The sequence below is a fragment of the Talpa occidentalis genome, unplaced genomic scaffold (assembly GCF_014898055.3).
Source record: "Talpa occidentalis isolate TD23 unplaced genomic scaffold, MPIMG_talOcc4v2.1 talOcc4.4, whole genome shotgun sequence".
NCBI classification, from domain to species: Eukaryota; Metazoa; Chordata; class Mammalia; order Eulipotyphla; family Talpidae; genus Talpa; species Talpa occidentalis.
Genome location: NW_023604295.1, coordinates 44570829 through 44715007, shown reverse-complemented (window position 1 = coordinate 44715007; position 144179 = coordinate 44570829). Strand labels below are relative to the sequence as shown.

The following is a 144179-nucleotide window of genomic DNA, read 5'->3' as shown; positions in this document are numbered from 1 at the left end:
CTGGCTGACTTATGGCCTAAATATCTCCTCTCTCCCAGCACCCGACTCTTCATTCTCACCTCTTCTCTTTGTTTAACTCTTGTCCTTTGCCCAAGCATTTATTTCACTCTCCTAACTAGACCTGCACCTTGGTTCTAGGGTTTCCTTCACTTTTCTCTCAAAAAACAGCTCTAGGGCCTCCCCAGTGGCACAGCGGTTGAGCGCTGGGTCGTGAAGCTGCTGCAGCCTCTGCAGCGCCAGTTCGATCCCCTGCTGCTCTCGGGCCACCGGAGGAGGATCCCACATGGCGCGCAGACCTCTCCTGCCGCCCGCTGCTCCCCTCAGCAGTGTACTTCAGTCCTTCTGCCTGCTCTGCTCCCGGCTCTGGCTCTGGTGAATTCTGTCACCCTCCCGCGCTTCTGACTGTACCCAGTGCTTGTATAAATAAAAAATAAATAAATAAATAAAATAAACAAACAAATAAATAAATAAATCTTTAAAAAAAAAAAAAAACAGCCCTATTCCCCTGAACACACTGGTGCACATACCACACCCTGCTCCACAGTTCTCTCCGGCATCACCTTTTCCTCAACGGTCCTTCCATCTCTCATTCTTTCTACACACCACATCCAGTGTGTCCTGAGTTCCTAACTGAGCATCCAGCCTGCGATGGGACACAGTAAATGTGTATGAATGTGTCTGCCACTCCCATTTAAATTCTTCCAACTCTCATGGGGTAACGAAGGAGAATATCCTCCTTCCCTGATCGTGAGGTTTGTCTACAGTCCCACAATTATCGACGTCGTCAAGTCAAAGAGGTCCAGCCTCAGTCTCTGCAATAGTGGGGGTGCCATAAACAGGGTTAATCCAGGCGAGCCCCAAGTCTATCACACCATGTTGGTTAGGGTTCTTCACATTGCCTCCCGCCCCATGTGACTTAGCCAGGCTGTTCATGTGGTGCTTCTATGTATTTTCATGATGTGTTTCTGTGTGTTTCCTGGGACTTTTCATGATTTTACCTGACTGTGGGTGTGAGAAACTAGCCATGGAGCATGCTGAGAATAGGAACTGACCTCAGGTGGCAGCGTGATCTTCTATATTTGGTTAAAATGTGCTGAGTGTGGGAGGAAAGACTTCCTGGAGGTTCATGGATATCTTGTGTACAAAGAATGATAGATTATAATAATTGACAAAATTAGTTTGGTTTGAATCAGATCTTCAAAGACATTGGGAGAATGGGGATACATGCATAAAGTCAAGTGATGACTGAGCCAAAAAAAATCACTGCTCTCTTTAAAGAGCATGATGTTGCAATATAAATTAGCATCCTGTGATTTTTATGGATATTCTGAGTACAGCTCTGAGACAAAGACTGCCTGTGGTGTGTATTTCTGAGGAACACAGAGTAGGATCAGTGTATTAGAGGAGGTAGAGAATACTAACCAAAAATTAGTAGTCTGGGTCCTTTGATTGTTGAGGAGCTACTGAAATCCTGGAACAAAAACCCCCCATTGCATGTAGTACTTTTGAAAGTGTTTACTGATACCATGTTAGAAAAGTCTGTCATGATGGAAGTGTTGGGAAGTGGACCCTTATCTGTGAGAACTGGAATCTCAAAGTTATTCCTTAGCCTCTTCTGGATGGATTCCCCCACCACCATCATTTGTATTATTTGCCTTCCCAGGAAGTGCTAATCAAGACCCAGATAAGGTTGCTGGAGCCATCATAGATGCCATTGAAGGTTTTGTCCAGAAAGGATCTATTCAGTCTGTGAAAAAAGTTACGGTTGTTCTCTTTGGGCCTCAGTTCCTGATGTGTTTTATGCCAACATGAAGAAAAGAAAAGGATTTCAACCTTCTCCCCAACAGTCTGTGATGTCTTACATTCCACGTGAGTTGTTTTTACCAGATGCACATTTCCTATTTTTTTGGTCATGTGAGAATTTGGGTTCATTTATAAATTAAATATGGAACTACCATGTGGCTCAGCTACTCCACTTCTTGGTATTTGTCTGAAGGAAATAAGATCATGATCCCAGGAAAATATAAGCCCCTCCCCCCACTGTCATTACAGCATTATTTATCAAAACCAAATTGTGGCAACAACCTAAGTTTCCACTGATAAATTAATGAATAAGAGAGATGCAGCTTACATGTATTATGGATTATTACTCAGTTACAGAAAATGAAATCCTGCTGTATGCCACAACAATGTACGGGCCCAGAGGGTTTTATGCTAAGTAAAATAAGTTGGGCAAAGAAAGACAAATACTGTGTGACATCACTTCTATATGGAGTTAATAAAAAATGAACACATAGAACACATTGGTGGTTGCCAGTGGCAGCTGGGTGTCTTGGCAATGCAAAGGAGGTGGAGGTAGGCAAAAAGAGTGAAGATGGTCAGAATGTACCAAGTTCTAGTTATAATTTCAGGAGATGTAAAGTACTGTTTGTAAAAAAAAAAAAAAAGCAATAATCTTTCTTTCTTCTGTCTTTTAGCAATTTTGGCTCTCTTTTGATTATTTAGTATCTTTGTCTTCTGTCTTTCCTTTTTTAGAATTTTGGCCTCTTTTGATTCTTCTTTTTTTTGGTTTGGTTATTTTCTTGTTTTACTTAATATTTTTGGGATCCTCACGGTGCTCTCCAAAAAAATACAATCCTTCAGTTTTGGAAAATAAAACAGAGTAATTTTTCAGGTGAGTGGTGAAAATGTAAAGTGTGTGGAAAACGCCCTCTCCTGGATACAGGATCCTACTGAAAAGGAGCAGTGCTCTTACACCAGTGCAGATGAGTGTATTAAAGACTTTGATGAAAAGGAGGCCCAGAAATTGAATGAGCCACAGAAGAAATTAAACATTACTATATCCTTGGACCATAAAAAACCTTTGATTGAGGTTTTAGGAATTGGCAGAGATGTGACTGAGGCTAGAAATGAAATTGAGGAAATGATTAGGAGAGTAAGATTGGCCAAAAAAAAAGGAATCCCGGGCAGATTATACCAGTGAATTTATAGAATGGCGATATCATGACAATAACACTTACCACAGTTTTGACAAAATGACCAATCTGCAATTAGAGAATGCCCAGAAAAATCGCCAAACGACAACTGAAGTCACAGTTAATCAGCAGATCTACACAGTGAATTTGAAAACAAACACGGCTACAGATGCAAAGGGACACAGTATATCTGTTGAGCGCCTCAAGAAATGTGAAGGTGAGTCAAACTTTTATTCTTGCTATTTATTATTTTATACCTGCTTTGGACATAATCCTGTTTTATATTTACATCAAAGTTGTTTCAAGTAGATAAAATTCAACCAACCTTTAGGGGATAAAATAGAAAACTTATGGTCCCCAGGACACAGCTGGGGAGGTCAGAAGCCTCAAGTGGTGGTGGCAGCCACTGCCGCGAGGCAGAGATGCAGGTGAAGTCAGGGGGCCGCTAGTTAGAGCCAAAAGCAGAAACTAAGGGCAGGGAGGAGTTTTCAAGGAAACGAAAGCGAAAGAGTCAGTCCAGGCAGACGGACCAGAGCCGAAGATGGCAGCATCCGGCTCTTTTCCTCTGCTGGTAGAAGGCTCTTGGGGCCCGGATCCCCCGAAGAACTTGAGCACCAAGTTGCAGCTGTACTTCCAGAGCTCGAAGAGGTCGGGAGGCGGGGAATGCGAGATCCGCCGGGAACCCGGGAGCCCTCCCCGCTTCACGGTGCTCTTCTTCCCGGACGACGGTAAAGGGCTCCAGGGATGAGCAAAAGAGGGATCAGCCGGGCTCCTCCGGGTTCCTCCTCTAGGGGAAAGTTGGGGTTGGCACTGGGACCGGGACTAGGCTGTGCTGTGGCTGGGAGTCCCGCCACAGTCGTCGGGGAGAGAATGTGGACCTGGCGGAGCGGGATTTCCCCCCGCCGGTCCCGCTTTCAGGCGCTTCCTGGGGCTGCCTGGAGGTGGCGGCTGCTGCACCGCGAAAATGAGTTGTGTCTTTAGCGTGGTAGGACATAAAAGAGCGGATTGAAAGCTGAGTACCCACCTCATTTACGAGATTGTATAGTGTGTTGGAAACAAGGTTTCGGTTCCATTGCAATTTTAGAACTCCAAAGGTTTATGGGAGCGTTAAGGGAAGGGAAAGTTCTAGGAAATCACATGAAAACTGACTCCTTGCAGGTGAGTTCAGTTCGGGGTGGGCAATTCTTCAGGGAGGGCGCTTCCGACCTGACAGCACTGCATGAACAAGCACAGGAAGCTTGAGACTTCCTCAGGGAAGCAGGGGCCTGTGAGCCCGCAGTGTGGTGGAGAAGTCAGTCCTCTGCTTATCCCTGTGCACCTGCTGGCAGGGTCTGCAAACTGGACGGCAAGTACACGTGGGGACTGGGAAAAGGTGTCAGATGTCAGAGGACAGTTATGTATTTTAAAATCTTAGGCCTTCTGTTGTTAAACCTCCCTCTTTTTTAAAAAAAGATTTATTTATTTATGCACACAAGAACTGGGGTACAGACCAGAGGCCTGGGGCGGGGTGAGAGGACTCACCAGAGACAGAGTGGGGAACAGAACAGGCAGACTGACCGAAATACACTGCTGAGGGGAGCAGCGGGCAAGACAGGAGAGGTCTGCTGTGCCCTGTGGGTAGCTCCCTGGCCGGCATCTAACACTTGCTGCAGAGGCTGTGGACAGCTTCATAGGTTGTGTCTCAACCCCCTGAACCACCAGGGAGGCCTCCCATTTGGGAAAAGGTACAAAGGAAATTAAAGCTAAGAGATAGTTTGACTTGGACGATAGAGGGTCCTGTATGGACAGGGTCAGTAGCATGAATTTTCTTTGCCCCAGATGGAGGCGCCCATAGGCAGGGATTCGGACAAGCTGATGCTGCTCTCCTGACACTGGATTTGAGAAACAGGGCCCAGAAGAGAGCAAGGAGGCTTCCAAGGCCCTAAAAACAGTAGCAGTGGGGAGGCAGGGATGAAAAAAGGAATCAGTGAAACCCAAAGGTTGCAGATAAGTGTGAAGGAAAGCAGGTGGGCAAGGACAGGAGACCCCTTGGCTCAGGACACTTACAACAACAGACTCCTGAGGGTTCTGAGTTGTGCGTCACCAGAGAGCTCAGAAGGGCAGCTGTGCGGTGTGTGAGTCATTTCTTCACTGTCAACAGTGTGGACCTGGCCCTTCGGGACACTTCTTTCTTTGTTGAGCCCCAGGAGCAGTTATTGAGCTGGGACAACAGACTCCAACTCCCCCCCACACCCCCCGCCCCTAAATCACAGCAGATTAAACAGAGTGTGGTGGCTGGGAATCTGCACGTTTTACCAGGAATCGGGTCACCTTGCTCCACTAAAGGGTGCGAATCTGTAGTTTGATGATGACCTCGGGTGAACAAAACAGGGAATGATTATACAACATAAAAAACATAAATACACAGATGGTGTAAAATAGAATTTTGGGATGCCTTCATTCTATTCTAGCTCTCAAAGCATACATCATTTAGGTCTCCCTGCTAGGCCTTCTTTCTTTACCCCTCCCAGCCCACTATAACCCCTCACCCCATACTGCTTCAGTGGCTCCTCCTGTGTTATGCCCGAGTACAAATACTCAGACTTACTGCCTCTCAGGTCCTTTCCTGGTCAAAGTTCTCAGGAGGTGGAAAGTCCCTGTGGCATTTCAGTTTCAGTTTCCCATAAGAGGAGCGCCATTCTCAGTAGCAAGTTGCCTGGAATTTGCTGAGCACGAGTGACCTGCCCTAGCAGGGGTACCCCATCCTCCATGCAGGAACGGGTGCAAGTCCACAGCATGACGTGACTTTATTTTTGTGATTCACTTAATAAAAAGGAGCCCCATAGCACTTGTCTGTACAAACAGGGAACTAAGAGGTTGTTAAAATATTTTTATGCGGTTCACTGAAAGTTGTGTGTAAATTGAAATCCTGTTCCAATGCGTACACTTATCATCCTTATTGCTTTCATTTTCCTCCTGACTGTTGTTCAGATGGGGCAAGAGAACCCAGCTTTTCTTTAAATAAAATGCAGCAGAGGTGCTGGCTGCAGAAGCAGACTGTCCACTTGGGTAAGGGAGACTGGTAGCAGAGTTTCATCTCTTTTTCCTCCCAGATTCACCAACTCCTCACTGGGGATCACGTACAGAGACACCATCTACTCTCTGGAAATAAGGCTGCCCAGATATATTACACTCAGTCTCAGAACAGGCTGGCACATTCAGATGCCCGGACAGGACTCTGTCAAAGTCTAGAGAATCATAAAGGAATGTAGCACAGAGTTCATGACCCTAGACAACTAGGCTTCAAAAACAATACTGTTAGTCGGTTACTAAGAGAGGAATGTCTTCCTCAGCCTTAGCGCTCTTCCTCAGGCAGTAGGTCAGGAGGCTGTTTCAATAAACACCACCTCAGCTTGCTCGTTGGCTTTGGGGTCTTATCTAGCCCTCAATCTTCATTCTAACTTAGGACAGCTCCTAAGAAGTCCAAGGTGAAGCATCCACTCTCTCATGAAGAGTGACACAGGAGTCTGGCATTTTTTCTCATATTGTTTCTGGACCAGCTTCTGAGTTGGCATCCGGTTGGTGAAGGCTTCCCTTCTTCCACCCCTTTGTGGATAGTTGAGATGAGAAAACTGTTCAAGGCCCTCTTGAAAGATTCGTGTGTACGTCTTTGGCCCCATCAGGTCACCATTTCACAATATAATCTGGTGACCTCACACTCAGGGCAGAGCTGCACCCGTGAATCACAAGGGCACCCTCACTGGCTCCCTTCACCCTGACCTCCTTAGCCGCCTGACTATGCTGGTCTCACTTCTGTTTCCACACTCACCTGCTCCCTCTTTCCACTGTCTGAGATACACTGATTTCCCTTTCTTTTCTCTCTGACTTACACTCGCATCTCTCTTGTGGGTGTAACAGAATAGGTCAGAAACACCTCCTTACGTGAGGGAACAAACTCTAGAGAAGTTACGATCTTTTCTCAGTGTCACTCAGCAAGTTCATGGCAGAGTTGGAATTCAGATGCAGGCTTTTGTACTCTTCTGTCCACTGGTCAGTTTGTTCGCTGCTCATTCTTTTTTCCTTTCATGAAATCTCCTCCATCTCTTCTTTTCTACTCCTTTTACTCTCAGATATGAGTCCCTTACTATCGCAGGTTAAAGAGTTGATTGAAACAACTCTAGGCCGTACCCATGGCCACTGTACCCATGGCCAATTTCCTAAATTGTGGCCTCCATCACATCGTGTCCCAAGCCCCAATCTACTGGCTCAGCATGAGAAATACTTAGTTCTTCACTGTAGAATAAATACTGCTATCTTTTTGAGTACCAAATAACCTCAGGTAATGTACTAAGTTCTTTATTATATTTCTTTCATGTTTGTACTGAACACACATACAAAACAATCTTCATTAACTACTTACGATTAGACAGGAAGACAGACTTTGTATTTTTATTAAGAAAGATGCTCACAGTTAAAAATGATAACTTTAAAGATGGAATTGAAATCTGTGTCTGCTTGCTAAGTATTTCTCTTTCTGCTGCTTAAGGCCTCTCTTGGGAAATGATCGAGCCATCGATTTATGATGATGAAACCCATGGAAATCATGGGATAATTTTATGAATGAAGATTGCTTGACCACTGGCTTTTAAAATTTTTAAATTTCAGTTCGGCAGAGAGTCCTGGACAGAGACAACCATGAGTTAGTATGGCCTGGACAAGGAACATTCAAGTTAACTGTCAAGTTGCCCACAGCCCCAGATGAAGTCCAAAATGTCCTTGAAGAGGAAATTCCAAGGAAGGTAAATAAAAGCGTAGGGTGTTCTCATAAGGTGTGTGGGAGGGGATTGCAATGAGAAAAATACTGTGAAATGGGAAGTATAAATAAAACTGGGGAGAGAAAAGCAATTTACAAAATAGAGGGGATGAAGATGGTGAAGTGTAGTATGGAATAATGAAGGAGAGGACAGTTTTTGTTTGATTTTTGACACTTTTAGAAAAATCAAGATTTGGAGGTTTCAATATTTTGGTTGAGATATAAAATTTGGGGTCTGTCCTGGGTGCTTTATAACCTGGAACTTAGTTACTTTGTTTTGTTTTGACATTGTTCTGAGGGGAAGGTGACCCATACTGCATATCCTGAGTATTTCCTCAGCTGTAATGGTGTCCCCGTGTGGGGTGGTTGGGGGTGAGGATGAAACGCGATGACTCCTGTCATGCAGGAGGCATGGTGCTTGCTCACAGTGACCACTCAGGGAATGTTAAGTGCAGAAACGACATGAGCTAAACTGTTACTCTGATCTAGATCTTACCTCACAAGCCAATGCTGGTTCACTGGGGTTTCTGTTATTTGTAACTTGTTTGTACCAGTTGTGCTGACTGAGTGGACGTGCCAAATGCCCAAGGCGCCCCAGCAGCATCACCCCAGCCTCTCATTGTCTTCTCTCTAAGCCCTACGTCTCCAGCTACTCCCAGAGGTACTTTGTCAATGCAAAAAAATGATTGCTAATTCATTCATGCTACTTTACTGTTTGGGTTTCAGGAATCCAAGACCAAAGTCCATGTCAGAGAACCAGGTAAGGTCTCCTCCTGAGGCAGTTTTGCTTCTTTTCAAGAGAGCATGGCCATGGCCAGCCCTCTCTTCATGGTTTTACAAAGCAGGTTTGCTCAGCTGAGCAATGCCTAGAAGTTGCATCATCTATATGCTCTCTGCCACTCATACAGAGGGCAAACCCGGAGTTGCCCCTTGAGTTCTTAGGGTTCAGGTGAGAAGGATGAGAACAGCTTGCTGTTTGCGAATAGACAGCAAGCAATGGAAAGGCAGACAAAAAGCTACATGGAAGGTGGATGAATCAACCTTTAGAACCCACTTGTGTGCAACTGGCCACCGAGAAACAAAGACATGACATGCTGGTGCCCTGTGTTGCAAAATCAGTTTCTGAGCACAGAGTATGGAAGACTCTGTCCTCTGCAGCCACAATAAGAAAGTGTGTCCCTTATGGACAGAAATTTCTAAGCATGGTTCAGGTATAGGGTACAGCCCTCCAGACCAGCAGCAACTGTTCTTGCCTCATTTGCTATAAAAAAAAGTCTACAACCTAGTGGCTTTGCGGACTGGCTGCCTACTTAGTTTTTGGGCGGTGCCTCCTGACATTTATTTAGAAGCGACTAATTTTCCTAGCAAAGCTAGCTCTTAAAAAGGGGAGGAAAGGATGAACCGTGCTGGAATGGAGAGAAACTGAAGAATATATTTTATCTTCAGGAAATGGAATTCCAAAAAACTGTGTGAACATCTTCCTCTAAAATCAAAATTTTCTCAAGATCACATATAGACTTTTGCAATTTTCTTTTTGAAAATGACACTAGCATGAGAGTTGATTTTATTTGGCAAAATAGCTGGATAGGATTGTAACTCACATAGATGTACTATTAAATGGTAGAGCCTAGTATGTAGAGTTTTCTTAAAGCTCATGATTCTTACGAAATCATGAAAGAAATTTTTGTCTCTTTAAAGGAATTCCTGTCTTTCATTCTTCACATATAGGCCCAACTCACCCAGCTCCCAATGTTCATTGTGACCCCCCTAAATATAGTTTTCTTGAAAGTTGCCTTGTGTGCTGTGTCCTCAACCTCAATTTTAGATCCAAAAGTGGTTTCGTATTTGTATGTTTGTATCTGTGTCATTCCCATGTCCAGAATTTAATCAAGTCCGTGTTTTTTAGCTTTTCCTAGATTTTATCCTAACTCTGTTTTAACTGCTTTGTTAGCACTGTCTCAGATTTGCTTAAAACTTCAAATGTATTCTAAGAATAGCCATCCAACCCCACACCAATGGGCTTCTCATTGCCCTGGAAATTTTAGAACCATTTACTAACCTGTTTAAATTGACCCAGTTCCGGGCCTCCCCGGTAGCGCAGTGATTGAGCGCTGGGCTGGGAAGCTGCCCGCAGCCTCCCCAGCACCTGTTCGATCCCCATCCCCTGGCGAGAGTCCCACATGGCACTCAGGCCTCTCCTGCCGCCCGCTGCTCCCCTCAGCAGTGTACTTCGTCAGTCTGCCTGTTCTTCTCCCCACTCTGGCTCTGGTGAATTCTCTCACCCTCCCACGCTTCTGACTGTACCCAGTGCTTGTATAAATAAATAAATAAAATCTTTAAAAAAACAAAAGACAGTGGTCCTAGAACATTTTAAAAAAAATTAAAAAAAAAATAAATTGACCCAGTTCCAGTGATAGCAACCGGAGAGGAAGTTGGGTGGTCTCAAACAAGATACTCTAGTTGGCCCCTTTCAGAGAAGAAGAGGAGGTCCTCTGTTTAAAGTTTTTCCACACTAAATCCTGAAAATTGCCCTAAGGTTAGGACTCTTAAAATAAATCAGACCGTTATCCAAATTGAGCAAAATGACGGTGAAATGTAGATCCCTAAAAACCCCTTAACTCAGGCATGAGGAGAGCACATGCTGCACTGTGATGCACTGGGCAGAGATGAAACCCAGAGCACAAAGATGGACAAGCACTTGGCAGAGCAAGGAAAGGACAAGATAAGCCCACACCTTCATCAGGGATGTGAGCCCTGAGCCAATCCTGCCAGGCCAGGCTGGGGTGGACTGGGCCTGAAAGGTGGAAATCAACAGTTGGAACAACCTAGACAAATTCTGGCTTTTCCATATCTGTATTTCCAGTCTGCACACATTTCTAAATCCCTGATGTTTGTGACTTGTTTGTACCAGTTGTGCTAACTGAGTGGATGCGTCTGAACTTCCTTTTGGGAAATATGTTAAAACCAACAGGTCTGACGCCACATGTGTCTTCTTCTCCCCAAACCAGTACCCTCTTCTGGCTTCCTTATTTCTCATGAGAATTAAAACCAGTCTGCCTCTCACCTTCTAGAAATCTTGGAATTCTCTCCTCTTTAAGCTTTCACTAATTTCCCCCCCCCCATCATCATCACTGCCCCTCTCCAGCAGCTCACCTATCACTGCACAAACAGCTCATGACTAGAGTTGCCTGCTTTCTTTCCCTCTGTCCAGTGTCCTTCTCCTTAAGTCTGACCAGGTCTTTGTACCATTGATGAATATTCTGTCATCTTTTATATGGCAACCTTCTGCAACTCACCCTTAACTACCAACTGTAAGATAAGGTCCAGACTGTGCTCTGGATGGAACTGACTTTTCTGGCCTCATTTCTTACACCTGCACACACGAGTGCTCCTGAGCTTCATTGCCCAGACTGCCGTTTCTCAGACAGGTTGGCGCAGACACAACACTAACTGTCCTTCTGTTGCTCATATCACTCTCCACCTCACTTTTGTCTACTCAAATTCTATATAGCCTGGAATATCTACTCAGTATCCTCCTCATCTTGGGAACCTTTCCAATGCAGCCCAAACTTTAGCTCTGTTTCTTAGACTCCTGGATTAGCTGTTGGTTCTCTTTATGGGGCACTTAACCAAGTCTCTCTTGTGATAAAGCTTCTAGTGGTCAATGATTATAAAGTTATGTTGCTGGAAAGCTCTTACTGTTTACTTAGTTTTACTTAGACTCATTTATAATTAAGAGACATGCCAAGGGCAATGGCTAAAGAGTCACAGAGTCTGGGTTGTAGTCACATAACTTTACTCCAGCAGTAATCATTCTGTAGTCATACCTATCTCATTGAATGCTAATCTATGTTGTTATTTAATCATTAAGGAAATTTTTATTTGGCATGAGAGTGGTGTCATCTCCAGTATATACGAGTAGTATTTGTCAAGCCCAAATCACAATTCAGTGTGGCTGGTGGCTAGGGTGGAGGGAGTCTAGACTGCTGTACACAGTCATCGGGAATCCAGGCTTCTTCCATCTTTGGACAGCAATTTCATTGATATGATCTCCAGGGTCTGCAGAATGGAGATTGATATAAAGGAGATTTGTATTGACCAGGCTTGGAAGAGTAAATCGCCTCTTCCACCCATATTAATCAGCCACATGAACTCTACTTTTGGAATTTAACTGAAAGAAATCTGGGAAATTCCAGGAAGGAAACAAAATTAATTTGGTGAGCACATAGCATTTTATTTTGCTATAATAAGCATGTACATAGGTCAGTTCCTTTCTCATTTTTCTTTTACATCTTCATTAGAAACCCATTGTATTCTGACCTACTGTTTTTTGTGTGCACCACTTTCCATATCCAGCTCCTTGAACATAATAATGGCCCCAAGTAATAGTTGTTCACACAATGTCTAAAGATCATATCACACATCATGCTTTACTGGACAATCAAAGAGAGACTGACCTCAAGCGTATGTGTAACTCATTGTGGTCAACAATGGACAGGGATAACTGTCCATGGAATTTTTATTTGGCATGAGAGTGGTATCAGTGCTGTCCAGTGACTGGGATAATTGCTGTTTACTGGATTTAATGGGGATATACAGCTCTCCGGGCCATTGAAGTTTCTCTGTGTATTTCTTAGTTATTCACTGTAAGTATTTCTTAGTTATTCACTGTAAGGATTCTTACTTCAGTGATGGGAACCTTTTGCTTTTCAGAGTACAGTTTGTTAGATGATGACATGTTTGGGTATCGTCAGATACTCTCACTTTCCTTCAGTGGCCCAAACAGTAAATCTTCAAGTAAGCAAATCATTATTGAGCTTCAACTATTTATCATGTGCCAAGATACAAGGATGAATAAACATGCCCCTTGCTTTTGAGAAGCCAAGTTTAATAACATTAATATGGTGCTGAGATCAAAGTTTATTTCAAGTGTTATAATAGATAAGGCAGTTTCCTCAGAGTGACAAGGCAGAAAAGAGTGTAATAAAATTGAATGTGGTAATATAGACTGCCAAATGCTATGTTATATTTTTAATTGAATTGCACAAAAATTTTTCTAAGGGCTGGCTTTTTTTTTTTTTTTTTTTTTGGTTAGCCAAGAGATTGAAAATGAAAGAAGAAATATCTTATGATAATTTACTTTGTTAAAATCAATAAATATAACATTTTGTACCTCATCTGTCTCCCTAAAATCAGATGTGTCCGAAGAACCAGATACAAAACCCTCTCTCAATAGAAGATCAGAAAAAATGGAAGATACCGGAGCAGAAAATGAAATCATTTCTTTGGTTGCACTTGAAAACCTCCAGGAAAATGTGACTGATTTGATGTTAATCTTGTTAGTGGAGAACACGAGTGGTTTGTCCAATGATGACTTTGAAGTGGAAGTAGTTCGCGATTTTGATGTTGCTGTAGTTACCTTTCGAAAATACATAGGTAAGATTGAGTGATGCTTCATTTACTTGCAGTCTTCCTTGTGCACACTGGAATTTGGGACACTCATTGAAGGAATGTCTCTGAAGGTGTGATTCTTTCAGTAGCTAGTAAGAGAAGACTGCTTTTTTATTTTGAAAGAGAAGCAAATTTGTTTTGAAACCAAAATATGCTATGTTTAATAGGTTGAACTATTAGATAGAACTAAAGGCACTAATAAGTGGAAGGGCTGGACTTGAACCCAGGGACCACCCTGCCCCAGCTGGTTCTCTTATCCCCTCTACCATGCTTTCCCTTAGTACCTCCATGGTTGTGCATGCGCAGAGCTCAATAAGGGCTTGGAATACAGAAAATCAAAATGCTAACTCTGCCATTTAACTAATATCTGAGATTGTGCTTTACTTCCTCACTTGTAAAATGGGGGTAATAATACTGACTTAGTCCAGTTTCTGTAAGAATTTAAGGTAGTTTGAAAGCTTTTCACTTAGTACCTGAGATATAGTAAGGATTCAAGAAAGGGAGCTATTCCTATTTCAAATTTATAATTATTTGTTGATATTTGAACTTACTTTTAGTCTTTAATCGAAAATTGTGAGCACACCTTGTGTGCCAGGCATTTGTCTAGGTGCTGAGGGTACAGAGATAATGCTTGAGAGGAGTTCATATGTAAATGAATAAGGTGCAGGTGAAGCTGCTTCCCTTAGCTGGTAACAGGCTGTGGGGAGAGGGCGTACGGGGAACCCAACACGGTGGCTTGTGTTAGCCCTGCCTACTCCTTTCTATGACATTTATACTCCCCCAGCACCAATCAGGTCCCAAGTATACTGTGTTTCATGCCACTGTTGACCCCTCTGCCTGCATGTTTCCTCCCCTCATTACTCATCAATGCCTTTTCATCCTCCAACAGCCAGGTCACTTATTCTGGGAATCTTTGTCAGTTCCCAGTATTAACTTTCCCATCTCATTTGGTTAGACAATTGGCAATTTGTTTTCTTTTAAGATTTCCTGCTTACTGGATGTTGAACTTTGAAGGATGTGTGAGATTTATGTGTGTGTCTCCACATGCTAGCAAGCACAGTGCTGACACACCATGGGCCCACCAGCACGATTTATTAAGTTGAAAAGAGTAGTTGGGCTGAGTCCAGAAGGAGGAATAGAACCAGTATAAACATTTGGAGAAGGTCATGTCAAGCATATGAAATTGTATAAACACAGGCAAAAAAAAAAGAATGGGTTTTCAAAACCGAGTAGTTTTTGTGGCCACATTTAAATTTCAGGGAATACTCAGAAGTATTGATTAAAAATTAGTTTGGGCCAAAAAGCCAAGGGCAGGTAAGCCTAAATAGTATAACTCATGTCTGCAGGAAATAATTAGCCACTGAATGACTTAAGAAAGGAGGAAAATGAGAATACTTGTAGTGAGACCAATCAGATGGCCATATCATAAAGGGTTGGACAGGGCTGTGACTGGAGACAGGGTCACAGTTTTGGGCAATAATCCAAATAAGACATTGACATGGGCCTTGTTCAGAGAATGGCAGTTTTAGGCATAGAAATGTTCTTAGCAATTAAAATCTAGCATCTGAAAAATCCAGTGCTTAGCTCCCCCTTTATTTTTAATAATATTCAGATAATTTCCTTATGTATGCAACAAAATCAGAATTTTCTGATGTGTTTATTCATTCATTCATATATTTGTAGATGTCATGAAATTTGTTGCTGATTGTGCCAAGGTCTCTAAAGTGAAACAACTTAAGCTTTCTCCAAGACCTCTGGAAGTCACAAGAGCAATCAGGGTGGAAAACCTGCCACCTGGTGTTGATGACTATGAATTAAAACTTGTATTTGAAAATCCTGATAATGGAGGAGGAAGAGTTGCCAAAGTTGAATGTTTTCCTGAAGAGAGTTCTGCTCTGATTGAATTTTTGGACAGAAAAGGTAAATATCTGGTAATCTGATTTTATAATCCTTATCTGGCAGAACCTGAACTATTTTAACAGATATTAATAGTTATCAGTTGATGTACAATTTATTTTTTAATTCATGTATTTCATTGAAAATCCAATTTATAATCTTGTTCATGGGATAGGATGCTTGATGAGTCCAGTGAGTCAAACTTTAGAGAATCAATATTAAGTTTGGAAGATGTAAAGAAATTTCCAAGTCTCTACTTATGATGAACCAAAAAATTATACTTGCTCCCTTTGCTCCCAACCTCCAATCTCCTCATATGGTAACCTCAACTCTACAGTCAGATTTCTAGATTTTGTTTTGTTTTGTTTCGATTGTTTTGTTTCTTATATCCCACACATGAGTAAAAACATCTGGTATTTGTCTTTGACCTATTAACTTATTTCTCTTATCATAATAGCCTCTCATTCCATTCATGTTGTCACAAATGGCAAAAGTCACCTTTTTAATAGCTGATTGGTATTCCAATATATATTTCATCATAATACACTTGTCTGTCTTTGGGGACTTAGATTGTTTCCATAGTTTGAGTATTGTAAACAGTGCTGCAATGAACATAGGAGTGCATGTATTCTTCTGAATTAGTGTTTTAATATTCTTTGGGTGGACATCTAGAAGTGGAATTGGTGGATCATATGGTGAATCTATATTTAATATTTTGAGAAAACTTCATATTGTTTTCCATAAGGACTGACCATTCTGCATTCCCACCAACAGTTTGAAAGGATTCCTAGCCCTCCCAGCACCTTCTACCACATCCTCACCAACACATTTTGATGCTAGTCTTTTTGATATAGGTCATTCTCAAAGGTGTGAGTAATATCTCATTGAATTTATATTTGTATTTCCCTGATAATGGTAATGATAGCATTTCCATATGCCTGTTAGCAATCTGTAGTCTTCATTGGAGAAGTGTCATTTTACCTCTTCTCATTTTTTGATTGGGTTGTTTTCTTGATGATGAGTTGTGTGAATTATATGTAGACCTTGGATATTAGCCCCTTTGCCAGATAGACGGTATGCAAATATTTTCTTTCATTCAGCTAGGGTATCTTTTCATTTTAATTATAGTTTCTTTTGCCATGCAGAGGGTTTTTATTTGATGTTACCTCAGTATCTGTTTTGCTTTTGTTTCCCTTAGTGTGTAATCTAGTACCCAAGACATCCCTGAAGCCAATGTCATGGTGTGTTAAGCCTGTGTTTTCATCTATGTGCTTCATCGCTTCAGGCCATATATTTGAACCTTTAATCTATTTTGACTTACTTTTAGTTTGTGGAGTATTATCACTTGTTGTTTGTGTTGATAGAAACTTTTGGATGCCAAGAGTTGTTGTGAGAATTCAATTCTGTGAGGATTATTCTCTGACATTATTCTGTGATGATTATTAGCTATAATAATCAGCAATGATTGTAATAATATTTATTATTGTTAAGCTCCTCCCCATAGAGGCATTAAGGGAATTTAAGTCCTGTATGAAGCCTAAAATGTAAGGCTGTTTAGGAGAAGCAAATAACACGATTTTGACATGAGCTTCATGTTAAGCACCAAAATTTTCCTTCCACTATGCAGACATTATCCCCAGGCTTGTGACTAAACTCATGTCTGTTTCTGAACGGGATGGGGATATGTCAGAGAAATGTAAAATAGAATTAAACTAATATGATTTCAACTTAAAGTGATACAAATGAAATTATTCCAATAAACAAAGAATACCTGTGAAGTCCTTGAAGTTTTTATATGTGTTCATTTATATTTGAGCATAGTATGTTTTTTAATAATGTAATATAGTAGTCCTACAAAAATTAGGATTTATTACTATAGAGTAGGAAGGTATTATATTTTACTCTTGAAACATGACACTGAAATACTTACTTTTATTTCTTTCCTTTAAGTGGTCGACACCATTATGACCAAGAAGCTTGAGCTCAATAAAATGCCGCTCTCCGTGTTCCCATACTACTATTCCTTGGGCACAGCCTTGTACGGAAAGGAGAAGCCTCTGATCAAGCTTCCAGCACCCTTCAGAGAATCCTTGGATCTTCCCTTGTGGAAGTTCTTGTACAAGAACAATCACCTGATCGAGGAGATAAATGATGAAGTGAGACGCTGTCACTGTGAGCTCACCTGGTCCGAACTCAATGGGGAAGTTACCATCCGACCCGCACCCTCCTTACTCAGACAGGGAAGACAGAGAATCAAGAACTGGCAGAAAAATGTTTCCACAGCCTTTGCCGGCATCAGGTCTAAATATAAAATCTCCTCATTTAAAGTGGATCCCATCGTGTGGGACACCGTGAAAAGTGACTTACAAGACAACAGGGTGTTGATTGAGTTTGATACACTGCTGGAGATCGTCACTTTGGTGGGGAAATCAGAGGATGTACAAAAGATCGAGCCACAACTCACAGAATTAATAGAAAGCACCACACAAAGAATTAAAAGGGAACAGCAAAGCCTGAAGGAAAAAGTGTCCCTTTCTCCAGGGAGATTTTCTCTCTTGTGCCACAGTGGTGCACTGGAGTGTTCCCGCTCAGAAGACCCAGAGGTGGAGATAGTCTACGATGAACCCTCTCAGCACATGAGCATCAAAGGGCTTCCTGCAGATGTGTATAAGGTGAAGTGTGAAGTCCAGGAGAAGGTGCACGCCATGGCTCAGAAACACGTTCAGGTTCCCCCTGAGGTTTTCCAGTTTTTACAACAGGTAGACTCTACCGAATTCTCTAAGTCTCTTTTTGTAGCACAGAAAATTCTTGCAATTTATGAACTAAAGGATCCAAGTGTTCTCTTAACCAGCTTTTCTTCTGAAGTCCTATTGGAAGCTGAAAAGCAAATGACCAGTGCCTTAAATTATCAGCGCATAGATGTTGAGGACAAAGATGTTCTCAATGACAAGAAATGGAAAGGACTCACTCGCAGCTTGCTCAGCAAACATAATTCCTCCTCAAAGACTATAATAATCAATGAGTTAACTTCAGATGTCAATGCTGAGGTCATTGTGGCTGGCTGTGTGAGAGAAGTAAAAGAAATTTATAACTTGCTTTTTGACTTTCTGGAAAAACACACAATCATAAAAAGGATGATTGAAATAAAGTCTTCCTTAATTATTGAGTACTTACAGGCAGAAAAGAGGTCATTCTGTCAAAAGATAAAAATTCCAAAAGTGCAGATAGAGTTCCATCTTGAGAAAAACCCAAAAGGTTCAAAAGGAATTTCACTAACTGGTCCAAAGATAGACGTCCGGAAGGGAATAGACATTATCATGAAAGCCAGGGATTCTGTCTGTGTTAAAAGTACCTGCGTTAATCAACCAGGAGCCAGACAGTTATTCCAGAAGAAAAAAGGGTTTTATACACATGAGGTCAAAAAGCAGTTTGGTTGTATTATTAAACTACAGGAGGACGAAGAAAAGGCGGGAGAGGGCACTTACGGGCAGAAACGCCTCTGTGGGGTGGACTTGGCCCCTGGAGTCTCCTTGATTGTGCAGCAGGGCGACCTGACAGGGTTCCCCGTGGAAGTGGTGGTGAATGCAGCCAATGAGGAGCTCCAGCACATCGGGGGCCTTGCTGCTGCTCTTTTAGAAGCAGCAGGCCCTGAGCTCCAAGCCGACTGTGACCAGATAGTGAAGAGAAATGGCAAGGTCCCACCTGGCCACGCCACCATCTCAAAGCCGGGAAAGCTCCCATACAGGCACGTGATCCACGCAGTCGGGCCCCACTGGAGGAGAAATGAGGCCCAGAGGTGTGTGTCCCGGTTGAAGAGAGCTGTGGAAGAAAGTCTTTGTTTGGCTGAAAAACACAAGTGTCAGTCCATCGCCATCCCTGCTATTAGTTCTGGAGTCTTTGGCTTCCCCTTACCCCAGTGTGTGGAGACCATCGTTTCTGCTGTCAAGGGGCATTTCCAACATAAGTCAGATGGATGCACCTTGAAAGAAATCTACCTTGTGGATACAGCTGAGAAGACTGTGGAGGCCTTTGCCAGTGCCGTGAAAACTCTATTTAAAGATGCCCGGCCCGATGCTGCTTCCCTGCCCAGATTGCCAGCAGCCAGCCAGCCCGACTTGAGAGAAGATCATGGGAACGGACAAGTTCTCTTGTCCCCAGAAGGCCTGAGGATCTTGTTGGTGAAAGAAGAGGTGCAGAATGCTGCTGTGAGTGACCCCAGGTTGTCTCCCACACCCTCAGGTTATCTCTACCGCATTTAGTACCTTCTTTTTTTTTTTTTTTTTTAAAGATTTATTTATTTATTCATACAAGCACTGGGTACAGTCAGAAGCACGGGAGGGTGAGAGAATTCTCCAGAGCCAGAGCGGGGAACAGAACAGGCAGACTGACGGAATACTCTGCTGAGGGAAGCAGCAGGCGCAGCAGGAGAGGTCTGCACGCCATGTGGGACACTCGCCACCAGCTGTGGGCAGCTTCTCAGCCCAGCGCTCCACCACTGTGCCACCAGGGAAGGTCCCATTTAGTCCCTTCTTAAAGGAAGATGGGCTCAAGGAGAGAATCCATGCCCAGCCCACGTCCCACCTCAAGACAGGGTCCTTAGAACTTGGCTAATTGCCCAGCCTGTCATTTGTGGGAACTGAGTATGTATTCAGTTCACCTGGTTTCTCATGAGTGTGAAATACACAACAATACCTCATATTTATCTGGCTTCTGGACTAATTCAATGACTTTACACTTACTTGACACATCTAAGGATAATTTCTGGTTAAGTTTGCAGATAACAGATAAGAATACTTAGAGCATAGGATCTGAGCCAGCTGGGGCCCTGAATGTTGGGGAATAGGAGCACCAGCCCCAGTAAGGAGATGTGATGAGGAGAGAGGAAGTGGATCTGGGAAAGATCTGGGTATGATGGAGGGAAATTCTGTTAGGTCAACCAGGGGGTGACATGTTTTAAAAACATATTAATAACCTTTTCACATAGGCTCACTAATCGGACAGCAGCTGTGGCCTCCCCGACTGTGCTGAGTGTTACTTCTTTATTTGGGTGATTGTGGACAGTCCTGGGATACCTGGGAAGGCTATTTGCATACCTTCTTTGGAGAACTGTCTATTCAGATCCTTTGTCTGCTTTCAAATTGGGTTGTCTTTTTATGATTGACTGTGTAAGAGTTCTTTATATGTTCTGGATACAGGATCCTTATCAAATATATATGATTTTAAATGTTTTCTACCATTCTCTAGGGTGCCACCCTTTTTAATATTGCTGTTTTAAGGTATTTTTTATTTTAGTTTCAACTTTTGAAAGAATTTGTTAAAATTAGATTACCACTTGCATAGAGATAAAATATAATCACAAGACAAGTAGCTCACCGTGATCATTTTTTATGTGCCAGAGACTGTGCTGTATGCTTGATACACATTTTCCATGAGAAAGATTGTAGGATTATTATTTTTCCCAATACCCACATGAAGAAGTGGGACTTAGAGGGGATAAAGAATTTGTCCATGTCTCACAGCTCTCAAGTGGTAGATACATGCATTTGCTCAGATACTTAGGCATTGCAACCCTTCCAACTTCTTAGCGCCCACCTTGCTCCTGTTGTCTTCACTAGCCTTGAAGGACCTTCCTCTGGACTCCTCCAGTGGTCCCATACTGTTTATGTATTGTTTTTGGACAGTGTTTTTTGTATTCAAGTTTCTTAAGTGAACAAAGTATTTAATAACACTTTGTCTTAGGTGGCATTTAATCTCTGAGAACTTGACCATCTTCATTGTCCTCTATTGGGCCAGCCCAGTGGGTCAATATAGTAATCCTTGATGAATGCTTTCTGTTAGTATTTGAAACAAATTGTTGGTTTTGTCTTTAAGGTCGATGTTATTGTCAACTCCATTCCCTCAAGTCTTTCACTAAATAATGGACCCCTTTCTCAAGCCCTCTTGGGAAAAGCCGGCCCAAAACTCCAAGAGGAATTGAACGCAGCTGGACAAGGGGTGACTGTGGATGTGGGCACGGTTCTCCTCACCAGTGGCTGCAATCTGCAGTGCCAGCATGTGCTTCACGTGGTGGCTCCAGGGTGGAAAAATAACAGCACATCTGCACACAAGGTGGGATCTGGTTGTACACCCTCCAGGAAGTTGGGGAGCCCTTTCCAGTCTCCTCCAAATGATGGAGACCAAACTGAACCCTGACTCTTTCTCTTCTGTAGTAATGTCACGCTCTCGGCAGCCTCCGTCACCATGGCCATTCCTTGTCCCTGTGTCTGACTTCTCCTGAGGACTAGTTAGTGGCATAAACTGATCACAGTGCTCAGCCATTCTCGGGAGTCAGGGAAGAGACTCTAGTGAGGAATCCAAGGCGAGGGCATGAACCGTTGAAGAGAAGGGAGGGTTAGGACAATAGCTGCTCGGGTTCTTCCCTTCATTGCTGAGTGAGTTGGAGTCTTCTGGGCGGGCTCTCTTTTCTGCCTCTACATGTGACCTTGTCTTTTCCCTTCTGATTAGTTACAGTCAAGTAACTAAATTCTTCTTTGCTCTAACTCCCATTCTATAAAGATGTGTTTTGTGCTTTTCAGATCATGGAAGACTTAATCAGAAAATGTTTGGAGATGGCTGAGAGCCGGTCCTTAAAATCCATTGCATTTCCAGCCATAGGAACAGGAAATTTAGGCTTTCCTAAACCTGTTTTTGCCAAATTAATCATTTCAGAAGTGTTCAAGTTCAGTAGCAACAACCAAGCTACCACCTTACAGGAGGTTCACTTTCTGCTGCACCCAACGGATCTTGGAAATATCCAGGTACAGTCTCTTATTTCTGGTGTTTTGTCAGATGAGCCCTAGTGTCTTCTTGGCTGTTTCTTCACTTATTTCCCATATGAGAGAGTAAAGGAGTAGTGTAGACTAATTGTAGTCTAGTAAACATCAAGCAAATTTATGGTTGTAGAAACACATTTAAATTCTTATTCAAGAAATTTTAACATATATAAAAGTTGACAAAATAGTATAATGAAATATTTTGTACTCACCATTCATCAGTTGCTAGCATTTTGCTAGCATTTAAAAATAAAATATTTCAGATAAAATTCCAGATGCACTTTGTGACCTACAAATTCAAAAGTTCTGGCAGGTTGATAGTGCACAGTTTGCCAGGCTGAATGGCAGGTGCCCGCTAGTTTTCGAGTCAAACCCTCCACCTTTGCTCCTGCAGCTTACCAGCCTGCCCTGCAGGCCTGTGAGCCTGAGACCCTGGCACCATAGTCTCTCCTGGCCCTTCTCCCATCATGTATTAGTCATTTTGTTAGAGGACAGGGTGAGGGGCACCCCCAACCCTCAAACCTGCCCACTCTAAATAGCTTCTACCAATCGCCACATCGAGAAAGAATGTACTCTAGTATGTAAGACCTTCAATGGAAAGGAACTTTAATACAATGAGTGTGCAATACAGAAAAGGGGAAGAAGGTAGTTTCCAAATTTGTCACCTGAAGTTACCCATCCCCTCGTGGGTAAATGCCCAGCCAAACATGATGGGCCCAAAGCAGGGCCTCTGAGGCCTGAAAGCCTGCCACAAGTCTAAAGCTCTTTTTGGTGAGGACCCATCAAAGGGGTAAGAAATAGCCAGACAAGTCTGGGAGGAAAAGAGCAAAATCAAAATCAAGATAGAAACTGCCATTATTAACCTCCCCACTGATCTCTCACCCACATCTGTTCCAACCAGTCCAAGACCAAAAAGCAAGTGCAGCTTCTTCACATGTCTCTCTGCTCCAGGTGCCTCTTCCAGGTCTCCTCCTGTCTCTCTATCCTGCTTCCTTCCTTCCCAGTCTCTTCTCCAGCTTCTCCTCCTCCCTGCTCAGCTCCACCCTTCTTGGGATGGGGCAGGGAACCTGGAAGGTCCCCTTTTTCTGGGGACCACCCTGTTACAATTTCACCAACAGGCTACTTTTTTCCCCCCAACAAAAGTCTCTGTTGCTTGTTTTAAGAGAGAAGAAAGTGATGATTTCGATTGTTACTAACAGTCAAAGAAATGGCTCGTTAATCCTATAATACATGTAACAGCATATAATACATGTAACAGGTTCGTTATAGGTTCGTTAATCCTGTAATACATGCTTCCTGCAAAAAGCATGAACCCCCAACCATTTCTCTCTTGCACTGATAAGAATTTTAAAACTGAAGTGATTAGATCCTTGTTTGTCCTTCTCTTAACAGTATTTTTCACAACTAGCAGGTTATTTGCTCTTACTGGTTATGAAAGTAATGCATGTTCTTTGTAGAGACTTTGAATAATATAAAATATATAACTTCTTTTAGTATTTTTTCATCCAATCTTCTTTTAAACCTGTGTACTTTTTTAAAGTGGGATTATGTAATTTAATATCTTTTTTCATTTAATAGCATAAGTAACTATTTCCCTATTCTATTGAATATTCTTTAAAAATGTTATTTTTAATGACTGGTAAGTATTCCAACATGTGGATATATTAAAATTTATTTAATCATTTTCCTGCTGGAGTTTAAAACTTTTATTTTTTTCTCTATTACAAATAGCACTGTAATTAATGTTCCTGTATTTATATCTTTGTTCACATCTTTGATAACTTTCTTAGGATATATTCGTGAAAGCAGAATTACAGACTTGTATTTCATAATTTTAAATGTCTGTAATGAAAATAAATAATAATTTGAGAATTGATCTATCCAAAATGTGCATACCTGCAGAAGCAAAAACTGATAAGCCATGATCGTTCATCTACTGAGGATTGTAAATCATCGAGATCAAAACTCTCTTTGTATTTCTAGGCATTTTCAGATGAATTTGCTCGAAGGGCTAATGGAAATTTCGACAGTGATGCCATTCTCAAGATTGATGATAAACAAGGTTCAGTACAACTTTTCTTTTTTTTTTTTAAAGGATTCATTTCTTTTTTATTTTAATATTAAATTTTATTTTTATATTCCCCCATACAATTGCAAACGCCCCACTCTGACCCCAATCCTTCCCCTCCCGCCCCCCACCCCCCAAAAAGTGTCTCTGGTTCATAGATTTTTGTTGATTTTGATTTTCACTTTCTTATATTCATTTTCCTGGTCCCTTATTTAAGTTTTCTAGATTCCTGCTATGAGTGAGACCATCTGGTATTTTTCTTTTTCTTTTTGGCTTATTTCGCTGAGCATGATCCCTTCCAGTGCCATCCATGTTGCTGCAAATTGCATGTGTTTATCTTTTTTGAATGCTGAGTAATATTCCATGGTATATATGTACTACATCTTCTTGATCCAGTCATCTATTTTTGGGCATTTGGGTTGTTTCCAAAGCTTAGCTATTGTAAACAGTGCTGCTATAAACATAGGGGTGCAGGTGTTCTTTGGAATTGATGTTTCTGTGTCCTTTGGGTAAATACCTAGGAGTGGAATTGCTGGATCATATGGAAGCTCTATGTTTAGTAGGTCCAGAAATCTCCACACAGCTCTCCATAGTGGTTGGACCAGTTTGCACTCCCACCAACAGTGCACAAGAGTTCCTTTTTCTCCACATCTTCGCCAACATTTGTTGTTGCTAGTTTTTTTAATATGTGCCATTCTCACTGGTGTGAGATGGTATCTCATGGTAGTTTTGATTTGCATTTCCCTGATTACAAGTGATGTTGAACATTTTTTCATATGTCTGTTGGCCATTTGCATTTCCTCTTCAGAGAAGTTTCTTTTTAGCTCTTCTGCCCATTTTTTGACTGGATTATTTTCTTTGTTGTTGCTGAGTCTCATCAGCTCTTTGCAGATTTTTGTGATCAGTCCTTTATCATTAGTGTTGGGTGCAAAAATGTTCTCCCAGTTGGTGGGGTTTCTCTTTGTTTTTGTTATTGTCTCTTTTGCTGTGCAGAAGCTCTTTAATTTGATGTAGTCCCAGCTGTTTATCTTTCTCTTCACTATCACTGCTTTGGGTGATGTGTCTGTAAAGATGTCTTTGATGTGCAAATCCCGTAGTGTTTCGCCTATATTTCCTTCTATGTATTTTATGGTTTCAGGTCTTATGTCTAGTTCTTTAATCCATTTTGAGTTGATTTTTGTGTAAGGTGTGAGGTAGTGGTCAAGCTTCATTCTTTTGCATGTAGCGACCCAGTTTTCCCAGCACCATTTATTGAACAAACTTTCTTTGCTCCAATGCATAGTCTTTGCTCCTTTGTCAAAGATTAGTTGACCATAAATCTGTGGGTTTATTTCTGGATTTTCTATTCGATTCCATTGGTCTGTATGTCTGTTCTTGTTCCAATACCATGCAGTTTTGATGATTATGGCTTTGTAGTATAGTTTGAAGTCTGGGAGTGTGATGCCTCCATTTCCTTCTTTTTTTTTCAGTAGAGCTTTGGCTATTCGGGGTTTTTGGTGATTCCATATGAATTTCATCAATAATTGTTCTATTTCTTTGAAGAATGCCATTGAGATTTTGATTGGAATAGCATTGAATCTGTATATTGCTTTTGGTAGGATGGCCATTTTAATAATGTTTATTCTTCCAATCCATGAGCAGGGGATGTCTTTCCATTTCTTTGTGTCTTCTTCTATTTCTTTTAACAGTGTTTTATAGTTTTCTTTGTATAGGTCCTTTACCTCTTTTGTTAGATTTATTCCCAAATATTTGATTTTTTTTGTTTCGATAATAAAAGGGGTGGTTTTTTTGATTTCTTCTTCTTCAGATTTATTGTTTGTGTATAGGAAGGCTACTGACTTTTGTGTGTTGATTTTGTATCCTGCCACTTTACTGAATTGATTGATGAGTTGAATTAGTTTTTCTGTGGAGATTTTGGGGTTCTCTATGTATATTATCATATCATCTGCAAATAGTGATAGTTTGACTTCTTCTTTTCCTATTTGGATTCCTTGGATGTCTTTCTCTTGTCTTATTGCTCTGGCTAGGACTTCCAGTATTATATTGAAAAGCAGTGGTGAGAGTGGACATCCTTGTCTTGTTCCAGATCTTAATGGAATTGCTTTCAGCTTTTCACCATTGAGAATGATACTGGCTGTTGGCTTGTCATAGATGGCCTTTATGATGTTGAGGTATGTTCCTTGTATCCCAAGAATTTCAAGGGCTTTTATCATGAATGGGTGTTGCACTTTGTCGAAAGCTTTCTCAGCATCTATTGATATTATCATATGGTTTTTATATTTCTTTTTGTTGATGTGTTGGATAACGTTGATTGATTTTCGGATGTTAAACCATCCTTGTGCCCCTGGAATGAATCCAACTTGGTCGTGGTGAATTATCTTATGGATACATTGTTGGATTCTGATAGCTAAAATTTTATTGAGGATTTTTGCATCAGTGTTCATTAGGGAGATTGGCCTATAGTTTTCCTTTTTTGTGTTGTCCTTATTCGGTTTTGGTATTAGTGTAATGTTGGCTTCATAGAACGTGTTTGGTATTGTCCCTTCCTTCTCAATTTTTTGGAAGAGTTTGTGAAGGATAGGCACTAATTCGTCTCTGAATGTTTGGTAGAATTCATTTGTAAATCTATCAGGTCCTGGGCTTTTGTTTTTGGGGAGGTTTTTAATTACCATTTCAATTTCTCTGCTTGTAATTGGTCTAAACTGTTTAGGTGTTCTATTTCTTCTTTATCTAGCTTTGGGTGATTGTAGAGTTGTAGGAATTTGTCCATCTCCTCTAGATTGTTGAACTTGTTTCCATATAACTGTTCATAGTAGTTACTGATTATTCTTTTGATTTCTGCTGTATCCGTTGTGATTTCTCCTCTTTCATTTATGATCCTGTGTATTTGTGCTTTCTCCCTTTTTTCCTTTGTGAGCCTGGCTAGGGGTTTGTCTATTTTATTTATTTTTTCAAAGAACCAGCTCTTGGTTTCATTGATCTTTTGGATTGTTTTTTTAGTTTCAATTTCATTTATTTCTGCTTTGGTTTTTATTATTTCTTTTCTTCTACTGGTTTTGGGGTTTTTTTGTTGTTCTTTTTCTAGTTCTTTGAGCTTCGAGATTAGGTTGTTTCTTTGAGTTCTTTCTTGTTTTAAGGATTCATTTCTTTATGCATACAAGAGCTGAGGTACAGGCCAGAGGGGGGGGGGGGGGTGAGAGGATCCACCAGAGACAGAGTGGGGAGCCGAACAGACAGATCTGCTGATATACACTGCTGAGGGGAGCAGTGGTGAGACAAGAGAGGTCTGCTGCACCATGTGGGCAACTCCCTGGTCAGCCAGGTATCGAACTCATGCTGTAGCAGATAGCTTCACAGTACTGTACTCAACCCCTTGCGCCACTAGGGAGCCCCAAAAGTTTTCCATTAAAACTAGGCAAGTGACCTCTCCTGTCTTGCCCGCTGTCCCTCTCAGAAGTATATTTCAATAGATCCACCTTTTCTGCACTCCAATAAATAAATAAAATAATAATAAATTTAAACATTATTTTTAGTTACTAAATAACTATAGGTGGGAAATGACAGTGATGAATTTTATGGAGAAATCAATTCATGATAAATAAGATTTTCAGTTACATTCTACACATGTGAGCTTGCAATACACTGGTCAAGTTAATGTGATCTGGAGCAAGTGCAGGCAGACCAAGTAGTAGACTCTGTACAGAGGTCCTTCAGTAATGATGAGCCACTGTTGTTCATGTTGTCAAAAATAGACCCTTTGAAGAGACAATATCAACTTAATGCTACAGTCTGATTTGCTATGGCTAGATTAGATTTTAAACTCCTGTTAGAAGTTTACTGAGCCTTCTTGGAATATATATGTCCTTCATCAAATTTGGTAATTTTCAACCATTTCTTCAAATATTTTTGTCTGCACTGGGCTCCCCCTCCTTCTGGTACAAAATAACATGAAGTTAAAGCTTTTCTCCAAATTTTTCCTCTGTATCAGATTCAACTTTTTTTAAATTGATCTCATGTTCACTCACTGTCTACTCCCTGTTGTCTATTGAAAGAATATTTTTTATTTCAGTCTGTATTTTTAATTTTGAAAATGTTCATTTGATCTTACTTTATAATTTATATATCTCTGGAGAGACTCTTGTTTTTTCCGTTCATTCCAAATCATTTTACTTTTCAGATGTGTTTTCCCGATCTCAGGCAGCATAGTTATAGAAGATGCTGTAAGACTTTGTCTCAAAATTCCAACTTCTGGATCACCTTGAGATTAGCATCTATTGATTGCCTTTATCCTTGAGTTGGTCATATTTTCCTCCTCCTTTGTATGTTAAGCTATTTTGGATTATAGGATGAATATTTAAAATATTATTTTATGAAACTTGGGTCCTATTAAAATCCTCTAGAAAACAGTGAATTTTTATTTATTTTAGCAGATTGTAATCAGTCAAGTTCATTCTAAGAGTTCTTTCTCACCTTCTATGTGAGCAGCAGCTCTCATGTCTGTTCAGTTCTCAAAGCATTTGCTCTGCTGCTTGGGTCTTTCTGACCTGTGCAGCTCTGGGGTGAATTTAGAATTTAGTCCAGTTCACATACTGTATAGGGATCCCTATTGCCAGTGACACCTCTCAAGGATTCTTATATGCTATCTGACTTGCAGTAACCCATTTTCTAAGTCATCTGGTCAGAAAGACAGGGCTCCCTCTGAGTTGAAATTATAAGGCATTTAAATTATAAATTATAAGACATTCTGGACAAAATGCCTTTGGGGAAAATGGAGAGAGACGCGAGTGAGGAAAAAAAATAACATGGGGAAAAAAAAGTATTAGGGAACAAAGAGCCTAAAAAAATAAGTAAATAACAGGAATGTTCCCCATTCCCCTCCTGTATACATCTCAGGTCAAAAGAGCTCTTTTTCCTGATTCCCTGGATAGAAATAATAATATTTCTCACCATTTTAGCTCCCTGTGGTGCCACAGGATGTTCTGCAACTGGGGTCACCCTGGGGCAGGGTCTTGATTAAAAAGAAAAAAGTATGAAAAATAATGAGAAATTACTCTCCTGCAATTTAACTTACAAGGACCTGTTTTCTCAATCCTCGGCCACATAACAGATTTTTTGAGTGTTTTGCTGCCTGTACCCATGTATGGATCGCAATAGGGCCATCCTAGGGCCAAAACTGGGAAGGCAAAATGGAAAAATGTCAAAACAAAATTGAACTCCTCTCTTACCCTCCCCCACTCCAGGTTGCTACTTCAAGTTTTGACTCTCTACCCCTAGTCTACGTGCTATTGTATTCTCTTCAGTTACCAACTACTGCCTTTTTTATTCATCCTGTATTTTCGGTTGTAATCAGCGGGAGAGACAAGGCTCTAGTCAGTTGGCTTCACCTTGACCAGTGTCTGAAGTCTACATTTAATATGTATTGCATTTTATCATCTGTTTTCCAAAATGGGCCATTGCTATGCGCAGGGTCAGGGCCAGATTCAAGTCAGAGATCACAGAGAGAGAAGCATGTGGGGTACATGTGTGGAACATGAGACCGGCATCATTCTTGCTGTTGATAGATGATTCCATCTTCTTTTCTTTTCAGGTTTCTACGGGACTGTTTCTAGCCCTAAGCAGGGAGAGTACAAAATGAAGATTGGTCCCATCATGTTCAAGGTGGCCACTGGAGATATTGCAACTCAAAAGGCAGATGTTATTGTAAATTCAACAACAAAAACATTTGATCTCAAATCAGGTACTGTACATGTTGGATTTTTTTTTAAAGATTTATTTTTTTATGCATACAAGAATGGGGGATACAGGCCAGAAGTATGAGGGGTGAGAGGATTCACCACAGACAGAGGGGAACAGAACAGGCAGTCTGAGTGAAATATACTGCTGAGGGGAGCAGCGGGTGAGTCAGGAGATGTCTGCTGCACCATGTGGGTTGCTCCCTGGGCAGGGATCGAACTCGTGCTGCAGATAGCTTCATAGGTTGCGTCTTAACCCCTTGCGCCACATGTTGGATTTTGAGCAGTGTAATCGTCACAGTAAATCCATAAAGGAAAGTTCCTCTAGCCAAATTGATATACAGTTGCTGTAGCTGAGGTGATTTCTACAACCATGGTTTATTAATATTAATTAATAATTTTGAAAGCATTTTGGCATTTCTTATAATTAATGTTAAGTTATGCTTTATTGTTCTTTGTTATCAGAACTACCCAGATTTTATTATCTTTTTGGTATTGGGAAAGCTTAGGAAATGAGGAGGAATGCAAAAACTCTAGCCAAAGGGCATATGCACTGCTTTGTTCATTGTGGCATTATTTACAATAACCAAGTTTTGGAAACAACTTAAGAGCCCAAAGACAGATTGGATTACGAAGATGTGCACAGAGTGAAATATATTTAGCTATAAAAAACTCTTGCTCTTTGCAACACCATGGATGGAACTGGAGGGCATTAAGCTAAGCAAAAATTGTCACAAAGATAGACAATTATCAGATGATACCATTTATATGGGAAACGTAAACAAACAAAACAAAGGGTCAGATAAAGCCTAACCAATTATAGACCCCAGATATCTGACTGTAGAATTGAGGTTACCAGAGGAATAGGGTAATTGAAAACACAGTGGGGAGGGGTCCCAGTGGATGATGGTGGAGGACTTTCAGTGCCTTGCTGGTGGGTTTGGTGTGATGATGTGCACCAGAAGGGAATGATCCTATATCTCTAAATCATAGTGTTTTAAAGCAATGATACCTGAATTTAAAAAAAGCTACAAGAGGAAAAGAAAAGAAAATGAGCTGCCACACTAATCTAATTATAACCTACTGATTTTTTTTAGTCATGCTTGTTCCATCTTGATTTTCTCATGTAGGGGTCTCCAAAGCAATTTTAGAAGGTGCTGGAGAAGATGTAGAAACCCAATGTCGTCTTCAAGGTAAAACACAATGATATTCTCTGTTCCTAATTTGTAAATGGCTAGCTATGGCGACACCAGGGAGAGACATATTGATTTTAAAAGTATACATTTGACCAAGAATTTCAGTTATGGAGAATTAAAAGTGAAAAGTAAAAGGAGGAAGTATGCAAAAGGGATTCATCAAAGAGTATTTCAAGAGTCTTTTAGCTGCATAAAATAATATTTGCCAAACCAGACATGTTGCTTTCTAAATAATCAAAGATGCTTCAGTATCTACTTTTGCAATTTTTTTCATGTGTTTCCCAGGTAAACCGGGCAACAGTGATTACCTAATCACAGAAGGTGGTTCACTGAAATGCAAGAATATTATTCATGTCGTTGGTGGAAATGATGTCAAGACATCCGTTACCCATGTTTTGCAAGAGAGTGAAAAACGGAATTACTCGTCCATTTGCCTCCCAGCCATCGGGACAGGTGTGTAGCCTCTGGCTGTCAAGGCAGAATCCCAAGTCATCTGCTCCCCTATTCAGTACTGTGACTGTGGGGAATGCTCAGTCTGATAAGGACAGTTTTCTTGCCCAAGAAAGTCCCTTAGGGAATAAGCAGGTCTGTGGGTAGTGTAACTAATAGAGAGGAAAAACTGAAGGAAAGTGAAGAATGTTAGACTATTAGAGAGAGATTTGTTCCCTGACATGGAAGGCAATAGAGAGAGGAGGGGAAAGACAGAAAAGAGGAGGGGAATTAAGGAGAGAAGAGAAAGAGAGAGCATCTCTCCTTGTCCATCAGTCCCTTTGTCTCTTTTCAGTCTCCCCCACATCCCCCCTGACTTACCATGAGCTCCCTCCTCTAACCCCCTCCGTGGAGCACACCGAGCGTGCACGTGCTCCTCGCTGCCCCTGACCTGGGAGCACGTCCAGCTCTTCTCGCCTTTTCAGCAGCAGGCTGTGGGGGTTGGCCTTAGGGCCTCTCTGTGTAGAAGCCTCTCAGCCACCAGGACCCACTGGGATCGAATGGAGCAGAAACACGTAACTCTCCAGCTTCCTCTTTTCAGTCTCTTTACTTCCTTCAAGTATTTTGTTTTCCTCAGACTATGCAATGAGTGAGTGATTCTTCATGTATAAAGATGGCTCTTTGGCTTTATCATTACTAAGGTGATGCCCTTTGAACTCTTTCTGCAGGAATCTGAGTCAAGTGCATTAATGAGGAGTTCCTGCTTGGTCTCCCCTAAAGAGCTGGTGGGGAGAGGCAAACCCTCTCGGGCCCCAGGTAGATGAAGCTGACTGGTCCAATGACAGGACACTCAGCACTGGTGGTTGTTGCTCAGGAATCTGAGTTTGAGTGGCTCACATTGGCATTGTAGGTTCTCCAGAAGTTTAGCCTCAATAGACTTAACCATCATGTCACCTTCTGCCCCGTCTAATTCTCTGTCCCATATTTTGATTTCTGTAATTCTCTACAATTCCTCTTATGTTTCCATATGAATTGCTGTATCTACTTGGTTACCCTCTATTTGCAAGGTTATATTTTATAAGTGCCTTAGGTTTTCATTCTTCTTATAGGAACATCCAATTTAGCATATTCGCCAACTTATCATCTATCTATGCATCATCTATCACAGTTATTTTTATGAGCACTCAATAATCACTCATAGTCTGTGTCTCCTGCTTTTTCCTCTTGCATTTGTTTTGCGTAAGTTTTGCTCTTGCATTTCTGCCTTCATTTATTTGAGCCAAGAAGGCAGGAGTTGCCAGTGGAGTCAAGGAAAAAAACAAGAACATGAGGCAATTTTAGTTCTACATGAATATGCACACATCTGCCTATTTCTAGAGTAATATACACCTGTCACTTCTTGCTCTAAGCTGGTTGAATTGCTGGGCTGCACAAATAAATGGAGCTTAGCAGATTCTCCATGACTGCCCTCTTTGCTCTGTCACTCCCTGAGATAGTCCTCAGACTAGTGAATGGTGGAGCTTTCTCCCATAGTGGCATTTCTGAGTTGATTTGGGACTTGGATCAGACAGCATCCGGTAATGAAAGAAGCCCTTTCCCTGTCCTTAAGACACCTGCCTCAGGGCCTCCCTGGTGACGCAAGGGGTTAAGACGCAACCTGTGAAGCTGTCTACAGCCACTGTAGCACAGAGTTCGATCCCCAGCCAGGGAGCTACCCACACCCACGTGGCGCAGCAGACCTCTCCTGACTCACCCACTGATCCCCTCAGCAGTGTATTTCAGTCAATCTGCCTGTTCTGTTCCCCATCTGTCTCTGATGAATCCTCTTACCAACCGCCCCACACATACCTCTGGCCTATACCCAGGTTCTTTTTTTAAAAATTAGGTTAAAAAAAAAAAAGACACCTGCCTCAGCAGAGAGAATGGAGGGTCAGTGAAACCTAAGCAGCTTCAGCCCCACACCAACTGCAAACTCCATTTCACGTCCTCTTCCCCCTAACCTGCCCTTCCTCTGAACTACTGGGTCACGTACAAAGCACCACTCTAGCATTTGACTCCACCCACCTCTACTCCTAGTTCATTAGCTGATTAGTTAACTTGGTTAAATGCTTACTGAGTGCCTGCCCTGTGCCAGGCCCTGTGCTTGGACACCTGGAATAGAAAGATGAGTCAGGAAAGGGTCTGGCCCACTAGGACACCTCACTCCTGTGAGAGACAGACACATACAACACAGTGTGGCCCCTGTTGCCTGTAAGGTGTGCAGGTGGTGGAAGGGGACAGTGGGTTAAGGATAAAGACCAGTTGGTCACTAGGTCCTACTGACATTCGGCCTAAATGCCTCCTCATTCCCAGCACCCTAGTCTTCATTCTGACCTCTTCTCTTTTTATCACTCTTGTCCTTTGCCCAAAAGTTTATTTCACTCTCCTAAGTAGACCTGCACCTTAGTTCTAGGGCTTCCTTCATTTTTCTCTCAAAAACCAGCTCTATTTCCCTGAACACACTGGTGCACATAACACACCCTGCTCTACAGTTCTCTCTGGCATCACCTTTTCCTCAATGTTCCTCCCTTCTCTCATTCTCTTCACACACCACCTCCAATGTGTCCTGAGTTCCTAACTGAGCATCCAGCTTGTAATGGGACACAGTAAATGTGTTTGCATGTGTCTACCACTCCCATTTAAATTCTTCCAGATCTCATGGGGTAACCAAGGAGAATTTCCTCTTTCCCTCATTGTGAGGTTTATCTACAATCCCACAATTGTGGACATAGTCAAGTCAAAGAGTCCAGTCACATTCTTTGTAATAGTGGTGGCACCATAAATAGGGATAATCCAAATGGGCCCCAAGTCTATCACACCATGTTGGTTAGGGTTCTTCACATTGCTTCCTGCCCTATGTGATTTAGCTTCTGTGTGTTTTTCCTGAACTTTTCATGATTTTACTTGACTGTGGGTAAGAGAAACTAGCCATGGAGCATGCTGAGAATAGCAACTGACCTCAGGTGGCAACTTAAAATCTCACTGAGTGTTGGAGGAAAGACTTCCTGGAGGTTCATGAATACCTTGTGTGCAAAGAATATGGATCATTAACAAATCAGTTATAGCTCCTGGTGTCTTCCAAATTATCTTAGTTAAATCAGGTCCACAAAAAACAACATGGAGAATAAGGATACATGAGTAAAATTAAGAGATGACTGAACCAAAATAATGTTCCCTTTAAAGATCATGATGTTTCAACATAAATTAGCATATTTTGTTTATTTTGAGTATAAGTAAGACAAAAATTTATCTGTGCTCTGTAATTCAGAGAAATACAGTGAGCTATCTTCAGTGGAATAGAACAGGTATTAACTTCAGACACCCAAAGTTACTTTTCTGAGTTCTTTGATCATTGTGGGGTCATTTGCCTCCAGACATCCTGGAACAATCATGCCCCATGGCTTTAGGACTTCAAAAGTGTTTTCTATGAAGTGTTAGAAAAGTTCATGTTGTTAAAAATTTTAGGAAGTAGGCATTTATTTTGTGATTACTGGAATCTTTGATTTATTACTAAGCTTTTTCAAGTCTTTCTTATCCAGTCATTTGTGTTATTTGCCTTGCCAGGAAGTGCTAATAAAGACCCAGATAAGGTTGCTGGAGCCATAATGGATGCCATTGAAGACTTCATCCAGAAAGGATCTGTCCAGTCTGTGAAAAAAGTTAAAGTTGTTCTCTTTCTTCCACAATTAATGAATGTGTTTCATGCCAACATGAAAAAAAGAGAAGGATTTCAGTCTCCTCCACAAAAGTCTATGATATCTAAAGTTGCATGTGAGTTGTTCATTTTTACCAAATGCATGATTCTAATATTGATATCACATGAGAAATAGTTAATCTTTCCAAACTATTAGAAATTAAGAAGACCATCTCATTAAAAATTGCATAAAAAGAAAAATATGCCAAGAAATAACTTTAACCTAGGAGGTGAAAGACCTATACACTGAAAAATATTAATGAGTGATGAAAGAAACTGAAAAAAATACATATAAATGGAGAGATATTATAGTGCTCATGGACTGGAAAAATTACTGTTGTTAAAATGTTCATGCCACATAAAACAAACTACAGAATCAATACAATCTCTTTCAAAATTTTAATGTTATTTTCCAAAGAAATAGAACAAACAACCCTAAAATATGTATGCAACCACAAAAGTAACCTAAATAGCAAAAATGACCTTGGAAAGAAAATTAAAACTAGAGGTATTATACTTTCTGATTTCAATTATATTACAAGTAAGACAAACTTGACAACCACATACAAAAAGGTGAAAGTGGACCCCTATTTTACATACAAATGCTCTCAATGTTTTAAAGATTGAATGTAAGATACAGTGAAACTCCCAGATATAAAATAAGGGATAAACTTCTTGACATTGATCTTGGCAATTACTATTTTTCATCTCTACCAAAATCAAAGGCAACAAAAGCAAAAATAAACAAGTAACACCTCATCCAACTAAAAGGCTTATACTGAGAAAAGGAACCCATCAATAAAATGGGAAGACAACCCACAAAATGTGAGAAAATATTTACCAATCATGTCTGACATACATAAATATAGATAATGAGTATATACAAAAATATATAAAGAACTCATACAACTCAATACAAACAATCTGATTGAAAAAATGATCTAAGGATCTGAATAGTCATTTTTCCAAAGAAGACATAGAGATGGCCAACAGGTTACATGGAAAAATATTCAACCACACAGATCCTTAAGGAAATACAAATCAAAACATAATGAGATATGGGCCTCCCCGGTGGCGCAGCGGTTGAGCGCTGGGTTGCGAAGCTGCCCACAGCCTCTGCAGTGCTGGTTCGATCCCTGGCTGCTCCCCGGCCACTGGAGGAGGGTCCCACATGGCGCGCAGACCTCTCCTGCCGCCCGCTGCTCCCCTCAGCAGTGTACTTCGGTCCTTCTGCCTGCTCTGCTCCCTGCTCTGGCTCTGGTGAATTCTCTCACCCTCTGGCGCTTCTGACTGTACCCAGTGTTTGTATAAATAAAATAAATAAATCTTTAAAAAAAACATAATGAGATACATCTCATCCACTATGATATCTATTATTCAACAATCAGAAAAATAAGAAGTGCTGGCAGGGTTGTGGAAAAGAGGAAAACTTGTGCACTGTTGATGGGAATGTAAACTGGCCAACCAGTTTGGAAAACAGTAAGGATGTTCCTCAGAAAATTTAAAATACATCTATGATATGATCCATTTCTGAGTATTTACCCAAAAGAAATGAGATCAATATCCCAAGAAGATGTCTGCATCTGCACATTAATTGCGGTGTGGTTTACAATGCCAAGATGGAGAAAACTGAAGTGTCCATCCATAATGAATGGATAAAGAAAATTTTCATACACACTCACACACACACACACACACACACACACACACACACACAGAGGAATATTATTCAACCACAAAAAAAGAATGTCACTTGTGACATGGATAGGACTTAAGGGCATTATGCTTATTGAAGTAAGTCAAAATAGAGTGACAAATACTGATGATCTTACCTATGTGTAAAATCAAAGAGTAAACTACAAACTCATAGAGAGCAGAGGCAGGGATAGAAGGTGGGCAAAATGGATGAAGGCGGCCAGGGAAAAAAACTTACAGGTAAATAAAAAGTAAGTCTTTGCATATAATGTGCATCCTGGTCACAAAGAAAGAAAGAAAGAACTAATCTTCCTTCTTTTCATTTTTTAGCATTTCTTGGACTTTCAAAGCAGTCGCCCAAAAAAAACAATCCATTGGTTTTGGAAAAGAAAAAAGACTTAGTAATTTTTCAGGCATGTGGTAAAAATGTATTAGATGTGGAACGCAGCCTCTCTTGGATACAGAATATTCTTAAAAAGGACGAAGAGTCTTACACCAGTGCAGATGAGTGTATCAAAGATTTTGATGAGAAGGAGGTCGAGAAATTGAATGAGCTACAGAAGAAACTGAACATTTTTATATCCTTGGACCATAAAAGACCTTTGATTGAGGTTTTGGGAATTGGCAGAGATGTGGCTGAGGCTAGAAATGAAATTGAGGAAATGATCAGGAGAGTAAGATTGGCCAAAGAGAAGGAATCCCAGGCAGATTATATCTATGAATTTATACAATGGCAATATAATGACAATAACACTTACCACAGTTTTGACAAAATGACCAATCTGCAATTAGAGAATGCCCGGAAAAATCGCCAAACGACAACTGAAGTCACAGTTAATCAGCAGATTTACACAGTGAATTTGAAAACAAACACAGCTACAGATGCAAATGGACACAGTATATCTGTTCAGCGCATCAAGAAAGGTGACGGTGAGTTAAACTTTTATTCCTGCTATTTATTATTTTATACCTGCTTTGGACATAATCCTGTTTTATATTTACATCAAAGTTGTTTCAAGTAGATAAAATTCAACCAAACTTTAGTGGATAAAATAGAAAACTTGGTCTGAGCTCACGGAGCATGAGTGAGAAGACATGCTGGGCCCCGAAGGATGTCCATATTGAAGCAATAGTAGCCAAACCTTGCATCGCGAGCCATGCTATAGAATACACACCTTCCAGAGCCAGTTCTGCTGAGGAGGAAAGGGCTGCTTCAGTCACAAGATGGAAAGGCAGTGTTTAAAAAAAGTGATCTGGGATTTTTCTAGAACACGAAGAGGAAGACAGCCTGGTCAGAGTGGGCACTGTGTGTCTGTGACTTAAGAAGCAGAAAAGGATTGGGAGCCTGACTTCTCCCAAGTCACTTCCTCCTCTAAGCTGAACATAAGGATTCTTGACACATCAGGAAGCCAATTCAGATTCTCTGCCTGCACCTGCTTCCTGAGAAGCGATTACTTCTCTCATGTGGGCAGCCCTTCCTGCCTTTGACCCACAAAAGACCCACACGGAAAGCTAATAAACTGGCTTCAGTGACTATCTTCCTTTCTTGGGCTCTCAGCAGCCCTGGGGAAATGACAAATCAGGTGTGGCATTTTGCCTATATAAGTATCATATAAATGTTATATAAGTATGCACTGGAGCTCCTGGTGTGGCCTTTTATTTAGTAGGAGAGGGGAGAGAGCTGTCAGCACACCCATCATATATAAAACCCGCACCCCCCAACTTATAAGGACACTGTGAAGAATGAAAGAACAGATGTGGAGGCCCAAGACATAGTGACCATTAGACATTATGGGGAATAATTTATCATTAAATTACTACAATATGATGGGCTAAAGACTGAACAGACTATGCAGCTGGGTTATCATACACTGATAGTTCTCAAATATGCATGTGATCAAAATTTGTCATGATATGTATCTACATGGGTTCCAGGCCCGTTCCAGAAATTTTCATGCAGCATATCTGTGAGCTTATTGTCTTTTTAAAAAATAAAATTATGGTTGCCTCATATGTAGGTTGGCTTTGGTCCACATTCTAAAAAACATTCTAGAAAGATAAGGAAGACCTGTGAACACAATGAATTAGGAGATTGTGAACAAGAACACAGAGAGAACTCAGGTTTTCAGAGCATACCATGAACATGGACTATGTGGAGGATCTTTCCCGCTGAGGTAGAACTCAATTGTCTACTTTGCAGTTGAGATCCCTGAAAACTGGGCTGACATGAAGCAGCAGGATTTCCTTGTGGTTGATCTACAGCCTAATGATGAAGATTATAAATCTGTGGCAGGAAAGTTTAATCAGACCTGCGCAAACTTCAAGATAGAGAAGGTAAGTCTTCTGCTGACATGGAGTTTCTTAGTGGTGGAAATAAGTGGTATTGTGTTCTTACATAAATACATTTTCATTCACTGCCTATCTTTTTTTTTTGCCCACAATTAGATATATAATGTTACATTTTGAATTCTAGATTAAGCTTATGTCACCTTTATTACTGAAATGTCAGTACTTAGTTTTTTTGTATGTGTCATTTAATACAATATTAGATTACAATATCGTATCAGAATACTAAAGACACTTACTTACTTCGTGAAGCCAGGTAATAAATATTCCAAGGTTTCAATGTTGGGTTTGGTACCTAGCAAATACCATAAACAGACAAGGGCTCCTCAGATACTCTTAGCTACCTCTGCCTACTATCCACAGAGCACCAGTGCCCACTTCCTTAGTAAATCCGATAGCCCTTTCCTTGTTCATCTCATTTAGTTTGGGAGCTCCCATTTTTAATCATTAACATTGTTATTTGAAACTGATTCTCCCTGGACTTCTGTAATGATATTAATTTGAAGCTTTCTTTTCCTTCTTTAACTAATTTTCCTTTCATTGTCAGTGACATCTGTTTATCCTACTTTTACACATAGGATTTTGTCCTACTTTTACACATAGGATTTTGTACTTCTGTCTCTGTATTTCATTGAGGAATGCCTTTTCTTTTTTCTTTTGTAATGACATTAGTAATGAATCAAATATTTTACCCTTCTTAGCTTCAGCTATCACTTCAATGTTGATAGCGCCCAAGTCAGTATCACCAACCCTGATCTCTGATTCAAGGTCTCAAACATAATCCTTGTGATATAAAATATCTCCATTTAAATATCCATCTGTTAAATCAATTTCCTTAAAAACTAATTTACCATCTCTGAGTATTATCTTTCTCCTTCCCTTTTCTGCCTTTTGGTCCACCAGTTTTTGATTCAAGTTAAATCATTGAATACCTTCATCCATAAAAATAAACTTACCAATAAATCCTGTGTTTTGTTTCTTTGCAGATTGCCTCTTACTCTCTGTTTGCACTGCCACCTCTCTATTTATTTATTTATGTAGTTACACATATACTAGTTCAGCAAATATTTGAAGTATCTGTAAGGATTATATATCATAGCTTCAGATAAATAATGAAAAAAAATGTACGAAAAGAGGAGGAGGACAGAGAAAATAAGACAATACAGAAGTAGTGTTAGTTCACATAAATACATAACATGAGATCCTAGGTAGTTATGAGAGTAGGACCCAAATTTGCCTGTGCTTACTAGCAGAAAAAGAGAAGGGAATGCCTAACTACAAGATTCATAATGTCCACAAGTCAAAAAACAAACCATTTGTACAAGAGACACAGAACTTTCACAACACTGAGACTTGTTCCTAATGGATTTCTCCTGTGATCAAATACTGGAGGGTATTATCAAAATCATCCTCATGATAAATTCAATACAAAATTTATTATCACTTTTTAAAAAAAAAATTCAATATAATCCAGTTGAGCAAATCAATTCTCTGAAGAACTAGGACATTAAGATTCAGGTATGTAGCTCTTTGATTTCTTGCTTCTGAGGTAACAAATTTCACTCAAATACCAATCATAGTCATCTGGTAGACATGTTGTGTTGAGATGTGAGGTCCAGAGTGATCAGGACTGTCTGACCAGCAATGTCTACAGTGGGCCCTGGACACTTACCATGCATTGGCAACCTTGACCAGAGAAATGATTTCCCTACTTTTTAATAATGGAAGACTTTTTCCAAGTGAAATTTTATGTGAAATCCCAGTGTATGACACTGATCAATGCAGAGTAAGATGTAATTAAGACACCTCTGTTGAGATCCCTAGTGGTATGAAAACTGGCATGAAAATGGGTGATTTGTCATCATCCATGACTATTAGAACTGTGACTAAGATTTTGAACACTCAAAAACTTCCACTTTAATTCAATACTTTAGACATATTTATTTTTCTCCCTTATTCAGTTTTTGATGAAGTGTTTGAGTGTAAGTTGTGCACATTTTGATATACCTAAATATTTTAGCACATGTCCTGTAGAAACAAAGTGTTATCTTTTAAATAACACTACCATTATTTCATTATACATTAATGTCAATTCATTAATATATAGTATAGAATTCATGTTCATATTTCCCCAGTTGTTCAAGACAGAATTCTTGTGTTTTGGCTTACCCCACCCATATCTGGTTACAAAGTACATTTGGTCAATATGTCTGTCTCTTCTATTCTACAACAATACTCCTGCATTTCTGAACATTATTTTTTATGATATTAAATGTTTAAAGTGTCACTTTCTGGTTCTGTATTGTCAAGATGTTTTAAAGACCCTTCCCCCTCAAGCCAGTTTTTTTAATTGTCTGGTTCTTCTCAGTGGACGCAAGTCTCCAGCCCTAGAGGCCACATTCCAGAATCTGGTCAAAGCACGGCCACGTTAATCTGAAACCAACCCCCTCCCACCAAGATTCATGCTCCCTCTTCCAACTGGCCAGAGATGGATTTACATCCATTAATTTTGCTTCTTGTCTTCTTTCTCGTGCTGCTCACTCTGTTCAAGCATAGGTAGGTAAGCCAGATTTTCAGAAAGAGAAAGGAGGGGAGATGGAGAGCGACAGTGTGAGGTAGACAGCTGCGGGAGCAGTGAAGAGAGTGTAGGTAAAAAGCAGGCGATGGAGAAACTTGGTTGGCCAAGTTCATATGATCAATAGACCCTAACCACTGCTCACTCTCCTGTGGTGTATGAAGGATGTTAAAAATAAAATCAGGGCCTCCCCGGTGGCGCAGCGGTTGAGCGCTGGGTTGCGAAACTGCGCGCGGCCTCTGCGGCGCCGGTTCGATCCCCGGCTGCTCCCCGGCCACCGGAGGAGGGTCCCACATGGCGCGCAGACCTCTCCTGCCGCCCGCTGCTCCCCTCAGCAGTGTACTTCGGTCCTTCTGCCTGCTCTGCTCCCCGCTCTGGCTCTGGTGAATTCTCTCACCCTCCCGCGCTTCTGACTGTACCCAGTGCATGTATAAACAAAAAACAAACAAAACAAAACCAGCAAACAAATAAATAAAGCATGCCTCTATTAAAAAAAAAAAAAAATAAAATAAAATCAACAATCTTCCCAAGACACATTTTTGTGAAACACTGGATCCAACAAGATTTCTGAATGCACAATGCTGCCACCTGACAGTGATTTTGCTGTTTATTGTAATTTTTGTTTATAAAAATAGTGGTTGTGTTTCATTGGCTGTATCTTGCCGAGTGCTGTGGACATTAGCAGAATATTTTTCCCGAACCATTTGCAGATTCAGAGAATCCAGAATGCAGACCTCTGGAATAGTTACCAGGCAAAGAAGAAAACCATGGATGCCAAGAACAGCCAGGGCAACAACGAGAAGCTGCTCTTCCATGGGACAGATGCCTACTCAGTGCCACATGTCAACCGCAATGGCTTTAACCGCAGTTATGCTGGGAAGAATGGTAAGGAGGCATGACATCTGGTGCTCCAACTGGAGGGTTGGGCATGAGACCCCAAGCAGGCCAGGACCTGGTATTCCCTTGTGGCCCCAGTGCCACCAAAGTTTCACGGTCAGTCCCAAATGAGACCCATAATGTCTGGGTGGAAGAATTATTTTTAAAAATTTGAAACACACCCTGAAAATATAAAGAGGTTTAGACAGAAGGACTAAACATTATTTGACATATTGAATCAACACACCAATTTGTAGACTAAAATGTTTTGTTTTCTCTTCACAGCTGTGGCATATGGAAAGGGAACCTATTTTGCTGTCAATGCCAATTATTCTGCCCAGGACACATACTCCAAACCAGATGCAAATGGGAAAAAGCATATGTATTATGTACGAGTGCTTACTGGACTCAGTGCACCTGGAAATCAGACATTAATTGTACCTCCTGCCAAGGACCCCGTAAAAAATCCTTTTGACCTGTATGACACTGTCACAGATAATGTGTCAAATCCCTCTTTGTTTGTGGTATTTTACGACTACCAGGCTTACCCAGAGTACCTCATTACTTTTAGACGATGACCTTTTAGAATCCTTTGCAGAAGGGATTATTCATCTACAGCTCTCTAGGTTAAAACAGGTTTCAGCTTTTTTTCTCCCTTAACAGCTTTTTTGAATATTAAAGAGTGCTTGTTCCTGATATCATACTTTTTCAGGTTATATTTCACAATGGATGAACCTCTCTGGAAAGAAGTAAATTTGAGAATTTAAGTCAGATGATTTAGTTACACACACATACCTATGATAAAACATAATTTATAAATTAAGCACTGTGAGAGATTAACAACAAAAATAAAATAGTTCAATTATAGCAATACACTGTAATAACATTTTTTGAATGTAGGCTCTTTTTTTCTCTCAAATATCATATTGTAGGTAATATGTTTGGACTGCAGTTAACCATGGGTAACTGAACCTATAGAATGCAAAACTAAGTGTAAGAGAGAGAACTGTATTCTTAAAGCCGGGTGGCAAAGCAATGCATTTTCAGCTGCTGCTGAGATACAGCTGGCATCATGTCATTGCCATTGGCAACAGTGTTAGGAACAGGTGGGCTGCTGTTTTACTGGGTGCTGTTTTACTGATTGGGGTCTGACTCATTTTTTATCCCTGAACTTAGACCCTCTGGTCAATGGTTGCTTAATAAATGCTTCACAAACCAAATAAGAATGAAAGAGCCTAGTCAGGATACTACCCAAAGAAGGGACAATCTCTTCAACATCCTTGGCTTATCAGCACTTTCCCTTACACTGAACAGACTCCTTGGCAAAAAACTTCCTTCTTCATGAACTAGGGCACGACATGTGAGCCAGGCCCAGTCAGGGTTCTGGGACAGGAGTGCAGCTGTGTCCTGCACGGTCCAGGCCTTAGAGGAGACTGTGAGTAGCCCAGTGTGTCCACAAAGTTGTGTAGCACAGCCACACTGCCTGGATTGGTGCTTTAATTGTCAAGTCCAACTCATTGTTTTAGTTCTGCCCAATGAAATCCATGCGACGAAGCCTCGTAAATCCTCAGTGTGAAACCCTTCTACTGTGTAAAGATTAAATAAATTCCAAGGTTATTAAATAGCACATGCTCCTTGGCAGTCTATCTTTTGATGATTTCAAAGTCCTATGCATGAATAAACCAAAAGTACTAAGCAGCCATATTGCTACTTTTGCTAACCCAGTATCTATTTGGTAGTGAAGGAAAGTTTATTTTTTAACTTCTCCATGTAAATACCAGATTCAATCACTATTGAACACCTTGATTGTACCAAATAGTATAATCGGTGTTTTCACACTCAGTATTCTATTGCCCTAAATAATCTTTTGATGTAATATTATATCTCTATTTAAAATTGGGGAAACTTATGCTCAGAATGCACAAAGCTTCTTTCGTGCACCCCTTTGGCAAGTAGCCAGGATCTCTTGCTGTGTCTTAATCTGTATCTTTATAAAATCAGGAAAATATTTTCCATCACCCACTTCCATATCATAAGATCCAATCACAATATTATCTTATCTATTCCCAGGTCTATGTATGTCAGGATCTAAATAGGATCTTGCAATAAGCAGAGTCAAGAAGGATTACATTTGCCTGGAGGTGGCTCAGGATTTCCTAAGGAAGGTTGAATAGAGCAGATGGCGAGTATCTGAAGTTTTGAATCTTCAGACTTAGGAAACTAGAGATATTTGGTTTGAACCAGGTGGAGCAAGGAGATGGGGAAAGAGTTGTTTTTAGGAGAACTGGGCACTGCATTACTGCTGCATGAGTGAGCTAACAGAAAAAGCAAAGATTGTCCATCTGGGTTGACCCTCCCCAGTGAAGCAGAACATTACAATAAATAATAAAATGTTGTGCTTAAGCTATTGCATTTTGGAATGGTTTGTTATATAACAGCAAATAACTGAAAGATCCTGGAAGGGAAATTTGCAATATATAAAGAAACTGCCTATGTATTTACTCTTTAACTATCATTCCTTACTTCTAGGAACATACTCTCAACAAAGACAAAACCAAACATGTACAAGGTTACCCATTAGGGCCTTATTTGTAATAAAATGTAGTAAAATGTTTGATTTTACTACACTACCCCAATGGCAAGCATAAAAGATTAGTTAAATAAGCCCTGATAAATTCATAAAACAGTTGAGTAGAGAATGAAGTGAATCTCTGTGTTCTGATATGGAGTAACTGAGAGGATATATTAAGTGCAAAATGCAACATATAATAATGTGTCCATTTGTGCATGGAGAGAAATAGTTTATAGTCCACATAATTCACTCTGTATATACTATCTTGTATATAAAAGTATGTTATGTTTTGTATAAAAATAAAAAAAGTCACATGCACACATATACTTAGTTTTGGAAAAAGAAACACCAGAATAATATTCCAGAAACTAAGGACATGCTCACCTGGTTACTGACAGAAATGGGTGGAGGGATTGTCTGAATATACATTTTTATATGCTTTTAATTTTTTAACCATGTTAAAGCTTTACATTCTCAAAAATAAGATCAACAATGCACAACTGAGGCTTTCAGTATTTGAAAACTTATTATCCAGTTCAGCTAAGATATGTGACTGATAAATAACTGAAGTTCTTACATATATCTTCATTACTTCATTTCCAACTCATTTGCTAATGTAAACAAAAATCTCAAGAACATATCAGAACTACACTCATTCATTAATAGCAAGTTAGCTATGAGAAAGTTGGGCAAAGGTCTTTGAAACATTCCCATTGTATCTTTTATTTGCAAATTAAGTACAAACTTTATAGCAGTAAAATGTATAATAAAAACATATGCAAACTTTTTTTTTTTTTCAGAGAGCTGGCTGTTTTTGTACTTATCAGCACATCACTGGTGGAGATATGTATGGTGTAAAACCTGTCTTTTTTAATGTGATCTAGATTATATTCAATAAGAATTAATGCTTAACTTGGACATATGCACATACATCTGATTGTCAGTGTTTACTTACAAGATCTTTACACTGTTGACTCTTTACCTCCCACCACACTAGAAAGATGAAGTCTACTCCAGACTCTTCTGCAGAAGCCTCCCTCCACTTCCCACTCAACTGTTGGTTTGAGTGATAGAAGGCTTGGTATTACATGCTAAAGGGTATGAGTTCCCCTCCAAGGTTACCCATCATCCTGAAACCTCAGGTTACATGTCATTTCTCTATATCCTCTTTGAGCCCCCATACCTGGGCCAGGAGCACCTCTTAGTTTATTCTAGGAGCACCTGTATATTCCTTTCAAGAGCACTTACTCCGCTGTCATGATGCCTGTGTTCCCACAGCTCCATCTTGAGTGCATGACACCTAATAAACATTCCTCAGGAAAACTTTGAATGTCCTGTTTCCCCCACATTTCTAGATTATATAATATTGGCTGACCAGGAAACAAAATGCAAAGGATGGAAAGCAAGGAGGAATTCTGATAGTTGACTGTTGAAATTCTCAAATGGACCCCAAACATTCTAAAGACTGAGTATGTTATAGGACAGGGAGAGGGGCAGCCCAAACCCCGCAAACCTGCCTATTCTAAATGGGTTCTGCCATCCGCCGCATCAACACAAAACATATGAGACTTTAATGGGAAGGAACTTTAATAAAACTAGGAAACAATACAGGTAAGGCAAAGAGTCTAGTTTCTAAATGAAGCACCCAAAGTTACCCGTCCCCTCGTGGGTAAAAGTCCATCCATATGGGATTGGCCCAGAACAAGGCCCCAAAGCCTGCCACAAGTCTAAAGCATCTTCCTGTGGGGACCCACAGAAAAGGGTCAGAAACAACCAGACAAGCCCGGAAGGAAAAGAGCAAAATCAACATCAAGATAAAAGCTGCCACTGTTACCTCATCCACATCTGTGTCAACCAGTCCACAACCAAAGGCAAGTGCACTGTCTTCACATGTCTCTCTGCTCTGTGTGTCTTCTCCAGGTCTCCTTCTGGCTCTCCCTCCGGCTTCCTTCTTTCCTCTGTCCCTTCTCCAGCTTCTTCTCTTCTCTTTAGCTCCACCCTCCTTTGGGTGGGGCAGGGAACCTGGAACTTCCCCCTTTCCTGGGGACCACCCTGTTATAAGCCTGCAGCAAAGGTGACAATGTCCTTGTGCCTGTGCAAAGTCTAGTGACCCAATGCTGCTGCATTTATCTGTGACTTGAGTGAAAGTCAGAAAGAACCCTGAACTTGGGCACCCTTTTACACAGATGGAGGGAGGTCAAGATGCCCACAGTGGCGTGTTCAGTCTTTGCTGTGGACTAGAGAGGAAGGTGAGGGATTGGGGGTAACTAGCCAATCATAGGGCAGCTGTTTATAGACAAAAGTAGACACTGTCGGGGTAACATTTAATAAGGTTAAAAACTCCACTCCTTGTCCAGCAGACAAATTTAGAAGCTTGAATAGAGGACATCCATACGGTTGCTATGGAACCAGGGGGTAAGACTCATCACCTTGACCATGAATGCAGAAGCACAGCCCAGACACGTCCCAGCAGATAACTGGTACAAACTGGGCACCCACGTTAAAAATAAAACAAAGAATAAAAGAGCCTCAAGTCTTCCCTTCCCTGCAGGTCTCTCCTGTCCCGTACCTGCTCCCTTGCAGGATTTTCAATAAATCCATCTTTTCTGTTCTTCACTCTGTCTCTGGGGAATTCTTTCCTCCCATGCTTCTGGCTCACTTCAATATTTCTCCCTACTACAGAAACTAAAGGTAGAAAAATTTCTGGGAAATGAAAGTGAAAGGCACCAAGTGAATCGCCTGGCCTTAGGGTGGGGCTGGCAGAGCCGGACCTGCATGCTCAGCAGAAGAATGGCTGCATCGGTTTCCTTTCCGCTGCTGATAGAGGGGTCCTGGGGCCTGGACCCCCCCAAGAACTTGAGCACCAGGTTGCAGGTGTACTTCCAGAGCCAGAAACGGTCGGGAGGCGGGGAATGCGAAGTCTGCCAGGAGGCTGGGAGCCCACCTCGCTTCTTGGTGTACTTCTCCCAGGAGGATGGTGAGGGGCACCGGGGGTGTGTCTGGAAGGGACAACTGGAGAAATTTACAGGGGACGCTTGGGGCTGCGGCAGCCTCTAGAGAATCGTAGGCCAGCGGTGGGCGGTGGGCGGGGAGGACCTGGGGGTGGCGGGGAGGGTGGCAAACGAAAAGGACCCAGGGCGGCGCAGCGCCGTGTTTGCTTTGCCCCGGGCGGTGCTGCGGCTGGTCTTGCCCCGCGCTTCCCATAGCTCCTCCGGCTAGGCTTGGAGGTGGCGGCAGAACCCCCGAGTGAATTAATTCAACAACGTGGTAAAACAGAAAAGTAGTGACTGATAACTGATTTACCCACATAATTTGTCAAGGCAACACATTGCCTTTGAAGCAGAGCTGCAGTCCTTTGTGGTTTTTCTCTTACTAATTTTTTTTTTTTTTTTTTGTGGGACCTTCACTGTTGGCCGGGGCTCGAACTGGCGCTGCAAAGGCTGCGGGGAGCCTCGCAACCCAGCGCTCAACCGCTGCGCCACCAAGGGAGACCCTATCTTGTTAAATTTTGAGGGGATTGGGGCAGAGTAAGCTCTGAGCCCGTGGGTGGGGCTCATAGCCATTCTATTGAAAAAGGAAAACTTTCCTAACTCCACCTCCTGCCTTCCTCAAAGGGGGGTTTGTGGGAAGCTGGGGAAGAGCAGAACTCGCCTTTGACCTCAGAGAAAATGCACGCAGGTGGGAAGCTCTTTTCTTGGTTTTTGGGTTGCACCTTTGTTGCAGAGCAACCCCGATACAAAACAGGGTGCCTGACTGTGGGTCCTCACCCGCGCGCTTAAAAGGACTTATCAGTGCTCTACTGCAGGCACACGCGAAAGGTTAATAAAAGGTTTATTTACAAGGGAAGGGGAAATGAGAAAATGTACAGCTCTGGAAAAAAAGTGGGAGACAAAGTTTTAAATGAGTCCTACCCGATCCGCCAATCAGGAATCCCAAAATGGCGTTCTCAGAGTTGGCCGCCAGCCAGGAGCCGTAAAGCCAGGAGGCGAGCGAGAGCGAGCCAAAAAGAGCCCAAGGCCCACGTGTTTGGTTTTTATATCCAACCTGGCTGCCCAACTCCACCCTCAGGTGCCAGCCACCCTCCCTTGGTGGTGATGGGATTTGTCTTTCCCAATGTCTTGATGGCTTTAGTCTGGAGTGGGGGTGGGGTCCACAAAGCCTGTATGGGATTAGCTCAGGACATCCTTTCCCCCTAACACCTTGGTCTCTGCTCTGCGGTCTCTGCCGCCAGCACACTACTCTTAACTCTCTCTTTTCTCATTCTTTCGTGCTTGGGTGAGCACTCACAAATAGGATCAACCCCCTCCCCCTCCCCGCCCGCCATTTGCCCGGAAAAGTAGCAACATTTCTAGAACTCCAGAGTTTTATGGGAACGAACACAAGGAGAGAGAAAAGATTCCAGGGACTCAAAGAAAAACATCTAAGCCTGGGGGTGAATTCAGTTCCTGATGGGCAAGATCCTGGGGATGACCCTTCAGGCCCGAGAGCGCTGCGTGCTTGCAGAATCTGGAGACTTCCTCAGGGAACGAGCCCCAAGTTTGGACCCCAGCAGTTTTGTTGATTAGCAGCTCTCCGCTTATCTCTGCATTGGCAAGGTCTGCAGACTGGACAGCAGGAACATGTGGGATCTGGAAAGGATTATCATATATAAAGAGGGGGTGGGGAGTGCTTCTATTGAGAAAAATACTCTGCTGATGTCCACAGCACTCAGCAAGATACAGCCAATGAAACACAACTGTTAGGGGAAAAAGGATGTCCCGTTCAATATCGGGGCTGCCCTATAACACAACCACTATTTTTATAAACAAAAATTACAATAAACAGCAAAATCACTGTCAGGTGGCAGCATTGTGCATTCAGAAATCTTGTTGGATCCAGTGTTTCACAAAAATATATCTTGGGAAGATTGTTGATTTTGTTGTAGAGCAACCCCGATACAAAACGGGGTGCCTGACTGTGGGTCCTCACCCGCGCGCTTAAAAGGACTTATCAGTGCTCTACTGCAGGCACACGTGAAAGGTTAATAAAAGGTTTATTTACAAGGGAAAGGGAAATGAGGAAATGTACAGCTCTGGGAGAAAAGTGGGAGACAAAGTTTTAAATGAGTCCTACCCGATCCGCCGATCAGGAATCCCAAAATGGCGCTCTGAGAGCTGGCCGCCAGCCAGGAGCGGTGAAGCCAGGAGGCGAGCGATCGCGAGCCAGAGAGCGAGCAAGGCCCACGTGTTTGGTTTTTATATCCAACCTGGCTGCCCAACTCCACCCTCAGGTCCCAGCCACCCTCCCCTTGGTGGTGATGGGATTTGTCTTTCCCAATGTCCTGATGGCTTTAGTCTGGAGTGGGGGTGGAGTCCACAAAGCCTGTATGAGATTATCTCAGGACATCCTTTCCCCCTAACAATTTTATTTTGAACATCCTTCATGCCCCACAGGAGAGTGAGCAGTGGTTAGGGTCTATTGATCATATGAACTTGCCCAATCAAGTATCTCCAGCTCCATGATTCCAACCAGGAAGGTGGGATATAGTGGGAAGAGAGATCAGGGTGAGCCTGGGGGCGAAGGGGTGAAATTCACCAGATGCAGTGGGGAAAAAAAAATGTAGATTTATGGAAATACACTGCTAAGAGAAGTGGCAGAACCTCCGTGAGCCCAGAAAAACACTAGGCTTTCTTTTGTCATTTACTGGAATGTGTGGGGTGTCAGCATTGACCTTTGATATCGAATGCAGACCCACCTGGCCCAGCTCCCAGCTTCTGCTTTCATTGTCAAGGTAATGGGTAGGGCCCATTTCCCTTAGCAACTTTATCTCTTCCCTTTATCTAGTCAAGCCTCTCAAACTTGCCTGCTGGGCAAGGAGTGGGGGCTTAGTTTTTAACCTTAGTAATGTTACCCCACACTACACAAGAAAAAAATTGAAATGTTACGGGGTTTTTACCAAATATTTGAGGAAATTAGAAAAATTCAAGATCCAGTCCATGTTCATAGGAGTATAATAGAACTCAACAGAATTAGTATCTATTATAATAGCTACAAAGGTGCAAAGTTAATTATTTTCTCTACAATTATCCCCTTTCCTAAGATAATCATGGTAGAATTCATTGTTTAGAAAATAAGTCTAATTTCAATGTGTTCTTTAATTGTCTAAGAACAGCAAGATAAACCATGTAGCCTCTTAAATCTGCTGGCTATTAGACAGATTTTACCTATAGTAACTAAACAAATACTGGGGGAACATTAAATCCTGAATGAACTCCACCCATGATGTTTTACGGACTCTACCCCCACCTCCATGCCAAAGAGATCCCAGGCACCCAGGATTGTAAATCCCATTAATGCCTTGAATGGGCTATGACTCTTGACTTCCTGAAGGAGGGTTGCTGGGAACTAAAGGTGGAGTTAAGCCACCATGCTTGTGTTATCGATTTTTGGAGTCTGTGGGTTTGGAGGGCAGGGTCCTTGGGTTCACTCTGGGAAAGGTTTCACCAGAGCTCCCAGAGATGAGGTTAGAAATCCAGGAGGGCTAATGGGGGCAGTAAATTTTAAGAGAACTTGCACAGGGGAGGTAAAGGAGAAACTCTAAGATGAGAGCTAGGAAAATGGGCACATCTGCCTGCAGGAGTATAGCCACTAGGAGAAAGAACCAATCACAAAGTAGGATTGTTAGGGGGGAAAAGCATGTCCTAAAGCTAATTCCATACAGGCTTTGTGGACTCCACCCCCACCCCAGGCCAAAGCCAAAGATACTGGGAACTCCAAATCCCATCACCACCAAAGGGAAGGTGGCTGGGACCTGAGGGTGGGGTTAAGCAGCCAGGTTGATATAAGGCAGACTTGTGGGCTTTGGAGGGGTCCCGCATTTTGGCTCTCTGCCAGCTCGCAGCATCCGCCAGCTCTGAGAGTGCCTTTGGGTTTCCTGGTCGGCGGATTGGGTAGGACGCATTAAAGACTTTATTTCCCTATTTTCTCCCTGAGTTGTACATTTTCTTTATTTCCTTTTCCCTTGTAGATAAACCTTTTATTAACCTTTTGTGTGTGCCTGTAGCGGAGTATTAATAAGTCCCTTCTAAGCGCGCGGGTGAGGACCCACAGCCAGGCAACCCGCTCAATATCGGGGCTGCCCTATAACAGCATGATCACATTTTAGAATAGAAAGAAAAGGTTTAAATATCCCCTAGACACAGGCCCAGATGGCTTCTTTTACACCTCCTTGGCGCTGCTGCCTTGGAGTTTTGCTTCTGTTCTTTTTTCTCTAAATAAAGACTTGCTTCTCTTTGCTTATTTATCTGAGGCTTTGTCTACAAATAACTTTGTGAATGAAGATTAGTTGACAATTGTGTTTTTTTCTTCTCATATTTCAGTTCAACAAAGAGTACTGCAGAGAGAGGACCACAAGTTAGTATGGTCACAAAAAGGAACATTCAACTTGACTGTCAAGATGCCCACAGCCCCAGATAAAGGCCATGTTTTTCAGGGGGAAGTTCCAAAAAGAGTAAGTAAGGTGTGACTAAAAGAGAAGTAAGGTGTTCTGCCTATGTGTGTGGGATGGGATCCCAGGGCAGAAAATAGCGGGAAGTATGAATCAAACTGGAGAGAGAAAAGTAACTTACAAGATAGAGGGGATGATGTTGGTGAAGCGTAGCATGGAATAATGAAGGAGAAGGCACTTTTTATTCGATTTTTGACACTTTCAGAAAAGCCAAGATTTGGAGGTTACAATAATGTTGGTTGGGGTCTGTCTTGGGTGCTTTATAACCTGGAACTTAGTTACTTTGCTTTGTTTTGACATTGTTTTGAGGGCACTGTGATCCATACTGCATGTCCTGAGTATGTAATGTCCTCAGCTGTAATGGTGTCCCCATGTGGGGTGGTTGGGGGTGAGGATGAAACGGGACAACTCCTGTCACGCAGGAGGCGCAGTGCTTGCTCACAGTGACCACTCAGGGAATGTTAAGTGCAGAAACGAGCATAAGCTAAATTGTTACTCTGATCTAGATCTTACCTCACACCCCAAATGCTGGTTCATTGGGGTTTCTATTATTTGCGACTTGTTTGTACCAGTTGTGCTGACTGAGCGGATGCGCCGAACGCCCGAGGTACCCCAGCAGCATCACCTCAGCCTCTCATTGTCTTCTCTCTAAGCCCTATGTCTCCAGCCACTCCCAGAGGTACTTTGTCAATGCAAAGAAATGATTGCTAATTCATTCATGCTACTTTATTGTTTGGGTTTCAGGAATCCAAGACCAAAGTCCATGTCAGAGAACCAGGTAATGTCTCCCTCCTGAGGCAGCTTTGCTTTCTTTTAAAAGGGCATAGCCATGGCCAGTACTCTCTTCTTGACTTTATAAGGTAGAGTTTGATGTCTTTGCCATTGACTCTTTATGCACTCCTGGTTCTTATAATTACTTTTTTCACTGTCAGGCGCAGTCCACTGCAGCCTGGCCTGCCAGGATTGGCTCAGGACTCACATCCCTGGTGAAGGTGTGGGCCTATCCTGTCCTTTCCTTGCTCTGCTAAGTGCTTGCCCATCTTTGTGCTCTGGGTTTCATCTCTGCCCAGTGTATCACGGTGCAGCATCTGCTCTCCTCATGCTTGAGTTATGGGATTTTTAAGGATCTACATTTCATCCTCATTTTGCTCGATTTGGAAAACTGTCTACAACATTCTGATTTATTTTAAGAGTCCTAACCGTAGGGCGATTTTCAGGATTTAGTGTGGAAAAACTTTAAACAGAGGGCCTCCTCTTCCTCTCTGAAAGGGGGCCAACTAAAGTATCTTGTTTGAGACCACCCAACTTCCTATCCGATTGCTATCACTGGAACTGGGTCAATTTAGAAAGGTTAGTAAATGGTTCCAAAATTTCCAGGACAATGAGAAGCCTATTGTTGTGGGGTTGGATGGCTGTTCGAGAATATATTTGAGGTTTTAAGCAAATCTGAGATGGTGCTAACAAAGCAGTTAAAATAGAGTTAGAATAAAATCTAGGAAAAGCGAAGAAACACAGACTTGATTAAATTCTAGACATGGGGGCCTCCCCTGGTGGCGCAGGTGGTTGAGCGCAGCACTGTGAAGCTGTCCGCAGCCTCTGCAACTCTGGTTGGATCCCGGCCGGCCAGCAAGCGTCCCACATGGCGCCACAGACCTTTCCTGTCTCACCTGCTACTCTCCTCAGCAGTGTGTGTCAGTCAGTCTGCCTGTTCTGTTCCCTGCTCTGTCTCTGGTGAGTCCTCTCACACTCCCGCAAATCTGGCCTGTACCCCGTTCTATAAATAAATAAATAAATCTTTAAAAATAAATACATAAATAAATAAATTCTAGACTTGGGAAATGACACAGATACAAATATACAAATACAAAATACTTAAATGTAATATTTTATTTTTATTAACTTAAGCAAAAGGTCTTCTGAGGTCTGTTTTTATTTATTTGAGTTAGCCAAAAGATTAAAAGGGAAAGAAGACATTGTCTTGTGGTCATTTATATTGTTAAAACCATGGTAGGTAAATTATAACATTTGGCAAATTATTTTTTATTGTCAGAAGAACTGGATACAAAACCCTCTCTAAACAGAAGATCAGAAGAAATGGAAGATATCCGAGCAGAACACGAAAGCATTTCTTCTTTGGTTGCACTTGAAAATCTCAAGGAAAATGTGACTGAGTTGATGTTAATCTTGTTAGTGGAGAACACAAGTGGTTTGTCCAGTGATGACTTTGAAGTGGAAATAATTCGAGATTTTGATGTTGCCGTAGTTACCTTTCAAAAACACATAGGTAAGATTAAGTGATGCTTTGTTTGCCTGCAGTCTTCCTTGTATACACTTTGGGATTTGGGAGACTTGTTGAAGGAATATCTCTGAAAGTTTGACTCTAATAGTTGTTGACCGGAGACTCGTGAAAGAGAAGCAAATTTGTTTTTGTTTTTTTAAAGATTTATTTATTTTTATGCAAGAGCTGGGGTACAGGGCAGAGGCGTGGGAGGGTGAGAGGATTCACCAGAGACAGAGCAGGGAGCAGAACAGGCAGATGGACTGAAATACACTGCTGAGGGGAGCAGCAGGTGTGACAGGAGAGGTCTGTAGCACCATGTGGGATTCTCGCCAGCTGTCTGGGAATCGAACCTGCGCTGCGGAGGCTTCGGACAGCTTCACAGTGCAGCGCTCAATCTGCTGTGCCACTGGGGAGGCCTGAGAAGCAAATTTGTTTTGTAAAGAAAACCTGGCATGTTTAATAGATTGAACTTTATTGTATGAGCATCTGTGTGTGCATGTGATAGAGAAAGAGACAACAGCTGAGAAAGACAGAAACAGACAGAAAAAGAGAACACATCCAAACAAATCTGAAGTCTAAGGTTATTAACTTGGTTCAAAGCCGAGGAGTCAGCATTTTCACAGGTGTTACCTCACTTGGAGAAGTAAATATCGAACTGTGTTTTCAAACCATCCTCTGTCTTACTGGATGTAATAATAAAAATACTACTGGGAAGTAATAATAATAATAGCACAAACATTCATATGGTGTTCTCATGTGCCATTCAAAGCTCCTTGCATGTATTTATTTTTCCTTTCAACAACTTTGGAGGATAGTAGTATTATCCCTCATTTTAAAATGGAGGAGAAGAGGCACTAATAAGTGGAAGGGCTGGACTTGAACCCAAGGACCCCTTGCTCCAGTTGGTTCTCTTATCCCCTCTACTGTGCTTTCCCTTAGTACTTCTGAGGTCATGCATGCACAGAGATGAGTAAGAGCTTAGAATACAGAAAACGAGTGCTCTTAAGGTCACTGTCTGGAGTCTGTGGACAGTCCCTGAGATTGGAAGAGCTGTCTCCAGAAAGACGAAGACATTTTCCAGTTCCGAGTCTTGCTGTCCCAAGGCCATGGCAGTGGACTGGTTAGTGAAGGCCACAATCATAGAATCAAAATGCTAACTCTGCCATTTAACTAATATCTGAGCTTGTGCTTTACTTTCCTCACTTGTAAAATGAGGAAATAATAGGTAATAATACTTACCTAGCCCAGTTTCTGTAAGAATTAAATGAGGTGGTTTGAAAGCTCTTCACCTAGTACCTGAGACATAGTAAGGATTCAAGAAAGGGAGCTATTCCTATTTCAAATTTATGATTATTAATATTTGAACCTGCTTTTGATCTTTAATCAAAAATCGTGAGCACCTCTTGTGTGCCAGGCACTTGTCTAGGTGCTGAGGTTACAGAGATGATAAATTCCTGTTCCTGAGGAGCTCACATGTAAGGTGCAGGAGGAGCGGCTTCCCTTAGCAGGGAACAGGCTGTGGGGAGAGGGAGTACGGGGAACCCAACACGGTGGCTTAGTTTAGCCCTGCCTACTCCCTTCTATGACATTTATATTCCCCCAGCACCAATCAGGCCCCAAATACACTGTGTTTCATGCCACTGTTGTGCCCTCTGCCTGCATGTTTCCTCTCCTCATTACTGTTCAATGCCTCTTCATCCTCCAACAGCCAGGTCACTTACTCTGGGAATCCTTGATAATCCAGTTCCCAGTATTAACCTTCCCTCCTCATTTGGTTCTGCAACAGGCAATTTGTTTCATTTTAAGATTTCCTGCTTCTTGGATGATGAACTTACAAGGATGTGTTATGTTTATTTTTGTATTTTCAACTCCTAACAAGAACACTTCTGGGATATCATAGGTCCACTATCCATTTTTATCAATTTGAAAGATTTTTCTGAGTCCTGAGGAGGAATAGGAAGAAGGTGAAAAAAAAATATCATACGTGATATTTAGAAATTAGTTTGGAGTCAAATAGCCAAGAGGACTGTAAGCCTAGGTAGTGATTATAAACTCTTTTCTGCTGGGAGCAGGGAGCCACTGAATGACTTGAGAAAGGAGGGAGATGAGAATACTTGTAGTGAGAGCACAGGGGTGGGATATCTAGGAAGGTTGGAGAGGGCTGTGACTGGAGACAGGGACACAGTTAAGGGCATTAATCCAGTTATGACATTGCATGGGCTTCAGGGAGAGACTGGCAAGAGTAGGCCTCTAAATTCTCACATAGTCACTAAAATCATGCATCCAGATACGAAGTTCTTGGCTTCTTTACCTTAATTAATATGCAATCCATTTCTTCTGGGTAACAAAAAATCAGAATTTTGTGATACTCATTGATTCAATTAATTACTTTGTTTTGTAGATGTCATGAAATTTGTTGCTGATTGTGCCAAGAACCAGACCACGAGACAACTTCAGCTCTTTCCAAGACTACTTGAAGTGACAAAAACAATAAGAGTAGAAAACCTGCCTCCTGATGTTGATGACTATGATTTAAATTGTTTATTCAAAAATCCTCGTAATGGAGGGGGAAGAGTTGCCAGAGTTGAATGTTTTCCTGAAGAGAATTCAGCTCTGATTGAATTTTTTGACAGAAAAGGTAAATATCTAGTAGCCTGATTTTCAATACTCATCTGGCATAATACCTGCTAATCTAAAATTTTAGCAAATCATAACAGTTGTAAGTTGATGTCAATGTATTTATTTTTTTTTCTTCATTGGAAATCTGACTAGTAATACTGGTCATCTTGGAGATGATGTGTAGTGAGTCCAGTTATTCAAATTTTGCAGAAGAATTGTCAAGTTTTTGAAAGCTGTAAGTGTAGGCATGCAAATTCTCACATAGCCATTAAAATCTTCATTAAGATTAAAGTTAATTAAAATTAATATTAATTAAAATCTTAATTAAATCTCATAATACATGAAAAACGTGTAGTTCTTAGAATCTTTGAAATGCTATTTTTTAAACAAAGTTGATCTGTTTTTTCTATTTCAATATTATTATTTATATCATTATTATTATTTACATCGTTTTTCATTTTTGTACAGTGTATGCTTTCTCCTCTCAGATGTAGTCCCTATAAAATTCCCACCACCAGTTCACCTGTGAACCATCGCCATAGTCCCCTCTGCTCATGATCTGTGTTTTAGCAGTACACTTGTAGACATTCCCAAATTCAATTCCAAGGATAGGTAAGCAAACAGTTCCTGTAAAGAATTATTACTTCCCTAATTGATACTGATCAAGGGTTCTCTGCCTGACACACAGAAGCCAATTACTATGTCATTACCATGGCACCAACCTTTGAGAGAACAAAGAGTTAATTTAATTTTTTAATTACAAGATTGACCAGCAAGGGGCAGGGGGTATGGCTCAAATCTGTCTCTCCAATAGTGGGACTAGGACTGGTTTTATAGAAATGGAAGGAAGAAAGGGGGGAAAGTTAGAAAAGTAAAGGTTATGGGCTTGGCAAAATCTGGTTGGATAGTTACAAATTGGTCCATTCATAGAAGGTTTCCTGGATTCTCAGTAATTTTGCTAATGGACCCCTACTTCTAAATGTGGTCTGGGCAGCTACTGACAGATCCCTCACCTTTAAACAGGGTCTGCAGTGAACCCTTTTTCTGTTTCCGTGGCTCATATCAGCTTATTTCCAGCTGACATGGGATTTAGCATAAGATCACTTGCTACTATGCCTGCTCATCTTATATGATTCAAATGGGCATCATGATTTGCTGTCTCTAACAAGTGAAAAAGTAGTTAAACAGGCATAATTATTTTGGGAGATCAGCCATGATTTCAGTTCCCCTTTGAATTTGTTCATTCCTCAATCTTGAGCAATTGGGGCACTATCCACTGTGACTGCTTCCTACTGCTTAGTGACACAGGGTAAGTTCAGGGTCTAAGGAATGAAATTGTTTTTTATTTAGTTGTAATTGTTCACATGAGTCTGGTGGAGGGTATTGATGCATTTAATTGATAAGTCCTGAAAAACAATATTGAATGAGTAAAAGGAGAAGCATGAAGCCATCTATAAAGATAGATAAAGATAATTTAAAAGAAGAGTCACATGCATAATCCTAGATTTATTAAAATCATTAAGATTAGGACCAGTTGTGGTAACTATCCGAAACCTGGATTGGGGAAAGAAGCCAACAAGACAAATCAAGGAAATTATTTAATATCCAGGGTGAAAGTCCAGATGGCTTGCCTTTAAGGGACCTGGATAATGCTAATATTTTGGTGACTTGTAATTCCACTTGTTGAGAAATATTGACATATACAACAGCTAGTCTCTACGGAATTCATATGCCTCCTTGAAAGACTAAACCAGACCAGGAATTTCTTAAAGTACCTCAATGGCTATCCTTTACTACTGTCCTTACTTCGTGGGTCTCAAACCCAAGTTTTTCCTAGAACTCTAATCTAGGACTGGAACTCTAATCCTCCATGGTCCCTCTTAGAGTTGGACTTGAACCCACAACCCTTGGGAGACCCATTGGTAAGATAAAGTACAAGTGCATACAATCAAGTCACTTCTGTTTTCAGAACTTTTTTCCCTTCAAAGTGAAAATCATGCCAAAGAAACCTGGAGCACTAACACTGGCTGGAGAGAAGGGACTGAGCACTCAGTCCATAGGTTTCTAGACAAGTCAGTTTAAGTGGCCACACGGGTCGGATTTGTAATGGGATCTGCAAACTGCTGAGAATATGATGCATTCAGCATGCAGTCAAGGGACCTCAGTCCTACCCCAAGAGTCTCGTTTGGGTTGCCAGGTTAATTCCAAGCAAGGGCTCACAACCCAACACACATTAAGCCAATGACTCTGGCATTGGCTTTTGAGGAGGGGAAAAAAGAGGTTTGTTTTGGTTTGTTTGTGTTTTGTTTGATTTTTTTGCAAGGCCAGTCATCAAGGAGACAGGAGGCCTGGCTCAAATCTGCCTCTCTAGTATTGGGCTAGGACTGGATTCATAGAGACAGAAAAAAGGGGGAATGTTAGGAAAGTAAAGGTTATGGACTTGGCAAAATCTGATTGGATAGTTACAAATTGGTCCATATGTAGAAGATGTTTCTAGATTCTTGTTTATAGATTCCCTCTCCCTGCGCCCCCTTTAAACGTGCTCAGGTACTGAGACTTTTAAATGGAATCCAGGCTAAGCGTTTTTTCCTCTCTGTCTACATCAGAGGGCCTCTTTTAGCTGACTGAGGATTTGACTTAGAGTCCATTGCAGGCTCAAGTTAAGTGACTCACAGAAGGGATTCACACTCTGTTGTCTCTGTAAGAGAAAATGAAAAAAGGAGTTGAACTTGAGAAGAACTTTGGGGGATTGGCCATGATTTCACTTTGCCTGTTAATGTCATCATACAGCGGTTAATAGGGGCACTTTCATACAGTCAGCGGATGTCCACTGGATAGTTCTTGTGACGCTGTGGAAACCATGTCCTGTTTAACCTTAGGGAAGCAGTGCTGAGGGTTTTGTAGACACAGAATGCCAGTTCTCTGAGGTATGTGCAAAATCAGTTTGGAGATTGCACTGATTTTCAGAGGTGAAGTCTGAGGAGTAGGAATTAGGGAATCAGGCTTCTTAGGGAAAGAAGGGACGGGGGAGCATGAGGCAGGAACTTGTGGTATGCCACCCACTTAAGATAGTTTCATGGGGATACTTGAAAGAAGCTCCCTTTACTTTTATGAATTGGAGGAATGAAGGTGAATTTAGGATTTGGATTGAAATGGGATGAAATATCTTGTGAAATTCCTTAAGTAAAGGGGAAAAAGAGGACTTCTATATATGTTCTTTAATCTACCTCAGCCTGGTCTTGGACCCAGGGAGAGAGCTAGCACAGCTCCCCAACTGAGAAGTTAACCCCAAAGCCTGTGGTGGGAGTTGGCAGCTTCAGAGTTTTCAAACATGTTGAGGACATGAGCCAGTTGGGTATGTCCTCAGAATGTATATTTTATGTGTATACAACAGATAATAGGACTATTTAATCAGTATTTATTTTGCAGGGTGCTCTCCAAGTTTTCCCTCCAACCTGCTCTTTTTCCACCCTCTGGCCATGATGACTTCCCATCCATCTTTGCACTTACTCAATCCTCCATAACCCGAATACACTGATTGTCTTTCTATCTCTGTTCCTTGTAGTACTTACCATTTTTACTTCTATCACTTTGCAGAGCACTGTAAAGTGCCTCTCAGACACTGCTTTAGGGGCATTGTTATTATTTTAAACTCCTTTGAGGCATGAGGCAACTGAGGCACAGAGAAGTTAAATAAGTTGACTAAAGTTATACAACTTGTAATGACAGAGCCAGAATTTCAACCTGTATAGTTTCTAAGCCCTTAACTTTCATTTTTCCACAAACTCCTGTAGGCATGTCACATTAATTTTTCTTAATTATTATTTACAACTTACATTGATTAACAGTAATGATAAAAATTACATATAAAACTGGATTGAAAATTATTTATCAAGGCTGTAATTTTTATATATATTATTTGAGAGGAATAAGTTAGGCACTTTTCTCTGAAATTATTTGGTTCAATTTCACAAAATCAGATTGACATAACTCTCAGGAAGGGTATTCTTTAAGATTACCTATTGTATGTAAGGTCTTTTGCTGTGTTTTCTGGTACAGTATCTCCTAATAACCTGTTCTTTTTTTTTTTTTTAAGATTTATTTATTTATGATTACAAGAACTGGGGTACAGGCCAGAGGTGTGGGAGATGAGAGGATTCACCAGAGACAGAGTGGGGAGCAGAACAGGCAGATTGACTGAAGTACACTGCTGAGGGGAGCAGCGGGGGAGTCAGGAGAGGTCTGCTGTGCCATGTGGGTCAGCTCCCTGCCCAGGAATCAACCTTGCGCTGCAGAGGCTGCAGATAGCTTCACAGTGCTGCGCTCGACCCCTTGTGCCACCAGGGAGGCCCATAACCTGTTCTTTCTTTACAGTTGAGAGAATAGAATAGAAAAATTAAAGCACATTAAGGCGTCATCTGTGATGGTTTTGGAGTCAGATAAACCCATGTTCAAATCCTAGTTTTGGTGCTTATTACCTTTGTGATCTTGAGCAAGTAACTTTTTAACTCACCAAAGGCTCTGTTTTCTCAAAAATTTCTCACAAAATAGGACTTGTGTTACTACCTACCTCAGATAAATGTTATGAAGATGAAATGAAATTGGCAGGTGGTATGTGCTCAGCACATGTTAGTGACCAGTGGCACCTCCCATGCTCAGAGCTTATCCAAGGACATGGCCTGCAGTTGAAGCTATGTGTTCAGGTCTCTGAAGAACACAGTCTTTTCATTAAGCTCTAGGAACCAGTCCTGCACAAGATGAAGTTATTTTTCAGCAGCTTTCTACAAGAATGCTCTTTTAATCCTGGAAGTTCTAGAAGTTTATCTAATTCGTTTTCTCTTGACCCCTGGTAACTTTCTAAATTAAAGGGATTAAAGGAAAGAGAGGAGTATCCTTTCACACACACACAATCAGCACCAAGGACTGTCACTATAAAAGTGAGAGGGATATTATGTCTGGGACAGGGGAGATGCAGGACTTAGGAATCAGTCTCCTGGACTGCATTCTGAAGTGACTTTGAGAATGCTCTTGGTTTGGAACCTCTGCTGAAGGAGTAAGAACATGGCTAAGACAGACACTGGTTTGAATAGTAGTTCAGATATTTATAGTGTTGTGACCCATTTGAGTTGTCTAACTTTTCCTAGCCTTAGTTTTATCATTTACAAAGAGCAATGATATGATAGTGTCTCTACCACCAAGGTTTGCTGTGAGAAGTCAATGAATTAATATATGTAAAGCACTTAGAATAGTGCATGACACATTACTCTTCTGCAGTATTTTTATTCTCCTTCCCATTGATGCATTAAGAGAATCTAAGTTAGGAATGAATCCAAAAATGGTGGACTGTGGAAGAAGAACCACATAACATGAATTTTAGAACAGCTTCATCTTGAGCAATAAAATATTCTTTACACTGGGGCAAACATTCTCCCAGGGCATGTGACTAAGTTCATAGATTGTGGTTATCTATCAGAGTTATCAGATCATAAACTAGAATTTACATAATAGAATACCAGTGTAGAGTAACTGGCAAGAAGTAGTTACTCCATTGAGCAAGGGATACCGGTGCAGCATTTTACTTATCCATTTATATTTGAGCACCTTGAGGGTAGTGTTGCTTTTAATAAATGTAACATTAAAGTCCTACAGAGATTGGGATTTATTACCGTAGAGTAGAAAAGTGTTATTTTTTCTTATTGAAACATGACACTGAAATACTTAGTTTTATTTCTTTCCGCTAAGTGGTCGACACCATTATGACCAAGAAGCTTGAGCTCAATAAAATGCCGCTCTCCGTGTTCCCATACTACTCCTCCTTGGGCACAGCCTTGTACGGAAAGGAGAAGCCTCTGATCAAGCTTCCAGCACCCTTCAGAGAATCCTTGGACCTTCCCTTGTGGAAGTTCTTGCACAAGAACAATCACCTGATCCAGGAGATAAATGATGAAGTGAGACGCTGTCACTGTGAGCTCACATGGTCCGAACTCAATGGGGAAGTTACCATCCGACCCGCACCCTCCTTACTCAGACAGGGAAGACAGAGAATCAAGAGCTGGCAGAAAAATGCTTCCACAGCCTTTGCCAGCATCAGGTCTAAATATAAAGTCTCCTCATTTAAAGTGGATCCCATCGTGTGGGACACCGTGAAAAGTGACTTACAAGACAACAGGGTGTTGATTGAGTTTGATACACTGCTGGAGATCGTCACTTTGGTGGGGAAATCAGAGGATGTACAAAAGATCGAGCCACAACTCACAGAATTAATAGAAAGCACCACACAAAGAATTAAAAGGGAACAGCAAAGCCTGAAGGAAAAAGTGTCCCTTTCTCCAGGGAGATTTTCTCTCTTGTGCCACAGTGGTGCACTGGAACGTTTCCGCTCAGAAGACCCAGAGGTGGAGATTGTCTATCATAAAGCCTCTCGGCAAATGGGCATCAGAGGGCTCCCCGCAGATGTGTATAAGGTGAAGTGTGAAGTCCAGGAGAAGGTGCACGCCATGGCTCAGAAACACGTGCAGGTTCCCCCTGAGGTTTTCCAGTTTTTACAACAGGTAGACGCTGCCGAATTCTCTAAGTCTCTTTTTATAGCACAGAAAATTCTTGCAATTTATGAGCTAAAGGATCCAAGTGTTCTCTTAACCAGCTGTTCTCCTGAAGTCCTATTAGAAGCTGAAAAGCAGATGACCAGTGCCTTAAATTATCAGCGCATAGATGTTGAGAACAGACACGTTCTCAATGGCAAGAAATGGAAAGGACTCACTCGCAGCTTGCTCAACAAACATAATTCCTCCTCAATGACTGTAATAATCAATGAGTTAACTTCAGATGTCAACTCTGAGGTCATTGTGGCCGGCTGTGTGAGAGAAGTAAAAGAAATTTATCACTTGCTTTTTGACTTTCTGGACAAGCACATGGTCATAGAGAGGATGATTGAAGTAAAGCCTTCCTTAGTGAATGATTTCTTAAGGAAAGAAAAGAAACCATTATGGCAAAAGATAAAGAAAACAAATCTGCAGGTAGTTTTTAATCCTGAGAACAAACAAAATGGCATTTCACTAACTGGTCCAAGGATAGAAGTCCTGAACGGAATGACCCTCATCAAGAAAGCCCGGGATTCTCTCTGTGTTAAAAGCATCCATATTGATCAGCCAGGAGTCAGACAGTTATTCCAGGAGAGAGGAGCGTTTTATAGAAGTGAAGTCAAAAGGCTGTTTGGTTGTTTTATTGAAGTACAGGAGAACAAAGAAAAAGCGGGAGAGGGCACTGACGGGAAGAAATGCCTCTGTCGGGTGGACTTGGCCCCTGGAGTCTCCTTGATTGTGCAGCAGGGCGACCTGACAGGGTTCCCCGTGGAAGTGGTGGTGAATGCAGCCAATGAAGAGCTCCAGCACATCGGGGGCCTTGCTGCTGCTCTTTTAGAAGCAGCAGGCCCTGAGCTCCAAGCCGACTGTGACCAGATAGTGAAGAGAAATGGCAAGGTCCCACCTGGCCACGCCACCATCTCAAAGCCGGGAAAGCTCCCATACAGGTGCGTGATCCACGCAGTCGGGCCCCACTGGAAGAGAAATGAGGCCCAGAGGTGTGTGTCCCGGTTGAAGAGAGCTGTGGAAGAAAGTCTTTGTTTGGCTGAAAAACACAAGTGTCAGTCCATCGCCATCCCTGCTATTAGTTCTGGAGTCTTTGGCTTTCCCTTACCTGAGTGTGTGGAGACCATCGTTTCTGCTGTCAAGGGGCATTTCCAACATAAGTCAGATGGATGCACCTTGAAAGAAATCTACCTTGTGGATACAGCTGAGAAGACTGTGGAGGCCTTTGCCAGTGCCGTGAAAACTCTATTTAAAGATGCCCGGCCCGATGCTGCTTCCCTGCCCAGATTGCCAGCAGCCAGCCAGCCCGACTTGAGAGAAGATCATGGGAACGGACAAGTTCTCTTGTCCTCAGAAGGCCTGAGGCTCTTGTTGGTGAAAGGAGAGGTGCAGAGTGCTGCGGTGAGTGACCCAATTCACACCCCTTCAGCTGCCTCACCTTTGTAAGATACATGTTTTATAAGTATTTTTACCTATTTGAGATCATCTGTCTTTTTAATTCAAGTTATTTGTTTAAGACATTGTCTTTTAAATCAAAATACTGAAAGAGACTTAAAATTAGAGTTCTGATTGCAGAGAGCTTAAATAAAACCTTAAGTATATAAGGTCACGTTGATTATTGATTATGAGCCAGACATTATTGAAAATGCTTGACATGCATTTCTCCTTTCATGCTGTATATCCTACAATCATTATTTCTCTTAATCACAGGCTAAGGCATAAGAGTTAAAGGAGTGAAATAATTTGCCAAAGTCCTGCAGGTAAAAAATGGTATAGTCATGATTGGAATTTATTTGGGCAATGAACTATTGCATTATATTCAAATATTTAAAATATTATATTCAAATATTAAAAATAATTTGCTCATTAGAAAATTAAAATAATTAAGCAAAAGAAAATCTTTTAAGGAAGAGTCAGTAACTGGAATGAGTTCTGAGGCCAGTCCTCCTTGAACACTGAGCCCAGTTCTCCCTACCACTAGAAACATTCTAGGTTGTGTTGTCGAAACAGGTCTACCAATCTGCTGACAGCTCACAACCTACATGCTTATGTTGATGCTCTTCCTTGACCCTAGTGACTTCCCGGTTTCTCTACCTGCTGCAATCCTTCCAACTTCTCAGCGCCCACCTTGCCCCTGTTGTCTTCACCAGCCTTGAAGGACCTTCCTCTGGACTCCTCCAGTGGTCCCATACTGTTTATGTATTGCTTTTGGACAATTCTCTTTTGTCCTGCAGTTTCTTAAGTGAACAAAGTATCTAATAACATTGTGTTAGGTGGCATTCAATCTCTGAAAACTTGACCATCTTAGTTGTCCCCTATGGGGCCAGCCCAGTGGGTCAATATAGTAATCCTTGATGAATGCTTTCTGTTAGTATTTGAAACATATTGTTGGTTTTGTCTTTAAGGTCGATGTTATTGTCAACTCTGTTCCCTCGAGCCTTTCACTAAATAGAGGACCCCTTTCTCAAGCCCTCTTGGGAAAAGCTGGGCCAAAACTCCAGAAGGAATTGAACGCAGCTGGACAAGGGGTGGCTGTGGACGTGGGCACAGTTCTCCTCACCAGTGGCTGCAATCTGCAGTGCCAGCATGTGCTTCACGTGGTGGCTCCAGGGTGGAAAAATAACAGCACATCTGCACACAAGGTGGGATCTGGTTGTACACCCTCCAGGAAGTTGGGGAGCCCTTTCCACTCTCCTCCAAATGATGGAGACCAAACTGAACCCTGACTCTTTCTCTCCGGTAGTAATGTCACGCTCTCGGCAGCCTCCGTCACCGTGGCCACTCCTTGTCCCTGTGTCTGACTTCTCCTGAGGACTAGTTAGTGGCATAAACTGATCACAGTGCTCAGCCATTCTCAGGAGTCAGGGAAGAGACTCTAGTGAGGAATCCAAGGCGAGGGCATGAACCATTGAAGAGAAGGGAGGGTTAGGACAGTAGCTGCTCGGGTTCTTCCCTTCATTGCTGAGTTGGAGTCTTCTGGGCGGGCTCTCTCTTTTCTGCCTACGTGTGACCCTGTCTTTTCCCTTCTGATTACTCTTAGCTTCTGTTGAAAATGAAAGAGAGCCGGCAGCACAATCAAGTTACCAAATTCTTCTTTGTTCTAACTCCCATTCTATAAAGATGTGTTTTGTGCTTTTCAGATCATGGAAGACTTAATCAGAAAATGTTTGGAGATCACCGAGAGCCATTCCTTAAAATCCATTGCATTTCCAGCCATAGGAACAGGAAATTTAGGCTTTCCTAAACCTGTTTTTGCCAAATTAATCATTTCAGAAGTGTTCAAATTCAGTAGCAACAACCAAGCTACCACCTTACAGGAGGTTCACTTTCTGCTGCACCCACAGGATCTTGGAAACATCCAGGTACAGTCTCTTATTTCTAGTGTTTCGTCAGCTGAGCCCTGTGTCTTGGCTGTTTCTTCATTTATTTCCCATATAAGAGAGTAAAGGAATAGTGTAGACTAATTGTAGCCTGGCAAACTCCAAGCAAATATATGGCTGTAGAATCAGATTTAAATTTTTATTTAGGAAATTTTGAATATATATAAAAGTTGACAAAAAGTATAATGAAACCCCATGTGCCCATCATTCATCTTCACAATTATCAACATATGCCAGTGTGATTCACCTCTCTCTCTATTTGTTTCCCATCTCTCCCAAAATACTCTTTTGAAGCAAATCCCAGACATGTATTTTACCCATAACACATTCAGTTATTTTAGCCAGTAAGATTCTTGTTGAAAAGATCCATAACCACTATATGTACACAAAATAAACATTCTTCTATTTCATTGATAATGAAGTGAATGATCAAAGTTCCAACTCCTCTAAAATGTTTTATTTTATTTTCATAGCTTTTTAAAAAAATTTATTATTATTTTTAAAGATTTATTTATTTAATGCATACAAGAACTGGGGTAAAGATGTGGGGGCCAGAGGTGTAGGGGTTGAGAGGATTCACCAGAGACAGAGTGGGGAACAGATCAGGCAGATTGACTGAAATATACTGCTTAGGGGAGCAGCGGGCAAGACAGGAGACTTCTGCTGCACCATGTGGGTATCTTATTGACTGGGGATCGAACTTGTGCTGCAGTGGCTGCAGATAGCTTCATAGATTGTGTCTTAACCCCTTGTGCCACCAGGGAGGCCCCATAGCTTGTTTTTTTGAGACTCCAAATAATGCCACATATTGCAATGGATTTGACGTATGCCTTAACCTTCTTTTAATCTGTAGAACTTCATCCCATATCAATATAAAAATTGTAATGCTTAATACAAAAGCACATTTGTGGTACTATAGGAATGTCAGGATGAGATTCAACTCAAGGTTGTGTTTAAAATAATCTCAGCATACTCCATGTGTGTAGAGAATAGGGAGCAGAAATTCCAGATTCATCTTTAGCTCTAGAGAGTTCATCAAACAGTTCACATTTGCTGAACATCAGCTATCAATGAGGTATTGGACTTGGATTACGGAAGAAAAAGAAGCATCAATAAGAAGCCATTTTCCCTGGCCTCCAAGTTCTCAAAGTCCAGTAGAATAGATGACATCAAATATTTGAAAAGTTCCATAATAGTGTAAGAATTAGAGTAAGGCTACCAACCCAAGTGATGTTTATGGATATTGGAACATCTGAGTTTTTATTTTCACTTATTTTTTTTCTTAGACCTGGACATAACCTATAAGTATTTCTTCCAAAGGGAAGCAAACAACTCTAAACTAAGTTCTAATCAGGCAGCTAAACCATCTGAGTAAAACATGTTGACATGCATATTAAATTAATACCTGGTCAATAGCACTTTTTAAATTATGTCCTATGAGTTATAGTGCACAAGGTGATGTGGATCATGCACTGAGTATGTAATATATAATACTGCTATCATTCATATTTATTTTAAGATCTAGGATTTATGTTCATAAAACTGAGTTAGGGACATGAGTGGCTGAGAGTTTTTCAATGAATAGCTCCATGACTTGGGAAGTGACTCATGTGTTATATACCTGTGCCTTCAAATCTGCCTATTTCCTTGCAACCCCAACACTTAGTTTTCTTGGCTGAAGACTCAGAGTACTCTGCAAGTATTCTTCAAAATGAGTAGTCTATACAGACACCTTGTATAACATTGGAAAGAGTATTGATTCTCCATATATGGCTGTGACACTTTTTCTCAAGAACTTTAAAGACAGCTAAATTTTGTTGTATTTTCACAAAATCACTAAAACATACTGAGATGTTGGTAGGTAGAAATTGTAAAAGAGGTTCCAAAACAGCAATCTGTAGTCTGAACATGGCCTCGAAAAGATGCTCTATCAGGCTATTTTTGTTAAGTTGGAATAAATTGTTAGCATTTAAGTATAAAACATTTCGCATAAAACTCTAAGTGCGCACTTTGACCTAAAAATTCAAAAGTTCTGGCAGGCTGTTAGTGGGCAGTTTCCTGGAGCTGAGTGTCAGGTGCCCTCTAGTTCTCAGAGTCAAATCACCCACCTTTACACTTGCGGCTTACCTGCCTGCCCCGCAGGCCTGTGAGCCTGAGACGCTGGTGCCATAGTCTCTCCTGGCCCTTCTCTCATCATATCACGGTCTATTAGCCAAGTGCTTATTTTTTTCCCCAACAAAATGCTCTGTTACTTGTTTTCAAGGAAGAAGAAATTACTGATTTTGGGTGTCACTACCAGTCAAACAATTGAAATTCTGTATTTCATTAGGAGAGTACATATACCAGTATCTTGCTTGAAACAGTAATTCCCAAGCACTCATCTTCTGGGACAAATAAGAAGCTGAAGTGTTTGGGTCCTAGTGATTGTATTTTTCTTAACATGGTGTTTTGTTGTTTTTTACAACTGGCATATTATTTGTATTTAATGATTATGAAAATACCTGTTAATTGTAGAGACTTTCAATATAAGGTATGATTAAAGGTATAATAAATACAACTGAAGGTTATTATTGCCAGTCTTCTTTTGCATCTATGTATTTTTAAAGTGTTATTATGTAGCATAATTTAATGTATTTTTCATTCAATGGAATTAATGATTATTTCGCTATTAGCTATTTTTTAAAAATGCTTTTTTATTCGTTCCTAAATATTCTAACATGGATATACTAAAATTTATTTAATCATTTCTGTTAGATTTTAAAACTCATTTTTTCTCTATTATAAGTACTATTGTAATGAATAACCTTGTATTTATATCTTTGACCACATCTTTGATAACTTTCATAGGATATATTTGTAGAAATAGTGTTATGTGTGTTATTTTCATAGTTTTTTAATCTGGTATGAAATAAAACAATGCTTTGAAAATTATTCTCTTCTAAATGTGAATGCCTACAGGATTAGAAGCCCCAATAAACCAAGTTTATTCATTTAATGAGGATTGTAGTGGTCAAAAGTTTCTTTCTGTTTCCAGGCATTTTCAGAAGAATTTTTCCACAGGACTAATGGAAATGTCACAGGTGACAAAATTCCCCAGGCTGAAGATACACAAGGTTCAGTAAAGCTCTTAAATTGAGAAATCGTTTTTATTTGCTAAATAACTATTCAATGAGAGGCGAAAGATGGTAATGATGAGTTTTATGAAAAAATGACTCTGTGATAAACTATTAGATTATATTCTGTACAACCGAGTGTGCAAGACACTGCCCTTGATAATGTGATCTGGAGCTGAATAGTGGGAAGGTCAAATTATAGAATCTGTACAGGAGTCTTTAAGTAGCAAGGAGCTACTATTTAAGTTTAAAAATGTCCTTCTGTTCTTATTCTATAATTTATATATCTTTGAAAAGCTCCTATCTTTCTAGTCATTACAAATCATTTGATGTTTCAGATGTGTTTATCTTGACCTCAGGCAGCATAGTTATAAAAGATGCTGTGAAGTCTTTGTCTCATAATTTCAACTTCTGGATCACCTTGAGATTAGCATCTACTGATTGTCTTTATCCTCGAAAATTGGTCACATGTTCCTGGTTCTTTGCATGACAAATAATTCTGGATTATAGGATGGGCGTGCCAAATGTTATGTACGTTGAGGTGTGTTAAAATCCTCTAGAAATTGGTAATGTTTTATTCGTTTGAGCAATCAGTTGGTCAAGTTCATTCTAAAAGTTCTATCTCAACTTCTGTGTGAGCAGCAGCTCATGTCTGTTCAGTTCACAAAGTGTGCTTTGATGCTTGGGTCTCCCCCTCCTGTGCAGTTCTGGAGTGAATTCAGGATATGTTCCAGTTCACAAACCAAGAGTGGGAGAGGGAGAGAAAGAGGGAGAGGGAGGGGAGAGGGAGAGAAGTATTAGGGAACAATGAGCTTAAGGAAGTAGATAAACTAATAGCAGCGATGTCCCTCCTCCCCCAACACACCCTTGTATACTTTTTCCAAGTCAAAAGACCTCTTTTTCTTGATTCTCTGGATAGAAATAAGAATATTTTTCAGCATTTTAACTCCCTGTTGTATCACAGGGAGTTCTGCAACTGGGATCACCTTGGGACAGGGTCTTGATTAAAAACAAAAAAAGTATGAAAAATAATGAGAAATTATTCTCTTGCTCTTTAGCTCACAGGAACCCCTTTTCTCAATCCTCTGACCACAGGACAGAATTTGAGTGTTTTTGCTGCATGTGCCCATGTGTGGGTCTCAATAGGGCCACACTAGGGCCAAAGCTGGGAGAGAAAGGAGAAAAATGTCAAGACAAACAAAATTGAAACTCCCCTCTGTACAGTTACTTTTTCAGCTTTTGACTTCCTTCCCCGATTTGCCCACTCTTAAGTATTTTTCACCTCAGTGGCACTGTGTATTTATCTCAGATTTTCAGTTGTAATCAGTGGGAGAGACAGGCCCTGGTGGGCTAAGGTCACCTTGGCCAGCACCTGAAGAGCATACTTGATATGCATTACATTTTTAATAATCCTTTACCTAAAACACACCTAGGTTCAGGGTCTGGGTCAAGTTAAAGAGCTCACAGAGATGGAAGAAGCATGAAAGGTACATGTGTGGCATGAGACCAGTGCCGTTCTTGCTCTTGGCAATTTGGTCACTGATTCCATCTTCTTTTCAGGCTTCCATGGGACTGTTTCTAGCCCTAACCCACAAGTGCACAAAATGAAGATCGGTCCCATCACGTTCCAGGTGGCCACTGGAGATATCACTAAAGAAGAGGCAGACGTGATTGTAAATTCAACATCAAACACTTTTGATTTCACAGCAGGTACTCTACATTTGGGATTTTGGCTTATGTAATAGTCTCAGTAGATCCCATGAAGGAATTCTTCTAGTCAATTGTTATTCTATGAATTTCTTCATGTCATCAGAATTACAATAGTTAGAGGATTTCTTTGATTATAATGAAAGTATTTATATAAGGAGGAAGTTATTCAAATGTAATATTTTTTTATTATTCATATGTAACCATCTTGATTTTCTTATATAGGGGTTTCAAAAGCAGTTTTAGAAGGTGCTGGACAAAATGTGAAAATGGAATGCTCTTACCAAGGTAGTCACAATGCTATCTTTGATCCTAGATTGTATGTAGATGACTGAACATGGGCGGCTTTAGAGATAACGGGGGAAGACTTGCTATCGGGATGACAAATATTAATCCCAAAATCATACATTTTACTAAAAATTCCAACCATAGACAGTTGGAGGTCAGAGTAAAAGGAGAAGGAAGATTCATTAAAGACAAGTATTACAGTCCTTATTTGCCAAACTAGACGTTTTTCTTTCTAAAAAGTGTGTACAGAGTCTAATTTTGCATCTTTTTCATGTGTTTCCCAGCTAAGCAAGGCAACCGTGATTATATAATCACAGGAGGTGGTTTACTGAAGTGCAAGAATATTATTCATGTCGTTGGTGGAAATGATGTCAAGACATCTGTTACCCATATTTTGCAAGAGAGTGAAAAACGGTATTATTCATCCATTTGCCTCCCAGCCATCGGGACAGGTGTGTAGCCTCTGGCTGTCAAGGCAAAAGCTGAAGCCCCTGTTTTTCTTTATATTTAGTGCTAATTGTTAATTACTTAATGGTGAATCTGAGGAAAGACAGCTTCCTTACTCCAAGAAAGCACTTGAAGGCATGAACAAAGCCAATTTGTGGCTTCAGGAAAAAAGTGATGAAACTGAAGAGAGAGTGGGAATACTGGAGAGACACTTGCTTCCTAATAGGGATGGGGAGAGAATGGGAAGAAGGAGGAACTGAGGAAAAAGGAAGGAAGAGGGTGGGAGGAGACAGAGAGGGAAGAAAAGTGGTGGGGACAACGGAGAGAAGAGAAAGAGAGAGCATCTCTCCTTGTCCATCAATCCCTTTGTCTCTTTTCAGTCTCCCCCACATCCCCCCTGACTTAATATGAGCTCCTTCCTCTAAGCCCCTCTGTGGAGCACACTGAGCGTGGACGTGCTCCTCGCTGCCCCTGACTTGGGAGCATGTCCAGCTCTTCTCGCCTCTTCAGCAGCAGGCTGTGGGGGTTGGCCTTAGGGCCTCTCTGTGCAGAAGCCTCGCAGCCACCAGGACCCACTGGGATCGAATGAGGCAGAAACACGTAACTCTCCAGCTTCCTTTTTTCAGTCTCTTTACTTCCTTCAAGTTTCTTGTTTTCCTCAGACTATAGAATGAGTGAGTGATTCTTTGTGTATAAAGATGGCTCTTTGGCTTTATCATTACTAAGGTGATGCCCCTTGAACTCTTTTCCCAGGAATCTGAGTCAAGTGCATTGATGAGCTCTCCCCTAAAGAGCTGGTGGGGAGAGGCAAACCCTTTCGGGCCTGAGGTAGATGGAGCTGACTGGTCCAATGATAGAATACTCAGCATTGGGCTGATGGTTCTGTTCCTCAGGAATCTGAGTTTGAGTGTCTCACACTGGCTTTCTAGGCTCTCCAGAATTTTAGCCTCAATAGACTTAACCATCAGATCACCTTCTGCCGCTTCTAATCCTCCGTGCCATTGTTCTTTATCCTATTTCTTAATTTCTGCAGCTCTCTGTCATTCCCGTGAAGTGTTCACACATGGAATATTATGCCTACTTTATTACTTTTCTATTTTTAAAAGCAAAGTTTATAGTCCCTTTATATCTTCATTCCTCTTATAGTGATGTTCAATTCCAGCAGATTAGTCAACATGTTCTCTGTCTGTCTACCTATCAGTTATCTATCTACTATTGATCTTCTATGGATAGCCACTAATGAGTCCTAGTGTCTGTTTCCTGCTTTTTCCTCAAAGTTCTGGTCTTACATTTATACCTATATTTTGTTTGAGCCACAAAAGCAGGCAGCCTAGAGGTGGCACATACCTTCCATGGGAGTAAACAGCAGGGTCAAGGAAAAAACAAGAACATGAGGCAGTTTTAGTTTAGTTTAGTTCTAGTTCAGATGCACACATCTGCCTATTTCTGGATAATACAAACCTGTCACTTCTTCCTCTGACCTGGTTGAATTGCTGGGCTGCACAAATAAATGGAGCTTAGCGGATTCTCCATGATTGCCTTCTTTGCTCTGTCACTCCCTGAGATGGTCCTCAGACTAGTAGATGGTAGTTTTCTCCCTTACTGGTGTTTCTGAGTTGCATTGGGACTTTGACCAGACACCTTCTGGCAATAAAAGAAGCCTTTCCCTGTCCTTAAGACACCTGCCTCAGCAGAGAGAATGGGGAGTCAGCATAACCTAAGCGCCTTCAGCTCCACACCAACTGCAAACTCCAGTTCACGTCCTCTTCCCACTAACCCGCCCTTCCTCTGAACTACTGGGTCACGTACAAAGCCCCACTCTAGCATTTGACTCCACCCACCTCTACTCCTAGGTTCAGTAGCTGATTAGTTAGCTTGCTGTCCTGTGCCAGGCCCTGTGCTTGGACACCTGGGATAGAAAGATGAGTCAGGAAAGGGACTGGTCCGCTAGGACACCTCACTCCTGTGAGAGACAGACACAAACATGCAACACAGTGTGACCCATGTTGCCCATGAAGTGTGCAGGTGGTGGAAGGGGACAATGGGTTGAGGATAAACCCAGTTGGTCACTAGGTCCTGCTGAATTATGGCCTAAATATCTCCTCACTCCCAGCACCCACCTCTTCATTCTGACCTCTTTGTTTAGCTCTTGTCCTTTGACCAAAGGTTTATTTCATTCTCCTAACTATAACTGCACCTTGATTCTAGGGCTTTCTTCACTTTTCTCTCAAAAAACAGCTCTATTTCTCTGCACACACTGGTACACATACCAAACCCTGCTCCACAGTTCTCTATGGCATCACCTTTTCCTCTATGTTCCTTCCTTTTCTCAGTCTCCCCATACACCACATCCGGTGTGTCCTGAGTTTCTAACTGAGCATCCAGCCTGCAATAGGACACAGTAAATTTGTATGAATGTGTCTGCCACTCCATTAAAATTCTTCCAAATCTCATGGAGTAACCAAGGAGAATTTCCTCTTTCCCTCATCATGAGGTTTATCTACAGTCCCACAATTGTCAATGTTGTCAAGTCAAAGAGGTCCAGCCTCATTCTCTGCAATAGTGGGGGCGCTATAAATAGAAATAATCTAAGAGGGCTCCAAGTCTATCACACCATGTTGATTAGGGTTCTTCACATTGCCTCCAGCCCATGACTTAGCCAGGCTGTTCATTTGGTGCTTCTGTGTGTCTTCCTGGGACTTTTCATGATTTTACCTGACTGTGGGTGAGAGAAACTAGCCATGGAGCATGCTGAGAATAGGAACTGACCTCAGGTGGCAATATGATCCTCCATAGTTGGTTAAAATGTCATTGAGTGTTCGAGGAAAGACTTCCTGGAGGTTCATGGATATCTTGTGTAGAAAGAATGATAGATTATAATAATTGACAAAATTAGTTTGGTTTGAATCAGATCCTTAAAGACTTTGGGAGAATAGGATACATGCATAAAGAAAGTGATGACTGAGCCAAAAAAAATCACTGTTCTCTTTAAAGAGCATGATGTTGCAATATAAAATAGCATGTGTTTTTCATGGATATTCTGAGGACAGTTCTGATACAAAGACTGCCTATGGTGTGTATTTCAGAGGAATGCAGAATAGGATCAGTGTATTAGAGGAGGTAGGAACACCAGACACCAAAAGTTAGTATACTGGGTCCTTTGATCATTGAGGAGCTACTGGAATCCTGGAACAAAAACACCCCATTACATATAGTACATTGGAAAGCATTTACTGATACTGTGTTAGAAAAGTCTGTCATGATGGAAGTGTTGGGAAATGGACCCTTATCTGTGAGAACTAGAACCCCAAAGTTATTCCTTAGCCTTTTCTGGATGGAGTCCCCCACCCCCATCATTTGTATTATTTACCTTCCCAGGAAGTGCTAATCAAGATCCAGATAAGGTTGCTGGAGCCATCATAGATGCCATTGAAGGTTTTGTCCAGAAAGGATCTATTCAGTCTGTGAAAAAAGTTAAAGTTGTTCTCTTTGTACCTCAGTTATTGGATGTGTTTTATACGAACATGAAGAAAAGAGAAAGATTTCAGCCTTCTCCCCAACAGTCTGTGATGTCTTATATTGCACGTGAGTTGTTTTTACCAGATGCACATTTCTAATTTTTTGGTCATGTGAGAATTTGGGTTCATTTATAAATTAAATATGGAACTACCATGTGGCTCAGCTACTCCACTTCTTGGTATTTGTCTGAAGGAAATGAGATCATGATCCCAAGAAGATATAAGCCCCTCCCCCCACTGTCATTACAGCATTACTTATCAAAGCAAATTTGTGGCAACAACCTACGTTTCCACTGACAAATTAATGGATAAGAGAGATGTGGCTTACATGTATTATGGAATATTACTCAGTTATAAAAAAGGAAATCCTGGTATATGCCACAACAATGTATGGGCCCAGAAGGTTTTATGCTAAGTAAAATAAGTCAAGCAAAGAAAGACAGATACTGTGTGATATCACTTCTATATGGAGTTAATAAAAAACGAACACATAGAACAGATTGGTGGTTGCCAGAGGTATCTGGGTATCTTAGGAATGCAAAGGAGGTGGAGGTAGGCAAAAGAAGTGAAAATGGTCAGAAGGTACCAAGTTCTACTTAAAGTTTCTGGGGATGTAAAGTACAGGTTTGTAAAAAAAAATAAGAAGCAATAATCTTTCTTTCTTTTGTCTTTTAGCATTTTTGGCTCCCTTCTTTTTTTATTATTTAGTACTTTTGGCTATTGTCTTTCCTTTTTTAGCATTTTTGGCTCCTTTCACTCTTTTGTTTTTAATATTTTTGGCTATTTCCCTGTTTTATTTAATATTTTTGGGTTCCTCGCAACAGTCTCCAAAAGAGAACAATCAAAATTCTCCAAAAGAGAACAATCAAAGTTCTCCAAAAGAGAACAATCCTTCAGTTTTGAAAAAGAAAACAGAGTCAGTAATTTTTCAGGTGTGTGGTGAAAATGTAAAGTGTGTGGAAAACGCCCTCTCCTGGATACAGGATCTGGTTGAAAAGGAACAGTGCTGTTTCACCAGTAAAGATGAATGTATCAAAGACTTTGATGAAAAGGAGGTCCAGAAATTGAATGAGCTACAGAAGAAATTAAACATTACTATATCCTTGGACCATAAAAAACCTTTGATTGAGGTTTCGGGAATTAGCAGAGATGTGACTGAGGCTAGAAATGAAATTGAGGAAATGATCCAGAGAGTAAGATTGGCCAAAGAACAGGAATCCCGGGCAGATTATACCAGTGAATTTATAGAATGGCGATATAACAATAACCACACGTTCCATAGTTTTGACAAAATAACCATTCTGCAATTGGAGGATGCAAGGAGAACAAAGAGAAGGACAATAGATGTCAAAATTAATCACCAGACCTACACAGTGGACTTGAAAACATACACTGCTACTAATGCAAAGGGACATAATTTACCTGTTCAGCGCCTCAAAAAATCTGAAGGTAAGTTAAAGTTTCATGCCTGTAATCCATCATTTTACATCAGTTTTGAGCTTAATACAATTTTGTACAAATTTCAAACTCCTATTCAAGTAGATAAAATTCAGACAACCCTTAAAGGGTAAAATAGGAAACTTGGTCTGAGCTCGCAGAACTTGTTAATGTCCATATTGATTCAACAGTAGCCAACCCTTGCCTCTATTCCCATGCTATAGACAACAAATTTCCCAGAGCTGGTTCTGCTGAGGAGGAAAGGTCAGCTTCAGTCACAAGATGGAAAGGCAGTGTTTAAGGAAAAGTAGTCGGGGATTTTTCTAGAATCCAAAGGGGAAGACAGCCTGGTCAGAGTGGGTACTGTGTGTCTGTGACTAAGAAGCAGGAAAGGATTGGGAGCCTGACTTCTCCCAAGTCACTTCCTCCTCTAAGCTGAACATAAGTATTCCTGACACATGGGGAAGTGAATTCAGATTCTCTAACTGTACTTGCTTCCTAGAAGCGATTACTTCTCTTATGTCGGCAGTCATTTCTGCCTTTGAACCACATAAGACCCACACAGAAAACTAGTAAACTGTCTTAAGTAACTACCTTTCTCTCTTGTGAGGTCAGTGTGAACGACTTCCTGAGACTCTTAGCACCCCTGGGGAAATGACCAGTCAGTTGTGGCCTTTTATTTAGAAGGAGATGGGGAGAGAGCTGTCAGCACACCCATCACATATAAAACCTGCTATCCCCTGCCCCCAACTTTTATGGATGCTGTGAAGAATGAAGGAACAGATGTGGAGGGCCCATGACCAGAGTCCATGTAATTGAAAAGACATAGTGACTGTTGGACACTCTCGGGAATAATTTATTATTAAATTGCTAAATTATGATGAACTAAATACTGAACAGGCTATGCAGTTGGGTTATGATACACTGATAGTTCTCAAATCTGCATGTTATCAAAACTTATTAAGATGACACACATTGGCAAGGAGCGAACTGCGGATAGCTTCATAGGTTGCATCTTAACCGTTGGTTTTTTTTTTTTTTAAACAAGATTATGGTTGCCTCAGATATAGGTTGTCTTTGGTCCATATTTTTAAAAACAATCTAGAAAATAAGGAAGACCTTGAATAAAATTAAGAGATTGTGAACAAGAACACAGAGAGCACTCAGTTTTTCAGAGCATACTAGGAACGTGGACTATATAGAGGATCTTCCCCTATTGAGGTAGAACTCAATTGTCTACTTTGCAGTTGAGATCCCTGCTTATTGGACTGACATGAGGCAGCAGAGCATCTGTGTGGTTGGTCTATACCCTGGCAATCCTGACTATAACTCAGTGGCAAGCAAGTTTTATCAGACCTGTGCAAACTTCAGGATAGAGAAGGTAAGTCTTCTGACATGTGGTTTCTTAGTGGTGGAAATAAATAGTATTGTGATCTTATGTAAGTACATTTTCACTCACTTCCTATCATAATTTTTTTACTGAGAATTAGATATTTAATGTTAATTAGATTTTTAGATCCTGGATTCAATTTATGTCAGCATAATTATTAAGATTTCAGGATGGAGGTTTTTTGTGTAAGTTAATACAGTATTAGGTATAATATCAGAATACAGAATACAGCAGTGTATTTCGTCAGTCTGCCTGTTCTGTTCCCCACTCTGGCTCTGGTGAATTCTCTCACCCTCCCACACTTCTGACTGTACCCAGTGCTTATATAAATAAATGAATATATATTTTTTAAAAAGGATTCTAAAAAAAAAAAATTACAGTGATATTGCCTCAAAGTTGTATTTGGTACCCAGTAAACACCCGAAGAGACACATGGAGGCTCAGGAGATCAGGATTATGTGCTTCTGCCCACCACCCACTAATGATAGTGCCAGCTTCCTTGTAAAATCCAATAGCCTCACTTTTGGCATCTTCCACTTTTAAACATGAATAGTGTACTTAGAAATTTTGTTCTCCCTTGACTTCTACAGCAATAATTTGATACTTTCTTTTCCTTTTTACTAATATTCCTTTTTCATTATTACTGGTATCTGTTTCTCCCCCAAACTTCTAATCCTAACTTTACACACAGGAGTGTGGACTTCTGTCTCTACTTTATCGGGAATGGTTCTATCCTTCTTGGCTTCAATGCTGACAGTTCCCTAATCATTGTCACGAATCTGGAGCTCCGACTCAGGCTCTGGAACATAATCCCAGTGACCTAAAACAATCTTCACTCAAATATCAGTTTGTTAAATCAGTTTGCTTAAAATCTATTTCGTCATCTCCAGATATTATCTTTCCCCTTCTGTCCTCATTTCTATTCTTAATTCCACCACTTTCTGATAAAGCCAGATCTTTTAGTATCTTCCCATTACCCATAATAATAAGTTTGCCACCAGTCCTGCATTTTTTTCTTTGCAAATTAACTCATCCTATTTGCATTGTCACCTCACTGATTATTCATGTAGTTACACACTTAATAATTCAATAAATATATGAAGTATCCTATGAAGGTATATCTCATACTCAAATAAAAAAATGACAAGTAGACAGAGAAAAAGAAGTATAGGGATAAAATAATATACAGTCAATCTTAGCTCCTGTAAGTACATAACATGAGGTCCTAGAAAATTACATTGGACCACAAAATCTTGTCCCTGAGCTTTTTAGTGGATGAAGCAAAGAAGGAAATCCCCAATCACAAGATTGATAAAGTCCACAAATTAAAAAGCAAGCAATTTGATCAAGAGATTAACAGCTTCTTAAAGCATTAAAAATGACTCCTAAGAGATAACTCCTGTGAATCAATACTAGAGAATAAAATCAAAATCACCCTCACAATAAATTCCATACCAAATTATATACCACAGTTGTTGTTTTTTTGAACTTCTTTCCTAAAAGATTTTTATTTATTTATGCATATAAGAACTGGGGTACAGATCAGAGGTTCAGGGGTGAGAGGATTCACCAGAGACAGAGTGGGGAGCAGAACAGGCAGATTAACTGAAATACACTGCTGAGGGGAACAGCGGGCGATTCAGGAGAGGTCTGCTGCGCAATGTGGTAGCTCCCTGGCTGGTTGGGATCAAACTCGTGCTATAGAGGCTGCGGATACAGATAGCTTGATAGTGCTGTGTCTAACCTCTTGCGCCACCAGGGAGGCCCGTTTATTTTTGCTTGTTTTTTTTTTTAATTTTTTAATGTTATCCAGTGGAGCAAAACTATTCTCAGAAAAGCTAAGGCAATTTATCTTGGATCAGCAGCGTGTTATTTGGGAGACCACATCACCATTGCCGAAGTAAGAAAGACCAAAGTTCCATTCTGGAAATTGCATCCAACTCAAAGTCCATGGTTTTTGAGTGATTTGCAGTGCATTCCAACAGACTCAGAAGTGGCTCTGAGTTGTCTAATGACATATGAAAAATCATTTTTTCTACATTCTATGTCATATCAAATAATGAAGATTAGTTAGAAAACAGAAGTCACTTGTCCACAGCAATAGTGAAATACTGAAGCTATCATCTGACTGCTAATGAATAGACATTCTTTGAAGTTCAGGAACCCCTGACAACCAGACTGCTGTGGCTGGCTCGCAACAGGTGGCGCCCAAACAGGGACCTGACGGAAGCATCTGGAGCTCAAGATCATTGTATTATTTGATACTTTGAAGATCAATTTTTGGATCTGTGTTTCACTGAGGACCCAGGAAGTTACTCAAGTTGCTTCTACAACAATGGAAAAAGCATTATGATGGCATAAATATTGGGGAGTATAAGAATAGAAAAGAGAGGCCATTAAAGAGAGCCCCGCCCCCCAGGAGGAGACCAGCACCAGCACACAGCCCCGGCCGCCCGGCTGCTTGAAACTGACAGATGACTCCTGGAAGAACCAGAGGGGAACAGAGAAGCCCACCCAAGATGCCGGCCAGTCCCAACAACACAGTGTCCCAACGCATACGGCAAATTAGAAAACAGACAGTAGAGAGGAGAAGAACCACACGCAACCTAGCAACTCTCCAGAGAAAAAGCACACCACAAAAAGAAAGCCAGCCCCCAGATTGCAAAGACAATAACTTGGAAGAATTTCTGAGCCTTCCAGAAAGAGAATTTAAAATTGCCGTGATTAAAAAACTGACAGAAGTCATAAAGGAAAACAATGATAAGGGAAAAATAATCAACGATCAGAAGAATGCAATTGAGTACCTAGAGAGGGAAAACAATGGTCAGAAGAAAGAAATTGAGTCCCTAAAGAGGGAAGTAAAAGAAATGCAGGAGATCAAAGAATTAATGGAAGAACTAAAGAATTCTGGGAAAAGCAATGAAAGCAGAATAGATGAAATGGAAGAACGAATAAGTAATCTTGAAGACACAGAAATAAAAAGAACCAAAACAGAAAAGGAAAGAGAAGTACGAAGGAAAAAGAACGAAGAAAGACTTCGGGAACTATCTGACTCCATGAGGAAAGGAAATATAAGAGTTATAGGAATACCAGAAGGAGAGGAGAGAGATGTAGGAACAGAGAAAATATTCAAAGAGATAATTGAAGAGAACTTCCCAAATGTGAAGAAGGAGCTGAAAATTGATATACAAGAAGCAAGAAGAACACCAAACTTCCACGACGAAAGGAAAAATACAGCAAGACACATAATAGTAAAGCTCCCAAGAATCCAGGACAAGGAAAAAATAATGAAGCTGGCAAGAGGGAAGAAACAGATAACATTCAAAGGAAAACCAATCAGGCTGACATCAGACTTCTCCGAAGAAACACTACGGGCAAGGAGAGAGTGGAGGGACATAGTCAACAGACTCCAAGAAAACAGATGCCAACCAAGAATACTCTATCCCGCAAAGCTCTCCTTACTCTTTGAAGAAAGAATATGGACCTTCCCAGACAAACAGAAACTCCAGAATTTCATTGCAACTAAACCCCCACTCCAAAAAATACTACAAGGAGTCCTAAAGCCAGAACCTCAGAGGGACGAATAACAATGAAAGAAGGCCAAAAAAAAAAAAAAAAGTTATTAAAAGAATAAATAAATAAAATCAAAGGAAAGACAAACACAATGGCAAATACAGATGTTAACATATCAATATTAACTCTAAATGTAAATGGACTAAACTCTTCAATAAAAAGACACAGAGTGGCAGCCTGGATTAAGAAACAAAACCCAACCTTTTGCTGTCTCCAGGAAACACATTTAGCTACAAAAGATAAAAATAGGCTCAAAGTTAAAGGATGGAAAACAATCCTACAAGCAAATGGACCAAAAAAGAAAGCAGGAACAGCTATACTTATATCAGATAAAAGAGATTTCAAACTCAAAAAGATAAAAAGAGACCCCAATGGTCACTACATTATGATCAAGGGGACAATACTTCAAGAAGAAATAACACTCATTAACATATACTCACCAAACGAAGGAGCACCAAAATATATCAGACAACTGTTGTCCTCTCTGAAAACAGACATCAGAGAAAACACATACGTAGTGGGAGACTTCAACACACCACTATCAACAATGGATAGATCAACAAGACAAAAAATAAGTAAAGAAACCAAAGCTCTAAATAAGGACCTAGAGCAATTAGGCTTAACAGACATCTATAGAACACTAAACCCCAAAAAAACGGAGTACACATTTTTCTCAAGCGCACACGGATCATTCTCCAGGATCGATCACATACTGGGGCACAAGACAAACATCAACAGATACACCAAGATTGAAATCATATCAACCATCTTTTCTGACCATGAAGGCATCAAACTAGAAATAAACCATAAAAAGAAGGCAAGGAACTTTCCTACCTCATGGAGATTAAAAACCACACTACTGGAAGACCATTGGACTAATGAGGAGATCAAAGAAGAAATTAAAAAATTTTTTGAATTGAACGACAAGGAGGACACTAATATCCTAAATGTATGGGATGCAGCAAAAGCAGTAATAAGAGGAAAATATATAGCAATAGAAGCTCACATCAAGAAACAAGAAAGAACGCAAAGAAACAACCTCATCTCGAAGCTCAAAGATCTAGAAAAAGAACAACAAAAAAACCCCAAAACCAGTAGAAGAAAAGAAATAATAAAAACCAAAGCAGAAATAAATGAAATTGAAACTAAAAAAACAATCCAAAAGATCAATGAAACCAAGAGCTGGTTTTTTGAAAAAATCAATAAAATAGACAAACCCCTAGCCAGGCTCACAAAGGAAAAAAGGGAGAAAGCACAAATAAACAGGATCATCAATGAAAGAGGAGAAATCACAACGGACACAGCAGAAATCAAAAGAATAATCAGTAACTACTATGAACAGTTATATGGAAACAAGTTTAACAATCTAGAGGAGATGGACAAATTCCTACAACTCTACAATCACCCAAAGCTAGATAAAGAAGAAATAGAACACCTAAACAGACCAATTACAATTAGCGAAATTGAAATGGTAATCAAAAACCTCCCCAAAAACAAAAGCCCAGGACCTGATGGATTTACAAATGAATTCTACCAAACATTCAGAGACGAATTAGTGCCTATCCTTCACAAACTCTTCCAAAAAATTGAGAAGGAAGGGACAATACCAAACACGTTTTATGAAGCCAACATTACACTAATACCAAAACCGAACAAGGACAACACAAAAAAGGAAAACTACAGGCCAATCTCCCTAATGAACACTGATGCAAAAATCCTCAATAAAATTTTAGCTATCAGAATCCAACAATGTATCCATAAGATAATTCACCACGACCAAGTTGGATTCATTCCAGGGGCACAAGGATGGTTTAACATCCGAAAATCAATCAACGTTATCCAACACATCAACAAAAAGAAATATAAAAACCATATGATAATATCAATAGATGCTGAGAAAGCTTTCGACAAAGTGCAACACCCATTCATGATAAAAGCCCTTGAAATTCTGGGGACACAAGGAACATACCTCAACATCATAAAGGCCATCTATGACAAGCCAACAGCCAGTATCATTCTCAATGGTGAAAAGCTGAAAGCAATTCCATTAAGATCTGGAACAAGACAAGGATGTCCACTCTCACCATTGCTTTTCAATATAATACTGGAAGTCCTAGCCAGGGCAATAAGACAAGAGAAAGACATCCAAGGAATCCAAATAGGAAAAGAAGAAGTCAAACTATCACTATTTGCAGACGATATGATATTATACATAGAGAACCCCAAAAACTCCACAGAAAAGCTAATTCAACTCATCAATCAGTTCAGTAAAGTGGCAGGATACAAAATCAACACGCAAAAGTCAGTAGCCTTCCTATACACAAACAATAAATCTGAAGAAGAAGAAATCAAAAAGACCATCCCTTTTGTTATTGAAACAAAAAAAATCAAATATTTGGGAATAAATCTAACAAAAGAGGTAAAGGACCTATACAAAGAAAACTATAAAACACTGTTAAAAGAAATAGAAGAAGACACAAAGAAATGGAGAGACATCCCCTGCTCATGGATTGGAAGAATAAACATTATTAAAATGGCCATCCTACCAAAAGCAATATACAGATTCAATGCTATTCCAATCAAAATTTCAATGTCATTCTTCAAAGAAATAGAACAATTATTGGTGAAATTCATATGGAATCACCAAAAACCCCGAATAGCCAAAGCTCTCCTGAAAAAAAAAGAAGGGAATGGAGGCATCAGACTCCCAGACTTCAAACTATACTACAAAGCCATAATCATCAAAACTGCATGGTATTGGAACAAGAACAGACATACAGACCAATGGAATCGAATAGAAAATCCAGAAATAAACCCACAGATTTATGGTCAACTAATCTTTGACAAAGGAGCAAAGAATATGCATTGGAGCAAAGAAAGTTTGTTCAATAAATGGTGCTGGGAAAACTGGGTCGCTACATGCAAAAGAATGAAGCTTGACCACCACCTCACACCATACACAAAAATCAACTCAAAATGGATTAAAGAACTAGACATAAGACCTGAAACCATAAATATATAGAAGGAAATATAGGCGAAACACTACGTGATTTGCACATCAAAGACATCTTTACAGACACATCACCCAAAGCAGTGATAGTGAAGGCAAAGATAAACAGCTGGGACTACATCAAATTAAAGAGCTTTTGCACAGCAAAAGAGACAATAACAAAAACAAAGAGAAACCCCACCAACTGGGAGAACATTTTTGCACCCAACACTAATGATAAAGGACTGATCACAAAAATATGCAAAGAGCTGATGAGACTCAACAACAACAAAGAAAATAATCCAGTCAAAAAATGGGCAGAAGAGCTTAAAAGAAACTTCTCTGAAGAGGAAATGCAAATGGCCAACAGGCATATGAAAAAATGTTCAACATCACTTGTCATCAGGGAAATGCAAATCAAAACTACCATGAGATACCATCTTACACCAGTGAGAATGGCACATATTAAAAAAACTAGCAACAACAAATGTTGGCGAGGGTGTGGAGAAAAAGGAACTCTTCTGCACTGTTGGTGGAGTGCAAACTGGTCCAACCACTGTGGAAAGCTGTATGGAGATTTCTGGACCTACTAAACATAGAGCTTCCATATGATCCAGCAATTCCACTCCTAGCTATTTACCCAAAGGACACAGAAACATCAATTCCAAAGAACACCTGCACCCCTATGTTTATAGCAGCACTGTTTACAATAGCTAAGCTTTGGAAACAACCCAAATGCCCAAAAATAGATGACTGGATCAAGAAGATGTGGTACATATATACCATGGAATATTACTCAGCATTCAAAAAAGATAAACACATGCAATTTGCAGCAACATGGATGGCGCTGGAAGGGATCATGCTCAGCGAAATAAGCCAAAAAGAAAAAGAAAAATACCGGATGGTCTCACTCATAGCAGGAATCTAGAAAACTTAAATAAGGGACCAGGAAAATGAATAACTATAAGAAAGTGAAAATCAAAATCAACAAAAAACTATGAACCAGAGACACTTTTAGGGGGGCGGGGGTGGGAGGGGAGGGATTGGGGTCAGAATGGGGGGGCTGTAATTGTATGGGGAATATAACAATAAAATTTAAAAAAAAAAAAAGAAAAGCTAAGGCAATTTGATTCAGATCTGTAGCTCTTTGATGCTTACATCCCAGTGTATGACACTGATAAAAGCAGAGCTGGGTTGTACTTAAGGCACCTCTATGAGGTTTCTAGTGGTGTGAAAACATTGGCATGAAAAAATGGGTGATTTTTAGGTGACCCATTTGTCACCTAAAAGTCCGTGACTTTTAGGACTTGTGACTAAGATTTGGAACACTGAAAAACGTTCATTTTGATTCAACACTGTAGCCACATTTATTTTTCTCCCGCATTCAGTTTTTGAGGAAGTGTTTGCAAGTAAGTTGCAGATATTATGACACCCCAAGATATTTTAGTACATGTCTCATAGAAACAAATTCTGTTAAATAACATTACCATTATCTTTTATTATAAAATTAAAATTAACTTATTAATATCTAATATAGAATTCATGTTCAAATTTGCCCAATTGTTCACCACAGAAGTCTTAGAATTTTTTCTCCCCTCCCGCCATCCTATGCCTAAAACTAGATTGAAGGACCAAAATTGGTTCTAATTTCCTTTATCTGTTCTGATCTTGAACAGCCCTAGGTATTTGAGGTTATTTTTCATGATATTGGATGTTCTAGCCAGTTTGTAGAATGTGCCAAATTTTGGTTCAGTCTTGCCTAGATTTTTTTAAGACACCCAGAACCAGTTTTTTAAATGGATTCTAGATTTGTCTGGTTCTTATCAGTGGACGTAAGTCTCCACCACAGCCCTGAAAGCCACATTCCAGAATCTGGTCAAAGCACGGCCACATTGATCTGAAACCAACCCCCTCCCACCAGGATTCAAGCTCCCTCTTCCAACTGGCCAGAGATGGATTTACATCCATTAATTTTGCTTTGTGCCTTCTTTCTAGTGCTTCTCACTCTGTTCAAGCATAGGTAGGTAAGCCAGATTTTCAGAAAGAGAAAAGAGGGAGATGGAGAGCGACAGTGTGAGGTAGACAGCTGCGGGAGCAGTGAAGAGAGTGTAGGTCAAAAGCAGGAGCTGGGGAGACTTGGTTGGTCCAGTTCTTATGATTAACAGTTAGGGACCTAACCACTGCTCACTCTCCTCTGGTGCATGAAGGATGTTCAAAATAAAATCAGCAGCCTTCCCAAGACATTTTTTGTGAAACACTGGATTGAACAAGATTTCTAAATGCACAATGCTGCCACCTGACAGTGATTTTGCTATTTATTTTAATTTTTGTTTATGAAAAATAGTGGTGTTTAATTGGCTGTATCTTGCTGAGTGCTCTTGATGCTAGTAGAGTATTTTTCCTGATTCATTTGCAGATTGAGAGAATCCAGAATCCAGACCTCTGGAATAGCTATCAGACGAAGAAGAAAACCATGGATGCCAAGAACAACCATGTCATTAACGAGAGGCTGCTCTTCCATGGGACAGATGCCCACTCAATGCCTCATGTCAATCGCAACGGCTTTAACCGCAGTTATGCTGGGAAGAACGGTAAGGAGCCATGACATCTGGTGCTCCATCTGAGGGGTTGGGCATGAGACCCCAAGCTGACTTGGTGTTCCCTTGTGGCTGTGACTCTGGTGCTACCAAAGTTTCAGGGTCAGACTTACTAAAGGGGAATGATGATTTTGGGATGGAAGAATGATTTAAAAAAATTAGAAACATAAGCAAAAATATTAAGAGGTTTTTAAATAGAAGAGCTACCCAGTATTTTAACATTATTTGACATATCAACATACCAATTTATAGGCTAAAGTGGAATCCTTAAAAATGTTTTGTTTTCTCTTCACAGCTGTGTTATATGGAAAAGGAACCTATTTTGCTGTCAATGCCAGTTATTCTGCCAATGATACATACTCCAAACCAGATGCAAATGGGAAAAAGTATATGTATTATGTGCGAGTGCTTACTGGACTCAGCGCACCTGGAAATCAGTCATTAATTGTACCTCCTCCCAAGGATCCCCGAAATCCTACTGACCTGTATGACACTGTCACAGATAATGTGTCAAATCCCACTTTGTTTGTGGTATTTTATGACTACCAGGCTTACCCAGAGTACCTCATCACTTTTAGCAAATAGCATCTGAGCTTCCTTTGTGGAAGACATTACGCATCCTTATCTATCCAATTGTAAAAAAAAAAAAAAAAGTTGTAGCCTTTTGTTTTCTCTTAACAACTTACTCATTTCCTACTTTCTTCCTTCTGGCTTTGGTTTCCATTGAGATTGTCTTCATTGGCAGCAACGTGGGCTAAGAGGCGGAGCAGTGCCCCAGGGAGTCAGTGCACAGTGCACTCAGAAGGTAGAAGTCTGCAGGAGGATGAAGGTGTCTTTTCTGGGCTCTGGGGTGATGCCTGCACTTCAAGTTGAGGAGGTTGAAGGTGCCACAGTTGCTGCTGCATTAACACAGACTTCTTGAAATGTTTCTTGCAGTCACTGTTTGTCTTGTAGGTGGTTTGCAAAGACCCCTAACTGCTCAGGGTGGCTTCCCTGACACTGACATCTGAACTGATTGACAATGAGAAAAAAATAAAATGGAGAGGGTGCCCCCTGTTGGTGCAGGGGTTAAAGACAGCGCTATCAAGCTATTGCCAGTCACTGCAGCAAGAGTTCGATTCCCTGGCTGGCCAGGGAGGTGATCCACAAGGTGCAGCAGACCTCTCCTGTCTCACTTGCTGCTCCTCTCAGCACTGTGTTTCAGTAGATCTGCCTGTTCTGCTCCCCACCACCCTGTGGCGTGTCTCTGAATGCTCTCACCCCCCCGCCCCCATACCTCTGGGCTGTTCTTATATGTAAAAATAAATAAAATCTTTTAAAAAAAATTAAAATTATACTTTGCAACCTTATTGATATAAGCATGACTAATCATGGCTGGACCATTTTAAAATGAAAAAAATCATTCTTATGTACCCTTAAATAAAATGGCCACCTTGTCTGCTGAATAGCCTGCTGATGCTTGTGATTCCAGGTGTGACACTGAGCAGTATCTTGAATCTCTCTGACCTCGGGTGGGGCAGTGCATTTGTTTCATAATTAATTTCACTCCCTCAGGCATGCCCACCTGAGAACTGCAGTCTGAAATGAGAGCCAGAACTTTTGGTGGCTGAGAGCCTCTCCTTTCACCATCTCCCTTCCTCTCACGCACCTGTTTGGCAGGTAGCCAGGAATCTCTTGCTGTGTCTTAATCTCTATCTTTATAATATGAAATTATGTCCCATCATCCATTTACACTTAGAATATGTTCATAATTATGTCCAAATATGTCTAAATATGTTTGGACAAATTATGGACAAATATGTCCAAATTCAATGCTTTGTCTCAGAATGAGTTCAAACTCCAACCTACACTAAGAAATACATTTTATAAACATATAGAAGAAAACATAGGCAAAACACCCCATGACATATATCTCAGAAGCATCTTTAAAGACTCATCCCCCAAAGCAAAGAAAGTGAAGGAAAAGATAAACAGCTGAGATTACATCAAACTAAAAAGTTTCTGTACAGCAAAAGAGACAATAACCAAAACAAAGACACCCTATGGAATAGGAGAAGATATTTGCACTCTCTGAAACTGATAACAGTCTGATTTCAAAGATCTGCAAAAAGCTCACAACAAAAACAAAGCAAACAATCCAGTCAAAAAATGGGCAGAACTAAAAAGACACTTTTCCAACGTGGAAAGGCAAATGGCCAACAGGTATATGGAAAATGCTCATCTCTTATAATCAGGGAAATGCAAATCAAAAGTGCAATGAGATACCACCTCACACCAGTGAGAATAGCCCATTTTTAAAAAAATGGCAACAATAAATGCTAGCAAGGATGTGGAGAAAAAGGATCCCTCTTACACTGTTGATGGGAAAGTAAAATGTTCTAACCACTATGGAAAGTTGTGTGGAGAACCATCAAACTACTAAAAATGGAGCTACCATATGCCTAAGAATCTACCCAAGGTCACAAAAACATTAATTTGAAAGGAAACCTGCATTCCTATACTTAATGTAGCACTATTTACAATAGGTAAGATATGGAAACAACCTAAATGCCCAAAAACAGATACCTGGATGAAAAAATCGTGGTATATATACACAATGGAATGCTATACAACAGTAAAAAAAGATGTACTCATGCCATTCACAGCAACATGGATGGAATAGGCAGGGATTATGCTCAGTGAAATAAGCCAGAAGGAAAAAGAAAAATATTGCATGGTTTCATTTATAGAAGAAATATAGGGGAACCAAATAAGGGTTCTGGAAAGATAAATAAAACTAGCAGGCAAACTATAAATTGGAGATATCCAGCAGGTGAAGGGGAGGAAGAGGGATCAAAACAGGGAAGGAAGAGCACAAGGGACTATGGTGATGGTTCATGGGTGTCTTGGTGGTGGCAATTTTATGGGGATTACACCAGAAAGGAGAAATCAAGCTTACACAAAAATGGACAATGATATAAAATTATATAATTAAAAAAATACATTTTACACCTGGTCTAGTACCCACACAAATGTAACTTAAAAATTTATGAAATATACTTACCTTTAAAAAAATGTATCTTCCTGGGCCTCCTTGGTGGTGCAAGGGATTGAGCACAGTGCTGTGAAGCTGTTCACAGCCTCTGTAGCACAAGTTCGATCCCCAGACGGGAGCTACCCACATGGCGCAGCAGACCTCTCCTGACTTGCCCGCTGTTCCCCTCAGCATTGTACTTCGGTCTATGTGCTTGTTCTGTTCCCCACTCTGTCTCTGGTGGATCCTCTCACCTCCCACACCTCTGGCCTGTACTCCAGTTCTCATATGCATAAATAAATAAAGTTTTAAAAATAAATGTTTTAAAAATGTATCTTCCTGTAAAATTTCACAAAATAATATTTGCACTTACAATTGAATTCTCTGAAATCACCTATTCTGAACCATTTTAAAAAGTTAATGACTTTTTCCTATTTTGGTATATAACACTATTGTTTTAGAAGTACAGGTTTTCTCCACTTCAAATATATGCTACTACACCAACACCTACAATCAAACTCAACTACACTCCATTAGAGTCCCTCACCCTTTGCTTTGTTTCCATCCCACCCTCTAGTAACCTTTTTTTGGTTTTGTTTTGTTTTCTATTACATTTTTTTAAAATGTTATCCTTTGCACTATTCAGATCTTATGACTAATGGGTCACGACCTGCAATTTGAAAATCGATGGTCAAAGGAGCAGCAAACATATGAAAGAAATACCGGTATCTGTAATAGGGATATACTGACTAGGGATAGCAGACATCTTAGCCTTGGCTACAACATCTACTGCCCCTATGTATTTGACGGAGTATTACTAACAAAATCTTTTTATAATCTTCTCAAATATTTAATGAGCATATACCACATCTTAAGCACTGATAAATGTATGAATACAGTTACATTCTGGTTGGGAGGGAGAATCATCAAGTAGATAAGTACATGTATAGTGGTCAGATGGTGATAGGTGTGACAGAAGGGGTTTTTTCCAGAACCTTATTTTTCTGGGCATGTTTACATAATACTTTCTTTCCTCTCCCAAGGGAGACACGGATTTTCTTTGGATTTATTAATAACCTCTGTCTGAAGGCTGAGAAGGATGGGGCCAGTAATCAATTCATCTTGCAAGGTAAACTTGGGAAATTTTTGGTCAAGTATTTATCTCATGAATGGTTATTCAGAGGTAATAGGCTTTTATAATTTCTAAATTCTTACACAGTAGTAATAATAAGCTCCCTCAGATCATCTTACAAATGTAAGGAGAGTGAGATTGATTTCACTAAACCAAGATTTTAGTCAGTTTCAGGAATCAGTATCATCTGTTCCTTTTTATTCCCAGGACTGGTGTCAGAGGTCCCAGTTCCTTCCATAAGGAGGACACTTATTGGGTCTCATCCTTTTCCTGTCAGTACTCTGCTGTAGATGACATGAGTTAACCAGTGAAAATCGTGCAGGTATCAAAAGTATGATCACTTCAGATGGGGGTTAGGATCCACCCAGTGGAGATAATAGGTAAAGGGTGGCTAACTTTTTCTGTAAGGAAATAGTGAATATTTCTGACTTTATAGCTATGCAGTTTCTGTTATTACTCTGCCACTGTAACCCTAATGCCACCACAGACAGCAAGTAAAAAAAAATGGCAGGGCTGTGTTCCAATAAAACTTTATTAACCAAAACAAGCAGAAGGCAGACCTCTGCTTGATGTTGATGGCAAGATTACCTCCTGTTGAGAACACTTGGGGGTTGACATTTAATAGGCTAAAAGGATGGCATGGGAGCCGGAAAGGTAAAGTCTTTGAAGAAAGAAGGCCTACAAACAACCAAGAGCCAATTAGCCAAAGGGCAAAGAACATGAAAGAAAGTAGGAAGTACAGAAACTTAGTTTATTAAGTATGAAAATTAAACTTTTGCTTTTCCATCTTTTTTCTTTTTTAAAACATACTATCTAAAATGTTTTTTAAATACTGTTTAAGAAGTCATTTTCTTTAGAATCACAAACTTCTTCCTTGTATCAAAAGTTGTGCCACTATCCTAGTTACTTTTGGATTCACTAAACAGTCCAGCAAGTCATCTGTGGAAATGAATTTTTGACAAGGGGCTGATGCACTATTTGAAGAAGTTTGTTCCATAACTGCATCTTCACTTTTGCTCATCATTCGTTGCCTCTTAGTGTGATGTAATTTTCTAGAATGTTCTCCATCTTGGCCAACAAAGTCTTTACCACCACTTTCAAATATGTCTTCTTCTTCTGAAGGTGGTTCTTCAGAACTTGGTATTACAGGAACAAGATCAGGGCCAAAGGGACCTGCTGCCTCCTGTTCTGTTGTTCCCAGGGTTAAGTGGCTACCTGTTTCTTCCACTTCCACGTGGTTGTGCACATTTAATTCTTGCTCTCTCACATACTCTCTACTTGTTCTTGGTGCTTGGATTTCTGACACCTTAGATACTGTGCAATGATCCAAAAAGGCAGAAACAGCTCCATTTAAGTAACGACAATTGACTTCATGAGATGTTTCTTCACCCTAAGAGGGGAGAAATCCTTTAGAATGGTTATACGCACTTATACAAATTAGAAAAATAATGTTGTAGTCAGGGTTGCTTAACCATAGAAAATGAACCGCAGAATGACAACCAGAAGCAGCCTACCTCTGTTGGGTTTAACCAAGCTCTGGTATTGTGGGCATCCTCTGCCGTTTTCAGGGCACACACAAGCATACGGGTGATTGCCTCTTCCACACGGGCCAGGTGGTCCTCTTCCTATGATTGAAAAAAAAAAGAACGACATTTTTTTCATTGGTCTATCTCATGGATTAAAACAGAAAGTAGAATCTCTCTTATGTATTCTATTCTCTCATTAATATAAGCTTTTTACAAAAGAAATGTTATTGGCAGACCACATATTTTACGTATTTACTATCAATCTGGTATTTAGAAAAACTGTAGGATATTTCATCACCCAAATTCAAGTACATTGCCTATCTATAAGACATAGGCCTTATGAGGTTTTTCTAATCTTTTCCATTCCTTGGCATGTTTAAAGTTTAAAAAGAGGGCCTCTTTGGTGGCGCAAGGGGTTAAGCACCACACTATGAAGCAATCCACAGCCTCTGCAGCATGAGTTTGATCTCTGGCCGGCTAGGGAGAAACCCATAAGGCGAGGCAGACCTCTCCTATCTCGCCAACTGCTCCCCTCAGCAGTGTATTTCAGTCAATTTGCCTGTTCTGTTCCCCACTCTGTCTCTGGTGGATCCTCTCACCTCCCCCGCATCTCTGGCCTGTACCCCAGCTCTTGTATGCATAAATAAATAAATCTTTAAAATAATAAAGTTCAAAAAGAATAGTATCACATACAGAGGAATAATCCATATAGTGTCTGATATAACTATTTGAGGAATGGGAAAAAATATAATTAAGCATGCTTGATCACAAGAGTAAGATGGCTAAACATCTAAACATTTTTTTTTTAAGATACAGTGAGTATAAACTATGGCATTAAGGAAAAATTACATTAAAATCAACAACTTTGCACATCAAAAGGCATCATAAAGGAAAAAAACAGACCAGATGTCTTCAACATATGTAATGACAATACATTAATATCCAGAATATCTGCACAAAGACAAACGACCCGATTTTTAAATGGGCAAAAGACATGAAAACATTAAAAAAAATTATAATCATACACACAAATAAATGTAAGAAAGATGCTTAACCTCATTATTAATCAATTAAGTACAAATCAAGAAGCTCTGGTTATCTTAACACATCTTAAACACTGATGGTGGAAGGATAAACTCAGAGCCATTTGGAAAACATGCTGGCATTATTTATAAACTTAAGTACTGTATACCCTACAGAGCAGCATTCTACTCCTACATATATATCGTCTCTAGAGAAACATTTGCACATATGTACAAGAATATTCTATTTTTAAAAGCAAAAAACTGAGAACAACCCAATTATCCATCAACAGAACAATGAACTAATAAGCTGTGGTATATTAACATATGAGAATATTACACCACAGCAAAAATGAATGAATAGCTACTTATGACAACATAGACAAATGTTAGAATCATAAAATTAAATTGAAAAAAGCATATCTCTATGATGAGACACCACTTCACATTAGGAAGGCAATAATCAAGATGACAGATTGTGTTGGTGGGGATGTGGAGAGATGGGAATCTTTATATATTGCTGTGAGAATATAAATGGTACTGCTGCTTTTTCAAACAGACTGGCAGTGTCTCTAAGGATTAAACATGTGATGGTTAATTTTATGAATCAACCTGGTTAGGCTATAATGTCCACTTGTTTACTAGTCTCATGTTGCTGTGAAGATATTTTGCAGATGTATTATCAATCAAGTGAATTTAAGTAAAGGAGGTTATCTTCAATAATGTGGTTGGACCTCATCCAATCAGTTGGAAGCCTTCAGAGAAAAAAAATCTATGAAATTCTGCCTTGAGATTGTAACAGAAACCCTGGGTGAGTTTCCTGTCTGCCAACCTGTTTTATAATTTTAGACTCCAGATAGCAACTTCAACTTGTCTCCTTTCCAGCTTACTGGGCTGCCTGATCCAGTAATTCCACAAAAATGTCTATGTTAACATTAACAGCATTATTCACAACAGTCAATGGTAGACACAAGCCAAATGTCCATCAACTTAGAGTGGAAAGACAATGTGGTATATCTATACAATGGAATATTTTTCAATCATAAAAAAAAATAAAGTGCTGATACATGTTACTACATGGATGATCTTGAAAACATTATGTGAGTCAAAGACGTCATCCACAAGACCACATATTAAATAATTCCAAAACTGGTAAATCTATAGAGACAGAAAACAGATTAGCAATTGCCTATGGCAGGAAAGTAAAAAGGGGGAGTAACTATTAATAGATATGGGGTTCCTTTTTTATGGCAATGAAAATATCCCAAAATTGATTGGTTGCACAATTCTTTGAGTATACAAAAACTATTATTTGAAATTGGTGATTTTGTATGGTATGGATTCAATCTCATTAAAGATATTATTTTTTAAAGCCTCAGAAAACTACATTAAATATGATTTTATTTTATTAAGCTTAAAATATGTAAAATAGTAAGTTTTTTTAGGGATATGTAAATATGTGATGACTTGTTTAAGCAAGAGAAAGAAGCTTCTGAAGGAGACAGATGGGGGTAGAACGGGAAGGAACACAACACAGATCCAAGTTAAAACTTTCCAGGTTTTAGATTAGGTGGTACGTTCATTGGTATTCATTATATTATTAATCGTATACATCTTACAAATATGTTATATTCTTTTATGAGTATAAATACAATAAAAGACAAAGGAAAAATTATGAGAAGAAAGCTTTTAAAAATCAATATATATTAGACATAAAATATATAAGTAAATGTACATTTATTTATATATATATTTACAAAAAAGACTGACTGGAATTAACTAGAAATGAATACAAATAGATTGCTCTAGGGGATAGGAGGAACTAAGTAGAGGAACAAAGATAAAAGAAGGACTTCTCTGAGTTTACCTTTTAGTACAGCTTTGAAAATTTAAATGTTTTACATATTCAAAATTAACATAAAGAAAAAAGAGCATTTCAAAATAAGGCAATATGGAATGTTGGTTAGAATTAATCACCAAGTTTCACAGAGAGTTTTCTGCATCTTAAGAGCAAAGATTACATTTATTTCTTTAAAAAAATGGTACCAGTTCAATCCATGAGTTTACACTGACAGTGACAGGATCAATGGATTCCACGTAATGCCACCAGTGTCTGGGAACAAAGAGGACCTGAAAACCAGATAAAAAATGATTAGGAAAAGGACATTTCATTTTTCTGTCAGAATCACACCTCATTAAAGCTTCTTGGAGAAAAGGAATATAAATGAATTTTTGGTAATATTAATGTATGAAAGAGAAACAAGAAAAACCCACATTAATTAATCATTTTTTTGATGTAATATTGGTATACAACCTGTGTCTGTTTGGGAGGTATAGGTCCCCATCTATTCAAATTTGTCACTCACTGCCAAAGCACCAATAACCCTCCTTTTGTCTATTGGAACCCCTCCACCTTTTGCTGCCAAACCTGCTCCCTCTATAGTAACCTCAGCTCTGCAGTCAGATTCCAAGAGTCTGGTTTGGTTTGGATTTATCTGTTCCTTTACATTCCACATGAATGTAGTCATTCAGTATTTGTCTTTCTCCTTCTGATTTATTTCACTTACATAATCCCCTCCAGTTCCACCCATATTGTCATAAAAGGCAAGATTTCATCATACGTATTATGTATGATATATATTCATTAAATATACGATACATATATACACATACCACATCTTAATTCACTCATCTGTCGTTGGGCACATAAACTGTCCCTGTAACTCAGCTATCATAAATAGTGCTGCAGTGAACATAGGAATGCATATATATCTTTAGTGTTTTTATATTTTTCAGACAGATACCTAGGACTGACACTGCTCGATCATACAATAAATCTTTAATATTCTGAGGAACCTCCATATGGCTGGACCAGTCTACATTCTCATGAACAGTGTGCCAGCGTTCCTTTTTCTCTTGCCAGAACTTGTTGTTGCTGGTCTTGTTGACATGGGCCATCTTACAGGTGTGAGGTGATGTTTCACTATGGTTTTGATTTGCATTTCCCTGGTAAGTGATAGAGCAGTTTTTCATGTGCTAGTCATCTGTATGTCACTGGAGAGGTGTCTGTTTAGCCCTTCTGCACAATTTTTGATTGGATTGTATTCTTTTTGCTGCGTTGTATGAGTTTTTTGTAGATCCTGGATATATTAGCTTCTTTTCAGATATATGGTGTGCAAATATATTTTCTTATTTAGTAAGGTGTCTTTTTATCTTAGTAATAGTTTCTTTTGCTGTACAGACACTTTTTAGTTTGATGTTGTCTCACTGTGTTTGCTTTTATTTCCTTGCTGTTATATATATATAGTTGAATACCCAAAGAAATCATGAAGCCAATGTTATAAAGTGTTTTGCCTGTTTTTTTTTTAAATGTATTTCATGGCTCCAGGTCTTACAATCAAGCCTTTAATCCACTTTGACTTAATTTCTGTGTATGGTATAAGACAGAAGTCTAGTTTCATTCTTTTTCATGTGGCTATCCAATTTTCCCAATACCATTTGTTGCACAGACTTTCCTTTCTCCATCCTTTGTTTCTGGTTCCTTTGTTGTAAATGAAATGTCCATGTGCGTGTGGGTTTCTTTTTGGGCTTGCAATTCTATGCCATTGGTCTGTGTGTCTCTCTTTATTCCAATATCATAGTGGTTTGACTAAAATAGCTTTTAGCTATAGCATAGTTTGAAACCTGGGAGTGTGATGCTTCCGTTCTTTTTTGGGTGATGGCTGCTTTAGCTATTTGGGGTTTTTTTGTTTCCTACAAATTTCAGTAATGTTTTTCTATTTCCTTGAAGAATGTCATGGAAATTTTGATAGGGATTGCACTGAATCTGTATAATATTTTGGATAAGGCATGGCTAATTCGAATGGAATTATCTTTCCATTTCTCTGTATCTTTTATTTCTTTTAACAATGTCTTGTAGTTATACAGGTCTCTCACCAACTCAGTTACCAAGTTTATTCCTAGGTTCTTAATTCTTTTAGATGTGATTGCAAATGGGATTGTCTTATTGATTTCTTTCTCTTTTAGTCACTATTTGCACATAGACATGCAACACATTTTTGTATTTTGACTTTGTAGATTGCTACTTGACTGCATTAAATTATTGTTTCCAACATATTTCAGTGAAGTCTTTAGGTTTACTATGTATATTATCATGCTATCTGCAAATAGTTATAGTTTTATTTCTTCTCTTCTAAGTTGGATTCCTTTTACTTCTTTCTCTTATCTACTTGCCTTAGGCAGGACTTCCAAAAGTATACTGAATAGTAGTGATGAGAATAAAGTCATTTTTTTTACTGGCAAGTCCTCATGTTCTACAAAACCTTTTCCAACATTTGTAGATATTACCAGCTTTTCCAGCCTCATTTCTCCTTAACCCTGAATCTTCTCTGTCTGCAACAAAATCTTAGGAAAAGATGGTAAAATTCTAGTTTTCTCTCTGTTTTAGCACAAAAAAGTTTATGCACTTTGAGAAAGGGCATAGGACAGAGTTTCTGTCTTCTCACAGACTAAAATCTAGCCAATCCAAAAATAATGGGTAAAAGGTGACATTATATAAATGGTAAATCCAAGAGGTAGCTATTGAGTCCAGAGAACTTTAAAGGTGGGAGAATGGGCATGAGCCATGGGGGTGAAGGGAAAAATGGATGGAGGAAATGTGATTTGAACATGAATAGAAAAGCATTTAGAGGGCCTCCCTGGTGGTGCAAGGGGTTAAGCACCACACTACGAAGCAATCTGCAGCCTCTGCAGCACGAGTTCGATCCCCGGCCAGCCAGAGAGAAACCTACATGGTGCAGCAGACCTATCCTGTCTCGCCCGCTCCTCCCCTCTGCAGTGTATTTCAGTCAGTCTGCCTGTTCTGTTCCCCACTCTGTCTCTGGTGAATCCTCTCACCCCCACACATCTCTGGCCTGTACCCCAGTTCTTGTATGCATAGATGGATAGATCTTTAAAAAAAAAAAAAAAAGCATTTAGAGAAAAGAATGAGCACATGGTATGAGGGAGAAATGGCACAGGCAATGTAGGTCAGTTTTACCACTAAAGAAGGAATAATGGAAAATAAGGTGGGAAAATGAGGATATGGCCAGTGCTGGCCCTAAATTCAAATGAAAGAATCTGGATTTTATCCCGTAGGAATTGCATTACAAGTTACTGTGAAAGTTTGAGTAGACAGTGGTTAAAATAGTAACATTGTGGGAGAATCTGGGAAGGATAGGAAATTATTGCAATGGTCCACCTAATAAGTGAAAACAAAATAGGCAGGTAGAATAACAGAAGCAATAGGCAGAGACACTTAGGGCTGCGTTTGTCCAGATTCAGTGTGCTCAGTGTGAAATTTCCTAAAGAAGGTTGGGAACAGATGGCACTTGCTATGTGCAGGGTTAAACTGGAAGATGGAAAGAGCATTCTTTTTAGGAGAACTGAGTGCTGAATTTAGTCCTTAGGAGGTCATGAATGTCTTTCCACAGAACATACTTTCAGTAAACTAGTAAAACAGAGCCCATCAGTTTATGGTAGATTAGGGATGAGCAGACTGCTAGCAAAACTGACACAATAGATAGAACCACTCATTCAAAAGTGGCTATTTAGGGGTCCTCCCTGGTGGCGCAACGGGGTAAGACACATCCCATGAAGCTGTCGGCAGCCTCTGCAGCTCCAGTTCAATCCCCAGCCAGGGAGGAGACCCACATGGCACAGTAGACCTCTCCTGACTCGCCTGCTCCTCCCCTCAGCAGTGTATGTCGGTCAATCTGCCTGTTCTGTTCCCCACTCTGTCTCTGGTGAATCCTCTCACCCTCCACACCTCTGGCCTATACTCCAGTTCTTATATGCATAAATAAAAAAATCTTTTTAAAAAAGTGGCTATTTAAATAGGATTTCACAGCCACTAGAAGGTTATAGAATTATAATGATAATAATAATAAAAGAAAATAACTAGTGTTGGTGAGGATGTGAAAAAAGTTGCTCGTGGGAATGTAAAATGGTACAGTTGCTGTGGAAAAGTTTGTGAATTCCTCAAAAGATTAAACCTAATTACCATATGACCAGCAATTCCACTCTTAGTACCCCAGAAAACTGAAAATGTTCGTAACAAAAACTTTAACATGAATGCGTACAGCAAGCAGCATGGTTTGTAATAGACAAAATGTGGAAATAACCCAAATGCCCATCATCTGATCAACTGACAAATATAAACTCATAGAATGGAATGTATTCAGTCATAAAGGGAATGTAGCACTGATAACATTCTACTGCATGGATGAGCCTTGAACACATGCCATGTGAAAGAAGTCAGCCACGATGGGTGACACATACAATTGTACTTGTGTGAAACATCCAGAGGGGCTAATCTATAAAGAAAACTGCATTATTGTCAGAAGCTGGGGCAGTGAGGGGAATGGAAAATGACTGCAGGAAATTGAGGCCACTTGGTGAAATCAAAGTGTCGGATCTGGAGTACTGGAGTGTGAAGGCCAGTGACAAGGAAGCAACAGAAGGAAAATAGGCAGGGAAGAGGGATAATGGAGGGAATATGAACATCTTTCACATTGTTAATCAAACATTGGGCAGCAAATGCCCATTTTGCAAAGGTGATTCTCTTCACTAGGTAGCAGCACTAAGCACAATATCTTTGGGAATATTTCTGAGGCAGTCTGTTACAAAAGCTACATTTCATCTTGCTTCAAGGCAAATCATTATTCATTCACTTGGCTTCACCTGACCCCCTATCTGGATGAATTCCAATCTTGTATTCATTTATCTAGGTTCTAGCTGAACAGACAGTAATTGTAAAAAAGTGCTCCAGAAGTACTCAGGTATCCATGCTTTGGCACTTTCTCTTAACCTGAATAAAAATGACATTGTGAGCAGTTCTGTTCCTCCACGCTCCATTTGCCAGTTTACCAGTAGGTGGAGCTCTGTTCCTTCCTTCCATTTCCTTTGCAAGACCTGTGAGCAGAGGATTATGTGTCTAAAGCCAGTAGCTGGAGAAACTTCCTCCCAATAGAAAAGCAAGAGGGAGGGGATACCATTCTCATTTGTGTTGGGCTGGGGAAGAACAAGTTATAAGGACTTGAGAGAAGGTTACCTGTCCTGGGTACAGTGTGACAGTATGTCTTCGGGCTTTCCGGAATTGAGGAAAACGTTTTAAATCAGGATTGGCAACATTAACTTTACTGAACACACTGGATTCTTCATAAGGGATTCTAGTTGGGTACAGGAGAGGAGTATCCTGGGGAGGGAAGAGATGCCATCTTTTCCTAATTAAAAAAAGATACAAGTTAATAATTTCAACTTGAGACAAAACAGGTAAGACAGCAGCAGCTAAGTATTCATTTTATTCAATTTCATTCAGTCCTTAAAAGGAGTATGGAGCAATCCCAGTGGCCACCTGTCCCATCTCTCACTCAGTGCTGGAATCTCCTCTGCAGACACCTGGTGGAGGCAGGACAGCAACTAGCAGATTTCATGATGGCCAAGGCAGCCCCTTATCACTGGAACACAATCTAATATGTAACATCTTTCTTATCTCAGAACAATGTCCAAATGGTTCCTATCCCTCATTCCAAAGCTATCCAAAGTAACCTCCACACTCTCATGTTTCCATGAGTTGAAAGAATAGAGAACAAGCACCATTTGCCTGGTCTAAGACCCTCAGGCTCCACCCTGCCTTTCCAGCTTAATCCCTCTGCCTCCAATGCACGAATTCAACTGGACAATTCACAGGGTCCTCTGCCTACCCCAGGCTTTCCCAGGACTGTGTTCATGCTGCTCCCTCTGCCTCTCCCATCTGTGTCTTTTGAACACTTTCCTTTCCTTCAGAGGACAGCTGGGCTGTTCCCTGAAATTTTCCCTGATCTTTCCCACAGGAATGTTACTTCTACTTTTCAGTCCCACGACCCTGTGAAGTTCTGCTCAAGTGTATGTCTATTCTGCCTTATATCACAGTTCTCTGTGAGCTTGTGTACACCCCAACTGCACCCCAACTCTCTTAGAGCAGGAAGGTGTTTTACTCACTTACCTTTTTTGCTAGTGCAGCACACATATCTGTACAGCAGGATACTCAATAGATATTTACAAGTTATTTTTTTTTTACTACAGAGTTAGTAACGAAGTCAGAAAAATGTTTTATTACAGAGTAACAATAAAGCTACATTAATTTTATTTCCTAGAAACAATGTAGGTATCCTGGTAATGTGTATTTAACTAGAATTTCTTTAGCTTGCTTTCCAATTCAGAACACATGGAAAGTGACTACTTAAAATGATACCCTCCCTTACCAAGTTTAAGGTTCAGATAATAAACTCTACCAGGGCAGGACCAATGCATATTTGACTCACTAGTTCATCCACAGTGTATCAAAATGCACTGTAGACAGTCTAGGCTTTTTAGTAAAGACTTAGAGTCAACTCAAAAAAATTAAGGAGTCAACTGCCTTATTCCATCTTGTAGTTTTCAAGGCTCTTTACATATGAATTCGATTCACATGTGATTATTCCCTATTTCTCTTGGCTCCAGTGATTTTTGTGTGTTTCTAAAGAGTCAGGCAGCCTGCAAACAGCCATTTCTGCTTTTCCTTCTGAGCTGCCCTTGTGAGTATCCTAAATGGCCAGGTTAGGTGTTTGGGCATCATTACTTAGGGGAAAATAAGGCTACACATACAACATTTTAATTATATCCTCCAAGTGGCAGAAACATTTACACATAACTCCTGGGATCAGAATCTATCAAAACTACCTGACTTTGCACTTAAAAATAAGCGACCACAGATGGGAGAAAAAAAGTGCAGCGTGTGTACAGCTAGACACAAACTAAAGTCTAGTGAAAGAGGCCACAAATACCATCTAGTCTAGTAATCCTCACACCAGTCTCCCTGCATCTTCCTCAGGGGCCTGAGGATAGTAGCAAAGCCTCCTCCTTTCAACAAATTACTCTGCTCCTATTTACTTAGGTTTGTGGAAAGGGTGTTTCTATTTTTATTTTTTTTAATTTTTTTTAAATTTAAATAATAAATTTTATTTTTATATTCCCCCATACAATTGCAAACGCCCCACTCTGACCCCAATCCCTCCCCTCCCGCCCCCCACCCCCAAAAAGTGTCTCTGGTTCATAGTTTTTTGTTGATTTTGATTTTCACTTTCTTATATTCATTTTCCTGGTCCCTTATTTAAGTTTTCTAGATTCCTGCTATGAGTGAGACCATCCGGTATTTTTCTTTTTCTTTTTGGCTTATTTCGCTGAGCATGATCCCTTCCAACGCCATCCATGTTGCTGCAAATTGCATGTGTTTATCTTTTTTGAATGCTGAGTAATATTCCATGGTGTATATGTACCACATCTTCTTGATCCAGTCATCTATTTTTGGGCATTTGGGCTGTTTCCAAAGCTTAGCTATTGTAAATAGTGCTGCTATAAACATAGGGGTGCAGGTGTTCTTTGGAATTGATGTTTCTGTGTCCTTTGGGTAAATACCTAGGAGTGGAAATGCTGGATCGTATGGAAGCTCTATGTTTAGTAGGTCCAGAAATCTCCACACAGCTCTCCATAGTGGTTGGACCAGTTTGCACTCCCACCAACAGTGCAGAAGAGTTCCTTTTTCTCCACACCCTCGCCAACATTTGTTGTTGCTAGTTTTTTTAATATGTGCCATTCTCACTGGTGTGAGATGGTATCTCATGGTGTTTCTATTTTTAGACAAATACTTGAATGACACAGAATCTTATGTCAAAGAGGTAAGCAGAGAGCTGTCTATCTCAACTGGGAGTAGAATGCTATAGTTTGAGGATCAGTTTTCTGAAGGCAGTAGTGATAATGCTCAGAGACCAACACGGAAACGACCATTTAAACTATTCCCTTCTTAATGCTGTACACCAGATGCCTATGTAACGTTAGGAACCAATGTTACTTCAATACAAAAAATTTAAATAATAAACAAACTGTTCCCCTCACTGAACCAGAGGTTAAGAGATCTCTCTGGTCACGAGGCAGGATGCAGCAGAGGCTAAACCTTGGAGTCCTGCCATCTATCTGATACTCATTTCTCTAGCAGCACATACATTCACACACACACTCTCTCCACCCACCTCAGATACACAAATGTATTACCTTCCTTGTACCTGGAACACTAAATTGCAACCATACGAGTCCAGATGACAAGGTGTATGGGCCCCGAAAGAGCCAATCCACAATGTGCTCTCTTGTCCATTTCTTCCAGGAAACCCGAAATCAGACCATATCACATCCTGTTTCGAAAATAAAATTACAATCCATCAAGAACCAGCCAACCTCACTATAGGGCAGTGCTGCACATTTACACTTGAATTGGTTCCGGGCACTTGCATAACACTCTTAACAGAAAATGCCATAGATGGAGGAGGTTAGATGCTGCTGCAGTTCAAGAAATCCTTTTAGCCAATAACATATCTGAATTAACTCACTAATAGTAGTTATTCAACTAATAGTAGTTATTCAACAAATATTTATCCACTGTCTACAACAACATGGCAGATTCAGAAACTTATGATGAATCAATGAACAAAACAGATAAGAATGCCTATCCAAAATGAAACATATTTTAAAGGTTGGAGATAACAAATAATAGACTTAATTATGCAGATATCTAGGGGAAGGTGGGAACAATGACTACAGTGGAAGTAGAAGTTTTTCAAATAGGACTGTAGCTCAACTCAGGAAGATAGAAGGCCAATACCTTTAAGCAGTACAGATATTTGGGCACATGAGTAACATGAACTTTTTATACTTTCATGACCACATAAAAGAATTCTTTTAGGTTAGTGGAATTATTTAAAACTATAGATGATGAAGCCTTCCTCATTCCTACCAAGTCAGTAACAAGGTGTGGGTGTCAAAGTTTACCTTTTGAAATATTTGTAGACAACTTTTGCTATACTCTCAAAAGTCATGAATTCGTAAGAAAAATGAACTTTAAAACAGACAGCACAGGGCTCTGAACTTGGCTCTCCTTACAGCTGGTTCCACAGATCATGCTCGAGTCAACCACTGAACATAAATACCATCTGCTTCTGTGGTCAAATCCAGCTCTCAGACATACCCTCAGGTGTCTAGGGGTTGCTGCAGCATCTCTTCCTTTCAACAAACTGCTCTGCTATATTTTATTTAGTTTGAAGAGGGGTTCCTGGTTTTTTTTATTTTTTTTAAAGATTTATTTATTTATGCATACAAGAACTGGGGTACAGGCCAGAGGTGTGGGGGGTGAGAGGATTTACCAGAGACAGAGTAAGGAACAGAACAGGCAGATTGACTGAAATACACTGCTTAGGGGAGCAGCGGGCGAGTAAGTTGAGGTCTGCCACACCATGTGGGTAGCTCCCTGGCCAGGATCCAACTCATGCTGCAGTGGCTGCTGATAGCTTCATAGGTTGCCTCTTACTTAGCCTCTTGCACCACCAGTGAGGCCCAAGGGTTCCTGCTTTTTAAAGTTAGAAAATGATATAGTTTAACTTAAACCCAAGTCCATGGAACTAAAAATATGTAGGTTCTGCTTTCTTAGTGTTTTTAAGCATGAATTTTCCCTATTGAGTTTTAAAAATAAAACAAAGACTACTTCTATGTGCAGAACATGATTCTAAATGCTGACACTTCTTTTATAAGTATCTTCAATCTATACTTTCTATTTTTAGAGGCAAACCATTAACAATTGTTTGCAAAGACAAAAGATTCAGGAGAGATATTTAATGGCTGGTTGAAAGAAGCTAAAAAGAGCATTTCATTTTTGTTTTGAGTGATGAAAATAACAGCATATGTACGTGTACTAATGTCTGTCATAAGAAGGGGGAGCTTCTGCAAGGTCAGTGCCACTGTAAATGTATGGGGCTCACGTGCAGTAGCTCCAGGGAGTGGCAAAAGCCATGCCCCTTTGGAAGTAGCCATGAATTCCGTGCAGAGCGCTTACCCCTGTATTCCCGTAGCTAACATAATACCTGGCTAAGAGTCAGTGCTGAAAACACTGGTTGTTCTGGAGGGAAAGTAGAATCTGTTGACTTATTATGGGTATATAGCGCAGGACAAGAACACTCTGGGCATCTATCAAATATCTGGCATGATGCTGGGTATTTGGTACATAAAAATTAATACTACACACACCACCCTTTAAATTTAGTAATAAAGATTATCCATACACAGATCCTGTCACTATGATGTGCCAACTGACAGAACTGGGCAGAGTGTTCTAAGATCCCAGAAGGACACCTCTGAGCCCAAGCAGGGGGCTTAGGGAGACTTCCAGTAAACTTGGTCCTGTTGAACAACTCACCACACTTCTAACTGCAATTTACCTAAAGGCAGTATAAAAAAGGTAGGGAGAGATGTGCCCATCTGCCTTAGCTAAGAAGCTGGTTTAAGTGATTCTTAATCTTCTTAGTGAAATACCCCTTTCAAAATCTAACGAATGCCAACACCTGTCTCCTCAGATAAATACACATACTGGATTTCACACATACTTGGGAGGAGGTGATGGGCAAACCCAAGGTGAGAAACTGTTCTAAGAACATTGCTCCAGAAAGAATCACAGTGGGAAGATTTTTTTCTGCAGAGTGTGGGGGTGAATGAATGAGAAACTAACAAGAAGCTTCCTGACTTCTTATTTAACAACAGAAATGACTAAAAAGGAAAAATCATTTTGGAAAGATTACATCAGGGTGAACCAAGCTACCTAAAATTCAGCTGCAAATTGGCTGAGGAAATCAAAGTGTGAAGGGGAATTCAAAGTTTGGGGAAGTGGCAGAGAGTGAGTCAAAGTAAGTTTGTCAGAAAATAGACAGCATTAGTGTTCCTATTTCTTTCCCCCACAGGTCCTGGGAGGTGGGACTTTTACTAACTGAGTTCAGCAACTAATGGATAGTCAAGTGTTTGAGATCAGTGCAGGTTCATCAGAAATATGCCTTGAGTCTGGTCAGAAGCTAGTGACCCTGTTAGGCTACTACCATGGTGACTGATTGAGGTGATCCATCCTATAATCTATTCTCATGAACACTTCAAGAGTTGGAAAAGTCTTCAGAAATCATCCATATCTAGAAAATTCTATTTAGCACCATCCTCAAAAGAGTAACCAAGTGTGTGACTGACAACTTTCTACAAAATCAAAATCTGCTTCTTGGAATTTTCAGAATATCCCAGATATGTTTTCCACAGAAGCAGACAAGTTTATTTTCTCTTCTGTCATGCCCTCACCCTTATCTTTTTTACTGTTTTATACCTGATTCAGTACCATTAACTATTCCTTCCAGTTGCTCTCCTTTCAGCTACCTTCACTTTATCAACAGCCTGCTTAAAGTTTGGCTCCAAGTGTGAATCCCAGACCCAGCCTACATGCAACCTTGTAGGTGGGATTTCCACAGTCAGTGACCAGGACAGAGGTTATTAACATAGTGTTGGATAGTGGTTTGTTTGGTTTTTAAAACACCTGAATTATACCATGGCTAATCTTGGGTTTGCTACCTTTTTCTTAGGAACTGTTGCCAAGACATATCTCTTCAGCATCATTTATTAGTAAGTTCTAGAAAACAGTCTTAGAATAAGTAATTTACATTTATTCTTCTTAAACTGAATCTTGTTAGTTTTTACCTGATATTTTACCATGTTTACAACTACCTCCGTTCATGACTTTCAAATTTCCATTTCCAGCCTTAACATCTAATTATACCTACATTTTCAACTGCAAACAAGTTCTCTATACCTGGTTATTGAATCCTTACAGTGTTCTGATTGTAACATTTTATTTGTATCATCTCATTTAATCCTTATGATATAGTTACACACTTTTCCTATATGTGGAAACTAAGGGACAGTACTGTCCTTTTGTTAGCACTATTAAAAAAAAATAGACATCTATTTGGTTGCCACAATGAATGCAAAGTATCATGAGGCAAAGGAGCCACAAATCTGTTACCAGGTTAGAACCTCTTTCATTGGTTCTGGGTCTAGCCACCCATCACCACAAATGCTAACAAAAGGACTTTTTTTAAAATTTTTTAAAAGATTTACTTGCTCCTTTTGAAATATCACATATTGCTATATTAATAAAACATAAAGTTCTAGCTATAGACTCAGTTATTATCAAACACATTGATTAACATTTCTTTTTTTTTTTTTTTTAATTTTTTTTTTTTTTTATAGAGGCATGTTTATTTATTTATTTATCTGTTTGTTTGTTTGTTTTTGTTTATACATGCACTGGGTACAGTCAGAAGCGCGGGAGGGTGAGAGAATTCACCAGAGCCAGAGCGGGGAGCAGAGCAGGCAGAAGGACCGAAGTACACTGCTGAGGGGAGCAGCGGGCGGCAGGAGAGGTCTGCGCGCCATGCGGGACCCTCCTCCGGTGGCCGGGGAGCAGCCGGGGATCGAACCGGCGCCGCAGAGGCCGCGGGCAGGTTCGCAACCCAGCGCTCAACCGCTGCGCCACCGGGGAGGCCCAACATTTCTTTTAGTATAAGAATACAAGTGATAAATTATCTCAGGTTTTGCCTACCTGAAAATGTTTTAATTTTTTCTTCATTTTTTATTTTATTCTTTAAATATATTTTATGTATTTTTTACATCATTTTTCATTTTTGTACAATGTATGCATTTTCATCTTTGGCAAACAAAAGGGCTTTTGAAGCAGCAAAAAATGAATTAAAAAAATTTAACCAACAGGGTGTGTGAGAAGCTGAGGGAGGGAGAGTGAGAAGTCAAGTGATAGACTGACGGGGCACATGGCACAGAGACAGGGAGAACTGTATCACATCCTACCCCAGCACTTAAAGGACTTAACTAGCAATTCAGCCCTACTTTTTGCCCTCCCCACATTTCAAACCGAAGAGATTCTGTCAGTCCTGATTGTGAGCCTCTTCCTGGAATATATCAGGGAAGTTTATTATCTTCAGTTTACAGACACCGAGGGAAAATGGGATGAAAATAATAAGACAAGTATTTTTCAAGATAAGACCAAATGTAGCACAGCTTCAGTAGAGAATGAGTATTAAGAGCAAAATTCATCACTCACTCATAGCTCAAAATTGGCTGGCCAATGAAAGTAAACTTTGCTTATAATGCAAAAGTAGGACTGACACTATATTCTCCTCTTTCCCTATGGATGGTCTAGTGTTCTGAACAGAATACATAAATAATGCCGTAATAATATATGTAAATAACATAAGTAATGATGGTTTTATTTGATGAGTATATAAAGTGATCATATTTTCCAAATGAAAACTCAGGACACATGGGATGACAATGCATTTTTGTGGAGCAAAGAATTAGTCTGGAAGATACTGCTTTAATACCAATATAACAGAATATCTAGGAAGAATATTTTTCCATTGCCTTATTTTCCCTTAAAATTTATTTTAGGGAGGCAAATTTTACATACATTAAAAGCAAGCATTTTAGAGTACAATTCAACATGCTTCAACAAACGTAGGCACCTGTGTACATTACCACAATCAAGATAAAGAATACTTCTGTTTCCCCCAAAAGTTGCCTCTTACTCCTGTGCAGTCACTCTGGTTGCCTCCACTCTTAGCCCAAGAAACCACAGATCTACTTTCTGTTATCACAATATTTTGAAACAGAATTCCTTTAGGTACACATAACAGTGATGAGGATCAGTTCTGGAAATTGCTCAACTAAAAATGTCCCCAACAGTTCAAATGAGACTCTAGAAATCTGGTTGTAAATTTAAAAAACACTCAAGAAAGTGTATATGCTTCAATGATCTTGATTGTGCATAATATTCTAAGACTATTAGAACCATTTAAATGAGAAAATATCAGAAATGGCATTGAACGCTAGTAGCACATTGTATACTCTTAAGACTTCGCTTTTGCATTTGGCTTTTAAAGTTCTATGGGACAAAGATGTAAAGCCCCAAAAAAACTTTAAGGACTACAAGAGCCAACTTTTTTATTTTATTCAAATTGGCATCTCCAGTAACTGAAACAGTGAGCACAATAAATGCTCAAAAATTGCTGAGTTACTGATATATGTAACTGGATCTATTTTTTTTTTATTAGATAATAAATTTTATTGTTATATTCCCCATACAATTGCAGCGCCCCCATTCTGACCCCAATCCCTCCCCTCCCGCCCCTGCCCCCTAAAAGTGTCTCTGGTTCATAGTTTTTTGTTGATTTTGATTTTCACTTTCTTATAGTTATTCATTTTCCTGGTCCCTTATTTAAGTTTTCTAGATTCCTGCTATGAGTGAGACCATCCAGTATTTTTCTTTTTCTTTTTGGCTTATTTTGCTGAGCATGATCCCTTCCAGCGCCATCCATGTTGCTGCAAATTGCATGTGTTTATCTTTTTTGAATGCTGAGTAATATTCCATGGTATATATGTACCACATCTTCTTGATCCAGTCATCTATTTTTGGGCATTTGGGTTATTTCCAAAGCTTAGCTATTGTAAACAGTGCTGCTATAAACATAGGGGTGCAGGTGTTCTTTGGAATTGATGTTTCTGTGTCCTTTGGGAAAATACCTAGGAGTGGAATTGCTGGATCATATGGAAGCTCTATGTTTAGTAGGTCCAGAAATCTCCACACAGCTTTCCACAGTGGTTGGACCAGTTTGCACTCCCACCAACAGTGCAGAAGAGTTCCTTTTTCTCCACACCCTCGCCAACATTTGTTGTTGCTAGTTTTTTTAATATGTGCCATTCTCACTGGTGTAAGATGGTATCTCATGGTAGTTTTGATTTGCATTTCCCTGATGACAAGTGATGTTGAACATTTTTTCATATGCCTGTTGGCCATTTGCATTTCCTCTTCAGAGAAGTTTCTTTTTAGCTCTTCTGCCCATTTTTTGACTGGATTATTTTCTTTGTTGTTGTTGAGTCTCATCAGCTCTTTGCAGATTTTTGTGATCAGTCCTTTATCATTAGTGTTGGGTGCAAAAATGTTCTCCCAGTTGGTGGGGTTTCTCTTTGTTTTTGTTATTGTCTCTTTTGCTGTGCAGAAGCTCTTTAATTTGATGTAGTCCCAGCTGTTTATCTTCGCCTTCACTATCACTGCTTTGGGTGATGTGTCTGTAAAGATGTCTTTGATGTGCAAATCACGTAGTGTTTCGCCTATATTTCCTTCTATATATTTTATGGTTTCAGGTCTTATGTCTAATTCTTTAATCCATTTTGAGTTGATTTTTGTGTATGGTGTGAGGTAGTGGTCAAGCTTCATTCTTTTGCATGTAGCGACCCAGTTTTCCCAGCACCATTTATTGAACAAACTTTCTTTGCTCCAATGCATAGTCTTTGCTCCTTTGTCAAAGATTAGTTGACCATAAATCTGTGGGTTTATTTCTGGATTTTCTATTCGATTCCATTGGTCTGTATGTCTGTTCTTGTTCCAATACCATGCAGTTTTGATGATTATGGCTTTGTAGTATAGTTTGAAGTCTGGGAGTCTGATGCCTCCATTCCCTTCTTTTTTTTTCAGGAGAGCTTTGGCTATTCGGGGTTTTTTGTGATTCCATATGAATTTCATCAATAATTGTTCTATTTCTTTGAAGAATGACATTGAAATTTTGATTGGAATAGCATTGAATCTGTATATTGCTTTTGGAAGGATGGCCATTTTAATAATGTTTATTCTTCCAATCCATGAGCAGGGGATATCTCTCCATTTCTTTGTGTCTTCTTCTATTTCTTTTAACAGTGTTTTATAGTTTTCTTTGTATAGGTCCTTTACCTCTTTTGTTAGATTTATTCCCAAATATTTGATTTTTTTTGTTTCAATAACGAAAGGGATGGTTTTTTTGATTTCTTCTTCTTCAGATTTATTGTTTGTGTATAGGAAGGCTACTGACTTTTGCGTGTTGATTTTGTATCCTGCCACTTTACTGAACTGATTGATGAGTTGAATTAGCTTTTCTGTGGAGTTTTTGGGGTTCTCTATGTATAATATCATATCGTCTGCAAATAGTGATAGTTTGACTTCTTCTTTTCCAATTTGGATTCCTTGGATGTCTTTCTCTTGTCTTATTGCCCTGGCTAGGACTTCCAGTATTATATTGAAAAGCAATGGTGAGAGTGGACATCCTTGTCTTGTTCCAGATCTTAATGGAATTGCTTTCAGCTTTTCACCATTGAGAATGATACTGGCTGTTGGCTTGTCATAGATGGCCTTTATGATGTTGAGGTATGTTCCTTGTATCCCCAGAATTTCAAGGGCTTTTATCATGAATGGGTGTTGCACTTTGTCGAAAGCTTTCTCAGCATCTATTGATATTATCATATGGTTTTTATATTTCTTTTTGTTGATGTGTTGGATAACGTTGATTGATTTTCGGATGTTAAACCATCCTTGTGCCCCTGGAATGAATCCAACTTGGTCGTGGTGAATTATCTTATGGATACATTGTTGGATTCTGATAGCTAAAATTTTATTGAGGATTTTTGCATCAGTGTTCATTAGGGAGATTGGCCTGTAGTTTTCTTTTTTTGTGTTGTCCTTGTTCGGTTTTGGTATTAGTGTAATGTTGGCTTCATAAAACGTGTTTGGTATTGTCCCTTCCTTCTCAATTTTTTGGAAGAGTTTGTGAAGGATAGGCACTAATTCGTCTCTGAATGTTTGGTAGAATTCATTTGTAAATCCATCAGGTCCTGGGCTTTTGTTTTTGGGGAGGTTTTTGATTACCATTTCAATTTCGCTAATTGTAATTGGTCTGTTTAGGTGTTCTATTTCTTCTTTATCTAGCTTTGGGTGATTGTAGAGTTGTAGGAATTTGTCCATCTCCTCTAGATTGTTAAACTTGTTTCCATATAACTGTTCATAGTAGTTACTGATTATTCTTTTGATTTCTGCTGTGTCCGTTGTGATTTCTCCTCTTTCATTGATGATCCTGTTTATTTGTGCTTTCTCCCTTTTTTCCTTTGTGAGCCTGGCTAGGGGTTTGTCTATTTTATTGATTTTTTCAAAAAACCAGCTCTTGGTTTCATTGATCTTTTGGATTGTTTTTTTAGTTTCAATTTCATTTATTTCTGCTTTGGTTTTTATTATTTCTTTTCTTCTACTGGTTTTGGGGTTTTTTTGTTGTTCTTTTTCTAGATCTTTGAGCTTCGAGATGAGGTTGTTTCTTTGCGTTCTTTCTTGTTTCTTGATGTGAGCTTCTATTGCTATATATTTTCCTCTTATTACTGCTTTTGCTGCATCCCATACATTTAGGATATTAGTGTCCTCCTTGTCGTTCAATTCAAAAAATTTTTTAATTTCTTCTTTGATCTCCTCATTAGTCCAATGGTCTTCCAGTAGTGTGGTTTTTAATCTCCATGAGGTAGGAAAGTTCCTTGCCTTCTTTTTATGGTTTATTTCTAGTTTGATGCCTTCATGGTCAGAAAAGATGGTTGATATGATTTCAATCTTGGTGTATCTGTTGATGTTTGTCTTGTGCCCCAGTATGTGATCGATCCTGGAGAATGATCCGTGTGCGCTTGAGAAAAATGTGTACTCCGTTTTTTTGGGGTTTAGTGTTCTATAGATGTCTGTTAAGCCTAATTGCTCTAGGTCCTTATTTAGAGCTTTGGTTTCTTTACTTATTTTTTGTCTTGTTGATCTATCCATTGTTGATAGTGGTGTGTTGAAGTCTCCCACTACGTATGTGTTTTCTCTGATGTCTGTTTTCAGAGAGGACAACAGTTGTCTGATATATTTTGGTGCTCCTTCGTTTGGTGAGTATATGTTAATGAGTGTTATTTCTTCTTGAAGTATTGTCCCCTTGATCATAATGTAGTGACCATTGGGTCTCTTTTATCTTTTTGAGTTTGAAATCTCTTTTATCTGATATAAGTATAGCTGTTCCTGCTTTCTTTTTTGGTCCATTTGCTTGTAGGATTGTTTTCCATCCTTTAACTTTGAGCCTATTTTTATCTTTTGTAGCTAAATGTGTTTCCTGGAGACAGCAAAAGGTTGGGTTTTGTTTCTTAATCCAGGCTGCCACTCTGTGTCTTTTTATTGAAGAGTTTAGTCCATTTACATTTAGAGTTAATATTGATATGTTAGCATCTGTATTTGCCATTGTGTTTGTCTTTCCTTTGATTTTATTTATTTATTCTCTTAATAACTTTTTTTTTTTTGGCCTTCTTTCATTGTTATTCGTCCCTCTGAGGTTCTGGCTTTAGGACTCCTTGTAGTATTTTTTGGAGTGGGGGTTTAGTTGCAATGAAATTCCGGAGTTTCTGTTTGTCTGGGAAGGTCCATATTCTTTCTTCAAAGAGGAAGGAGAGCTTTGCGGGATAGAGTATTCTTGGTTGGCATCTGTTTTCTTGGAGTCTGTTGACTATGTCCCTCCACTCTCTCCTTGCCCGTAGTGTTTCTTCGGAGAAGTCTGATGTCAGCCTGATTGGTTTTCCTTTGAATGTTATCTGTTTCTTCCCTCTTGCCAGCTTCATTATTTTTTCCTTGTCCTGGATTCTTGGGAGCTTTACTATTATGTGTCTTGCTGTATTTTTCCTTTCGTCGTGGAAGTTTGGTGTTCTTCTTGCTTCTTGTATATCAATTTTCAGCTCCTTCTTCACATTTGGGAAGTTCTCTTCAATTATCTCTTTGAATATTTTCTCTGTTCCTACATCTCTCTCCTCTCCTTCTGGTATTCCTATAACTCTTATATTTCCTTTCCTCATGGAGTCAGATAGTTCCCGAAGTCTTTCTTCGTTCTTTTTCCTTCGTACTTCTCTTTCCTTTTCTGTTTTGGTTCTTTTTATTTCTGTGTCTTCAAGATTACTTATTCGTTCTTCCATTTCATCTATTCTGCTTTCATTGCTTTTCCCAGAATTCTTTAGTTCTTCCATTAATTCTTTGATCTCCTGCATTTCTTTTACTTCCCTCTTTAGGGACTCAATTTCTTTCTTCTGACCATTGTTTTCCCTCTCTAGGGACTCAATTGCATTCTTCTGATCGTTGATTATTTTTCCCTTATCATTGTTTTCCTTTATGACTTCTGTCAGTTTTTTAATCATGGCAATTTTAAATTCTCTTTCTGGAAGGCTCAGAAATTCTTCCAAGTTATTGTCTTTGCAATCTGGGGGCTGGCTTTCTTTTGTGGTGTGCTTTTTCTCTGGAGAGTTGCTAGGTTGCGTGTGGTTCTTCTCCTCCCTACTGTCTGTTTTCTAATTTGCCGTATGCGTTGGGACACTGTGTTGTTGGGACTGGCCGGCATCTTGGGTGGGCTTCTCTGTTCCCCTCTGGTTCTTCCAGGAGTCATCTGTCAGTTTCAAGCAGCCTTTAATGGAGAAAGGTCCCTGTTCTAAAATGCCGATGTGGGGACACACTCCCCTGTGCGCCTGGTCTGCCCCGGCGGTGGGTTCCTGCTCCCCTCTGGGCTTGGACTGCAGGCCAGAGGGGGTCTGGCGTGGGCGAACTTCCCCCGCTCACCTCTGGCTCCTGAGGAAGCCTTCTGCAGGTAGTCTTTACTGAAGAAATGTCCCTGTTCTAAAATGGTGATGTGGGACACACTCCCTGCGCGTCTGGTCTCAGGCACACTCTTCTGCGCGCCTGGTCTGCCCCGGCTGTGGGTGCTCGCTCTCCCTGTGGGCTCAGACTACTTGTTCGGAAGGAGCCAGGTGTGGGCTCACTCCCCAGCTGGCCACTAGCTCCTTCAGTAGCCTGTGCTGGGGTCAAGTCGCTAGGTGGCGCCAGAGATCTCTCCTAGAGCCCTTGGGGAGCTGATTTTCCACCCCGTGGGACAGGGAGCAGAGCGGGGATGGTAGGGTACACCTCAACGGCTTTGGGGTGCTGTGTCTGCCTTGTGCCCCACCGTCGTGGGGAACCCACGCCCCGAAATTTCGTGCCCCGGGTCTCAGTTCCAAAGCCCTCAGTTCCAGGACTCAGGCTGTAGCCCAGATCAGTGGCGCGGGAATGGCGCCTTTTGAATCCCGCTCCCCTGCCTGGGCGCCTTGTTCCTGCTCACTCAGGGAGGGCCTCCGCCGTCTCCCCGCAAGCCTAGGTCGCAGGCGCGGGGACCTGGGCAGCTGCGATCCGGTCTGGATCCGCGCCACTTTCCGCGCAAGCTTACCGGGCGGCCGGGGCTGTGTGCTGGTACTGGTCTCCTCCTGGGGGGCGGGGCTCTCTTTAATGGCGCCTGGAGCTCACCTCCGCGGCGGATCCTGCAGGGTTCGCCTCAGCTCCTGTTCACTGGGTGTGGTGGCTGCAATAGTTCCTTTCCACTCACAGTCCCGCTTGCTGTGTCCGTTTTTCTTGTTGGCCGTTTTGGTTTGTTGTTTCCTCCCCTCTGCCGGTCGGAGAGTGCCGCCTCTGTGGGCGGGGGAGGGGAGCAGGGTTCTGCGCTTCCCTCCCTTCTAGTCCTCTTTTATGGCCACTTTCTTCTTCGGGCAGTTTGCTGGAGTCGTCCGTTTATCTTCCGTGTCCCAGTTCTCACTGGGACCTGCCGCTTTTCCTCCCTATTAACTTTTTTTAATGGGAGATCTTACTCTCAGCGTCTCCTCGCCGCCATGTTGCTCCGCCCACTTTTCAACTGGATCTATTTTTATACTGAACCTAAGTACTTCTAAACCTGTTCCAATTAGCAAGTTAAATAATTGTTGCAGAATCAAACATCATTTTAAAAATGTTGTGCAAGCAACCAAATCTCCCATAATTTTACCGTTTTAACCAAAGAAGTATAGAAAACTGGGATGATTCTTATAATTTTAAAAAAAGGCTGTTTTTTAGTCTACCCTGTAAACCAATTACTAAAAACAACTCATTCTTTAAGTTGTTTAGTTCTAAAGGATGGCTTGGTAAAATATTTAAAGAATATAGAAAATACTATCTTCATACTCTATTACAGATAAAAAATCTAAGATACAAAGAGGTTAAATGAGCTGAGAGGCGTTCACACCAAAATTAGACTCTGAAAATGCCGAACTCAAAACTATTTGTTCTTTTACCTATCCCTTAGTGTTTGAGCAACTTATGATCATGATTAAGTTAAGCCTATAGGTCTCATTAAAAGTTGTCTCATTTTATTCATTCTCCATGCCCATATCATAAATATAGGAAAACTGATTCTAAACATAATACTGTAATGGACTTATATCTGAATTAATAACAAAAAAACTAACAAAAACAGCAACAAATGGAAATTTAATGTAATTAATATGTACAATTTATAAAGAATAAACACTTCGATTTAAAATTTCAAACAGCTCCTTAGAGGAACATTAAAATTAGCAAGTACTTAAGCCTCTTTTTTTCTCAGAAAAACTGCCTTCGGTAAACAGAACAAAAGGTGGTTAAGTTAACTCTACCCACAGATAAGCTTGGATATACACCCCAGTTCTTACATTTGGGTGGAAGCATCGCTGGCCATCAGACTCCTTTAATTATTACTAAACCATGTGGTTTCATCTCAACATGTTCTCATAACTATGTTACAAAATACAAAACGGTTAGAACTAATCTTTTATGCACTGCATTTGGGGATTCTATATCCCAGTGACTTAACAGGGATCCTGACTCTAAGTAGGTAGTCTGAATCACAACATAAAATGGAATCTACCTAGGAAACATTCTTTGTGCAAAATCCCTCTTGCTATATGTTGATTCACTATAGCCTCAATTATGCTAACATTTATTGATAATTGTAAAAGCTAATACCTGTTATTCTTACCAAACGAGTCAGAGATAAAGAGATTTTTATGTGTCACAAATTCCCTACCTTCCTTGGAAAGTAGAGAACAAAATGTTTCAAATAAATGCTTTCCTTAGATTAGCCAATGATAAGTTTAAGTAAAAACTGAGATTAATTTCATTTGACATAAATGAAAGTCAGGTAAGTGTCAAATAAAAATTTTTGGTTACCTTTAATGTTACAGGACTTTTTCTAATCATATCAGCATATTTATCAGTGTATATTAATATTATGTTCATCAGTGTATGAATTTAATTTGTGGAAGAAAATAGTTAACAGATGAAGCTTTAAGTGGAGGGTAGAAGTAAAAACTTATGAAACTATAGTAGAAGATTGACAAGAACTAAAAATTTCTTATCAATGCTACATTGATTAACTAGAGGCCACAGAAAATTTGATAAGGGTAAAGGTAGGAATTTAAGTTACAACATTCTCTGAAGGATCTTAAAGACCAAAAAAAAAATATCAAAACAAGAAATGGTGAGACTAGAAAAAAAATACACTGATATAATCATTCAGCACTATGTTAGCAGTTTTGAGTATTAAAAAATTATAAAACATAGTCCCTATTCCCAAAGAACTTACAACACTGTAAAGGAACAAGATACAGTATTCTATATCATACACCATTTAAATAATAATCCAAACAAAACATATAGGAATGAAGGCAAGGAGTGTATAGATGTGGGTACAAATTGTTGAGAAAGCTTTGGAAGTCAAGGCTAATTCTGAGCTGGGTCCTAAGATGCAGAAGTTTAATTGGGAGAAATGGAGAAGAGCATGAGCAAAGGCCAGAGACTGAAAGAGAAAATTCGGCTGTCTAGCATTTAGAAAGGAGATTGGACAGGGGGCTTATGTAGAGGAAACAGGTCATAGTGAGTCGTTTTGAAAAGAGTCCTACAAGCTATGCTTACATTTTCAAGTCATGCAATGTTTATGAACATGGCTAACATATTTCAATTTAGAGAATGACTTGAAACATTACTTTCATAAGAAACTGTTTTAGAAGTAGAGGAAGAGGGAACTAGAGGAAGAGTGATTTCAGGAGTGATGTTGCAGACTAGAGATTATCAAAGCGGCCCAGTGACTTCTTGGGGGTCCCTGAGACACTTTCAAGAGATTTGTGAGGTCACAATTATTTTCATAATACTACTAGGATGTTATTTGTTATTTGATATCACAAGAGTGGAACCAAAGCGTACTAGTAGCATATTTTTTAAACAGCTTTACTGAGGTATTACTGATAATGTATTAAACAAAATTTAAATTAAATTGATGTACAGCATATATTTAAAGTTATGAAATTTCACATATGTATATACCCAAGAAAGCATGACTACAATAAAAATGACAAATACTTTGGTCATGTGTAAAAGTTTCTCCATGACTCTTATCAGCCCATCTCACTCTACACCCTCATTCTCAGACAACCAATGATTTATTTTCTGTCACTATAAATTTGTTTGCAAATTCTCAGTTTTATATAAATAGAGTCATATAAGAGGTACACCTTTTTCATGCTAACACTAACCAAAGGTAAACCAACAAGGCAGAGAGTGGAACAAGAAAGAATTCAGGAAAAGAGTGGGGCATTTCATCATCCTAAGAGATGGAGCCATTAAGAGAACAAAATAATCATAAAAGTGTGCAGGAAACTAATAATATTTTCAAAATATAGGAAACGACAATTGACCAATCTAAATTGAGAAAGAAACGAATACACAATTATAGTTGGGAGATTTTAATATCTTTCTATATAATGGGTAAAACAAGAATACAGAAAACTGGTTAGGATACAGGAGGCTTGAATAATCAACTTTTTTTAATTGATACTTACACAACAACAGAAAACACAATAGCAGAATACAATTATTTTCAAGTGCTCCTGAAACTATATTCTGGGCCATAAAACAATCAATTTGAAATGGCTAAAATCATACAAAGTATGTTCTATGGCTACAATAAAATTAAATTAGAAATCATTAACAGAAAGATATGTGTAAAATCCCCAAATATTTGGGGGTGGGAGGAAAGACCTTCTAAATGACCTCTTGTCAAATTTGGTGTAGGATTTTTTTTTTTTTTTTTATAAATTTTATTGTTATATTCCCCATACAATTGCCGCCCCCCATTCTGACCCCAATCCCTCCCCTCCCGCCCCCGCCCCCTAAAAGTGTCTCTGGTTCATAGTTTTTTGTTGATTTTGATTTTCACTTTCTTATAGTTTTTCATTTTCCTGGTCCATTATTTAAGTTTTCTAGATTCCTGCTATGAGTGAGACCATCCGGTATTTTTCTTTTTCTTTTTGGCTTATTTCGCTGAGCATGATCCCTTCCAGCGCCATCCATGTTGCAGCAAATTGCATGTGTTTATCTTTTTGAATGCTGAGTAATATTCCATGGTATATATGTACCACATCTTCTTGATCCAGTCATCTATTTTTGGGCATTTGGGTTGTTTCCAAAGCTTAGCTATTGTAAACAGTGCTGCTATAAACATAGGGGTGCAGGTGTTCTTTGGAATTGATGTTTCTGTGTCCTTTGGGTAAATACCTAGGAGTGGAATTGCTGGGTCATATGGAAGCTCTATGTTTAGTAGGTCCAGAAATCTCCACACAGCTTTCCACAGTGGTTGGACCAGTTTGCACTCCCACCAACAGTGCAGAAGAGTTCCTTTTTCTCCACACCCTCGCCAACATTTGTTGTTGCTAGTTTTTTTAATATGTGCCATTCTCACTGGTGTAAGATGGTATCTCATGGTAGTTTTGATTTGCATTTCCCTGATGACAAGTGATGTTGAACATTTTTTCATATGCCTGTTGGCCATTTGCATTTCCTCTTCAGAGAAGTTTCTTTTAAGCTCTTCTGCCCATTTTTTGACTGGATTATTTTCTTTGTTGTTGTTGAGTCTCATCAGCTCTTTGCAGATTTTTGTGATCAGTCCTTTATCATTAGTGTTGGGTGCAAAAATGTTCTCCCAGTTGGTGGGGTTTCTCTTTGTTTTTGTTATTGTCTCTTTTGCTGTGCAAAAGCTCTTTAATTTGATATAGTCCCAGCTGTTTATCTTTGCCTTCACTATCACTGCTTTGGGTGATGTGTCTGTAAAGATGTCTTTGATGTGCAAATCACGTAGTGTTTCGCCTATATTTCCTTCTATATATTTTATGGTTTCAGGTCTTATGTCTAGTTCTTTAATCCATTTTGAGTTGATTTTTGTGTATGGTGTGAGGTGGTGGTCAAGCTTCATTCTTTTGCATGTAGCGACCCAGTTTTCCCAGCACCATTTATTGAACAAACTTTCTTTGCTCCAATGCATAGTCTTTGCTCCTTTGTCAAAGATTAGTTGACCATAAATCTGTGGGTTTATTTCTGGATTTTCTATTCGATTCCATTGGTCTGTATGTCTGTTCTTGTTCCAATTGGTGTAGGATTTTTTTAAAATGCACAATTTCATAAAGCACTCTTCTCTTTTTGAGCTGTATATCTGTGTGAGCTGAGATATTTTTCATATACTTCAAACAAACTATTAAATTACAACAAATTGAATGAATAAGCAGATATAAGAATCCAGCTGGTTAGGCCTGACTTTAAAGAGACTTACAAAAATGTAAGAAAACACAACACCACTTCTTTTGTAACACTGAAAAAATTTTGAATATAGTTATTTTCATTAAAATGATTATGTCCACACAGGGTTTTATTTTACACAAAAAGTATTTTTAAAATTTACCAGTTTTAATTTTTACTCACTATTTTTATGACAGATGTATAAAAACAATAATAAAACTTAGTTATTGAATGAATTATAGCAGTAAAAGTAAAATAACAACTTAGATTTAAAAAAAAACGTTATCTTCATGGGCTTGGTTGTTCACTGGCAGATTTGCCTACTCTGATCCAGAGGATGAATTGCCATAATGTGAGCTGACATAAAACTTATTCAACTAAAAAATACCAGATTTTATAAGTGTTTAACTAGAATTTCAGCATAGTCCCAAAAGGCTGCCTTTTAATATCAACACTTAATGAACAGGACACGTTGGCCCAAACAACACAATTGGGCTGAGACAACACAATTGATGGGGTCAGATTAGAGATTCATCCAAGGCAGAGCACAGATGGACCCACTTAGAGGTAGTTAATCCTACCTTCAGTCTCCTCAAAACTGAATGTATTTGAATCCTCTGTAGGCACACAATTCAGTAGTTAAAAGCTCTCAGTTGTATAATTTCAGAAAAGGTTCACTTAACTTCTTTGTGCCTCTTTTTCTTAAAATAGGGAATATTACTAAATCATAAGGGTTATTATGAGGACTATATATATATAAAGCACCTGGCAAACTATAAATATAAGTTCTTATTAAATATTACTATTATGCAAATTTTTACCTGAAATATGGATTAAAAAATTACTAGTCTAAGCTACACAGTGGGTGGGGTATGAGAAATATAACACTCTAAAAGTTAACTATAACATCTAAAACTTAGAGCATTAAAGATTGAAAAAGTGATCACAATGAAGAATGTAAGGGGTAAAAAAAGGACCCCAAAAGGATCACTTAAAATGAGTAAATTGGACCTCCCTCATGGCGCAGGCGGTTGAGCACCTCCCTATGAAGCTTTCCACAGCCTCTGCAGTGCGGGTTCGATCCCGGCTGGCCAGGGAGAAACCCACATGGTGCAGTAGACCATTCCTGTCTCGCCTGCTGCTCCTCTCAGCAGTGTATTTCGTCAGTCTGCCTGCTCTGTTTCCCGCTCTATCTCTGGTGGGTCCTCTCACCCTCCCACACATCTGGCCTGTACCCTGGAGTTCTTGTATAAATAAATAAATCTTTTTCTTAAAAAAAGCATTTTTTTAAAAAAAAATGAGTAAATAGTAGATTTGGTATGTTTTTTGGATTCAGAAACTCTTTACTGAATGTTTTCAAAACAGATGCATTTCTTTCATGGTTGTATGAATAAAAATATATCTTCAACTAACAATTACATGGGAAATGATTTTTCCTTTTTAATAAAAGCAAAATTTAAGTAAACATTTTAACATCTTAATTAAGGAAAGGTACAGAGGATTGACAGTGTACTATAATAACTACATAAACCTCAGCATCTATACCTTGACTCAAAGTTTTAAAAAAAAATATAGCCTGAATGGAAAACTGCTCAGGACTACCAAGGACTATCAGGGTACCTGAAACAAAACCGAGGGGGTAGTGGTGACTGGAGAGGACAGGAGCTTGGGGAGCACAACCTAGAGCAACAGTCAAATACACAAAGGACTAGGGGCAGGATGGAGGACTCTGGAGTCTTGACCTAGGCAGATCATCCAAATGACTTCATGGGAGGGTACTCTTTTTGTCAATGCCTAAGACACACACAGAACCAGAGGGGGTGTTGCAAAATCTCCCCACAAAATAAACTGCCAGTCTGCAAGCTCTGCAGTTATGTCAACACAAGCCCAAGAACTTCCACATATTTACTTCTTCAAACACTCCTCTACTTTCTATAGAGGGGCTTCTACAACCAAATGCCAAGAGCCCAACACTGCATCAGGCCATAGGTCTATGCTAAACCCTAAGCACAGGGAGAATGCAGCAGCAGCTTGGAATGCTTCCTGTAATCAGCTTTGTACCTCCATCTGCCTCACTGACAAAACAAGGAATTGTATGTAGGTCAGGATGAAATGAAGTTTTATATACAACCCATGCTCCTATATATTTCAAACCAGTACAGCTGCTGCTTAAAGGCAGAAGGAATGTGTAGGAAGTTTGGTGGGTAAGAAAATACACTTCTACCTTGAGTTATGCTGGAGTTACATCTACATAGTTGTGATACATCCATCGTAAAGTGAAAATATCCTAAGTAGGAAGTGTATTTAACACACCTAACCTACGGAACATCATAGCTCAGCCTCTTGGATCACTTACATTAGTTGAGCAAAATCACCTAACACAAAGTCTATTTTATAATGAAGTACTTATCTCATGCGATTCATTGAAAACCATACTAAACAAAACAGAACAGCTGTATGGGTTCCTACATAAACATACACACTTGAAAGCACACTGGATTTTCTACTGAATATGTATCACTTTTGCATCATCATAAAGTCAGAAATCCTAAATCAAACCATAGTTAAGCAGGGCATTGTCTATAGTGAGAAGCTGCTTATCTGTAAGCCAAGCATTATACCTCTCTTAAGCAAATTTTTTGGTTTGGTGGATAAAAATACTTAAGACTCACAGTGACTACTTAAGTAAAATAAGTAACCATTTAAGCAAGAAAAAAATGCCAGGGAGAGTTAAATTTGTAATCTTACAAACAAATTATTACACTGACTAAAACAAATGTATTGACTTACCTGGAAAATATCTGTCTTGTCTTCAAATAGACTGACACAATATTTGTAGTCGGCATAAGCCCAGAAATTGGAGTGATTGTAATCTCTAAGTGGTCCAGAAATACTAGACTGGTCACAGTTCCAGGTCAGAAACTCTTCAAGTGTAGCTTCTACATAACTACATGCATTTTCAAACTGAGGAACTATAATGGAAGAGAACTCAACTGTAAATGTATATTGGATATAATTTCCAAATACTGTTTTTTTAAATGAAGATAGTTTCAATTTAAAAAATGTTAACTATCATTTAACATAAAAAATTAATTTTGTATTTGCTGTATAAGTAGAACCATTTGCAACACTCACAATCTTCATGATTAAACATAAAAGTGAAAATCATGGTTTTAACCTTAAGATGAAAGACTTACCCTTAGTATCGTTTGACATAGTGACTCAGTGGAATACTGTAGATTATCAATTCTCTAAGACCTTGTCAGGAGTCTGTGAGTTCTAAACAATTTCCACAGTATTACTATGACAATTTTTGCCTTTTTCATTCTCATTCTCTTAAAAATGGGAGTTTTTGAGAGACAACATATGTACAGATATCAAAGCTGACAGCTATTAGAATGTGTGCTCATGTTCTTCTATTTCAAAATGTCTCAGTTTTCATTTCTAATATAGTAAATATCACTAGATATAATCCAATGGAAAAAAATTTCATTGGGATACTAAATTTTTAAGTGTAAATGGATCCTGAGACCAGAGTTTCAGCACCACTGCTACAGATTAAAAAAAAAAAAATTAAAAACTGTCATTTGAAAACTTTTTTACTTAATACTACATCTAATAACATACACAATTCCTCATAATTACTAAGTGGACAACAGCAATTTAAAGTCTGTTCATTCATAAACTCGTTTATTTCAGTCATTTAATAAGTTCCTAATTTGTAACTAGCACTGTGCTCAGCTTTGTGAGAACACAAAATAGACAATATTCTTGAGTTTATAAAATAGTTGGACAAAGATAAAATTTTAAGCAGAATAATAGAGAATTTGGGATCTCATATAATGAAATGAAAAATTGTGTGCCATCCCACAGAATCTATTAAATTCAATATAGGCACAGAATATATTATATTCAATATAGGCATATAGGAAAAAACAAATACCACAAAAGAGGAGAGTTAACAGGAAAGTTCACAGACATCTACTATGTATCCACACTGGTTTGTTATTCATGGGCATGACTCATTTATACAAAACTACTCTAAATAATGGCAAAGTAAAAATTTTCTGCAAAGAGCAGAATATTTTATTTATTTATTTATTTTTAAAGATTTATTTATTATTTATACAAGCACTGGGTACAGTCAGAAGTGCAGGAGGATGAGAGAATTCACCAGAGCCAGAGCGGGGAGCAGAGTAGGCAGAAGGACCGAAGTACACTGTTGAGGGGAGCAGCGGGCGGCAGGAGAGGTCTGCACGCCATGTGGGACCCTCCTCCAGTGGCCGGGGAGCAGCTGGGGAATCGAACCGGCGCTGCAGAGGCTGCGGGCAGCTTCGCAACCCAGCGCTCAACCGCTGCACCACCGGGGAGGCCCAGACCAGAATATTTTAAATGCACATAGGTAAGTTAATATTACCAATGTATTTTCAGTAAACCTACCTGTCTCTGGTGAATCCTCTCATACCACCCTCCCTCCCCACACCTCTGGCCAACACCCCATTCTGTGCAAAATAAATGAATAAATAAATAAATAAATAAATAAAAATTGTTTTAAAAGATAAATCTCACTTTTGACAAAGGAATGGCATTAACAGGCAACCTTGCATGTTCTGAAAGGGATGGAAATGGAAATCACCTTTCTGCAAAGCAATTTTATATATATATATATATATATATATATATCTCAAAGGTCTTTTATGCTCTCTTTGCATATATCTGAATGTCTATTGGGTACTCAGCCAGCCCATGATAAGCCAGGCCCTTGCCCACACAAAGGTGACCTTCTTGAGGAGAAGAGAGACTTTGAACGATTAACTACTTATACAAGCAGTCATATGATAATAACTGTGCTAAGTGTTACAAAGAAATAGTCTTTGCCCCAAGTCATTTTCTCATTGTAAGTCTTTTCTGACCACCTCTCCTTCTCTCACCCCCCAAATCAGGTTTGACAAATAATTTATCTTATTATATTTCTGAAAATACAAAAGCTGAAAAAATGCTTGTTTGGTCTGAGCTGGGAGAGAGATTGAGTTGATGGGACAAATAGAGCCTTCTACGGCACCACAAAGATTTTGTTCTTTAGCCTAGGATCACAGCAAATCATTTAAGAACTTTAAGCAAAGAAGTAAGATGAGCTTTGCTTTCAAAAAAAAAAAAAAGAAAAAGTCTCTGGTTTCAGTATGAAAATGACCCAGGTGGGGAGGGCAGGTGATTCAGAGGCACTTGGGATGAAATTACTGCTCCTATAAAGGTGAGAGAGGGCAGGCTAACCCCAACTAGAAGTTGGCCAGGGAGAGAGAAGCAGGTAGATGTTAGATATTTAGGATGTTAGTCATCAAGTCACCAGACACCAATTAGAAAGGCAATCAGAATGACTCAGAGGTTTCTGGTATAAGAAACTTCATGGAGTGTGGTTTGCTATCGATAATATTCCTATCGATAATATTCCTACCCTTTGACCCAGTCATTCTCTTTCTAGGCAACTATCCTAGTGAAATCATGAGAACAAGATTTATGTTCAAAGATACTAATTACAATCAAGGAACATAAGTTCAAAACTTCTCAGCAATCTAAATAATAAAAATAGGAGAATTTAAAAAATAAGTTGATAGTGCCATATAATGGAATATTATGCAGTTGTTTAAAACACATTTAATGTTAAAAGAAGCTGCTCAGAATGTCTAAAAAAAGGGCTGTAAAAAAAAAACTATATGATTTCACACTCATATGATACATAAAGAAACACAAACAAGTGAAGTAAAATAAAGATAATCTTATATTGTAAGACCAAATCAGTGATTATTAGAGGAAGGAGGAATGAGCAAATCCAGTAAAAGGTGTCAATTATATGGTGAAGGATGGAATTAGATTTTAGTGGGGAATATTCAGATATTGATTTACAATGATGCACACCTGAAACTTTTACGTTATAAATCAGTTACTTCAATAAGAAGCCTTTAAATAATATTACTTTAAAAGGCAAGCTGCGAAAATTAATACTTTATTTTTAAAATACAAAAATGCCTGCAGAGACATATCAAAGTAAAACTAGCAGTTATCTCTTGGTAGTAAAACCTAAGTGTTTAAGTTTCTTTGAATATTCCTAGTTTTTCAATTTTCAACACAATGAAGAAATCATGCTTATATTTTTAGATTACTTCTATTTTCAAATAACATTTGTTGAGCATTTATTATGTGCTAGGCCACTATTCTAAATGTCTGAGGTATAGAGGTGCATTTAATCTTAAAAACATTTCTAAGCTAGAGAAAAGTTAAGTGACTTGCTCATGGTCACACAGTAAGTCAAAATTTGGACCTATGCAAGCTGACTCCAGAGTCAGTTCTCTTATACTACTACTCTATACTGCCTGTGGAAGGGTTACATTTATATTCAAAGATAGAACTTTAAAAAAACTTAAAACAGCCCAACATATATATATGCATATATGATGTGCAAATATTTTATATTTTACATATATAATATTTTATATATAATCTATTGATAGTATTTAGCATCCAAAAGTATAAAGATCTCTTTTTACAACTCAACAAAAAAACAGAGGGAAACCCCTCCCCAAAAAAGATATTTTTCCAAAGAAAATACACAAATGGTCAATAAGTACATGAACAAATGTTCAGCAATAATCAGTCATTAGTGAAATATATATCAACATCACAATGAGGTTCATGCTTCACACCAATCAGGACAGTTAGAATTTAAAATGAGGTAAGCGTTGGCAAGCATGTGGAGAAATTAGAAACCACATTCACTGGGGTGGGAGTATGAAATGGCTCAGCTGCTTTGGAAAAAAGTTTGACAGGTTCTCAAAGGGTTAAAGAATGATGATATGAATAGGCAATTCCCCTTCTAGATGCACACATACGAGAAGTGAAAATGTATGCCCACGCAAAAATTTGTGTACAAATACTTGTAACAGCCAAAAGATGGAAACAACTCAAATGTTCATCAACTAATGAATAGATAAACAAAATGTCACAAGTCCACACAATGGAACACTATTCAGCAATAAAAGGAAACGAAGTACAGATACATGCTACAATGAATCTCAAAAACATGCTATATGACTTGACTACTACCTCACACTATACACAAAAACCAACTCAAAATGGATTAAAGAACTAGACCTAAGACCTGAAACCATAAAATACATAGAAGGAAATATAGGCGAAACACTACACACGATATGCACATCAAAGACATATTTGCAGACACATCACCCAAAGCAGTTGATAGTGAACGCAAAGATAAACAGCTAGGACTACATCAAATTAAAGAGCTTCTGCACAGCAAAAGAGGCAATAACCAAAACAAAGAGAAACCCCACCGACTGGGAGAACATTTTTGTACACAACACTAATGATAAAGGACTGATCACAAAAATCTACAAAGAGCTGATGAGACTCAACAACAACAAAGAAAATAATCCTGTCAAAAAATGGGCAGAAGAGCTAAAAAGAAACTTCTCTGAAGAGGAAATGCAAATGGCCAACAGGCATATGAAAAAATGTTCAACATCACTTGTAATCAGGGAAATGCAAATCAAAACTACCATAAGATACCATCTTACACCAGTGAGAATGGCACATATTAAAAAAACTAGCAACAACAAATGTTGGCGAGGTTGGGGAGAAAAAGGAACTCTCCTGCACTGCTGGTGGGAGTGCAAACTGGTCCAACCACTATGGAGAGCTGTGTGGAGATTTCTGGACCTACTAAACATCGAGCTTCCATATGATCCAGCAATTCCACTCCTAGGTATTTACCCAAAGGACACAGAAACATCAATTCCAAAGAACACCTGCACCCCTATGTTTATAGCAGCACTATTTACAATAGCTAAGCTTTGGAAACAACCCAAATGCCCAAAAATAGATGACTGGATCAAGAAGATGTGGTCCATATACACCATGGAATATTACTCAGCATTCAAAAAAGATAAACACATGCAATTTGCAGCAACATGGATGGAGCTGGAAGGGATCATGCTCAGCTAAATAAGCCAGAAAGAAAGAAAAAGAAAAATACCGGATGGTCTCACTCATAGCAGGAATCTAGAAAACTTAAATAAGGGACCAGGAAAAAGAATAACTATAAGAAAGTGAAAATCAAAATCAACAAACAACTATGAACCAGAGACACTCTATGAGGGTGGGGGGTGGGGAGGGGAGGGATTTGGGTCAAAATAAGGGGGTCGCAATTGTATGGGGAATATAAAAATAAAATTTATAAAAAAATATACTAAACATTTTGATCTGTGATTAGAATGAGAAGCCAAAGAGCTTCAGGTATATTAATCCTGCTCTACCTGTCATGGGAGTATAAAAGGGGGTTCTAGGCACCCACAACTGAATAATTATATGAGAGATAATAGAAGATCAATGTGAAGAAAGAAGCTTGGAGAAGCTGGAAGGGAAGCTGGGTGATTTTCTAGTTCCTTTTGAGTTATTAATAGATATTCATAGAGTCACTTTGCACACATGTAGTTCAGCTCCTCTCTTTGGGCAATACTAAAGTTCTACTCTCAAATTTAAACAGCAAAGTTGGTCAAAATTAAATCTCTTTGCATTATATATATTATAAATAAATTGCATTTGGGACTTGAAGGGAAAAAGTAAATAAAATAAATAAAGTTAAATAAAATAAAATGGTAGCAAACTGTAGGAGTCAGGAAAAAAACACTGAATTGGGGCCTCCCGGTGGCGCAAAGGGTTGTCTCAGCACTATGAAGCTACTGGCAGCCACTGTAGCACAAGTTCAATCCCCAGTCAGGGAGCTAACCCACATGGTGCAGCAGACCTCTCCTGTCTTGCCTGCTGCTCCCCTCAGCAGTGTATTTCAGTCAATCTGCCTGTTCTGCTCCCAACTCTGTCTCTTGTGAATCCTCTCAATGAACCCCACTCCCCCGCACCTTTGGCCTACCCCCAGCTCTTGTATAATATATAAATAAAAATAAATCTTCAAATAAAAAAAATCAAACACTGAATTTCTTGACTACCAAGCTTACCCATACTTAAAAAGAAGTTAAACACATGGATGACTGCTCTGGACTTCTTTCTTTGGTTTAAATGAACTAATTTTAGAATTAATAGTAATTGCTTTATCTGACCAGAGGCTAACACTAAAATGCCTTCAAGGAAGAAGAAGGAGCTGGCAAAAGCTCACTAGAGGATGAAAAAAACAACTAGTGTGTTTCACTTTTTTTTCTTTCCCTGCGCCACCTCCCTCCCTCCCCAGGTGCTTCACTTTTATGCAATATAATAGAGGTCAGGCAGAGATAAAATTCCAATGATGACCAAGCACTATAAATAGTGCCTGATGTTGCAAATAAAAAAAATACACTTCACATGAGTCAAAAGTGGGAGGTACCATTTAATAGATGAGCCCTGGTCCTTTTCAGTCACATAAGAACATACATAATTACACATTAATAAATATTTATTATACCTCAGTGTTCAATGAATGATGAACAATCACATTTTATATGGAGTTGTAAATGACAGGTTCCTCAGCCTAAAAAAAAGTCTTAACAAAAACTGTCCTTCTAAAACTTCTAATAGGATTTTCCTATCTGAAAGTGATCAAAAAGATTTGAAATAAAAGGGTTCTATAGAAATAGAGACATGACATGGGCCTCCCTGGTGGCGCAGCGGTTGAGTGCTGGGTTGCGAAGCTGCCCGCAGCCTCTGCAGCGCCAGTTCGATCCCCGGCTGCTCCCCGGCCACCAGAGGAGGGTCCCACATGGCGCGCAGACCTCTCCTGCCGCCCGCTGCTCCCCTCAGCAGTGTGCTTCGGTCCTTCTGCCTGCTCTGCTGCCCACTCTAGCTCTGGTGAATTCTCTCACCCTACCGCGCTTCTGACTGTACCCAGTGCTTGTATAAATAAATAAAACAAATAAAATAAATAAAAATAAATCTTTAAAAAAAAAAAAGAAATAGAGACATGACAAACTGCTAAGAGTAAGCTACTGAAGATATATTATGATAATGACTTGCAGTCTTACCTTTGTCTATGCTTTTCATTCCCATCCTGAATCGTATCTGCTTACCATGAAGGACCTCAGAAAGGTGTTTAGCAGTCCAGTGTCGTGCTGGCCAATCAAAAACCATGTTACAGAAGACTGCAGGTTGTTGTAAAGACATTATAATTTCTTTTGCTTTCTCTGGTGTAAAAGGCTTGACACATTCACCTAAAGAAATAAATAATAATGATATATAAGTCATTTCACATGATATGAACAAAAAAAGTGAATATCATTTCCATTATGGCAAATCCTTCTGTGTAATTAACTGCATCTATACTTCAGTTATATTGTTTATATCAGTATTTAGCCTCAAAGAACCGTGATTCTTAAGTAATTTTTCTCATATGGAATCTGAAATGGAAAATATTTACTATTTTCAATGTCAAAAATGGAGTTTTTTTTTTTAAAAAGTTTTCCAAACTGTTTACTCAAATTTTAAAAGATATAATTTTTTGAAAATATTATTTCTAAAGGGTTACGTAAGAGATGCCGATGGGAAGTACTCTAGAACAACTAGAGTAGCTGGAGTCAGCAACAATTCTACTAGCTATATATTCTATTTAATGTCAAAAAAACTACTGAATTAATACAGCAGCCAATGGGGGTGAGGGGAAGTTATTTTTATTGCAAGGTGTTTTTTTTTAAAAGATTTATTTATTTATGCAACAAGAGCTGGGGTACAGGCCAGAGATATGGGGGCACGAGAGGATTACCAGAGACAGAGTGGGGAGCAGAACAGGCAGACTGACTGAAGTACATTGCTGAGGGGAGCAGCAGGCAAGTCAGGAGAGGTCTGCTGCGCCATGTGGGTTGCTCCCTGGTTGGCTGGGGATTGAACTCATGCTGCAGAGGCTGCGGATTGCTTCATAGTCCGGTGCTCAACCCCTTGCGCCACCAGGGAGGCCCTATTGTAAGGTTTTAAAGGATAAAAGATGTGCTAGGATTGTAATCAGTGTTAATTCTTGACTTTCACTGCATCTATAAACAGTATAGGAGATATGTGCAACTAAGCCTGCAATTTACTGAGTACTTCAATAAATTTCACAAGATCACAGAATGTTAATCCCAGATAGGACAGTGAAATTTAGTATTTGTCAAACAAAAGAACAAGTAAATTTCCTTCAAAGACACCTCAAGATGAGGGGTTTTCTAGAAAGTCACAAAGACCTTCATACTCTGTCCCACAGAATATATATTTATGATTCTCTAGAACAATTAGCTCAATTCTCTATTTCATTTACCTACTTTGTAATTACACTTACTTCAAGAAAGTAAGAAAAGCCTATATATAATCCAAATTCTCCCACCATCCAACTTTCTTCTAAATGTTCTGATGAAAGGAAAAGGAATGAGGAAGGACTCATTGAGGAACTTGAACAATTTGTACTTGTCTGAATAGAAGACTTGTTTTTAAAGAAAATGAAAGTTTAAGTCAATTGGAACTCCTTTCTCAGCAAGGACAACTCAGGATTAGGCATAAGCTATGTACATATCCACATATGCTATCTATGTTAACATGTTAACATTAGTATTTATTATCACAATATAAAATCTGATAATATAAATACCCTAATCCGTCAAAGTAGAAAAATATTTATTATTTTTCCCATGGTATATTATGTCTATCAACAATAAAAATGAGGGCTATGGATAAACATGTGAAGGTGCAGGGATTAAACTTACTCAGAGAGCTACTGTAACAGGCAAGCGAGGATTGTTATTAGGTCCTGAACAAGTGGTGGCAATAGGGAAGGCAATGATGGAGAAACACTAAGACAATAATATCAAAGACTATTATGATCAAAAGTAGTTGGGGTTGGAAGGAAGACTGCTATAAAGGAAGACTGAGGCTTCCAGATCATGTGACTTGCCATAAAAGAAGTTCAGAGCAACAGCTTAATCTGTTGGGGAAATGGTAAGTTTTGAACATCATCTCATAATAATACCATATACTTGTATAGAGCTTTACTATTTACCATTTACTTTTACATATGTTAAAGTAAATGAGCTTAGCTCATCCAATCCTATAAGCCTGTAAGACACAGATAGAGGAGGTATTTTATTTCCATTATCCAAAGGAAGAAATGAAAATTCAGATGTAGGAGGTTCATATACCAGCGATGAACTAAATCAGCCTCACTGATTCTAAGACCAGTGCACTGCACAGTCCTGCTCCCAAAGAATTTAAACTGGGAGAAATAGCATAACCTGAAAAGATAAATAGGTTCAGGAAAGTTTCAGATCAATTCATAGACAATAAGCACAACAGCACACATAGGCAGAATGTTTCAGTGTGGACATATGCAGGGGGATAGGAGAGGGCTTAGATTGTTTGTGGCCTACCTTATTCACTGCCCAATGTCTCTTCCTTATGAACAGAACTTTACGTAATGGGAGTGGCTCAAAAATATATTTCCGGTACTCCTTGTAAATAGGACTGGCTAGAGATATACCTGGAAGTTGCTGGATCAGTTGCCCTCATCCTTGTCGCCTTTATACTGCCCGGAAAATAGACATAATGGTGAGCCATCTTGAGAGACAGAAGGAAGGCCCAAGAAATTGCAAGCCTCAGCTGGAAGAATGCAAAGATGTCTTTACTTTTATGCCACTGAACCAACACCAGTGAAGGTCTACCTCCTGAACCCTTTCACATAAGGCAATTCTTATAGTCAAAACTCTTATTAGTTTATGACTAGGATAACACCTTGCCTTCTGATACTGTTGTTTTTAAGAACAACCACCTTCTCCCTGTAAAGTGCTCTGTAGCTTAGGCTGAATGAATCATCGATATTCTGACCCATCATGGCCATCTTTCACTTCTAAGGTTGTAAAATATTCAAGCTTAAACATTTTGCTTCTAGAACTTTACATTTAAGGGGAAACAGAAGCACCAGCCCTTCACAGGGTGGGATTTATTTATTCTGCTTAACTCAAATCAGAGCCAATAGATAACATGGCTTTGAATATTTTCAAAAATAGCTTTCATATTTGGGTGAGATATATATAGCCACATTACCAACACGTAAGTGGTATTTTGACACAATCGCTTCAAAGAAGTAAGTTGTTTCCTCTAACATAATGTTAAATTTTTTAAAATTAATTTAATGATCTGATTTAAAAAGCCCAAATATTTAATAGGAGCTCCTGAAAACTAAAATTTGCCGAGAAAGCACCAGGCCCAAAGATTTGTAATGTTAAACGTGCGAACATTTGCTAAATGAGTGGAAAGTTCTATAGGACTTTCTAAGTGTGCAGAGCAGAGCAGTATTCTGTTCACCATCACAGGAAATTAGCACATTTACAGAATTTCAGGTCTATTGGTGAAATAAAACAATCAGCTGGTTGTGAGATAAAACTAATTTGGTTTTTGATAGTTTAATCAACAATTAACTGGGCCATTAAATTAACAAATTTAAGTGTTACAATTTCCTTTAAAGAAGAATGCAATCTACATGGCATTAATTAAATAGCCTACGGATGCACCCAGTCATTCCATGCCAGGAATATCTGCAAAGTGCTATAAAAATGCTAAAGCCACCTTGATAGTCTACAAAGGATATGTGTGTGTAGGTCTAAACTTGCATCAAGAGGCAACTTCTAAGAAGATGACATAAAAACTGCTAGAAAAAGATTAGCAATCTAAGTATTGCACAATAGTCTATTCTCTAAATGTAGCAAAGTTATTCAGTCAATTTATTGCTGTTTTAGTTACAACTAATTCTTTGGAGGTAGTAAAATACCATCAAAAAGCAAACTGTCTTTTTCCTTGGAATTTTTCCTTTAGTTAATGCAAAGTACAAGATATTTTAAACCTAATTTCTCTGAATTTGCTAGGAACCTAGTTTCAACACAAATCCTGACTGATTGTATTTGAGATGTAGAATTAGACAAGAAAAATTCACTGAGTTTTCAAAATAGTCTCAATATTGATAGAATACACCTGAAATTGCAATAAACTCAGCTCTCATGTCAGATATAATTTTAATGGAAAATTATAGTTATTAAAAATGTTCAGAAGGTGTCATAAGTCACAGGTTATAACACATGCATTAACCATAGTGATACAATATGAAAAACTGGATTCCAGCATGGTGAACTAATTCACTTCTAAATATATATACATATAAGCCTACATTTTCATTAGTCTGACAGCTGTTTATACATACAAGAAGTTTTAAAACTTCTGACATGGTAGATATTAGGAATGGTAGTTATTAGGGTAAAAAATAATGGACATCTGGGCCATATCAGATAAACATTGATGGAATTTTGTAAGTATTATTTAACAAAACGACTGTATTGGTACGAAATATAGAATGGTAAACCAGACACCAGAGATAATTCTTCATTTTATTGTCACTATTTTAAAAGATCAACACAAACTAAGAAAATTCTCCTGAAAGGGAATGTAACACTTAGGTCATAAACCCTTTAAAATTCAAAAACTAGAAGATAGTGACACCAAAGAAACCACAAGTGGAAGTAATGAGGCTGTTAAGACATAACCTTGTTAATATCAAGGCTTAGTGTTGTAGCAAACACTCAAGCAGGAGACATATACATGCTAGACAGTTACCAAGGTTTTATAACCCCTTAGCTGCTTCTCATCCTCTTGCTCTTGTGATTCCTGGCTAGGAACTCTGAAAATGTCTTCTCACATTAATACATTGATGAGTCAGAAGATGGCTCACAAATCATACTTAATTAAGTTCAAAAGTAATACCTGTCTTAACCCTAAAGCAAGGAAAGCAAATCTATGCTTTAAGTGCAGTAAATACTAGAAAGAACGGTCACAAAAACTCAAGCTCTTTAAAATGCTCCAAAGCACCTTCAAAATTTCTACCAAAATGTTTTCATCTAACTCTTTAACCTCCTCTAAGTTAAGTTTTTCATATTTCAAAATAAACCAGTTATTTCCTCTCACTTTTCATTAAAAATATTTGACAGGAGAGTCTTGAAGAGCGTGATAGCAGCATTATTTATTACAATCAAGAGGATAAAGCAACCCAGATGTCCGCTGACAGATCAATGATAAAAATGTAGTCTTTATATACAGTGGAATATTATTCAGTCTTTAAAAGGAAGAAATTTTGCCACATGCTACAAGGATAAACCTAAGGTCATTAAATAAAATCAGTCAGTCATGAAAAGGCAAACAACACTCTATTATTTCACCTGTATGAGTTATCCAAACTAGTCAAAATCATGGAAGCAGAGAGTAAAATGGCTATTATGGAGCAGTGGGAGGGGAGAATGGGAAACTATTTACTAGGTGTAGAATCAAATTTGCAAGATGAAAAATTTTGGAAATACGCTTCACAACAATGTGAATATCCTTAACACTACTGAACAACTGTATATTTAAACATGTACAAAGACAGTAAATTTTACATGTTTTACCAGAATTTAAAAAATATCAATAGTATTGCTTTTCTGATATTCGCATTACTGAATATAAAGTATTTTAGCTACATTATAAATTATACAAGTGCTGTAGCATGCAGTTTTTTTTATTTCTTGAGATTACACAGACTTTAGCTTTTCTTTTCTCCCTTGCCCTTTTCAAAAAATGGAAACAAGAGAGTATGGCATCTCCAACTGAAACAGACCTAGTCAGGTAGGAGTGTCAGTTCTATGTAACTCAAATCCATACTACACTCTGGAATGAAATCTTCCCTTGGTAAGAACTGGAAGAAGAGTTACAGAGCATACATTCTTCTCTTCAAGACATAACCTGGCTGTAACTAAAACTATGAGATCTCAATAGGCAGAAACATAGTAACTTCCATCTGAAAGACAGAATCATACTTAAAGAATTGCAATTTTTAGTTGTCCTAAAAAGCTTAGAGCAATGTGTGATACAGGAGGTAACATGTCTCCTTCAAAATTTAAGTTGATTCTTAACAGCAGTTCTAAACAGTTCATGTTTGTTTGATTTTTTTCAAGATTATATTTCTAGAACAGGTTTTTAGATTTACAATAAAATTAAGAAAGTATAGGGATTTTTCATAGTCTGCCCTGCAAAATGTCTAGTCTTCCTCATTATCAACATAAATCTACAGAGTGGTACTTTTTTTCCCCTTTACTACGAATAAACCTAAACTAACATACATAATCACCCCAAGGCCACAGTTTATCTAAGTGTTCACGCTTGGTATTGTACATTCTTTGGGTTTGGACAAAAGTAATGACATGTATGTATTATTATAAAATCACAAAATTAACTGTAATTCTTTTTCACTGCCCTAAAAATCCTCTGTGCTATGCCTATTCATCTCATGCTTATTTTTAATAATTTCCAAGTTGTTACGTCAGAAGAAAATACCACACATCCTTGAAAACAAGCTTATTGCTTTTATATCCCTAGAGCTTAGCAAAGTGCTTGGCATGATGATGCTCAATCAATATTTTCTGAATTCACACTTCACTTTCATCAGTGTATAAAATTTTGTGAAAACTGCACCTTTTTCCTCCACTTTGCATAATTAGTTATTGAGCACAACCAGAGACAGTGTCAAAACAAAGTGATCGGTTCCACAATTTCATGCTTATCTCTTCGGGTTCGCTTTCTTGCTCGAGTCACACTATTTACCACTAATGGACTCCCAGTCACCCTGCTCCCCTTCAACAACATTCCCAAGCTCCTTCATTCTCATATCCCCAGGACCTCTTCACTTGCTCCTCTGTGGGTGCCCTGCTCTATTTTTTTTTTTTTCTGAGAAAACTGAAACTGTCTTCTTCACTTCAACATTTCTGATTCACCCCGCTCTTCCTTAGTCTCAAAAGACACAGTCTTCCTCTTTTTCATTTGTATTCTCTATTAGTTTCTACTCTAGTAGAACCAGTTTCCCCGCCTGCCCTCTGAACCAGGTGCCTTGGATTTTTCTCTGTTCCTTTCCACTGGACCTTACCTCACCAGAAGTGGCCTCTTCCACTAATTTCTATATTCAAACTATACCAAAACTCTAGGAAAGAATTCTAGGAAACACAGGTAAATCCAATTTACACTAGCTCTTTCTCCTCTTAGTCTCCAAAGCACCTAATGTGTGTAATATTTATATACTGACTAATTGCCTCCTGCCTTATGGATATGTTATCCATTTTTATAAATTTTTAATTGCTGTCTTTTCCCAAAAACTATATTTATAAACTATTTGAGGGCAAGGAATGTCTTCTACTTCATTGTAGAAAAAATCTTCTGTTTATATAGAGTGTATTCAAATTTGTTTTGATAATGGAGAGGTAATTAAGAATGGTAACTTTTTTATTATTAATATAAAGTACTGCAAAAAATTAACTTTTCTGACTCCATTATATTCATCATTGTACTGAACACAGTGACCATGTCACATGTATTTTTAAAATGTATGTATTTTCGGGCCTCCCCTGGTGGCGCAGCGGTTGAGCGCTGGGCTGCGAAGCTGCCCGCAGCCTCTGCAGCGCCGGTTCAATCCCCGGCCACCGGCGAGGGTCCCACATGGCGCGCAGACCTCTCCTGCCGCCCGCTGCTCCCCTCAGCAGTGTATTTCGGTCCTTCTGTCTGTTCTGCTCCCCACTCTGGCTCTGGTGAATTCTGTCACCCTCCCGCGCTTCTGACTATACCCAGTGCTTGTATAAATAAATAAATCTTAAAAAAAAAAAGTATGTATTTTCCTACCCTTTCCCACATAAGGTTTATCTAATTTAAGAAAAGGTTTTCTCTTCCAGTAGGATTTTTCAGTGGGGGGTAGGGAGGGGCAGGACAGCTACTCACTTTCACCAGTCTTTTTTCTTTCCTCAGGATTTCAAGATTAAGAATCACCAGTTTCCTTGGGCCTCCCTGGTAATGCAGGGGTTGAGGTCTCCACACTACCAAGCTATCTTCAGCCACCGCATCATGAGTCTCTGCAAGGGAGCTAACCCACATAGTGCAACAGACCTCTCCTGTCTGGCCTGCTGATCCCCTCAGCAGTATATTACAGTAGATCCTCCTGTTCTGCTCCCCACTTTGTCTCTGGTGAATCCTCTCCCCCCCCAACCCTTGCCCCTCTGGCCTACACTCCAGTTCTTGTATGCATAAATAAAAATAAATCTTTTTTTAAAATCAACCAGTTTCCTCATAACGTTAAATATGGGATTATCATATGACCCATAATTCCACTCTTAGATACATGCCCAAGTGTTGGAGATCCCTAAGGCACGCAGTGCTGAGACAAGAAAAACATCAAGATCATGACTGAAAAACTGATCAGCCCGGGTCCAAGGTCTGGCCCGTATACAGATCAGGATGTTTTTTCTTATCTCAGCACTGCATGCCTTAGGGGTCTCCAACACCCAAGAGAACTGAAAACATGTTTACAAAAAAAACTTGCAAATGAATGTTTAGAACAGCATTATCAGTAATAGCAAAAATGCGGAAAAGAAATGCCCCATGGATGAACCTTGAAAACATTATGCTACATGAAAAAAGCCAAACACCAAAGGCCACATACTGTATGGTTCCATCTGTATAAAATGCCCAGTATAGGCAAATCTGTACAGAGTAGATTCTTGACTGCCATGGCCTGGGGAGAGGGGCAGACAGGGAGCAACTGCTAATAGGTACCAGGTTTCTTTTCCGTGTGGTGAAGAATTCTGGAGTTATAGTAGCAAATGCAGAACAATTTTGTGATTGTAATCACAGAGTAATTACAGACTAACATTAAATGAGGGGAGTTCATAGGGCTAGAGAAAGCTCATAGGGCAGGGGAAAGCCATATTTTAGATAGGTTGGCCTGGTAAGGTCTCAAAAGTGACACTCTGAAACCTGAAAATGAAGAAGATCTGCTGCATGAATGAGGCTGGGGTCGGGGATAGGAGGGTAGGGGCATGGTGAGTGACAAGAGAAGTTGCTGAAGACATCAGCAGAGCCCTGACCAAGATTTCTGTAGGCCATGGCTAGGAGTTTAGATTTTATTCTAAGTTTTAAGAGCAATGGTATCCATTGAAATATTTTAAGTAAGGCAGTGTCACTTTTTTTTGCTGCTGAATGGAGAAGGGTTTGGAGGGGCAAAAGACAGGAAACAGGAACACAGGCATAAAGATATAGAGGTTTCAGTAAGAAATGTGGATGATTTGGATAAGATTTTGAGAGTAAGAGGAGAAAAAGACAGATCAGATGCAGAACTGACCTGCAAAATCATCATCTGAAAGTGAGAACAAGAGGATATAGAGAATTGGGGGAATTGCATTGGAGAAAGAATGTGGGGTTTCTAGAGAAACACAGGTTCATATGGATATCAGATTCAAAGCAAATATCCAAGAAGTTGGCCATTTTCATTTTATAGTGTCTTCAAATTGTCCAGGACTTTTCCCTGCAATGTTCAGTCATACAGGTGCAGGTGCAAAAAAGACAAAAGATTTGGGTTCATCCAGCATAAGGGTTTGCCAGAAGAATAAAGAGCAGGAATCATAGTGAATTTTCAAGATTATAAACCATGACATACACTCCAAACTATACAAGGGGTACAGATTAACAGAAAATGAAAGGTTCGATGGAGTGAAGATGTGAATGAATTTTAAGAATTATCTCCCTGGGGCACATAAGTAAGTGAGTTATAAAGGCAGGAAATATGGTCAGATAGTAGGAAGTTATAATTTGTTTCTTCTGCTTGGAATGGTCATTTCTTCCTCTAAGCAAACATGTCTATTTGATCTCTAACCACATCCACCCTGAGTTTTTCTCTACCCTAGCTTACTGGCCATCCCACTTCTTCCCCCCAGCACCACAACCCGAGTTGTCACTATCTCATCCAATCCTAAAAACATACCTATTCTCTCCTTGGAGCATTTCTGTTTTCCCATTGGAATCTCTCCTCCTGTGACAGCCCTCACACCAAGTGTGTACTACTGATAGCATTCACCTTACTATCTATTGCTCATTGTTTTTCCTTTCTAGATTTCTTTACTCAATTGGGAAAAATATTCAAAAGTGTGTGGATCCCGTGGCAGTAGTGAGACTATTGTGAGGCATGGAGCAATCACTCTCACACTCACAGGAATCTCAGATTCCTAAGCCTCCAAACCTCACCCGTTCTCTAACGCAATATTTCACCAAAATAAAACAAAAGCTAACAATCACAGTTCACAAAAGTCTCTAGCAGCTCCGTGGACCTCATGGAATGGCCTCAATATCACAAATTTAATTTAAACCACTCTACCACTCAAAAATACCCTCAAGCGTGAAACAGCTCTGCCAGGCTGAGGGAATACGGATCTGCACAATGATCAAAAATCCGGATGCCACATCTGGATGCATGGGCAGCAGACCCTGGGCAGGAGCAAGGCCAAACGGGTACATCAGAGGTGCCAAGAGAGTCAGGTGGCACTGGGCTGCACTCGTGGTCTGACCTCAGCCTGGCACCTACCTCTGTCCTCTCCAGTTCCGGCCGCAGGGGCAGTAACAGTGGCCACACCCCGGCCTGAAGCCATGGCTAGCACCACGAGGGCTCCCCCCAAACCTAAAAGTGGCGTGGGGGTCGGGGCCGGGTGCGTGCTGGTACAAATTCGGGCTCGGAAACTGAACCCGGTAAGAGCCCCGCCGCACAGGTCCCGGGCGCCCCCGGAAGCGCCGCTCACGTGACGATCACGTGACGGGCACTGGGCGGGGGCGCGCGGGTTTGTTTTGATCCCCCGTTTGTTGAATTGTGAGCATGTGGTTTCGGCTGTAGCGCTTTTTACCCTCCCCAGACCTTAGTCGTTCAATATGATCCTGACTTCGTTTCGGTTTCTCCTCGTCTTCTAGTCGGGTTCTTGTTTTCCGCCTCGGCCCTTTTCTCCACCTAGCAGTACTGACGTTTTGGAGAATGGTTTGTTTTTTTGTGGGGCCAGAGGCGCTGGTTTGTAGCTCTGTGTTCGCTTATTCTGCAGCCATGACCAGCCCCCGAGATGGCAAGAGCTCACATTTCTCTTCCACTTCCTTGCCCTTCTGACTCCTGGTTTTCATGGCTGCCAGGGAACACGGGCCTCTGGCAAATGTCCTTTACTTGCTTCCCCGTGACTCATTTCCCAATCCAGGCAAACCAAAGTGCTCGACTTAGGTTTTCAAGGACACTAACCGACAGCTGTCAGGCTTCTGGACTTGTATAGTCAAGTAAACAACCGGCTTCTTGATCAAGAGATCAACAACCCCCACCCTTCCCCTCGCTTTCGCTTCATCAGGAGATGGAGCTAGGCCGTTTCGAAGCAAAAGGCTTCCATTCTTAATATATGCTCATTGCTTGTCTATTAAGTAACAAGGCAAAATGTGTAGGTAGAAAGCTATGTATAATATATGTGTGTGTGTATGTGTGTGTATATTATATATATATATAGCTAGCTAGTTTATTTTATTTTTTAAAATATTTTTTATAATTCTTACATCATTTTTCATCTTTGCACAATGTATGTATTTTTATTTTGGCTATATTCCCCATGCAATTGCACCCCCCCCCTTTATTTTGACTCTAGTCCTTCCTCTTTCCACCCCTCCCTCTCCACCCCCCACGCCCCCAGTGTGTCTCTGGTTTATAGTTGCTTGTTGATTTCGATTTTTATTTTGTCTTTTTCCTGGTCCCTTATTTAGGTTTTCTAAATTCCTGCTATGAGTGAGACCATCCAGTATTTTTCTTTTTCTTTCTAACTTATTTCGCTGAGCATGATCCCTTCTTATAGCT

At 39.7% G+C, this 144179-nt stretch overlaps 3 protein-coding genes and 1 pseudogene across 7 annotated transcripts; 3 read left to right on the top strand and 1 right to left on the bottom strand.

The window, feature by feature from the left end:
• The first annotated feature begins 2120 nt into the window (after positions 1-2120).
• Positions 2121-3407, top strand: LOC119258107 (protein mono-ADP-ribosyltransferase PARP14-like; annotated as a pseudogene).
• Positions 3408-3490: 83 nt separating this feature from the next.
• On the top strand, positions 3491-45009 carry LOC119257465 (protein mono-ADP-ribosyltransferase PARP14-like). The gene is made up of 17 exons (XM_037525441.2): positions 3491-3703; positions 7620-7753; positions 8494-8527; positions 12964-13203; positions 14902-15138; positions 17065-19319; positions 20986-21222; positions 21690-21911; positions 23910-23988; positions 29582-29731; positions 30857-30919; positions 31208-31375; positions 34955-35161; positions 37110-37709; positions 38980-39113; positions 42411-42585; positions 42862-45009. The coding sequence occupies exons 1-17, from the start codon at positions 3517-3519 to the stop codon at positions 43152-43154; spliced, it is 5415 nt and encodes a 1804-aa protein (XP_037381338.1). The 5' UTR covers positions 3491-3516; the 3' UTR covers positions 43155-45009.
• A 2889-nt stretch (positions 45010-47898) lies between these two features.
• Positions 47899-89928, top strand: PARP14 (poly(ADP-ribose) polymerase family member 14). 4 transcript variants are annotated; one of them, XM_054700514.1, is made up of 17 exons: positions 47899-48125; positions 52507-52637; positions 53379-53412; positions 54688-54918; positions 57317-57553; positions 63277-65522; positions 66527-66763; positions 67262-67483; positions 70536-70614; positions 72175-72324; positions 72547-72609; positions 72894-73061; positions 76435-76641; positions 77250-78023; positions 79259-79392; positions 88380-88554; positions 88856-89928. In XM_054700514.1, the coding sequence occupies exons 1-17, from the start codon at positions 47924-47926 to the stop codon at positions 89143-89145; spliced, it is 5580 nt and encodes a 1859-aa protein (XP_054556489.1). In that variant the 5' UTR covers positions 47899-47923; the 3' UTR covers positions 89146-89928. The 4 variants fall into 4 exon arrangements, with proteins under 4 accessions (XP_054556489.1, XP_054556488.1, XP_054556490.1 ...); XM_054700513.1 differs by having other exon boundaries at positions 54685-54918; XM_054700515.1 differs by lacking the exon at positions 47899-48125 and adding an exon at positions 48724-48826 and having other exon boundaries at positions 54685-54918.
• Positions 89929-93199: 3271 nt separating this feature from the next.
• Positions 93200-143081, bottom strand: HSPBAP1 (HSPB1 associated protein 1). Of its 2 annotated transcripts, none has more exons than XM_037525439.2 (8): positions 142893-143081; positions 132487-132672; positions 125255-125436; positions 105361-105497; positions 102344-102515; positions 97300-97383; positions 94220-94330; positions 93200-94095 (listed from the first exon to the last, which is right to left on the bottom strand). In XM_037525439.2, exons 1-8 carry the CDS (start codon positions 142954-142956, stop codon positions 93565-93567), a joined length of 1467 nt encoding a protein of 488 aa, XP_037381336.1. In that variant the 5' UTR covers positions 142957-143081; the 3' UTR covers positions 93200-93564. The 2 variants fall into 2 exon arrangements, with proteins under 2 accessions (XP_037381336.1, XP_037381337.1); XM_037525440.2 differs by having other exon boundaries at positions 97327-97383.
• Between the last annotated feature and the right edge of the window lie 1098 nt (positions 143082-144179).

Bases quoted from the DNA above. Each gene is read 5' to 3' on its own strand.
- LOC119257465 (XM_037525441.2), top strand. From the start codon at position 3,517: ATGGCAGCATCCGGCTCTTTTCCTCTGCTGGTAGAAGGCTCTTGGGGC. The intron at 8,528-12,963 runs GTAAGGTCTCCT...CCCTAAAATCAG, and splicing joins AGTCCATGTCAGAGAACCAG to ATGTGTCCGAAGAACCAGAT. The intron at 19,320-20,985 runs GTGAGTGACCCC...TTTGTCTTTAAG, and splicing joins AAGAGGTGCAGAATGCTGCT to GTCGATGTTATTGTCAACTC.
- PARP14 (XM_054700513.1), top strand. From the start codon at position 47,924: ATGCTCAGCAGAAGAATGGCTGCATCGGTTTCCTTTCCGCTGCTGATA. The intron at 48,126-52,506 runs GTGAGGGGCACC...CTCATATTTCAG, and splicing joins GTACTTCTCCCAGGAGGATG to TTCAACAAAGAGTACTGCAG. The intron at 79,393-88,379 runs GTAAGTCTTCTG...ATTCATTTGCAG, and splicing joins CAAACTTCAGGATAGAGAAG to ATTGAGAGAATCCAGAATCC.
- HSPBAP1 (XM_037525439.2), bottom strand. From the start codon at position 142,956: ATGGCTTCAGGCCGGGGTGTGGCCACTGTTACTGCCCCTGCGGCCGGA. The intron at 102,516-105,360 runs GTAATACATTTG...TTTTTTAATTAG, and splicing joins GTGTTCCAGGTACAAGGAAG to GAAAAGATGGCATCTCTTCC. The intron at 94,331-97,299 runs GTACCATTTTTT...TTTCAATCATAG, and splicing joins TAAACTCATGGATTGAACTG to GAAGAGGACCACCTGGCCCG.